The sequence below is a fragment of the Camelus dromedarius genome, chromosome 1 (genome assembly GCF_036321535.1).
Source record: "Camelus dromedarius isolate mCamDro1 chromosome 1, mCamDro1.pat, whole genome shotgun sequence".
In the NCBI taxonomy this organism is placed as follows: Eukaryota; Metazoa; Chordata; class Mammalia; order Artiodactyla; family Camelidae; genus Camelus; species Camelus dromedarius.
In genome coordinates, this window is record NC_087436.1 from 7,484,738 (window position 1) to 7,628,916 (window position 144,179).

A 144,179-nucleotide genomic window follows, 5' to 3' on the forward strand; every position below is an offset into this window, starting at 1 on the left:
TGTTTGGTTCAGTTTATCAGAGCTGTCTAACTTGTGGGCATAGACTTGTTCACAGGATTTCCTTATTAACCTTTTAATGTGCACTGGGTCAGTATTGATAACTTCCCTTCTTTAGTTGCCAATATTGGTAATACATGTCTTCTTTCCTTCTCTGTCTCTCTCTGTCTTTTGTTTTTGTTTAGCCCACAAAGAGGTAACAATTTTTTTGGTCTTTTCAAAGAACCAGCTTTTGGATTCATTAATTGAGATTTTTTTTTTCCTACTTTTCTGCTGTTTTCAATTCCATTGATTTTTGTTGTTGCTATTCTAATTTTTCATGATTTCCTTCCTTCTGAGTGTTTTAGCTCTTTGTTCTGTAGTTTCCTAGAGTGGGTGCTTAGGCTATTGTGGCCAATGTACTTAATGCAAAATCAAGTTTCATGATGAGATATTTGGTAGATTGCTCTGAGAGACACCTGGAATTTGACCTTGTTTTTGCAAGGTTAGAAGGAATAGCAGTCATCAGCTGCCTTTGAAATTTCCGCCTTGGGTAATAGGCCAACACTGATCACATTGTTATTGAAGGTAGATGAAGAAAATAAAGGACTAAGAACAGAGTAAAGATTTATATAGTCAGATATAAGGTCAGTATGTTTTCAAAAGTATGGATGTATGACTGGATAAAGAAGATGTGGTACACACACACATATACATACACATACACAATGGAATACACACACACATACAGATACACATACACAATGGAATACACACACACATACACATACATAATGGAATACACACACACAAACATACACATACACAATGGAATACACACACACATACACATACACAATGGAATACACACACACACACATACACAGTGGAATACACACACACACACACACACATACACAATGGAATACTACTCAGCCAATAAAAAGAATAAAATAATGCCATTTACAATAATACGATGGACCTGGGGATTGTCATTCTAAGTGAAATAAGCCAGGAAGAGAAAAAAATACTATATGATATCACTTATATGTGGAATCTAAGAAATCTGACACAAATTAATTTATTTACAAAACAGAAACAGATTCCCAGACATAGAGAGCAACCTTATGGTTACCAAGGGGGAAAGAAGGTAGGGAGGGATACATTAGGAGTTTGGGATTTGCATGTACTAACTACTATATATAAAATAGATAAACAACAACGTCCTACTGTATAGCACAGGGAACTATGTTTAATATCTTGCAGTAGCTTATAATGAAAAAGAATATGAAAATGAATATATATATATATAACTGAATTACTCTGCTGTACACCAGAAATTAACACAACATTGTAAATTGACTATACTTCAATTAAAACACATACACATATACACAAAATAAAAAATATATATGTGTATGTGCTATTTTTTCAGAAAGATTTTTTAATTTTCACTAAACTATGAATTATAAATATTTTTGTGATAATATGTCTTTCTATAACCTCATTTATTGGTGGCATCATCTTTCATTGATGTATCTATACCATGTTATGTTACTGAATTTTCATTATAATGTTGTTTGCAATGTTTTACAATGATAAATAACACCTTGGTGGGCATTCTTACAGTTTCATTGTTGTGTACATTTCAAATTATCTTATATGATAAAAGGTTAGAAACTGAATCGCTGGAGAAAGCATGTGCATATGAATAAAGCGTGTGATAAACAAAACCAAAAAAGAAAAAAAACACCCAAAGCAAAAAAATAAATAAAGGAAAATTCAATTTCTTACCCTTTTGTGAGAATATGGGTTCTGCTTATGATTTCCACACGTTCCTGCTGACATGACAACCCCGGGATGGTATCAGAGTTATCTAGTGAACTCAGGATTTCAGACCACACAGAGGATAATGAGTTAGAATCCTCAGTGAGCCATCAACTCCCAGCCATCTGAACTGAGCAGAAAAAGACCCAACAGAAGCAACATTGTCCACAGCTGCCATCATTTTGCTATCGCAGGCTGATTTACAGGACCATGTGGCAGTTTCATACACTTATCTGGGTGTCGAATAGAATAAAGTTTAAAGACTGATTAATACAATAGTTCTGATGTCTCCTGAGGGGCTTGTTGCCGAGATGTTATCCATGCAGGCTCCTCGCTCCAGCTGAACAGAGGATGCCAGCGTTCCCTGTGATGTCCATCATCTACTTCGGAAAACATCAACTTTCTGAGAAGAGTGTACACATTTCTGCTGTTTACTTTGAAGGAGCATGCCTCTAGACAAATGTCTATGATTTCTTTGTCTTGAGGCACAAATCATTTTATTTATTATTCATCACTTATTTAATGATTATTTCATGGTTTATTTAATTCATTATTTACTTAAAAATATTGTTTACTCTGTATTAGGCACTGTTCTAGACCTCGCCCTCCTCAGGCCCTACTTTTTAGAGCCAGAGACATTGAAAAAAACAAGTAAATATGTAATATGATTGTGTTTAGCGATTGACACTAAGAAGATAAAAGCAGATTATGTGACTAGGTTAGATGTGATTGTGTGTGTGTGTGAGTGTATGTGTTCGGCAGGATGTCTAGAAAGGGTATTTGGGGGAAGCGATGTTTAATCAGAGACTTGGATGAACTAAAGGAATGAGCATTGTAAAGCTCTAAGGATAAAGGGTTCTAGGCGGTGGGGATAGCAAATGCAAAAGACCTAAGTAAGAATAAACACGGCGTCTCAGAGGGGCTGCTCCAGGGGACCTAGAGCAGAGCTGGGGATGGAGTGGTGGTCGGAAATGCAGGCAGGGGACAGAGCATGTAGTGCCTTTGAGACCACGTGGAATTTAGATGCAACATGGTGGGGAGTGTTTCCATCAGGGGAGTGAATGATTACTCTGGCAGCTGTGAAGAAAATCACTATTGACAAATTTGCTCGGCTCTGGATAAACAAGACACTGATATGTGGCATTTTGCTTGGATTTCAGAATGACTTGAACAGATACGGTGTTAAAAATAACGGTGGAGAAGTCCTGCTTTTCTTTAATATGGTGTTTTTAATGAACGCTGCGGGCTGAGATTCAGTGTGCTGGCATTAGAACCATCAAAGGGGCGGACAGGATTATTGCAGAGAATGACCAGTGATTTCAGTCTTACCTGGGTGGTTCTGAGATAATAATATAAGAACGAATAGCCAGGACTGAAAATCAGCTCATACTGAAAAGCAATTGTGCCCTTGTGTCTGGAGAGAGTTAGTGTATCTCCAAGAACATTTGCAAACAGGTGGCCACTTGGAAACTAAGACAATGGAGTACCTTGAGTCCCAGTTTTGAGACTGAGACAAGCTTCCTGGACCTGCATCTTGGATATCTCATCTACCGGTCAATCTTTGAGCTATTGTCTCGGCAGCATGGAAACATTAATGTTGTCCATTCCTGGAACGAGAAATAATCCCACTGCTAATTAAAAGAGCACCATGTAGATATTTGAAGCTTTATAACTGTTTTAAGGTAGGGAGATAAAGGTTGGTTTCTGCAAAACTGGGTGATGATGGACGGTTACTGGGCTCTAAACCTGAAGCACTTGGGAGAACTATAACCCATCATTCATCCATCCTTCATCCCACCAGGCAAATCTTCTGTATCAAAAATTCATCAGATTCAATGCTCACTGTCAGGAGAAACTAAATGTGTAACAAGTAGGTCCTAAAAGAATATAATTTGGTCCTGTGCTTCTTTCCAGGGTGCAATCTGGCTTACTCTCCTTTAATGTATGAATCTGCTACGGTTCTGCTCATGTTTTGTTTTGTTTTAAAATCTCTGAATTTTTCTGCCATCCCTACCACAGTGTTTCCCTTTAATTATTTATTTTTGTTTTGTTTCTCGGCGTTCTGGGCATTCAATAAATTGTGACTGTCTCGAGTAGTTGAACACTAATCTCACAGTCTATGAAAGTTTGGAAAGAGAATTTTTTTCTGTTTAATAACATTAATGTTAGAGAGAGGACTCATTATGGAAAGTGTGGCAGTTCATTAATTTATGTAGTCTTTTTATTGATTCATTTGTTTGTTGTCTGACATTTAATAAACGCCTGGTATGTATCCGGAGTAGTATTAGAGGACACGTTTATAAAGGTAAGTATTGCTCCTGTGCTAATGACTTCAAATCCTTGTCTTAAGCTCTGACTCTCCTTCTGAGCTCCTGACTGATACACAGAGCTCCCCACTCCCCGCCTTCACATCCATTTGTCACGCAGGTGGTTCAGACACAGCGTGTTCCTAAATTCCCAATTTGGTTCGATTTGTGTGCCCTAATTCAGAAAGTACAATCACCATCTGCCTGATTGCCTAGACTGGAATTGGGAGAGTCACCCTACACTCCTCTACGAGTCCACAGTCCTGCGCCCAGGTCCAATTAATCACCGATATCCAAAGACGCTACCTGTACAGAATTCGTCTTTCAGGACTTCCCTGTCAGTTCCTTTGGTGCTGCTTTAGGTCAGGCATGACTTGTTTCTTAGCTCCACTCGCCTTTCTAACTGGTGGGTGTTTCGTGCTAGGAAAGCTAGTTATTTGCTAATAACTTATCATTTTGAGATGATAACTCAGTAGAAGATCTCTGTGACTGAACAATTAAAAGTCTATTTAGGTTTTGATGTTTCATATAATGTAGGGTTTCCTCCACAAAATGAATAATTACTACAAAATTGACATATATGCCTCCAGGGTTGTTTCAGCCTAAAAATGTTAGAGCTCTTAGTGTGATATTTAACCATTAAGGATCATTAAGACGGTACAGCTTCCGAGAATAAGAGTCAAATTTTTCCCTTACACTGTGATCTTTGCCTTGTAATTTACATGTGTGACTCAGACTGAAATTTAAATGAAGCCTTTTTTGAAACCTTTGGCCCACCCCACTATCTCCCTTAAGCAAAGCTGCAGAATAGACCTAGCAGCCAGTTAGTCAGAAATGAATCAACACCCTCGTTCACTTAACCCACTCGGTCAGTTGCCATTGCACAGAATAAATTCTTAACTTCTAGAATCTTCTAACTGTTTTAGTTCATGCCCTTTTTTTTTTTCCTGCAAGATAGATTCAAATCTGCTTTATAGTTCCATTTATTTCTTTGTCCTGCTCTATTTTTGCTTTTCTAGGTCATAAATCCAGGAAAAGTTTCAAATGTCTTGGTCTTCACAATTCACGCGTGGTGGTAGATCGGATCTTTCAGCCTGGGCTGTAGCAATGTGTCAACTGAATGGGGGAAGGAAACCATAAACTTTGAACTGGAAGCCAAATGTACACAAATAAAAACTCTCTTATTTCTTCCGTAGTTCCATCTCTTACTAAGGAGCTTCTTTTATCATTGTCATGGATTTCGCTATGCTTCAGAAACATACTGCGGACTATTCAGTTGGAAAAACATGAAAAAAAAGAAGCTACTGAGAAAGTGCAGATATCAGTAGGCATCATTTTTTGTTAATTATCTTATTTGTAGCTGACTTGTCATCTCTACCCTATTTTTCTATTGGATAGGCATGCTTTTTTGTTGCTGTTGTTTTTATAGACGTGGAGAAGATCAATGGATTAATTGGTTGGGTGAATCAATAAGGTAGTAGAGAAGGCTTGTCTGTGACAGAAAGGAAAGCTGCCTGATTCTGAAAGCACAGCATTTCTGTTACCTATAAAGAAGAATTGTGGGTCTACAAATGACGAAGGGCCTCATCAGAATCGCCTGCCTCCTGTTTGATGTTGTAGGGAAAGTTGACAATAAGCGGAGTGGGCGTTTTCTCCTGCCTCCTTACTTTTCCTCAACTAAACATAATCCAAAACTCACAAATAAACCACGTGCAGTTCAGTGCCTTCAGTGACATCAGGAAACTGAACAGGCCCTCCGGCTCCGACTGCGACTTAGCCAGATGAGGAGAAGTCACCAACGAACACAAGTGACGTCTCAGAGGTGATGCTTGCTTTATGAGCTGCCATAGCGTGATGCCACCACAAGATGGCAGCGTTTCAGAACATGGGTATTTCTGACAGATGGCTGGTTAGCATGTCCCAGTTCCTGAAAGAAAAAATGGTGCTGGGAGAAGGAATGCCCTTATGTTTTTTCCCTCTTGACACACATGTTCCACACAAAAGAAATCACGGATGATTGATAGTAAAATCCTTGACAATGAAAAAAAAAAGGTAGAGTCATCATCCTTTAAGCAAGAAAGATCTAAAATTGTCTTCAGTAAGTTACTTTCTGCTCTCTCATGATATGTAACACACCATAAGATAAAGTACTATCAGCCCCCTATAGCCGCATTTTTGGAAAAAAACAAAAACAAAAACAAGAAGTTCCAAAACACGAAACTTGAATTTGCTGTGTGGCAGCAACAATTTACATAGCATTTGCATTGTGTCAGGCATTATAGGTAATCTAGAGATGATTTAAAATATATGGGAGGATGCGTGCAGTTGGTATGAGGTATTACAGGTAATCTAACACTACAGCATTTCACTCATATAAGAGACTTGGGTATCTGTGGCTTTTGATATTGGGGAGGGCTGGTAAGGAACCAATCCCTCACGGATACCATGAAATGATTGTATATTATATAGTTAAAATGTTTGGTCTTTGGTTAAGGAATGTTTGGTTTTAAATCTTTACCCTCTTTCTTAATACCTGTGTTTTCCTAAACAAGTTAGCTAACTTCTCTAAGTGTCAATTTTCTCATATGTAAAATGAGTAAAATTACCTGCTTGATCACTTTACTGTGAGAACACTTTATTACTTTGTCACTTTATTAAAGAAGATAATGTGTATGAGCACCTACTGAGCATTCAGTGGAGGGCAGTGATGAAGAAGAAAAGATCAATAAAATGGAGACTTCTTTCGGAGTAAGTTTAGAGTTCCTTTTCACAAGAAGATCAAAGACGTCCTGATAAGATGTGTTCCCTTCTAAAACTACAGACAGTCCTTAACTACATCTCAAAGTCTCACTGTTCTGACTTGCATTTTCTTAGTATTTCATATAGGTCTGGACTAGGGGTATTTAAAGCAGATCTATTCAAGCAGTATTATAAGAGCTACCACGTAGTGAGTATACATGATGGCCCATATTTTGGTATGTGCTTTATAAGCAAGTTGAAAAACGACTAAAGTTACATAATTTAGAAACTACAAAGGTAGTATTTATTCATACCAAAACTCATGGTCTTAACCAAATTTGATAAAGTTCTAAGTTGCAGATTTTCCTCTAAACTCCAGAGGAAAATCTGCAACTTAGAACTTTATCAAAAAAAGCTGGTGCCAGAAAGGTAGAGGTCTCTGGTATCTGAGGTGAGGTTTGGTATTGAGTTGGTGGATAAAATTGGAAAAACTCCATCGGAACCATAAACCACTTTGTGTTCCCTAGTTCTTCTTATTTTCAAGATCAAATCAAACTACCTGAACTCTTGTCAATGAGTTATGATGGGTCTGCAATAGTGGTTTGAGGGCTCCCTGTGGAAACCAGCTTCTCTGTGACTCAATATAATGTATCCAGTGTGAGCCCTCACAACTGCAGTTGACCTTGAACCAGTCATTGCTAATAAAAGACACAACCCCAGTGACTTTCTGGGTATGAGTGATGGAGCACACTACACCATCCTGGGCTTTTAGGATGTACCCACCATATACTGATTGGAGTGGAACCTGGACCATGTGTAGCCTTGCATGTCTGCCCTCTTGCTAGTGGAAAATACTACAAATAATATGCTTGGTCCACTTGAAGCCATTATCAACCACGCGTGGTGACTTACTCTTCTACGAAAGCCAAGTCTTTCTTCCTCTGCATACGCAAACCATTTTTATGACTGGTAATCAAGGTTGAAATATTAGTGTTAATAGCATATACATTTAGTTCTGAAAAAGTTAGAAAGTGGTACTGGGCCCTGGCACTTCCCAAAACTCAGAATTCCTTTGTATTAAAAAAAACTCCAGCAATCTCATATATGCCCCTTGCCCAGTTCCTTGCTGATGATTCAGTCGGCCTTGGTCTTCTGTAAAAAGCTGCAACCTCTCTTGAGCAGAAAAAATAGATGAGAAAAACAACTGCTTTTTACAGAAAAGGCAGAAGTAAAATGACATTTCAAAACTGGACAGGAGAGCATGAAACAGATCAAATATGCCTTTCGGTTGTGTGTTATTAACATGATCCACGAACATAAGATGGAAACTCTCTCAACGCAAAGATTAAAGAAGCAAAGTTGAAGCAAGAAACAGTTTGTGTAGAAGGGGGAAGTACTCCAGTTGGGGTTGCTTGCTTTCCTTGTGAGGAAAGAGGGACATGGCCTTGGGGAGGTTTATATAAATGTGTTCAATGTATATATAACATGTATATACGTACTATATGTAATATGTGTATATATGTGTATGCATATACACATATATGAACACACACATAAAAAAACTAGGTGACTGACCATATACCTGTTTCCTAGTTTGAGCTCATCACTTTTGATATAACTTTGTTCCAATCAGTACGTTAACTAATAATTTGGCTTGGACCAGAATAAGAAAAGACACCCAATTCTGTGAAGCATAGTCCCGAAATTATACACTGAGGTCAGTTAAGAGCAGGGTAAGAAAAATCACTGAAGCTGGAAAGTTGGGTAGAAGGAATTTGTACTGATTTGATTAAAAAACCAGCTGAGTAGTTACTATATTCAACATTGATGTTAGACTCTGTCTGCCAAGTAGAAATATGCCCCTGAAGACCATTACTTCTTTTGCAATCTGCCCGGAAATATCTGATAGAAAATGAAAAGCCATTATGGCTACCTGGTAGCAAGTCCACTTACAAATGACCCTGGAGCCCTCGGCAATGGGACCTGACTCTAAATCGTCCTTTCAGATTGTCATCCGGCCTGCTGGCTCTCCGCTCTCTGCCTACTCACATGTAACTGGGGAATGGGAGGCACTTATCTGTCTTGTTGAAAGCCCTGCGTGCTCATTTGATAACGGTTGCTTCACAAGAGCGCAAGAAAAAAAGTGCATTTGCTGTAACTATAAATTCACTCACTGGAGTGAGTACATCCTGTGTTTCGCAGCTGCACAAATAGAATTGGCCAGAGTGGGTCGGACTGTCAGGACTTTTCTTAAAAAAAAAAAAAAAGCAATAAAATATACCTCTTCCTTCACCCTCTCCTCCTGACCTCTGTTATCTTATTCATGAAAAGGACCCGTGAAAGGAGAAAGAAAGAAGAGACTAGCACTGAGGTCGGGGGAAAGGCACACACATTTGTATTCTTGGCAGAGGGAGAGTCTAAACATTAGGAGTAGATTTCACTTTCATAATCTAGTCATCCTTCAAGAATTCTCTTTCTGCCACCTGCAGTTCATTGTCCTCGTGGTCCTGTCACTGCACCTAAAAACAAAGACACTCATGGCTTTCTTGCTCTGACAAGCTGGTAGAGAGTCAAGTCTTCTTTTGCAGTGGAACCCTGCAAAGGGCCCATTTCCTGTTGATCTGATGAACTGCTTCTTTGTAAATATTCACCGCAGGTGGCCAGCTGATTTTCACAGACAGAGCAGACAGCAAAGGAGTCCATTTAGATGGAAGAATTGAATGCAGGGGTTTTACGCTTCCATCCATTTTTTATGAATCATAAAAAATAAATGAACGCAACATCTGCAAATAATCAGAGAGATCTAAAACCATGTTTAGAGACGTAAAGAGAAGAATTTTCACCTCAGCAAGCATCCAGGAGGAGTGTTTTGCTAAAGTGCTGTCATCGTCATAAAAACAAAGATTGTCCATCTTTTATTAGCACTTCTGATTTAGAAGGCCAAAAGCACTTTGACTCATATGTGAAAATGAAAACACCCAAACCAAAACCTCTTTCTTTTCGGTAATAAATCTTTGTCTACTTCTGAGTGCTGTCTCATATACTTTTTTGGCACATTAGTAGCAAAACTCTTTCTTATAAACTGAAGCAAATACATTTTTATGCGGTGTCTTTGCAAGAATGCTTTATTTCTTAAGAAAAAAAAAAAAGAGGAGTAGGATTCAGTGAATCCATACGCAGCTGTTGCTTCAATGACTTGAAATTCTTTGAAGAATTCAAATCATTGTTTTGCTAGTCAATATTGTATTAAAGCAGCTGAATACTAACAACAAAATTGATCATTGGAAATCGTATAACCTTGATAAAGCCTTTCCAATTTAACATTACAAAATAGATGGGTTTCTTTCAGTCACTGCTAAAATGGGCATTCTGAGTTTCCTTTTATGTGGGAATGTTTCTAAGATGAAGGACCTGGCCCGAAGCCCCAGACGGAGCCAGGATTCAAATGATTGCATCCTTACTCCTGATCTTGCCTTTCTCTCCACCTAACAACAGCATCCAGCAAAGGAGCAGATCAACGATAATGAAAACTTCCTCTTTGTCCCTGGAGTGTCAAAGAGAACAGGTGCACAGAGCAATAGCTGTAGCAACACGGGCTGCTTCTTGACCAAGACCTAGCCATTCTGGTGCGCAACACTGGGGCTATCTAGGAAGGCTGGTGGGGGGATGAAAACAGCAGTAAATAATGATGATGTCAGGGATGCCAGCCCTGTGGCATCTAAACACAAGCCATCTCAGCTCTGACACCGATTGGCTGTGTGACTTTCGGCTAATTACATAATACCTCTGTGCCTTCTCTTGGCTGCAAGCAAAATGGGACTCAGAGGCAGAGCAGTCTCGCTTTCCACAGTTGTATTAAATCAGTCTTTGCCAACTAATCTCAAAACCTAGGTGCTCGGGGTGGCATTTTCTATATTGATCTTCATTTTAAATCACGTTGGCATTTAAACAATTCTTTATTAGAGGACTTATTCATGGCCAACTTGTTTGGGAGAAAGTATGCTGGGCTTGAAAGCAATAACCAGTGTAGATGAGACCAATGTGCAGAGTGCCAAAGTGAATTTAAGGATTTTTAAAAGCTAAAGGGCATTTTTAATTTTTTTTTTTTAGAATAGTAGCCATTTAGAGGAAGTTTCAGCTGAGCCCAAATATCCCTGAATCAAGCCCTTCTGTACCCTTTCAGGAACTGCAATATGCTTATTCCAATAGTTTCTATTAGTCACCTTGGGCTCTGTTTCTTATGTTAAATTAGCCCTGGACCCTGGTGCTCTGTCTGCAGCATCCACTGATGAAACAAACACAGAAATGTCCTCCTGGCCTTGCTGTGATCTGGTTACTTAGAATATTTGATTAAGGTTTTCGGCAAAGAAGCATATATTTACTCTTCACCCAACTTAGATTCTGTTAGGTCTTGCTTGTGCATAAATATCTAGAAATATCACACAGAAATACAGTAAATATTTTGCTAATTTTCTGTTTCATAGAGAATTTCAGGTCTGACTAGGACATAGCAGGACATTTACCTTAAATGCCTCATTTTTCAAAGGAGAAAAGTCTAGTGCAAAGAGGATAATTGCCTGAGTCAAAGTAACTCAGCTTGTAAGAGTTGCTGGGATGAGGAAGGGTTTGGGAAAAGAGTGAAGTCTTAGGATTGTGGGAATCAATAGTCAATGGCAAAGAATGGAGCCTTACAAATGATGCCTAAAAACTGTGTAACATTGATGTACATAAAATAGACTTTACAGATTCCCACTGTTACTGAGCTACAGCAGAGAATGGTGGGGTCCCTCCTCCACTTTGGAAACATGTGCAGCACGCCCTCAGATTTCACAGTGACACTTTATAATTTCTTATGCTCTTCTAAGACTTCCTTGGAAATTCATTTTGGTATCACTTAGACTATATAAAAATGTCACGGTTGTCAAATGAGCAGCAGAACATGAGAGAAAGAGGGAGTTCTGCAAGACTGAGTAATGGAAACTGCAGCCTTGAAACTGATCAGGACCCTGCGGGGCCTTCCTGGGGACAGACACCCATGTGTCTCCCGCCTCTTCTTTGAAGAAAGGCTTTAGCCTCCTAGGCCTTCCCCGAGTTCCAAAGAGTAAATTTAATCAGAGAGGTGAGAAAATGCAGAAACAAAGGAAAAGAGTCAAGTGAGAGAAAATAATAATAGTTTAGTCATAAAACAGTCAAGGACTTTTAATTCCTCTTCAAGGGCTAGAGATAATACCCTGAGTTGTATCCTTGAGTTATTTTGCAAGTACTAAAATCCCTACCAGTTGGAGGAAGCTAACTGCATGATGACCACTAGCACTCAGATGGGCTGGAAACAGAAAGTGGATGACTGAGATTCTCAAAGCATCACTCTGTTACCTCACCATCATCCAAGAGCTGATCATGCACCCCATGACTCTCTACCCAACATTGTCTTTAAAAAGCCTTCCCTGAAAGCCATCAGAGGATTTCAGGTCTTTTGAGCGTGAGCTGCCCATTCTCCTTGCTTGGCACCTGCAATAAACACTGTACTTTCCTTCACCACAACCCAGTGTTAATAGATTGGCTTTGCTTCAGGTTGGATAAGCAGAACCAAGGTTGGTTTGACAACAGCATCTGTAGTCAGAACTGATGAAGTCATGAGTCAGGAAAAAGATAATTAGACATATGACCTTTTATGTACTTGCTATTGAAGGATGATGGTTAAGGTTTTATAGCAGTGCACATACAAGTAAATTTTAGTTAGGTGGGGAGTGGGAGCACAGTGGTTGTACATCTACTTCAGGCATAAGAGGGCCAGGCAGGAGAGAGAGAATGTGGCATTGGGTACTTTGAGTACTAACCATGATCAATTCAACATGGTTTCCAGGAATAACATGCTCAGAAGGATTCTGAGGCTCTGTGGCTTAATCACAAGATCAGTCCCCAAATATTGTCTCCCTTCTTCTTTTGACAGAAACCTTTAAATATGATTGTCTGAATAGCTTTCTTCAGGGAAATTCTCTTTCTTTTCTGTGACTCTTTGACTTGCTTCAGTGATATCTTGTAAGAGCTACTTCTCCACCTATTTTCTTTGCAGTTAATATTGCCCCAAAATCCTCATTCTATAGGTAGGATTTTTCTTATTTTTGTGACGTTCTTTTCCTACAGCCCTCCGTCCCCACCGCCACTGTTTCTGCAACTGTTTGTTACTTGCCTGAGATGGGCATGAAGCTAAACTTGCTACAACATAGACAACATGGACCTAACAAGCAGGAACTGTCAGTTGGTGTGGGTTTTGGGGTGATTCCAGCAGCCTGTCTGCTCATTTTCAAAAGAAAACACATTATCAGCCAAGTTGAAGCTGGTCTCCTTAGAAAAAAATAAACAAATCTCTGACTGCTCTTATAAAACTCACAGATCTTGACAGAGGGAGTTCGATGCTGCTGACAGATCATCAATTAGAGGGTGCATGTGTGAAAATGAATGTGGGAAGTGATTGGTATGTGGCTTTTTGGAGGGCTGACAATGGCTCTCACCAGACTGGGAGACAAACTGGAATCCATTTCACACTCCTCTTTGGCTGAATCACAGCAGTGCTGGATTTCAAAGAGCAGGGACCCATTTACTAAGACTCAACACCTCTTCCCTTTAATCCATGTCTGTATGTTCCAGAAAAGTACAATCATAAAATCAGTTAATACTCTATCTTGTCCTTGCTGAAGTATATTATTATTTATCCTCATGGTCTGCATTCGTTCTGCTGTAGCAACAGGGCATGGTTTACACTGCCGTGCTGCTGAGAGATTAACTAGATCCATGCCTACCACAGAGGAGATGGCTTTGATTCACCAAGGGATGGAGTTAAGGGCTCATGGGTGATTATTTCAAAATTAAAAAAAAAAAATTTAATCAGAATGACAAAATAAATCTCTTTTGAGTCCACCTATGTTGGAGCATTACGAATGTGTCAATAACTCAATAAGATGTGTTGGAAACAGAGAAGTGCAAAGGCAGGGTGTGTTGCACTGTGCTGCCCGGAGACTGTGTCTTGGGTAATTTTGTTATTTTCTTTGCGCTTTGGTAACATCAGTAAAGTGGGAATAATAGTACCTCCTTGGCAATCTGTTGTTAAGATTAGAGAGAACAAACACACACCAACACAATTAGTTGGTACCCAATTGGTACCTAATGGCTTGACTCTATATGATGACAACAACAAAACCCACAACACCAACAACCATTTAGGGAGAAGCTGGCCACTAGAAGCCAATGGTGAAAGATACTGCACTTAAGAGTTCAGAAATGGACAGCTCTGTAGCCAGGTGTACCTGGAACCATTTCCACGTGTTAAATTCCTACACTTACCCCAAGGATTCCTCGTAATTCCTGTGCAGCATAGTCCAGAGGCATGGACCTCTGAATTTAATTGCCAGGCTGTAGATGGAGGCATTAAAAAAATAATAATCACCAAAAAGTTGTTACCTCTAGTAAATAAAATAAATGGCTTTATAGGTATTTTGCCTGGATTTTCACACAAAAAATTGGTTTTTGACTGACTGTATTTCTACTTTCTAGAAAAAGTAATTGAGGGACAGAGTTTTAAAATTATGTCAGCAAGAGGGACTCCGGGCTTTGTAATCTCCAAATCTCCTGTCACCCATTATCACTCACGGCTTATCTTTTCTGTGTTTCTTTTCACTGGGAAGATGAATGTTTCGAACAAGCTGCAAGACGATGCCTAGTCACTCATCAGTGATTTAAAACATAAAATCTCCTTTTTGGTCTCCACCAAAGGCTTATGGTTTTAACAGGCTTGCGCATTTAGAGATTTTTAAGGGATACAAGGAGAAAACTGAGTATTTGGTGGTACACATTTCCATGATAGTGGTAACATGTATTAGCAGAAAATAAATGCAATGCAAGGGTTAAAAATTGAGAAACTTAAACGCATTATAGTCTTGCTTTGCTCATTTTTCAGAAATGAATTTAATTTAGTAAGACATTTTTCTTTGAGACAGGTAAAATTAAATTTATCCGGGACAGAAAGATATTAAGAAGACCTATATAATTACTTAACTTTATACTGGTGGCTTTGAAAGCAATTTTAGAAGGTGTGTGTATATAGTCAATAAATCACATTATTAGGGCCGCTTTAACTTGAATATATGTGAAGCCTTTACGCAACGTTTCTGGGGTATGATATATTTTAGTAACTTCCATCAATATTACCAAAAAGCTAAAAAAATAAAGATACTCAAGTTTTAATTAAACCCATCACACTGGTAACTGAATATGTAAATATTGCATTGAGTGATCAGGTTCACAGGAGGAACCCTTCTGAGAGTTGGTAATATTGAACTTGGTGACACAGCAGAGCTAATCTATGTGAGTGATTGTGTTTCTAAGAAGGAACAATGAGCTTAAAATAGAAATAAAAAGTGACCTGCAAGGTTGCTTGGAGCTTGGACTCTTTTTCTTGAGCTGCTTCTGATTGATATCTACTTCTTTTTCAGAGTGTAATCATAACTTACAGTATCTCTGCATTTAAAAATGCCAGGTTGAAAAATGCCAGCATGCTATTGGAGACACAAGCGTCTTCATAAGGACAAGAATCTTGGCGTCACTGAATTGCAACCCAATTTACAGGACTTTCAGCTACATATCTGGATATGTACTGTTTGCTTCCAGGTAGATAATTGATAAATACAAAGATATCTCTGTTTTTTATGAACCTAGATTTATATCCTACAATTATCATTCCCACTCCTAATTGAACTTAAAAATCTTTTGTATCACAGAACAAAAACCAACAAGAGACTTACCCTATTTTAATAATTCCTTTCTGTACTCTCTTTGGCTGCATCTTAACACCCAAATCTTGAGAGGTAAGTGATGTTCAGAACCCAGAAACCCATGGTACTATATACTCTTCAGAAATTGGTTTAGCTGCTTCCTGGGCTGCAACTCATGTATCTGCCAAATGTGCTTTGTAGGGAAACAGAGCCGAGGGAAGTGAGTGCTGAAAAGGGGAGATGCCTGTTCTCAGCTGCAGAGGAGATTGGAAGGTGCAGATCTTCAGCTTCCTCAACCCAGCCCGCTAAGGTTGTATTCAAGGCGGCTTGGACCTCTTTTTGTCCACCATTCAGCTCCCTACTGTGTGTCCCGCTTACACTTTAATATCTAGGGCTTTGCATTCAAGGTTCCATATGTAATTCAACAGATAGCATGGAAGCAGTCACCTTATTTCCAAATGAATAATATTTGGAATTCCTTCCAATAGTGGCTAAAGCTATAGTTTGCAGCCGTTCATGGTTTTGGCAGATTTGCCTTGTCGGCTGCCTGATGTCTGCGGAAAACTCATCTCCTTTCAGACAATGTGTCTTTAGCCTTTTGTAGCTAGGTTCAAAGCAAGCACAGAAGGCAAGAGGTATAAGAAGCTGGTATCATGCAAATTCCAATTTAGTTTCCACAAGGTCTTGGGAGCACTGGCTATCACCATCAATCGCGGGTTATAAATGTGGGACATGGTCATTGTTGGGAAAACTGATTCTACAATCATCGTCTTGATTGCTAGTCTAAAGACAGTACCCACAGCATTGAATTTATGAGGGTCTTAAAAAGACAATCAGTTTAAAGAACTTAACAAGTTTCAGGTATATAGAAATTAGTAAAGGTTAGTTATTGTTATAAATATAGTTTGATCTTTCCGGAAATTAGGTTCCAACCTTCTTAGATCTATTAGAACATGAGTTAAAACATCCCCTCCCCTCACTGGCCCCCATCTCCGTACCCTATTTCCAGCAATTAGCCTGTTTTGTATTTCTTTTAGATTTGCAAGCTGGGATTCACTTTGCACTTAGAATGCTTGATGAGCTAGGAAATATTAATAAAGCAGCTTCTTATTCACCTACTCAAAACATCAAAATGTAACAGACTGATTAAAGAGAAAGAAGACATGAATAAAATGACAGCATACACATTAAATTTTAATCAGTACAGGTTCATCTAAGACATGGGGCTGATGTGCTGGAAAGGAATTCTATTTAGGTCAGGAAGATGGCAGTGTTGTTTAAGAAGCTGGTTGAATCCATCCAGTTAGTGGAAAGGAAGTGGCAGGATTAGGACGTAAAGGTAAAAACACGTCTCGTCTCTTTAGCACAATCCTTTATACTTTTTGAGTCTCAAAGCTGGATGGTGTTTTTGATGTTAATGTATTTGGAATAAAAATGCGTATGAAATTTAAAGAAATCTTGCTGAGATAGGATCCTAGGTCACCCATATTATTTAACTGAAGAAAAGTTCCCGGAAAGTCTGTGGGGACAGAGGTACCTGAAACAGCCCCTGTCTGTCAGAGGCAAGCAGTAAGATGAATTTCAAGTGACAAAATGTTTATTACAGAATGCTAGGCGATTGATTACTGTGAAATTGTACATTTTTTAAACAATGTTATTTAATTTATTCCTTCAAAGAAAGTGACAAATTTGTCACAATGAGAATAAAGCTATTTTAACTGTCTACCTGTAAGTGTTCCAATTCCTTAGCATGAAATTGAATGGAATTCACAGTCTGAACCCAACTTGCCTTATTGTCCACTTCCTTTATTTAAATTTCAATACCTCAGTTACCCAACAGAGTAACCAGGGTCCTCAACAGTAGGGGAGGGTGGGGAGGAGGGGGTTCATGCTAGAACAATCCACCCCTGTTTCTTTATGATCGAAGTGTACATAGCATTCAAGGCTGAACTCAAATATCTCATTCTAAAATCTTATCTGCTCTCGTATCATTTTGTCTTCCAGGAAAAGAGTAAAAACACCCTCTTTCCAAGCTGCTGACAATTTATCTATATCTATCATTTGGAACATAGGACTTTTGCAAACTACAGAAAGTTGGTCGCTGAAGTTGCTGACGTTGTGAATAAAAATATATTGCCTGCCGTATCGGTGAAGAAAGGATGCTGCAGCCATCAACCACCAGCCACTTCTGCCGCCCCATTGGGGAGCAGGAGGGAACTCAGGATGCGGAGAAGCAGGCAGCCCAGCCTCTGCTTCCACCCACAGTGGTGCCCACTGAGGAGACTCAGGATGGGAAAGCACAGGACACCGGCCCTAGACAGCCAGGTGCACATCAAAGGAATGATTTCAATGAGCCCAGACCTTTGCACCATCCCACACACAGAAAAATACTAAATTCCTTAACCTGAGATATCTGGTTTTCCATAATTAACAGTAACTTTTTGATATTTTATCTGGTCTTTGTCACAAAAACTCATCCTGGCTCCTCCCTTGCTTCTTTGGAGCAGTCCTTTAAAGCGGTCTGAGAGACTGTCTCCCAGGCTTGAAGTCTGCAGTAAGTCGTCAAATAAAACATAATTCTTAACTCGCAGGTCATGCACTGTTTTTTCAGTCAAAGCCTTTGAGACACCCTGAAAGGAGTTCAGGGTGGAGATGAGGAGTGAGGCAGTCTTTGCTCTGGGAAAACTGGCAGAACAAGCCTTCAGATAGTTAGATGTTTTTAGGAGAAGATTTATTAGCCCAATTTCTTGCATTTTCTTATACTTAGAAAAGCACTAAAGTCATTAACAGAGACATCTGCTCCTCCTTTCTAGCAGCAAGCTTCTACTGAGATGAGTGCATGTATCCGCTTTCCCCAGTCACATATGTACTGACCTCCCCCTACCTCTATGGAGCAGTTCCTCAGAGCTATCTGAGAGGCCATCTCCTGGGCTATTGTTCTCAGTAAGTCCCCAAATAAAACTGAACTCACAACTCTTACGTTGTGCTTTTGATTTTGTCAATATTTTCATCTTTTATAATAATTATTAATGTATATTCCTTACAAATCTGTAAAGTAATATGCTCATGAAGAGCAAAATACTTTGTCTTTTTATTATTATATAGACCATAGCCTGCTGACAGTCATCTATTCATCTATTCATTTAGTAACTCAATTATTTACAAACTCTTTAGTTCCGTAAATGTTTCAAGGCATTGTGGATATTAAGTTGGGGGAGAGAGATACACACACAGAGACAGAGACAGAGAGTTCTTATTCTAAAGAGGTAATACTCTAGGAAGAGACAATATGTGAGTCAAGTAATGGTTTAAGTACAATGATATTTGAGATAAACAAATGATTCCGTATGAGAGGAACAAAGGCTATTATACCTGAGAGATGGGAAGAGAGAGAGCAGAAGAGTTAGAGATGTGGGATGGAGCCATTGCGTACTGTGCAATATTTGGATCTTATCCTAAAGTTGATGGGCACTTGCTCCAAAGTTTTAAGTTCCAAAGTTATACTCTCTAGTTACATAAAGGATGGCTCTTTGAAGTCTGATGATGGAGGTAGTGAGCTCAGCTTAAATGTTGTTGAGGTTAAAAACAAAACAAAAACAACAAATAATAAAGCTCAATCTCAGACAGTAGGAAAGGTGCTGAAAAGGAGACAATAGGCATGGGAGCTAAGTTTTTACGAATGCCTGACAAAGTCCAGTCACTGATTTGATTTGGGAAGGGTGGTGGTGAAGGAATTAAGGATGGCTCCGGGGGTATGCAACTACATGGTGATGTTAGCGGAGAAGAAAATTGTAGCACAAGGGGTAAGTTTGGGAAGAACAAGGATGAGTTACTCCCAAGCCAAATGAGGGGTGTGTGTGTGTGTAATGGAGACTGAAAGTCACTAGAATTAAACAGGTCAAACAACTGTAGGATTATGATCTGTCATGGAGCAGAATTTGCCACCCCTCGAGATATCTCTTTGGCATATTAATTATTTTATGCTAGTATTTTCTAAGAACAAGCAGACTTGGGGAAAACGCTGCAATTTGAGTAGGAATTTCCCTTTTGTAAGAAACATTTACATTTATAAGGGAAATCTCCATTTGTACAGGTGGCCCTCCTGATAGACCAGGAACAGAAGGGCAGTAAAAGCCCTGGAAACGCTTGTCAGTGGAGAAAGCAATGGCCTAAATCTGTATAACAACCTTAGCCTTGTTTACTGTGCTTCTCCTGGTTACCTCCCACAACTATTCCTTCCTCCCCGTCAACATCCTCGTTTGTCTTTAGCTAACGCTGGGATTTAAGGTGAAGGCTTCATCATTTTGGTGAGTTACTCAGGTCTCCTGGGTCTCTCTCATGTGTACATGTTACTCAACTTTGTTTGATTTCCTCCCCTTAATCTGTCTCATGTCAGTTTAGTTTTTAGACCAGCCAGAAGAACTTAGCAAGGTAGAAGGAAATTTCTTCCTCTCGGACAGATGCCAAGTGGCTCATTCACAGGAATGTTTAAGTTGACTGGCCAGGTAGGAGACGCTGGGTAAGAAGAGAGAACCATTAGCCAATGGAAAATTTCTTTGGAGAAACTGTGTAAATTGCCAAAGACAAGTCCATGAAAGCAACATGGAAGAATTCCTGAAAGGAATGACCCCCTCAAACATATGTGTCACAAAATATACCATAGCAGCATGAGTCACTGTCATTACCATGGCTTGGTTAAGAATTGGGTCCCAAGATTTCTGTTGTAAAAAATGCAAATTCATTACCCAGGAAGGGAAATGCACCACCAACTACCATTTTGCCATCCATGATGAACCCTGATTTAAAAAAAAAAAACTGGAGGAGAGAAAGAAGGAAGCTAACATTTATTGAGTGCTTGTTACATTGTGTCACTTAAACTTCATGGCCAACTTGAAGTTTTCTTATTTTTCAGAAACAAACAAACAAAATATTCCAAGTGCTAAAGGACTTGCCCTATGTCATACTAAAAATGACTCAGCTCCTAAAACAATTGTCTTTAGAGAACAGAACAACATGGTAATAGTAAGAATGATGACAGTGTTGAAAAAGATCATTTCCTAAGCCCTCTGTACCAAGTATGGTACGACATGCCTTATACAGCACATCGGTGTAACATTCCTAAGTGGGACGTGCTATCCTCCTTTAAATACAAGAAAACTGAGGCCCAGAAGGAGTGAATAACAAAATTATTATCATAAAGCGAATGAAAGTGGTGAAGCAGATTCAAACCAAGATGTGACTGACTCCCTTGCCTAAGTTTTTAACCATTATCCACACTGCTTCAGGGCCTTGCAATTCCTAGATAAGGACCAAGAAGGTACAAGCTGATTTTTTTTTTTAACTTTATGATTCAATGTGTTACTGGGAAAAGGAAAATAAGAATTACTTGGTTCTTAGTCAGCCCCCAAAAAAAGATTTTTGACGAGAGACAAAAAGCATGATATAAACAAGAATTTTTTTAGTGAAGTTAAAAAAAAAAATAGAAAACTGGGAGCGGGCCAATCCAAGAGAGGAAAAATGGTGCCATTCCCTCATTTTTCCTTTTATATCCTGGTTTTGTCATCGATTAACTAATTGATTGATTAATTGATTGATTAACTGATTGATCCCTGTGCTCTGGTTAATTGACAGAACAGATTCCTTGTGTTCTGGATTGTTCCTTTTCCCTTTGTCTCCCCCTGCCCAGTGCTCATTTCTATCTAAACTGCCTAACATTCCCTCCTCTAGTCATAGGATCCCAAATCTTTGGGACGTAGAGGGTGATGACCACTCTAGCTGCTTCCTGCTAATCTGGGGCATTGGGGTCCCAGACTATCTGGCCATTACTGGGCAGGTGGTGAGTGAAGGGCCAGTGTCCATCGAGGGGCTAGTATAAAAGCTGTCTTTGCTGAATGATTGATTACCTTGTTGTATGGCAACTTGAAGTTTGACTCTAGACAAGAAGAAACACATTTTATGAGAAGGTTGAAAGATAGAGGTCAAATATATAGAGATAATCCTAGCCAAGCAATGAAAGGGGCAAACAAGGGTCATACCTACTTAAATGGAAAAATTGTCTTAAAAAAAATTGATTTTTGTGTTTTCTATTGGTTTAGGATTAGGAGGACAGATGTTGGAGTGTTAGTTCAGTGAACTAAAGGAACAGTGAAAGAAGGACCCTAATGTCAGAGACATTTTAAATTAGTATTAAAACAGTTTGGTGGGAGGCCTCACAGAGAAAAGGTTAGAATCTACAGACATTTAAGAAAAAGGCTTATCTGACAGGGATCCATAGTCCCCTGGGGCAATGGGACAGTCTCACCAGAGTGTCACTTGAAAAGCAGTCACAGATTGCTAAGAGGTTCACAAGAATATGTGGCTCCTGTCAGTGAACCAGATCTCATCAGTTTTCCAGGGGTTGGTCGGTGAGATCTGTTCTGGATCTTAGAGAAATGGATAGGGTCTCATGACACAGGTGGAAAGGAAGAGACTGGTCTGGTGATGGTAACAGTGTAGCAGGATTGAGTGTCCCACAAATGGAGACAGTGACACCTAGGTTTTCAAGGTTCTGAGAGCCAGGAACGTCCCTTGCCTTTTAAAAGATCAGAAACGTGGTGGTTAGCATATGCTTGTATAGGGGCCACCAGAGTTAGCTTGAAAGCTTCCTCCAGGAGAGTGGAGAGGGCCCCCAACCCCCTTAGGCAGGAAGGCCAGCCTCGAGCAGTGGCATCTAGCCACCTGGAGAGGTATCCTGTAGGCTGTTGGGTAGGACCCAGCCATTGGGTGAGGACCTACAAGGCTATTCCTCCTCTGTCATGAACATAGAACTGGAAGGGCCTTGTGGGGTGTGGAAGCCCCAAGGCCGGGGATCTTACGAGGAGATTTTTTAATTCTTCCATTGCAACCCTTTGGGAAGGACCCCACTGGAGAAGTACTGAGTCATCCTTACCCTTTAAACTGTCATATAGAGGTTGGGCTATAGACCCACATTTAGGGGTCCAAAGCCAACAGTAACCTGTTGGTCCGAGAAATGCCCTGAGCTGTTTTCAAGTACTGGGATTAGGGAGTTGTAAGATTCCCTGAATTCCTTCAGGAGAAAGGCTACAATTTCCAGGAGTCAGAACAACTCCTAGATAAGTGACCTCTTGTTTGACCATTTTGGCCTTGGACCTGGAAACTGTATCTCCACTCGGCCAAGAAATTAAGAGTTTGGGTAGCTTGTTGGATGGCCTGTTCTCAAGTAAGGGAGCAGATAAGTAGGTCATCTTCATAAATGAGCATTCATCCCATTAACAACAAAGGGGATGAGTAAAGAATCTTAAGGCTGATTTACCTGTGACTCCCATGACAGTACAGAATCTAGAAGAGAAGGGTCCAGAGAAGGAAGGTAGAGCAGAGTAGGTGGCCCTGGTATCCAAAAGAAAAGTTATTATCCTACTTGCCAGACCCATTTGTCCCCACAGCTCCAGCCCAGTGATGAAGATCTCTTGCTTTGGGGCTGACTGGAGGGGCAACCATCTGCAGGTCACAGGCCAGTTCTCCCCCATGGGCCATTTGGCTCGAGGGACAGAGGGCCACCCAATGACCTTGCTTGTTACACTAAAAGTAGACAGATCTTGGAAGTTTGTCTTTATGGGGACATTTCTTAGCCCAATGACCAGGTCAGCAGCAGATGTTGCACTTGTCATTGGACTTACCTCGAGCTGTTGGGGGCCGGGTACATAAGGACAGTGGCTGCCCTTGAAGGTCTGCAATCATCTGGGCAGGCCTGGCCTCCTTCCTTCTTTCCTTCTCCTGAGCCTTGGCCTCTTGCCCTTGACCTCGATTACAAAAAAACTGTGGCAGCAATGTTTAGCATTTCATCAAGAGTTACCTGAAGGCAGTGTCTTTCCTGAGTAAGAGGGAAATGAGGGGTTTATGGTAGGGAGGGCAGGGCAAGGTGTAGGTTTAGGACAGTCCCCCTCTCTAGGGGGTGTCGGGGACAGTAGGTTATTAGATGTAACTGTTACCTGAGCAGTTAACTTACATCCTTCTAGGAGATCATTGATGTCCCTCAGTAAGTAAAATATATGAGTGTATGGTATTTTAGACCATTTACCAAGTCTCTTACAGAAGAGATCAAACTGGAACAAGATGTTTGAGTTTATGCTCCCGTTTATAGGCCATGCTTCCTGGCAGGGAAGTCGATATTGTAGCCAAGCAACATTACAAAGGAATATAAGTGTTTTCTTTTGAGGGCTTGTAGATTAAAATGGTCCCAGTTGGCCAATATGCAGCCCAAAGGAGTCCCAGCAGGGACAGACTCTTGGTTTCCCATCTGAAAAACAAGGGGAGGATACAGGGGGATTTTCAGAGCTTAGCGTCCTAAGGTGAAAAGCCCATGGACTAGGCTGACGTCTGGGCCTCTGTCCACAACCAAATGCATCGTAGAGGGTAGCCACGGATCAGCAGTGCCTAGCGTCCTAGGGTTCTGATTCGGGGATGGAAGCTGATGTCTCAGCCTCCACTCCAGAACGGGGGGGAACGGCCACAGTCTTACTGTGTGCTGGGTGTCTCCGTGGTCTGATTGGAATGATCTTCAGTTTAGCCAGTGGCTGGTCACCCTACCACGCCTTGTATTCTCAGCTCAGCTGCCACAACCAGCCCCAGGAGCTTGTGCTCCACTGGCTGGCCTCAGGGAGGGAGAGGGAAATGAAGGAGGAAAGATTGGGTTTAAGTACACCATCTGCGTCACGGCACCAAAATTAATGTTACTGGGAAAAGGAAAATAAGAATTACCTTGGTTCTTAGTGACCCCCCCAAAAAAAAAAGATTTTTGATGAGAGACCAAAAGCATGACATAAGCAAGATTTTTATTAGTGAAGTAAAAAAATATAGTGAAATATAGTACACTCCTGAGAATTGGGAGTGGGCCAATCCAAGAGAGGGAAAATGGCGCCATTCCTTTTTCCCTGTTTTTATAGCCTGGTTTCATGATTGATTGATTAATTAATTGATTAATTGACTGATTGACAACTCAGTTTCCCTGTGCTCTGGTTGATTGACAGGTCAGTTTCCTTGTGTTCTGGATTGTTCCTTCCCTCTTCCTCTCCCCCTGCTCAGTGCTCATTTCTATCTAAACTACCTAACAAATGCATTGACAGCATCTTGTTATTTAATATACAGTTAAGAAATTAGGTATTTTCACAATGTCAGCTGTCATTACATTTTCATTGCCCTTCACTCAAGAAAATTCACATCGTATCCAAATAGTATATAATATGTTATAATAGGATCTTGTGCTTCAACGGGCAGCTCATCTGAAGCTCGTTAGGAACATCTATTTTAATCAGGTGTCTATCTTTCTGCACCAAATAAAAGAACCATCTTAGCTATTTTTGACAACTCAGGGAAGATATAGCTGATTTTCCATTGCATTTAGCATTGTCTCTATGCAGTCTTGTTGGAGTTGACACCAAACAGAATCTTGGGGGGTGCTCCCTGGTACAAAGCTGTGTTCCCCATTTCTCTTTTGCAGGAAATAGGCTTCATTCAGCCTCCTTGACTTTCCCTGAGTTCCAAAGGGCAGATTCAAATAGTTGCTAATCAGGGAAGGGAGGGAATGCAGAAATGAGAGAGGAATAATCAAGAGACAATAGTGCAGGGTCCTGGTTACCAAAATCTAATTTTTAGAGAAAAACATAGTTTTGTATTTTTCTACAACTCTGGGGACTGAAAAAATACCAAATCACCTCAAGAATGTAAAATATATCTCTCCTCTTCTTTCCGCAATTAAACTAATCACACATCTGGTGATACACAACATTTTAACTATACTTGGCTCACATTTCCACACCTAAAGAAACTAGTCATTTTAAAGTGTTACACATTTTAATGATGTGATGTGATCAGCTTAAGATGCTAAGTTAAAATGTTCTCCAGACATTAAAAGTTTCAACTGTGTACTACTCCTTTTTGAAACACAACAAAATCTAAAAATAAAACAAATTCTGGAGACAGAAGATAAAAAGAAGAAAAGGGAAAGATAAAAATCAAGAGGCAAATGCTTATGCTGACACCGAGAGGTGATGCACAGATGTCTTTTCCAGCGCACTTTGAGCTCGCCACAAAATATCACCTGTCAGACTTCGTGTCTGCACCAGTAGGGCAGTAACCTATTAAGGTTTCCATGGTTTGATGATGCCCTATTTGAATAGCTTCTTGGGTATTTTTTCCATTTGAGAAAAAAAGTCTCTCTTAGGTATGTTTCATAAGATGGAACAGTGCATGTTTCCTAAGGGGGTTCTTCCTATAAGTTGTAACTGACCATGCCTCCTACTCTGCAGAATTGCTTTGTTTTTTGTGTTTTTTTTTTTTTTTTTTTTTTTTCCTGAATTCTCACAGCCGGCATTCTGCTCTTCTCTTGCATGTCACTTCTGGCAGTGACTGTCACTTTCTTTCCTGTGTCTGTTTTTAATCTCAGCCTCTATCTCTGCTCCCTGACACATTTGCCTTTTGTTAGTATTTTTCTTCTCTTCTCTCCAGCCCTCCTGTTACCTGTTTCTTCTCATCGTAGCAACTGTCTCTTCCATCCTCCAAAGTTCTTGAGGGTAGAGGTTATCCTTAACTGTCCCCTTTGCCTGTTCACCCAATTCACAACACAGTAATTGAAATCTTCCAACCTCATCAAGGGTACCAATGCCATTTAAATGCCAAATATGGTGTATATTTTCCCATCCTATTATCCTGAATTGGTGTGTTACATTATGGATTCTCCTTCCATACTTAGATGTTGATATTCCCTCAGATTCTCTCCTGCTATTTCTTATTTCTGGTCTTACTCCCTGCTGTTCTTTCTCCTCTAGAGGAACCACCAATTCTTAGGGTTTCAGTGTGCATGTATGGTGATCACTCCCAAGTTGGTATCTCCACACTGAGACGTCTCTCCTCAAGGTCCACGTTTAAGTGCCTATTTCTCCGTAGAATAATGCCACTGTCACAGGTTGCATTCGCCAGCAGCAGATGCAGAGAGCAGAATATGATGTGTAAAATTATTATTAAGCATTCTTATCTATAAAAAGGAAGGGACAGGAAGAAGCTTAGGACAGGGAGAGATGTTGGACCACAGAATCTCAGCCACGCCTGACAGGATGCTCCCCAGAATCACAGCCCATGGGAGGAGACCTGCACTGGCTCAGAATGGCCAGGTTCTTAGACTTTGCTCGGTCACTGGATGTGAGCCACGTTGGGAAAAGTGTGGTTCTGGTTGTCTGGATGTCTAGTTGTCCTGATGTAACCAACGGCCACAGGCTGTGGGCTGACTGCACTCTCTGCTGCGAGGGAGCTACTGTCCCCCTGAGGGGCTGAGGAAGGATCTGGGTAGCCCATCACCATGTTGACAGACCCTCCTGAATGTTCCCTAAATAATTCAAATTCATATTTTCCTGGTGTCGTCTGAGGTCTTCACTGCCCCTTGGTTGAAATGAATTTAAATCTCTCCAGTTAATGTATTAATTCAACTAAGATTTATCAAACACCTGACAAATGCCAGACCCCGTTTAAGACACCAGGGATTAATTTGTTCACAAAATGGATGGAGTCTTTCCAAACGGAGCTTACATTTTAAACAAGCAGTCAAATACAAATACTTTGGGAGGTGGTAACCTCCCTTTCCTTGTTCCTGTATTTCTGTGGATGAACTGAAGCCCATGGGAATCTCCTGGCCTCTCTCTCTGCAGTGGAGATTTTCTCTTTCTTGTTGGGAGCAGAACCCTGTGCAGCAGCTTTCAGGGGCAGGTCAGTGACACAACAGATCCCACCAAACTGGCCCGTGGGGTGCTAGGGGTGCAGAGGTCCCCAGTATTGGCTTTATCAGCACTGAAGCTCACATTTTGAAATTTATCTTCTTTTTCTCTGTGTTTTAGCTTTCAACTTGATCTAAACATGGGTGGATAAGGATTGGGTATTATATTTCGAACTCCTTAAAATTCCACCACATAAATATGTCAAATGGAAAAAAATGCCAGGAAGGATGATAAAAGCAGGACAAAAGATAGAGGTTGATGGGACAAGGTGGTGGCTATTTTGTATAGGGTTAGAAGGAGATAGCTCTCTGAAAAGATGATATTTTGAGCAAAAGCCTTCTTTTGTTTTTAATTGGAGGTACTGGGAATTGAACACAGGACCCTGTGCATGTTAAGCATGTACTCTACAAATAAGGCCCTAGGTTCAATCCCCAGTACCCCCATTAAAATATATAAACCTAATTACCCCCTCAAAGATATATTAAAAAAGAATTAAAAAAAAAAAACTAACACAACATTATAGATCAACTATACTTCAATAAAAGAATGAAATTTCATTGTTGGATTATTATGAATGCAGTTTCAGAATGATTAAAAGTTGATACATACAGACACACACATACTCAGACACACACACAAAGGCTCACCAGCTAAATTAGTAAAGTACCCACCCCTTTGGCTCAGTCCCAGGAACACCTTTTGACATTTCAGAGTTTCTCAATTAGATATCAAATCCTAATTGAAGTAGTGGCCTTGAGTTTTCATACTTTTGTCATTGCATCTGTGTGATCCTGAAAAAGTGTCCGGAGAGGCAGTGTCTCTGCCCGCCTTTACAAACACGTCTCTGTGAGAGTTGCATGGATGAAGCTGTATTATCAATCTTGTTTGAGTTACACTTCCTTTTAAGCTCTAGAAACCCAGGTTGTAAGGCCCCACAGGCATTTTCTCTTTGTGGACTGAATTTTTTTTCACTATTTGGAATGAGTGTCATATGTCTTCAACCAATTTGAATCCAGTCTAGCCTGCGTTAGATCAGACGGTATTTTTCATTAGTCTCTGCTCTCTGTTAATACGTTTCATCTCCAGGTAGCTGAACACATGTTCAGCCCCTTCGTCTCCTTGGGTGTTGCTCTAAAGGTGCTTCCATGTTTGTTAATTAAAAACCTACTATTTATTCAAAACATCGAAATTAAAGCTTTCAAAGAAAAAAAATCTAAAGTCTAAAAGCACAATCTGTCAAAGCGGAATGAAACAAAATGTAAATCTTTTAGGTTTCAAGGTGCTCAGATTTTAGGATATAAGAAATAATAAGAGCAGTAAGTAGATGTGAAATCTCTAGACATTTCCTAAAACGAACATGTTAAGATGCTGTATAGCACAGAATCTAGGGGAACCGAAAGGAGGTGGAATCACAGGGAATCCTGCTGTCCTGGGGACTATTTGTCTAGTGGTTTTACTATTATTCTTCTCACATTTACTTAATTCTTATGTACAAGTCACACAATTTAGCACATGTTTTTTTATTTTCTGCTTCTCCTCCATTATAAGCTCCTGCAGGGCAGGGGTTGTGTCTAAAACTTTAATTTTTCTCCCTCAGCGTGGCCTTGCACCAAGATCAGCCCTTAAAAGATGCTTAAAATTCTTGGTGAATTGATTTTTTTTCCCCCAAACTGACTGATAGTTTTTTCCCCCCTCTCAATAAATTAATTGAACTCCTTTTAGCAGGAACCATGCATATGACTCTGATCCAAGAAGGGAAAGCTTGAGGGGTCTAGGGCGAGCCATTCATCATGGCAGAGTTCAACACTGGCTGCTTGTAGGGGGCTAAGAATGTCCGATACAGGACATACTAAGGGGGTGACAAGCAGACCAGATGATAAATGGGGTCATTTTCCTCTCACATGGGAAACTTGGATTAAGAACACATCACCCAGAGCCTTTTATTGCCTTATCCATCCCAGGAAATTGTTCAAAACCATATCAGGTGAGGAATTGATGGTTACATATTTGGTGCCCTAATGAACGCCTTGTGATTTGTTGCTTTCTGAGTAGCTTCATTAAGCATTGGCTTTCTATGTCAGGCTGTTCTCTAAGTGTCTCCCAGCCCAAGCTGACATTCCCAAACAGACCTTAAACCATGGAAAGCTCAGAAATACTGCTATCAAGAGACATGACTGGGGGATGAACACCATGATCAATATTTGTATAGGATTTCTATACTGTTGGCAAACTGTCAATTTTACTTTATGGTTAACTACCATGAAATGCTGTAGGAAGCAAGCTTCATCTTCTCCTCCATTGGAAGGTTAAGCCTATAGGACCACGCTTTAAAATCCCCCAAGCCCTCTCTTTCTCTTACTGTTTGAACATTTATATATAAGTTTCTAAGGTAAATTAAACATCAATACACTCAAAGGCTGAGAATCTATTTTATAGGAATATTCATAAATGTGAAGGTGAAACAAAAATTTAAACATTTTTTGGCAGGGGGACTATTTATACCGTTTTGTTTTGTTCAGGCAGAATCAGTCTCAGTGTGTTACAGTTTTAATGCTTGGGATGTAAGAATGAAATGTCTTTCAGAAAAGGGAAGCAACTGCTCATCTCAGTTTATCCCAAGTCTATTCACTCTTAAAAATATAGTTATCATATCTTTCATTTCTCTTTCTTTTTTTTTTAATTAAAGTAATTCTTATTTTTAAATTTATTTTTACTCGGTAACACTTTTCAGATATAGTTTAACCTAAATCTAATATCTGTAGATTAATTTTAGAATTAAGGAATCATTTTGGATTCCGTCCTCCAGAAAGATGATGAAGTTACTAAATGCAAGAGGGCAGTACCTAGATTTTATTTTAGCAAAAATAATTCAGCTTTTAAAATAAGGAAGAGGTATCTTGAGGCAAGAATTTAAGACTACTGGTTTATCTTCCATTTGTTGATACTCCATTCATTCATTCACAATTTTTTTGACACAGCTTTTGGAAATACAGAATAAATAAAGGCCACATCTCTGCCCTTGGGTAACACACAACACTAAATACAAGTTCTGGCAGGTTTAAGTTCAAAGGTCAACAAGACTGACAATGCCACAAGACAAAAGAGCAGTTTACAGAAAAACTGATGACCAAGAAAGAGGGAAACTGAACAAGTTAAGACAGATATTGTTCAGTTTTTTAAAAAAAAATTATAATTGTTAAAAGTAAAACTTTGATGAGTTTGAGCCAAGTAAGAAGCAAAGAAAACCTTGGCATTTGGAGGAAGGGTATATATTTATAAGCTCCGAATCGGGCCACCGAAGTAAGACATCTCTGGATGCTCAGAGTAACTGACTAATTCTGGAAAGTGAAGTTACCGTTAGAGAAAAGTAATGTAAGAATGTAAGTAAATTACTGAAACAATTCTCCTCCCCCTTTAGTTTTTTCTTGAATCAATTTTATGTGGTTGTTAAGTGTCTGGGTTGACGCCGTGCAAAGTGTACTGAACTCAGCGTGTAGTGTGTGTGTATAAACACACATTATACCGTCCGTCCGTGTATACATCTGTGTATACATCTAGCATCTATATATTTTTTCACCAACTGAACAGTAAATCTGTTTATATCTATAATAATAATTCACAATTCTTGTCTGCAGCCGTTTCATATTTAGATGGCCATTCTCTTTAAAATGGTTGTTGTGAACATAGTGTGGGGAGAAGGAAATGTCCCCTGTTACCCTCTCGAGTTCTTGTGGCTGAAATAAGAATACAGTTGACACAAAAGAGATTCATGGGAGGAAACAGAACAAATTTTAATTCATGCTCACGGGGGTCTCGTAGAAATGGGACCTAAGAAGTGGCCAAAGCAGGCAGCTTTTATACTTTTTAGACGCAGAAACAAGATATTTGTGAGGAATTGGCAGGACCAAGAAAGTTAGGTTTTCTATGGTAAAGGATCTAAACAGAGTTTGGGCATGGGGTAGTAAATTTAAAAAGAAATATATTATTTTTTTAGGCTTCTCCACCTAAATTCACTACCTCTGGTGCTGAGAGTATCTTGCTCCCTCCAGATGCAGAGAATGCACCTTTCACAGGGAGATTTGCTTCCTGCTTTCGAGAAGGCACAAAGGAGGACAGATTGTCCCTCTTCTACTGGCCATTTCTTATGTAATGTTAATTCAAAATCATCAGTATGATTTGGGGGCATATCTGGGGCTGCCTGCCCTGAGCCCCAACGATAGCAAAAATAAAGAATTATGCGACTCTTTGTAAAACTCAAGCTGCAAATCAGATTTTGCTAAATATTCAGAAAAGAATGGCATACAATTATTTTTTACTCAGATATGTGGATAAATGGCATAATCAGTGAACATCTTTATGCTAATTCCAGGTCATTTATATGTTGCAACTCTCGTTAAAACTCTAGACCATAGAGTATTTAGCTTGTGGTCAAAATAACTAGAAATCTTTAGACTAACTTCTACCTAATTATACATTTTTCTCTCAACTTGTTGGTCTCCTTACATTCCCCACTTTATCTAGAGTCCCAGTGCCCTACGTGCTAAGCTGAGATTTTGCTACTGACAATTATTTATTCACTCTTTTTTATCTTCCATATCCAATTATTCAACAATTCTTACTGAGTTTGTTCCTCAGTTGTTTACCTAAATACTTCTCTATACCCTTGCATCCCAGTCATCGTTCAGAATCAAATTTGTTTGGATCATTGCAAAGTTCTTCTTTTGCCTGTTTTTCTCCATGTCATCTTATGTTCCATCATTCCAATTAAGAAAGACAAAATCATATGTGGTACACAAGAAATCAAGATGGCATTGTAAACTGACTATAGTACAATTAAAAAAAAACTAGACAATTAAATATTATAATATAGTTAAAAAAAAGACAAAATCAAACAGCCCATGATATGTCCCATCTTGAAAACCTTTGATCTCCTAGTACCTACAGAATATAAGTTCAATTTCTTAGCCAACCATATTGAAGAGTCACATTACTGACCAGAAAACCTACGTGTGATTTTTCCATCCCAATCTGGCAGGCTCAGAGGGGAAGCTGCCCTCCCCACACCAGACTTAGTGCTCAACCAGTGCACCAAGGACTCAGGGCCCCCACTGGCCACGCTCTTCTTCCTTGTGCCTTCTTCTCCCGAGACCTCTCCTTTTTGGAGAAACTTGAAGATGCTTTACTCTTACTCAGTAACCAGTACTTTTCCATACTTGCCTTTCCCCTGCCCCCTTCCCTCCTGCCTCTGGGTCCACAAAACTGCAGGAATCTTTTGTTGACTCCTCAACAGAGAGACAGTCCCTACTTCTGTGCTGATCCACTTGACCCTTGACTGATGTGTTATCTCCTGGGGGAAAATGGAACAGCGCTTTCTCTGGTTATATCGCAACACGTGATTAAAGGCTTCAGGGATACTTTGATTTTGGCTCATTGTCTTTCATCGGCTACTCTCACACCTGCAGCTCAGCTCTCTCCAGATCACCTAGATCTTCTGATGAGTTGGTTTTATGAGCCGATTAAGCATAAAGGCCATTCTGGAAGAGCCCAAAATCTGACTTTCCCAGTGGGCACCTTTGTGAGGCGCTGGAGGAGTCCATGGGGGGGATTCTGGAGGGTTGCTTGTGGTGTGTTTGCAAGAGTTTGAGGGCTCCATGGGCATTTTGCCGGCGGGTCTTGGGAAGTGCTGGCAGGAGCTGTGGGGCATCCTTGGACGACTCTAGAGAAATTATATGTGTTTTTGGTGCTGAGGGGAATCTTTGGTCTTCTCTTTAGCCCCTGATGGTGGCTAAACCTGCCCAATGAGGTCAGTTTAGGTATACAACAGAGGGGCTCAGAAAGAGCTAAGGAGGGAGTTCCCTATTTACTGCTTGGGGCCCTCCTCCAGTGGGGCCAGAGGTGGTCAGGGTCCTCCCATGAGCCGAGTAACTCTAAGCACATCCCTGGCACTGATACACACTTAAGACCTTGAGGACTTAATCAGATCCCTTCTGGAGGTAATTTGCGTAAGTGAGTAAGGAGGAAATCATGGCATGGGACATGGTCCTACGAATCCTCTCCCTTCAGAGCCCCCGGACAGCAGCTGCTGCCAAAGTAACCAGATGCAAGCAGTGGGGGCACCGCTCTCTCTTTTTTTAAAGTTACAATAGCTGTACTTTTGTAAAACTGGAACAAATTAGACCATTTTTTTTTCTTGATGAGTTGCCCCTGTAAATGGTTATTTCAAAATGCACATTCCTGTTTTTCTATCTTGATATTCTCTATCCAGATTCAGTGAAATTGTTTCAGTATTACTCAAGCAATTACAGTATCTAGATTTCTTATTTCAAGGTGTGCCTTTTGGTGTAGTTTAAACGCTAGCCCTTTCAAAATGTTGTTCATTTATAAAAGTAAATGATTCTGTTCATTTCAGGGAAAATGTAGTTCCCAAAGCAGTTTGTAGAATCATTGCCACTCCAGCCTGCAGCTACTGGGCTCTGGTTTGGAAGAAAAAGAGGAGCTTTCAGAGAAAGAACCCCTGGGTTGTCATTCAGCCTTCCTCTCTAAACAGCACTGAGATCTTGAATCAGTCATTTAATTTATCTGTTCTCAATGTTATCATCTATTAAATGGATTTCCTGTCATTACAAGACAAAATGAAGAAAAAAATGTGTTATATAAGATAGATAAACTACAAGGTCCTACTGTAGAGAACAGGGAACTATATTCAGTAACTTGTAATAGCCTATATTGAAAAAGAATATGAAAAGGAATATATATATGTGTATGTAACAATCACTATGTACACTTGAAATTCACAGATTGTAAATTGACTATACTTCAATAAAAAATAAAAGTGAAAATAAATCAATACTGTATGAAATTAGTTGTTATCTTTTTCTTTCTCACGGAGACAGTGCAGTGTCCTGTGTAAATGCTTTGGGGCCACCCTGCCTGAGTTTGTCATTTATGAGCCACTACCTCGGGGAGTTACTTAAACGCCCTGTGTCTGTGTTCTCTCCTCTATAAAATATGGGTAACAATAGTGGCTGTCTCATAGGGTTGTCATGAGGACTGTGTGAGTCATTACAGGCAAAGCAGTCAGAGCAGGACTAGCATGTGGTAATTCCTCTTCCTCCCTTCTGACTACCTGCCTATTATCTATTGCTATAATGACATAGATTTACTAAGAAGCAACCAGTTCACAGGTTTTATATTATAGCTGGAAATAACTTTGGAAGAGAGAGGGGAAAAAAAAAAAAAAAGAAAGAAAAGAAAAGAAAAGAAAAGAACTTCCAGGGGAGAGAACTCAAGCCTTGCATACTTTTCTTCCCCTTGTCAGAAATAAAGTGTCTGCCGAGGATTAAGTACATGATGTGGGTTCTTAAAGAGGCAGCTTTGGTACTGTAATGAACAACCACAGAATCAATATACCTGGAGAAGGTAATCCCAACCTCTGCTTTACCGACTTCTGATACTCTGAGCTCTTCTCCCGGATCACAAATATTGCCTCTACTTTTTTTTTTCCCCTTTAAGTCAATAGAAATTTCAAAGCTCTTTTAGAGCTCTAGATTGAGGCTGTGAATGTTTCAGAAATGTAAAAGGTAATTATAGTATCGTGGTCATTATGGATTCAAGTTTTAACAGTAGCCTTGAAGATTTTTGAATATAAATATATAGGTTCTTTCTCTAAATGAAGTGACTAACTATAATAATAGCAACAAATATAATTCAAACTGTGTATCAGGCACTATACTAAAGGATTTGTAAGTGTCATTTAAATAAATGAACAGCAGCATCCTTTTTGGTATTGTTAACTGCACTTTTCAAGTGGGGAAATTGTAATTCGAGACTTCAGTCAAATATCCAAGAATACAAAGATGCAAAGTCAGTAAGTGATGGAAGCAGGATTCAAAACGCCATTAGTCTGGCTTAAAAGACCATGTTCTCAAAAAGTATCCTATAGCCACTCATCTCCCAAGCAAGGATAATGGGCCTCACTCCATTGACTCCTTCAGTCTTAACAGACAGATCTAAATGGGAAGTGGTCATAGCAACTGACTCTCTTTGTACCAGATGAATATAATGATCCTTACTCATGAAATAGGTGCACTGAGAAATGGCTTCCCAGTAATTGTGACGTTTAAAGTTTCTCGTGTACTTTGAGTGACTGGAACCATAGGATTGAACAGGCTCAGGGGTGACTGGCCTGATTTTCTAAATAAACTATCCTGGGAGAACAGGTTACCAGGAGCTAGGTGACCTGTTCAGAAGCAAGTAGCATTGTTCTTGTCAAAGCGATCATTGATTTTCTCTCAGGTTTCTGTACGGAGTTGCAGGATAAATTTCTATTTGTTATAAAATGAAAAAAAAAGAAGTATTCTCAGGTGGACTTCTGTGTTTTAGAAATACAATCTTAGAAGGGAAAAGAAGTCTAATGGAATAATCAGAGTTTTCTTAAAATTCTTTTTGAGGTTTCTCAAGAAAAAATGGCTTTGAAGGAAGGAACTGACCAATGCCAAATTCTTTTTCAGTTGTCTGAAGAAAAAGGATTTGTAAAAGCAGTTGAATTACAAGAAAGCCATCTTTTTAGTTATACTTATGACTATGTCACAATATAATTTGTCACATACTTGCATTTATTCCTATATTGATGAAAGTGTTTCCAATTTGATGGTCCAGATGAATCATTAGATCTTTGAAATCAAAGAGGAATACAATTTGTGTTATTCAATAAGAACGTGCTACCCACAGCCAAAGGAGTAAAATACCATGATGTGAATCATTAAACAGAAAAGTAGTTTGCAATTAAATCTTTGTTTTTCCATTCTTGTCCCTTTCAGTGACCTAAAATATTTGTTAAATAATAAACATCTTCTTATATGCATTCAAAGTGTGCATATAAGGATTCTCATCAAGTCTAAATGGGTTTTATTTGGAATGCTTTAAGAATATAATTCATGGAAATCTTAAACATGATGTGTGTTCATGTGCAGAAGTCATAGGCCAGGGTAATTTTTGGAAAAGCTGTCTATATCATTTCCCAATGGCGGGGAATTTACACTGTCTGTTGCCACGCTGCTTGAGCATCGTCATCATCATCGGGTCAAAGATGCCTTTTTAAAAAGAGCCAAAAGGCTCATTTGCAGGACATAATAGAAAGTAACAGCTGGGAAGACACTGTTAATGTCCACCGAGTAATTAAAATGAGTTCTCGAGATAAGCACACAAACCGAAATACGTATTTATTTGAGAAATCACAGCGGCTCTCCAAGAGCTCCCAGGGGCTGTCAGGTAAAAAGCATCATAAGTAGAAATGAGGACGTACAGCGTGTGATGGGCACTGAAAACGCTGGTTTCTTTTTCGGTGTCTGATGCGCTCCCTTGTGGCTCTCCTGGTGTTAGCCATACTTTGCTTCCTCTGCCTGTGCGTTAACAAGTCCTCCCATCTTTTCACGTTACTGTGACTTCCAGCATTTTGGGCATGTTACACTTTAACCCACCCAGGAGAAGGAAAGAACAGAGTCAGGTAGGGAAGCACAGAACGATCAGGTCAAAAAGCAGAATGGAGCATCCATAAGGCTGCAAAAAGCATTGGCGGAAATGAAAACTTTCCCATTGCAAGAGAAAAAAATAAACTTTATGAACTACTGAATATTCCTAGCATTCCCCAAACTCATACCAGCAGGGATCTTTAAGAGATTCTATTTGATGTTTTTAGTAATTTGATTGAAGAATTGGGGCCCTTCTTAGTCCTTGTGCTGACTGTAAACCCCTCTGCTCCATCCTACCCAAAGAGATACTGGCCTAAATAAGAACATGATAATATTTTGCTGTAACAAGGTATTAATATCTTCCTTCTCTCCATTGACTTTTTCCTTACTATAGTTGCAACTTTTACCCAATGATGAAGATATGCTTTTAATATTTTGGCTTTGATTTGCTAAGAAAGCTCTGGCCCCATTTCTCTATTTCCTCATTCTAGAAGACAGTGAATCACTAGTTTGAACTTAACAAATTTAAAACTGGAGTTATTGTTCCCCATACAAAGATTCTGATTTGAGCGTCATTCCTATTTATGTTAATGATGGAATGATATTAATCATGGCCTCAAAATTTTTGAAGTTAACTTTGAAGTCCTTTTCCTTCACATTTCATATTCAACCTATCACTAATAGTTTCCCCCAAGTATTTAATGCAGCTAGACCTGTATTTTGATGCCACACCCACAATAAATTAGGCTTTTATTACTTCCAATATTTACTCTTGCTTGTGGCATTTGCCTCTGAAATTTCATTTCTGCTTCAAAAAAAAAAAAAAAAAAAAAAAAAAAAAAGAAAAACAACTATAAGAGCCTTCCTAAACTGTGTCCCTTCTCTATTGATAAATTTAAAATAAATGAAAACAAAATACAAAAGATTCTCATCTTTAAATTTAACAATTTATGTTTATTTAAATTTGATTGATGTGTAGAGTTTGAAATACTCACTATGATTTTTGGCCTCTGATTTTTTTTGAAAAAGTAAATGATTATTATTATTATTATTTCTGCCACTAACAAAATAGAGTGCACATGTTATTTTAGTGTTCCACGGTTAGATCTAATGTATGCAAGAAAATTGCTTTGAAACCGTTTTTTCCAAATATAAGAAACTCAAAATTGTAACAGAATATGGAGTAGAAGAAAAGGTTCTTAGAGGAGAGAAATTTTTCTTTAAGATCAGTAAGCAAAGTGTATGTTGAGAGAAAATTATCTATAGGAGTGGGAAATGTGGGCTGCATTAGGCACTAGCAAGGATGTTCAAGTACAAGATGTCCTCCTTATTTTTGATCTGATTTTTGAGACAGGACATGCACATCGAAGGCAGTCAAGTAAAATGTTGGATAATAAATAATTAAAGACCACATAAGTGGAAGCACTTGTTCATGCATGTGTTGGATGAATGATGTGTTGGATGAATCAAAAGTCTGTACAATGTCCAACAGAGAGATGTGTGTCGAAGTCGAATGAATCCAATGTAATTCTAGAGCATTATAAGGATGAGGTTGAAAAAGTAGAATTATCTTTACATATATTCTTTTAATGCAGATGTCAAATCATCACTTAGTGTGATGTATGATTTTTTTATTAAAGTATAGTCGATTTACAATGTTGTGTTAAATTTCTGAGTATACAGTGTAGTGATTCATTAAAAAATATAAATATATTTATTTTTAGGCTATTACAAGGTATTGAATATAGTTCCCTGTGCTGTACAGTTGGACCTTGTTGTTCATCTATTTTATGTATAGTAGTTACATATATTGGGGGACAGGTGGGGGTGGAGGATTGAATATTGAATTAAATTTAAATTTTTTTCTCTCCTCTTCCTTCTTGTCTTCTTCCTTCTCTCTCTCCTTCTTCTCTTTCTTCTTAGTTTAGCAATCTTAAGCAGCTCTGATATAGAAGCCCAAAAGGGAGATCCATCTAGGGTCAGGGGGTTACATGGTGAGTGTTACACCAGGCAAGGGAATTGAGGTGTTGACCAAAACGTTAGTTTAAGTGGGAAGAAAGTGAAGACACACAGAGTTTGTAGATTAGGAGAAAATGACAAGTTAAAGAAACCATGAAGAACAAGACATGAGAGGGGATGAAGACTAAAAAAATTGGAATAATAGGGATTATAATTAGAGAGAAAGGTATAAGTAAGATTTCAGAGGTGGAGTGATTCTGAGTGCTAGCAGATTGGCATGACAGCTATGAGAGAAAGGAAGTGAGTGCCAGTTTCGGGCATTCAAGGACCCTGAGAAACTGGCATTGCTCATGATATTTACATGGGTTGTGAACCATGTGCTAACATTCTTCATGAGATTTGGAAGATGACCAATTGGAAGAGACTATGGAAGGTGGAGGACAAGAAAAGACTTTTAAGTAAAAGGGGTTGTAGCAGTGATCTGCAGGTAGGAGTTAAGATCACAATGTAGACAGGGCAGGAGAGGATGTCTTATTGTTACTGAGTGCAAGCTTGCTCTGCTCACTGCAGGACAGGCCAATAAATTGGGAGATGAGGTGTTGGGGCAAAGAACAGTGGCTTTATTCGGAAAGCCAGCAGACCGAGAAGATGGGGGACTAATGTCCTAGAGAACCATCTTCCCCAAGTCAGAATTCAGGCTCCTTTTATACTAAAAGGGGAGGAGCTGTATGGCTGGTTGTGGCAAACTTCTTGCTGTTGGAATCCTTTGTTCTTGGAGCTGTCCATGTGAGCCAGGTCATGGTGTTCCTGTTCTGCAACTTTTTATCTTTATATGAATGGAAAAATGTTACACCCTTAAAGGTCAGAGCCTTGAGGATGGGCTCTCCTGTCTATTTCAGGCTCTAGGCAACATCCTTTTACAAAAGGTGTAGAACCAGCATGACTCAGCCCAGGAAACAGAGCGCAGGGTTAGAGCCAAAGGAACAGCTCTGATATGGAGTCAGATCTGTTCTTCTCTATTGCACTGTCACTGGGGGAGGGCCAGATTTCAGCTGCAGCAAGGAGGTTGAAAGAGAATTGTGATGAAAGGTAGATGACATTGCAAAAGAATGTGTAAACCAGAGAGACTGTCTGCAGAGATTGCATTAGAGTAGAATTTGAGAGAGGGAATAACAAGAGATTTTCCCTTTCAGCTTTCTGGCTTCAAGTTTCCCAGCGGAACTCTGATGACAGATGTGTCAGTTTGAGAGCAGATCCTGGTCAGAAGCCTGTGAGGGTTCCAATCCAGATCAGGAACTCTGCTCAATGCTGGTGTTACTGACATCATGAAAGGAACGCAATTGCGTTTGACAGTCTTCTCTGAAGAACCTGATTTCTGTTTTAGTATTATCACTTGTCAGTTTAATTGTGTGCTCGTTCTGCCTTGGGTCACCGGGCCCTGTAGCAGCTGCTGTTTGGTCCATAAGTACCCAGCTCCTTCTGTTTCAGGACCGCCCATCCAAATTCCAAATGACAGCACTTGTATTCTCTTTGAGCAAGTTCTCTGTGGTCAGAGGCTGCTTTACCCTCTCACGTGACTTTCTACGCCAAAATAGCTGGAAAGTGACTTCCCCACTCCTCTTCTCTGAGAACAGACCTTCAACCAGTGACTGATGAACATGGTTGTGTGAGCATCCTGGTTTCCCGGGTGCTCGGTGGGGATAAATCCGAGGCACATTTCTACACTGACTCCCGGAGCTCCCTTGCAGGATTGCATCTCGGATACCCACAGCAGAAACCTGCCTTATTGGCTTCCTTTCTTCCCCAGCCTCACTTCTTCATTGGCATTTCTGCGATCACCTCCCAAATAAAACATGCTCCATGTGCCCTCGGATGCTCATCACAAGTAAAGCAAACTAAGAGAGGCCCTGGATAAGAGAGGCCACTACCCACACATTCCAAATGGAAGTTTGCTAAGTCACTTGAGAACAGCTTGCAAAGGAAATGGCTAAGAATAGTTTGTGGTCCTTAGTTACCAGACCATAAAATGGACTAGGGGACCAAGAGTGGACTTGGCCAAGAAGAATTTCTTTGGAGAGAGTTGTGGCTGTGTTGAGTCAAACCTCATCACGGTGCAGGGATAGGTTTGTGCTCCCCACTGGCTCAAGTCTGGAGATCAGGAGCTTTGGATGTTTCCAATGGAGTCTGTTGGGTACAGAAGCTAAATGGTGGTTTGTTAGCTGCTCTGCTGGATGAGTGAGATGTGTCTGCTTTGAGAATGGACTGTCCTCACTCCCAAATTTCTGGAGGCAAAGGCTAGTGATTCTCCTTGGCTCAGAGATCTCTTGGAAGAGAAAGCTGGCCTGGCACTATGATAAGAAATTTGGCTGAAAAGAGAATGGTGAATACAGCAAATTCAAGAAGGCTGCAGGTCACATAGTAGGAGAGGACAAAGGGGGAGTCATAAATTGATGGTGAGAGAAAAGATTTCCTTACTTTAGGGGAATTGCAGGTGACAGATGCCCGAAGATGCAGAGGGGTGGGGAGGAGGAGGGAAAGTTAGGGGGAAGGAATGCAAAGTTTCCAAGTTAACCGGAGATCAAGAATCACATTTAAAAATGTGATTCTTTAATCACATTTAAAAATAGTAGAAAGTACTGTGAGGTTAGGTCAATGGCACTGATGAGGAGAGGACTTTTCTGAACTTCATTCCCCACCTAATTCCCACTAAAACCCTGGAAGGGCCCAAGACAGAGAGTCTCCCCAACTCTCCCCTTCCAATGGATTCACAGGTCTAGGACAAATAAAGAGAAGCTTTTCAGATATTTAGACAGATGCTGGATATTTGTATTAGAGAACAACAACTATTTTGTGCCTAAGAGTAATTAAAGGGTTTTTTTTTTTTTGTCAAAGAGAGACTAGATATTAACTGATATACATAAAATAGATAAACAACAAATTCAAAAAAAAAAAAAAAGAAAGAGAGACTAGAAATCATGGGATGAACCCCATTTTCAACCAGAGACAGTCTTCTCCGCAGAGACACTGTGTAGAAAGAATTTGTTTGTTTGTTTTTCCTGATTTCTTTTTTTTTAATTTAAAAAAATTTTTTCTTTTAATTTTTTTTTTGGCAGGGGGAGGTTATTAGGTTTATCTGTGTATTTATTTTCAGAGGAGGCACTGGGGATTGAACCCAGGACCTCGTGCATGCTAAGCATGCGCTCCACCACTTGAGCTATACCCTCCTCCCTGTTTCCTGATTTTAACTTTTAGAATTCCACTTCTCAGTAAAGCTGGTATAGCCTTTTTTGTCATTTATAAATTCACATTTGTTCTTTGATAAACAAGAGAGTCAAGCGTTTCAATCCGTGTTTGACTAAAACTCATGGAAATATTTTGGGAATGTGCATATAGCCAAAACTGATCATGATTATCAATAGTGAAAATTTAGAGAATATTTTACATCCTTGAATCCTAAACAGACTAATCTATGAATATTTTAGCCATCATTTTTAGTTGTATACTTACATCCTGCAAATGGCCATGATACTTGATGTGTGAGCCGTAAGATTATTTTACATATTGACAGATACCTGCTTTGCATGGACTAGAAACAAGAACTTACTGAATTGCCTAAAACCGCAGTCTGGCTGGCTGCTCCAGCCTTGTTTAAGGGGTTCAGCTCACCATTAGGGCATATTTCATTCATTTCCTGCTGGTCTCTCTCCAGGTTTTTCTCCCCGAAAGTTGCTCTTTGTATTCCTTGTTGTCATCCATTTTCTAAACACATCCAGCTGAAGAGGACTCAATCGCAGTGAACTGTCAGTGTTGATGGCCTGGCTGCCTTCCAGGCTCTTCTTGCTGGGGATCTTGTCGGATCATTACATGCTGATTATAGTTTATTGATGATGCCCATGAAACTGCCTAACAGGCCAGATGTAGCATCGCTGAGCAGTGGAAGCCTCACAGCTGGTTAGTATGTTGTGAATCCCTTCTGCTTCCTACACTGCATGATGCTGTATCAGTGACACGGTACCTGCATCCCTTCTGCTTCCTGCACTGCATGATGCTGTATCAGTGACACGGTACCTGATAACCCCCCGAAGGACGTGTGCTGCTTGATGGACCTACTTTTCCGTCTCTAGATGCTTCAGTCCACATTGTTGCCCAAGTAGAAACTCAGTAACTTTGTGTACTCACTGGTGTTTCTCCTTCCTGTAATATAATGGTTTTTTTTTTCCCAATCTTTTCTGATGATATACATTTTTGAAGAATATTTTCATGGTTGAAAGTTGGTATATGAGTAAATTAAAAATTGGAATCCTTGAATCTTTGGGCTGTGGTAAGGATGGATATGTACGGGTTAAACTTAGAGATACCTTCTGTTTATTTTATGGTAAGTATGGATATGTACGGGTTAAACTTAGAGATACCTTCTGTTTATTTTATGTGTATCACACAATTCCAGGAAGATTATAACCATAAATAATCCAATTTGATCAAGACACAGAATTTCTTACAAAGATTTTTTGAAATTTTATTTCACTTATAAAACTGAGGCAATGCTAATATTGTCTGAAACCTCAAGAACTATTTAGATGCTTCTGTTAACAAATTTTTACTGCGTGCCACTTAAGGTTTATGTAAATACTAGAAATAATTGCAAGACAACAGGTGAACTCCAAAATAGACAAAGTAACACTTACATGAGTTTATATATGCAATATCTTGCAATAACTTTTGATGAAAAAGAATATGAAAACAATGATATGTATGTATATGCATGACTGGGACAGTATGCCGTGCACCAGAAATTGACATATTGTTACTGATGGTACTTCAATTAAAAAGAAAAAAGAATTACTAAACTAACACGTACTTTCTTAACATTCAACTTCCGCTTAACATGGCATGCTTATCTTGTATTCTACTATTTGGGAACACAGTGATACTACATGATTGTTGAATCACATACATCTTGGAAGGAGAACCACTGGCATAGGTGATTTGTGCAGTAAATTAGTTCCTGACCACTAGGTGGGGCAATGAAACCTCTTGCATTACTACCAGAGCTCTTGCAAACATTTGCTTTCCTTGAATGGAAAATTTTTTCCTTGGAAATTGGCTAGTCTTTTTTTCCTCCTACATTTAACCCCATCTCCTACTGATGATTAAAAAAATGCTCGAGTCTCTGTAATAATGACAAAGCAACATTAAGGTAATGACATGGAAGTGTCATCATTACATTATGTTCCAGGAAGGAAATGGCTGTGTTGCCAAGGTCATTTTACAGTTAATTCAGACTCTCCTCTCATAGGAATAGGTTCACATGGTGGCATACTAACATTTCTTCCTTTCTTTCTTTTTCTATTTATTGGTCCAAGACACAACTCAGTAACTTCATCTATTTGGCTTGTAGACCCTAGATTGCTTCCAGGACTTAGGAGGCTATGAAAATGTGATTACATTTGGAGTGAGTCTAGAAACCACTATCAGTGTAATGAGCACATAAAATAATTTTTCTTTTCATTTTATCAGTTCCCCATCAAGATTACCTTCGGGAATAATCTGCAGGACCTTGTGACTCTGGAGGAATGCAGGTCGACCCTGAAAAATGATTAGCATTGCCTATGAGAAAACTGAGTACAACTGCATTGTTGTTACTTAATGTTTATCTTTACTTTAAAGGAAAGATTTATTTCCTTGTAATTGAAAAGCAATCATTTCACTCTTTTGGCTTTCACCTATTATAACCAGCCAAAGAGAAGAAATTCAATTTTCCTGAATATTTCCATGGAGGAGAATAGAATGCACAAAGTAGCCATTCAATAAGAACTTATTATATACATGAAAGATTCAAGATAAGATGATTATATTTTATATTATGGAATCAGTGCAATTTCATTTGTGTCTATGATTATTGTCCAGATTTTAATTTATTAATTTATCATATAACTTCAAATAACAACTACTTTTTAAATATTTAGAGGTGATATTCCATATTTAAGACAGATTTGGGGATACTGAAATAGTAACTTAAAATCCAAGGACTGCTGTGTCTCCCCTTGATTCAGGTATTTAAATGAGAGATTCATAGACAAGTCATTTTAATCAAAGGTCTTTCTTTTGAATCTAAGGTCAAATAGAAATTGGTAAATGGGCAGAGGAAGCTAATTGTCAGTCAAATATTTTTGATGAAGAATATTTGTGAAGAAAGACATCCTTTATAATTAGATTAATGCATTTGGTTGATTCTTATTTTGTGGTTGGCTTTAGTCCTTTGATAACTATGCAAGTTTCATCTGTTCTTTGAAACAATGATCAGTACATATATGTAAACTAAAAAAATGTGTGTAGTATATTGCATATATGTATTCACATGCAATATAATGTATATGTGCAGTCAAAATGTAATCATTCTACCTAATAAAACTGAAAAAAGAAAAAAAATGAAAGACATAATCAGAAGGCTTTTTAAAAAGACAAGTTAAATGTTTTTGATAGAGTAGGGGCATAAAATAGAAGGCTGCCTCACACAGCTCTTTGCTTCTAAAATGATGCAGTCCTGCAAAACCATAGATAAAGAATCAACTATTAATCTCTGTTGGCATTCAAGCCAACCTGATACAAATATAGGAGTTAAAATGAGTCGATTTTACTTCTGAGAGTAAATACAACCTCCATTTCCTTTCAGCCTGTAAAAGGCTTCCAAGAAATGTGATGAGACCTGGTCTCACACAAAAGAAAAACATTAAAATATATGTTTCATTTGCAAAATGAAACTCACATACTCTCCTGAGTCTGATAGCAGGACAAATTCATAACAGCACATTCAGAAAGCACAAAAGTTGCAAATGAAAAAATAAGAATTCCCCATAATTCTATCACGCAACCAAAACAACTTTCAGAGTTTTATTTATGTATTTGTACACTTGTGGGATCGTACTGAACATATTTCTCTGGTTTGCCTTTGCTTTTTTCATGTAATATGTAGAGAGCTTTCTTAAGATCACTAATCTACCTTCTAAAACATGATTTTAACAGCTGCAAAGAATTCTATTATATAATTATACAACAATAATCGACCAGGTACTCATAGTAGATGACTTCTTAAGACTGACTATGATAATTTTTTGTGAGTTGATAAATGGTGAAAGGCTGTCTCAGAACACCATTTTATAATTATCATATAATGCTCACACAGTAAGAGACTTGTGTGTATTAAATACTCATCTCTATATTTCATTACTGTTTTTTAATATATAAAAAGGGAAACCTTGTATAGTACACTGTAGTTCTTCTATTGAAAAAATTTGGAGAACATAGACGCCAAAATCCTCACCAAAATTTTAGCAAATAGAATCCAACAACACATAAAAAAGATTATACATCATGACCAAGTGGGGTTCATCCCAGGGACACAAGGCTGGTTCAACATACGCAAATCAATCAATGTAATACATCACATCAACAAGAGAAAGGCCAAAAACCACATGATCATCTCAATCGATGCAGAAAAAGCATTTGATAAAATTCAACACCCATTTATGATAAAAACTCTCGCCAAAGTGGGTATAGAGGGAACATATCTCAACATAATAAAAGCTATATATGACAGACCTACAGCCAGCATAGTACTCAACGGTGAAAAACTCAAAAGCTTCCCACTAAAATCTGGGACAAGACAAGGATGCCCACTATCACCACTCCTATTCAACATAGTCCTGGAAGTCCTAGCCACAGCAGTCAGGCAAGAGAAAGAAATAAAAGGGATCCAAATTGGAAAAGAAGAGGTAAAAGTGTCATTATATGCTGATGACATGCTACTATATATAGAAAACCCTAAAAGGTCCACACAAAAACTACTAGAGCTGATTGAAGAATTCAGCAAGGTAGCAGGTTACAAAATTAACGTTCAAAAATCAGTTGCATTTCTTTACACTAATGATAAATCAACAGAAGAAGAAAGTAAAGAAACAATCCCCTTTAAAATAGCACCCAAAGTAATAAAATATCTGGGAATAAATCTAACCAAGGAGGTGAAAGAATTATACACAGAAAACTATAAACCATTGATGAAGGAAATTAAAGAAGACTTTAAAAAATGGAAAGATATTCCATGCTCTTGGATTGGAAGAATCAATATTGTTAAAATGGTCACACTGCCCAAGGCAATCTACAGATTTAATGCAATCCCTATCCAATTACCCAGGACATATTTCACAGAACTAGAACAAAACATAATAAAATTTATATGGAACCATCAAAGACCTAGAATTGCCAAAGCATTACTGAAGAGAAAGAAAGAGGCTGGAGGAATAACTCTCCCAGACTTCAGACAATACTGTAGAGCTACAGTCATCAAGACAGCATGGTATTGGTACCAAAACAGACATATAGACCAATGGAACAGAATAGAGAGCCCAGAAATGAACCCGCAAACTTTTGGTCAACTCATCTTTGACAAAGGAGGCAAGAATATACATTGGAATAAAGACAGTCTCTTCAGCAAATGGTGTTGGGAAAACTGGACAGCAGCATGTAAAACAATGAAGCTAAAACACTCCCTTACACCATATACAAAAATCAACTCAAAATGGATTAAAGACTTAACCATAAGACAAGATACAATAAACCTCCTAGAGGAAAACATAGGCAAAACATTATCTGACATACATTTCAAAAATTTTCTCCTAGAAGAAATAAAAGCAAGAATAAACAAATGGGACCTAATGAAACTTACAAGCTTCTGCACAGCAAAGGAAACCATAAGTAAAACAAGAAGACAACCTACGGAATGGGAGAACATTTTTGCAAGTGAAACCGACAAAGGCTTGATCTCCAGAATATATAAGCAGCTCATACGACTCAATAAGAAAAAAATAAACAACCCAATCCAAAAATGGGCAGAAGACCTAAACAAGCAATTCTCCAAGGAAGACATACAAATGATCAAAAAGCACATGAAAAAATGCTCAATATCACTAATTATCAGAGAAATGCAAATCAAAACTACAATGAGGTATCACCTCACACCAGTCAGAATGGCCGTCATTCAAAAATCTACAAATGACAAATGCTGGAGAGGCTGTGGAGAAAGGGGAACCCTCCTACACTGCTGGTGGGAATGCAGTTTGGTGCAGCCACTATGGAAAACAGTGTGGAGATTCCTCAAAAGACTAGGAATAGACTTACCATATGACCCAGGAATCCCACTCCTGGGCTTGTATCCAGAAGGAAATCTACTTCAGGATGACACCTGCACCCCAATGTTCATAGCAGCACTATTTACAATAGCCAAAACATGGAAACAGCCTAAATGTCCATCAACAGGTGACTGGATAAAGAAGAGGTGGTATGTTTATACAATGGAATACTACTCAGCCAGAAAAACCGACAACATAATGCCATTTGCAGCAACATGGATGCTCCTGGAGAATGTCATTCTAAGTGAAGTAAGCCAGAAAGAGAAAGAAAAATACTATATGAGATCACTCATATGTGGAATCTAAAAAACAAAAACAAAAACAAACAAACAAAAACAAAGCGTAAATACAGGACAGAAATAGACTCACAGACAGAGAATACAGACTTGTAGTTACCAGATCGGTGGAGGGTGGGAAGGGATAGACTGGGATTTCAAAATTGTAGAATAGATAAACAAGATTACACTGTATAGCACAGGGAAATATACACAAAATGTTATGATAACTCACAGAGAAAAAAATGTGACAATGCGTGTGTATATGTCGATGAATGACTGAAAAACTGTGCTGAACACTGGAATTTGACACAACATTGTAAAATGTTTATAAATCAATAAAAAATGTTAAAAAAAATTTGGAAAAGACAGGGGCAGGTGAAGGGTTTGTTCAGTTGTGTTTTTCAAAGGATCAGCAGGGATATAAAAAGAAAGGTCTATCTATACTGTCTAAGGTGCCTGAACTCCTGACTTCTGAGAAGACCCTAAACACAAAATACAATGCCCAGCGCAACTACATCTGTGATCCACGTCAAGTCAGGGTATGTTACAGCAGTGAGAAAAAGAATGTCAGAGCACGGATGTCATCGCAGTAGGCCTGCTGACCGGAAGCATTTTATTAATTTCCTCTGGCCATAAACTCCACCTAAAATCCCATTTGTTGCTAAGCTCCCATAAACCTAGCTTCTTTCTCTAGAAAACACAATGAAATAATGACAAAAGTGGTATTGTGCTCAGCAACACAATATTGCCAAGCAACTGTCATTAGCTGATTTCCTTATGAAACTATTCTGTGATTTTCAACAGGGAAATTTCAGATACACACACACATGCATATATACATATACTACTTTTTATTTTAAAATAATTTCGAACTTAGGGGAAAGTTGGAAAGATTAGTACAAAGGGAAAATACTCATAACCCAGTTTCCACAACTGATGACATTTCACCACGCTTGTTTTATTAGGTTTTCCAGGTACCTACCTTCCTACTTGTCTATGAATCTGTCAGGAACATCACCTGGGTGATGAGATGTTCTTATCACTATATTTATCTGATAGGCGATTACAGTATCAATGTTCTTATACTTATTACTGGCGATTTTAACTCTGATCACTTCTTGTTGTTGAGTACACTTTTATATTAATTTTGACAAATGTTCAGAGTCATGTATCTACAACCAAAGTCATGCTACAGGTCAGTGCCATCAAATCAAAAAATTTCTTTATGCCTCTTCTTTGTAGTCAACCCCTTCCCCCACCTTGAACTCCTAGCCAAGTTTGTAGTCTTGTTTAAAAATATATTTTACTGAAGTATAGTCAGTTTACAATGTGTTAATTTCTGGTGTACAGCAGTCATATAGAAACATATGTACATTTGTTTTCATATTCTTTTTCACCGTAAGTTACTAGAAGATATTGAATGTAGTTCCCTGTGCTATACAGTAGAAACTTGTTTATCTATTTTATATATATTAGTATCTGCAAATCTTGAACTCCCAATTTATCTCTTCCCACCCCTTTCCCCCGCTGGTAACCATAAGTTTATTTTCTATGTCTGTGAATCTGGTTCTGTTTTGTAAATAAGTTATTTTGTCTTTTTTTTTTTTTAAGATTCCACATATTAGTGATATCATATGATATTTTTCTTTCTCTTTCTGACTTACTTCACTTAGAATGACATTTTCTAGGTCCATTTATGTCGTCTTTTGATTTGACCTTTTTTCAGTTAGCAAAACAGCATTTGAGATTTACCCATATTGTTGCATGTAGCAGTAAGTTTTTCTTTTTTTTTAAGTTTTATTGCTGAATAGTATTCCTCTGTGTGGCCGTACTACAGTTTATCTGTTCAGTGGTTGAAGATCATTTGGGCTCTTTCCAATGTTTTGTGATTATGGATAAAGTTGCTAAAAGCATCTATGTACAGGTGTTTGTGTGAAAAGACATTTTCTCTCCTTTGGAGGGAGGCAGGATTTCTGGGTCGCATGGTTTGGTGTGTTTACCTTTACAAGAAACTGTTCCTGCTTTCCAAAGTGACCATTTTGCAATGTGTGAATGTTCGAGCTGCACTGTATCCTTATCTGGTCACTTGATTAAAATGATGTCTTCCAGGTAAAGTTACTATTTTTCCTTTGAAATGAATAACTACTTTGCATTTTGTGGGAAGACACTGTGAGAATATGTGAATTTAGCTTTCCTCGTCAAACCTTTGCCCAGTAGTTTTAGCATCCATTGAGGATTCCTGCCTGAAACAGTTGTTACTGTTTTTTTTCAAAGATTTTTCCAAAATGGTGGTTTTCTAATTCCATCATTCTTTACATAAAATACCAACAACACTGCCACTCTGTTTTGATGCTCAAATTTCTGCAGATCTGACCAGTGGCACAACTTTAACCTGGTTTCAGTGTAATTTTTGATGTTTTCCCCATCATTCTTGGACAACTCCCTTATTTTCCATCACAGCAATGTTTTCCAAGCTTATTTGTGTTTTTCCTGCCCCGGTCCCTGATTAAGCCATTTCTCTAATGAGCCTGGTTTCTATTAGTGGAGGAAGGTATTTAGAAACCAAGAAATAATATGTTAAGTGTGATTATTGATACTGACTTCACTATTTCCAGTCAGTGGCTAATTTAACTGAACTAGGAAAAAATAGTGTATATGTGGTATATGTGTATGTATATGCACATATATATGTGCAGACACTTGCATAAATGCATTCACATCCACGTTTCTCTCTCACTTAAATTCACAGCAATGCCTAAGTTCATCGCCATGCCTCCAGTTCCAGTCCATGTCCACAGTATGCATTCCAGCTTTTCTCCATGGAGTATTTGTGAGTCCCTTTTCTGACAATGAGAAACCTGACTTTCATTTGCTTGCTTGTCAATACCTTTGAAATTAATCCATTTAAATGACGCCTTAGAGCTGCTGCCCAAAACCTAGCTGTCATCTTGCAAGGGAGCCTAACTCCCTTGGCGGCTCCGACAAGTACTAGAGAAGGAGAAAGACAAGGAAAAGAATAAAGTGAAAGGTCTTTAATGGCCTTTGAACTAAGTTACCCAAAGAAGGGAGGAAGGGAGGAAAGAAAGAAAGGGTATCTTTATATTTAATGGATAAATACTTCTGTTGGAAAAAAACCCTTTACTTTCAGCTTTTCTTTGAGTGAGTGGTTTTATTTCAATCAAACTAGATATACGACATTTGAAAAAAAAACTTCTCAAAGAGTGAGATTCAGGTCTTTGATGAATAATGAAGGCCAATGTCATGTGAAATGATCTGAGAATGCATGCACTACATCTTCAAGTCATGATTTTTTCCTTTACAATTTGATCAGAGCTGCATAAAACTCTAGGGGTAGATAGCTGGCATATCCAGGATTATCCTGAATTCATTTTGATGTGGTCAGTTTTGTTTAAATAATATTCAAACATTAATGTTAACAACCCAGAATATAGACTTTTGATTATTTTTGTGTTCTATTCACTCAGGAATATGAGTTTCTTTCGCAGAGCTGCAAAGACATCCAGAGCGTTATCTGATTATCAGCTGATAGAACAGAATGAAATTAAAGCTGTCTTCTCTATTGCCTAAAAACTATATGAAATGGAATTAAAACATAATAACTGAAGTGCCAACTTTTGACCATTCAGCAGAGTTGTTTACCAAATTCTTCAGTGGCACAAAGGGGTTGAAAGCAAAGAAAGAGGGATGGAAACACAAAAACCATAATGTAAATTGAACACTGTTTTGTAAGAATGTGGCACACAGGACTGAGTTATGTCAAGGAAAGAAAACTGCTTTGCAGTCAAATTAAGTTATTGACATTATGTTAGAAGGATGCAATGAATGGGATGCAGGCTTGCATTCATTACCTTTTCTAGCCTGTTTACTTACAGAGATTCGGTCACAAATGATCTTACATCTCCTTGCACTGTTATTAACATTTCAAGCGAAGAAGATTGAATGCCAGGCAGTGGTATTGTCATGCAGCTTTGAAACTGACAAAATTTACTTATGGAAAAAACTATATATTGAATGCCTACTATGTGGCAGGCATTGTTCTTGTTCCTTGCAGGCTGTTGTTAGATGTTCAACTGAGTGCTGGCAACATATTTTTAATAATATTTTGGAATATATGGCATATTATTTTAGGGTCCAAACCCAAATTAAGAAATAAAAATTACATTTTAAACACTTGGTTACAAATATTTTCTACCAATTTCCTCCTATGAGAGATGAAAATATAACTCTTTTCCTCATCTCTTGTTTTCACATATTTCCTTTGCCTCCATCCTCCAAAAAGAGTCACATCACGTTATGGGTTGAGTTGGTATTTAGTATATACCTTATTGTGATTATAAATATTTAAAGCCAAGTCACAAATTTACAGCTTTTTTCAGTCCATGGAGTTTTTCTCTTATTGGCATTTTTTTCTCTTTAAAATTGTTTATGTGCATACGACTAATTCTAAAAAAGTCAAACTAAGCCGCAAATATTGCTTTAATATGTTCAAAAAACCAGGAAAAGTATTCATTTTCTTTTGTGGAGAAAACTCCTTTAGATCCTTTATGTTCACACACCTGGACTGCTCTCTGTTCAGCCGGCTCCAAAGCTGTGCCCCGGGATCTCCATCCATCACGTTCGTTGGGATTCTTACCTTTCTTCTGCACGTTGTGAAGCTTGACTGCTTTTTCTTGGTTTACTCACTGATTTTGTGAGTGAAAGGGAAGTTTACCTGTGAGATCTTGTGGTCTGAAGATGCCTTTTTTCAACCTTCACACTTGAGTGCTGGTAGAATTGTAAAGGCTTTGCTCCACTGTCTTCTGGTTGCAGTGTGCTTTAAATCCTTCGATGGTGTCCTAGTTCCTGGTCCTTTGCGTGGTCCTCTCTCTTTTCCCACTGATCGTGGTGGTCACTGAGTGGGCCCTGCCTTTCCATCCTGGCTGCTCATGTCTTCAGCTCTGGGAAATGATCTTATAACTTCCTGGATAATGCCCCCTCCCATTTGCTCTTCTCTTTCCTGCTTCCAGTTTCTCCTTCCTTTTCTAAAACACCTAACCCATTTGAACATCTTCAACATGTCCTCTCTCTCTCTTTTTTTAATCTTTTCTCTCCAATTTCTCATCTTTTTGTCTTTTTTGCTTCTAATATCTAGGAAATTTCCTTGACTTTTAAATTCGATAACTTCTGTTGAATTTGTATTTATTTTATGAGATCAGTGTATCTCAGGAACTGGTTTTTGAATATTCTCATTTAAAACAAAGAAATAAAAAGCAACCAGTGTCTTTCTCTCTTTTAAAAAAAATTTTTTTTAAGGTAATGTCTTATTATTTGTCATTTTTTTTTTTTTTTTGGAGGGGGAGGTAATTAGATTTATTTATTTATTTATTTTAATGGTGGTACTTGAGATTGAGCCCAGGACTTTGTGCATGCTAAGCATGCACTCTGCCACTGAGCTCTACCCTCCTCCCCCAGTGTCTTTCTCTTATATACAACTTATCATCTCTTATTTGAAGATCTTAGTTTATTTTCTATCACTTCCTAGATTGTTTCTGTTTCCTCTGAGTTCCTTTATTTTACTTCAGTTTCTTTTTAGAATGACCATTTTTTCAAACCTGTGTGATCCTCTTTTCTGTTCATCCTTAAGCTCGAAGCACTAAACTGCTTTTTGGAAATTCTGTTTATGCAGGTGATCTGTAATTTGTAGTCCTATGGACTTTATGATAGTCTTAGCAGTAAGGAGTCTGCCAGTTTGATGGGAGTAACCCAAATGTGAACATCTGTGCATCTTTTCTTTGAGGCAAGTCAGTTTTCCTAGAAAGTTTTCTCTCAGTTTCCTGCCTGTACAGGTGTAATGTAGCTCCCAGCATTACTGGAGTACATTTGTTAAGGTAGATTCTGGTTTTCAATGTTCAGTAGGTCAATGTCCACTTAATCCCATGCTTTTGAGTACAGCATCCAATCTGACTCCATCCTTTCGTCTCAGAGTCGAGTCCATCCACTTCAAATTCTTCAGAGAGAGATGCTCTAGTCTTCTACTATGGTGGTGAAAGGTGATGGATGAAGGTTTCTTGGGCATCTAACCACTGCCTAGAAAGACTTTCAGACAGTCCTCCAGCTCTTAGTAGCATCTAGAAGACTGTGTTCAGAGATATTTAGAAGTCAGCTTTGATTAGTCAACTGTCTGTTACCACTCACATCCACTTTTGAGCCTTCAAGTTTTGTTGATATATCCTTTCCACTGTCATATCTTGGACTCTCATCTTTCTCTTTGCAGATTGTTTCTTTCATTCCTTTACTGTATTAACAGTACAGTTTTGAACAGAAAGAAACACATCATTTAATCTATCATGTTCTATGGAAGCCTCAAGTTTTTCCTCTATATTCATTGCAATTTTGAAAAGAGTCAACTTCAAATAAATTTGTGTAAGTTAATTTTTTAAACATAAAACATGCTGGGTATAAATAAAAAAAAAGTCATATTTATTTAGATTTTTTATACATGATTGGGAGAGGCATATTATATGAAATTAAAATGCAAGATATTTCGATGCATCCTTGTTCCAATAAACAGTCAAATCAGTATCTTCAGATAAACACAAACTGCTGGAATACATATTGTATGTGAGGCAAAGCCCATGTTATTCCTATTTTTGAATTGTTCATAACTCCATTTTGCATTGATATTTTGGAAATAAATTCACAGTAAATCTATTGAGGATAAGATAGGTATAGAAATTCATATAAAATGACTTCAAGTTAATATATTCAATCATGAATTTATCATGTATCCATGAAACAAACCCTATTGCCCAGTATCCCTTTTGTTATGATGTACAGAAGTTGTTATTCAGTAATAATAGTATTAAATTCTAAAAGTATGAAAAGGTGAAAAAATGATAGTAATATTTGGCTTCTGATCTACACTCCGGCTCTGATCTGCTAACTCTTCCTGGTTCAGTTCTCTCTTATTAATTTGATTCTTGTAAGGACTGATGATCTATTAGTGAAATGTCAGTCTTTTATCAGAAATTCGACTTCTTATCCCTTCTGCTTTCCCAACCTCCCCACACCTTCAACAGCTTGACCCTGTCATGCTGACCTTGGCTGTAAGTGGCCCTGGAACAGCTGAGCTCAAGCAGTTTAGCATTCAATATACCATCTAGTCTCGTGGAGATAAACTATGTAGGTCATGATTCAGCCTTTATCTTTTTTTTTTTTTATGTTTTTGCTTTGATGGAGTATTGTTATAAAAGATTAGGTCCAGGTGTTTTGTAAATTAATAAATGTTTATAACTTCTTGCTGCAAAGACTATTATTATGAACTAATCAGACCTTTTTCTGCAAGTAAAAGTTCTTTATAAATCAAGCCTTTGGCATCCTACATTAGGTAGTTAACTTTAGATGAGTCAAACTGATGAGTTTTTCATTCTCTAATATGAAATATGATTTTAGGAAAACATAATTCTGGAAAATGGAAAAACTAGAAAAGCGAGTGGTGAATATGATGATATAGTACTACAGAAACCTAAGCACCAAAATGGAAAGTGAATGTTTTAAAAAATAGAAAAGAAAAGGAAAAGGAAAGGAAGCTAAAATTTTCTGAAAATGCTCGGTCACCGTTATTGATAACAAATATTTATGAAGTGCCCAAGCAAGAGGGAGTAAAAGTGAAGGGATATTTAAAAATTCAATGCGGATGCGTTCCATTATGGTTCTTTCTCCATCACTAATTAAAAAAAAATTAGACTACCTGGGAAAAGTCAATTTAGAATCCAACAAAGTTCTGTAATTACTAAATCTTTCGTAGCTTTGTATAAATCTCATCTTTTAAATAGCCTGAAAACTTTCTGATGTTGCATATTACATTTTTTGAGACTGAGTGAAAATAACACACTTGGTCAAAATGAAAAAGGCTATAATAAGAAATCTAATATTTTTAGCGGAAAATAACAACCACTTAGCATGACCAAGGAGCTCATTTATGATACTTATTTGTCAGAGACAAAGAGGAAACTACTGTGAGGTTCTCAGCTTCTACAAGAGTATTCCTATTGCTTATATTCCAATTGCTTATAGACAGTATTCGACATTGTGGAGTTCTTTGCTCTTTGGAATCTAAGGGCTCTATTAAATAACAAAAGGCCCTTCTTGTGTGGACTATTGCCTCTAATTTATATTATAAATTTAACAGTTTGACAGCAAATGACGATTCAAAGTCAAGACAGTTAACACCATAAATGTTATTCCTACCAATGTGCGAATGATTTTAAATGTTGCAGCCCATTTGTAGGATTTAACTTAAAACCACTGTATAGTTGCTGTGTTTGGTAGAATTTTTAAATATTTTTATTATTGTTTGGGAGTTACAAACACCTTTGGTGTTCTTAAATAGTTTGATACCCATATGAGTAATTATTTGATTATTTTTACAAAGAGGAAAAAGGAACCAGTAGCAGAAAGCACACTGAATTTCCCGTAGTCATAATAAATCTTCTAGACTCTGTAGAATACGTACTATCCAATACTCTCCGGACCAATGTAAGTCTGTTAGATTGATATTATTTTTAAAGTGATCAAAAATTGAAACTGACATATACAGAGGCAAGAGATGATTAAGAGCTGATAAATGTGTTTATGTGTGTTCGAATAAGCTATACATTGAATTTTCTTCTCTCATTTCTTTTTTATTTTTTTGAATGTTGGAGGCATCTTACTACTAAGGAGCATTATACTATTCAGGTTATGAAACAGTCTTATCATTATCATCGCAAGTGTTCTCTTAGTTTTCTTTTCTTTTTCTTTTTATTTCCCCCTTAATCACCTGCTGTCACTTCTCTTCTCCATTCCTGAACAGGTTCTCAGATTTATGATTTAATTTATTACCTCTGTGTGTGTGTGTGTACGTGTGTCTGTGCATGCATGTGATCTTATAAAATGTACAGTAATGCTTTTGTTGTTTCATGGCATTTTATTTTTTTATTGAAGTATAGTCAGTTACAATGCTGTGTCAGTTTCTGGTGTACAGCACAATGCTTCAGTCACACATGTACATACATAGATACGTATTCATATTCTTTTTCATTATAGGTTACTACAAAATATTGAATATAGTTCCCTGTGCTATACAGTAGAAACCTAGTGTTTATCTCATTGTATTTTAATTGGCACAGATGATATTGTGACATTGCACTTTAATTTACACATGGTTCTCATTCTGGTTTTGGGCTTTTTGCTTGTTCTTTTTTTTTTTTTTTTTTTAATTACGAGGTTACTTTCAAAATGGCTGCCAGTTTCCACTCCCATTGGTTCATGAAAGTCCCCCATCCCTTGCAGCCTGGGAAGTTTGGTATTATGTGCAATTCTAATTTCTGCCAAACTCACTCATGTAGACATAAGGCTTTCTTGTATTAATTTGCATTCTTTGATTACAAGGTGTTTATTCCTTATTGATTTCAGATATAGCAAATATCAGTTCTCAGTCTGTCATCTATTTATTTATCTACTACGTGTGTTGCTGATCAGAAATCTTTTCATTTTGACATAGCTATATACAGAAAAATATTTTCATCTCATTTAGTGTTCATGAAATCCTTATCCACCCCAACAAGTCACAAATATACAAAATTCTCCTACATTATCTTTTTTGCTTTTAGCATTTTACCTTTTATATTTAGAGCTATAATACATGTGGAGTTCACAGCCTTATGATGTGAGGAATCCAACTTTAATTTTTCAATATTAGTAAAATTTTGCAATGTCATTTACTAAAGATTGTATCCTTTTCCCTACTGAGGTATGTGGCATTGTAAAGATCTATCAAGTTTGCTTATAAACAGAACTGTTCCTGAGAATTCAACTTTTGTTTTTGCTGTAATATCATATTGTATTTATTTTAGTGATCTTCAATATACTTTAGGTATCTAATTGTGTTAATTTATATCTGCATTATTTTTTAAAAGATAGCTATTTGTTGAGATTTATTCTAATGTATAAATTTTAATGAATTTGTTTAGTTCACTTTTTTTTTTTTACAATTTTGATAAAGTAACAAACATGTAGAGGTGGGTACAATAATCCTTACATTTTCCTTTCTGTTTATTTTTAGTTACTGAAAGACTTTTGTTAGTAACACAAATTTTATTTCATGCCATTTTAAATTCATGAGTCACTTACTATTATGTTTTAGGATTAGTAAATAAATTTTATTTTGTTTTTTGATTTTACTGTTCATTTGTTAATAGACAGTATTATTGCATTACGGTTAAAGAATATAGAATGTTGGCTTTCTGGAGCTTAGTAAGGAATCCTTTGTGAGCCACTTTTAGTCGATTTTTAAATAAATGTTGTTTGTACCAAAATAATCAGCATATTTTTTGCTTCCAAGCTGCTAATTTTATATCAACTATGGCTTCCAAATATTGTATATTTTTGCTTATTCTTTGTATGCCTCATATGTCATTTCCTGAACATAGTGTCAAAATCATCTACTGTATTTGTTCTTTCAGTTATTTTTCCATAGTTCTAAAAATATTTTAAATATATTTTAAAGCTATATTGTTAGCTGTATGCATGCATAACCATAATATCGTCTTATTATAATGAGTCTGGATTAAATAGTGATCCTCTAATTGTTTTTCTTTCTTTAATTTTTTTTTTTTCCTGGAAAGTAGTTAAGTGACTGGTGGATCTATTTAACTGTGTCAGTCTTGGCCTCTTTTTTGGTTTTTCTTCTCTGTGTGTGTGTTGTTTTGTTGTTGTTGTTGCTGTTGTTGTCAGTTTTGTCTTTAGTCACAAAGTATGGCTCTTATTTTAGGTGATAAGGTTGTTACTTCTCTCCTTAGGCACCCATCGTCTTTTTTGGGGTCTCAACTACATGACTGAGAGTCACTGCAAAGTTTCTAAGCATCCCGCAGGGCATAATCTCTCTTCTGCCATCTGTGATTGGTATCAGTTCTAGCTAGCCAAATAGTCTTTATTTTTAATTTTTTCCCTCAGTTTTACTGAGATGTAATTGACATTTAACACCGTATAAGTTTAAGGTGTACAACATAATGATATTTTATATGTATGTATGGTGAAATGGTCACCACAATGAATTTAGTTAATATTCATCACCTCCTATAGTAACAAATCTTGCAAAGGGCTTGCACAGCCCAGGTCTTGGTCACAAACTTGTGAGGAACACCTTCCAGTGCTCTGAGCATCCTCTTCTTACACGTGCCTTCTATTGGCACTCTTCTCCACAAATTTTAGCCGCCTTCGTAGTCTGAGCACTAACTTCTGTCTTATTATTTTTAGCTCAGTGAGCTGACTTGTTTTATTTGAATTCCACGTCTTTGGGATATAGACAGTGCCCCTGGCAGAAAGCCCGGAAAAACAGCTCTAACAAGTCTAATCTTGTGAATTTCCTTTCTCTCAAGAATCACATTTATATACTGCTTGTTTTCTCGGCCCTAAAAACACTTGTCACATGTATTTTGTCCAGCTTTATTCTTATTTAGAGCAGGAGGGAAAGTGTAATCATGGGCCTCTTAATTTCATGTTTGTAAATTTTTAATATATTTAAATTCATTGTATCTGACTGGAGCTTAAGAATTAATGACATTTTTGTTAACAAAGCATTTTATTAAATATTTTATTGCTATGTACGTTGTTATTGGTAAGTAACACCGTAACAAGCAAACATAGGATTTAGTGCTAGAAGATTTTTTTCCCTCAGAATTACCTTTAGGTTTACAGATAAATAAATACATAAATACTTTAATAAATACATAAATATTTGAATAATTTATTTTAGTTAGGTTTCAGTCAGGGAAACAAAAATTACTGTCTAAGTATGAAGGTTTTTTTTTTTTTTTAATTTTTGGTAGGGAAATAATTAAGTTTATTAATTTTTATTTATTTATTTATTTGAATGGAGATATTGGGGATTGAACCCAGGACCTCATGCATGCTAAGCATGTGCTCTACCACTGAGCTGTACCTCTCCCCCCAAGGATGAAGAGTCTTAATACAGGAATTAGGTTTCCATCACCACTGAAAGAGGTGGGAGGCATGAAAGGAGGAAATACTATCTCAGGCTGCCACCTGGATGTGATTTTCAAGAAGCTGAGCTGAAAGTCGTTTCATATATCATGCCTGCCCATTCATCTGCCAGCAACTTCCCCTGGAGAATAATGGCTTCTTCTGCTCTTACTCTTTCCAAATCTCATTTCTCTTTTTGATAGGCTCCACCCTGGAACCACACAGAGAAAAAAACTCTGGGGAATGTAGTTTCTGGCATCTCCTCTGGGCTGTGCAGAGGAGACCAAACAAAAAGTAGTTGTGATGCAAAGCTCATAACAATGAAGCACAGTGTGGTTTGCCTCAATGTCTCATGTATATTTTTATAAAATGAGAAAAAAAAAATTGAAAGTTATTTTAGTTTTCAGGGAATTCTGAATGTATTTTGGTTCTTTAAGCATTTCAAATGCTTAATCAATCTTTCCTGAGTGAACACTACTGCACAAATATTATTTGAATATGTTTGAGAATGTTTAAATTATTTTACATATGGAAAGCAATAATATTTTAATTAATTATTAGAATAACAGTAAGAGTCTTAAGATACTTACATGAAATGCCCTGGTTGTACAGCATTTTCACTAAATTTTAAGGAGCCAATGGAATAAGGAATGAATACCTAAAGGACACAAAAATCTAAGTTTTAGTCCCTGATTTGACATATGTCTTCCTTTCAAGACATATGAAGACTCAGACTACATTAAAATAGAAGTGGGTATCTCTGTGACTTGGCCAGGAACATTGCCTCTGCAATGAGACCTAGGAAGACTTCAGGAAAGACCATACTGCTCTTCATGCATTTTAATTGTTAGGACTGTGTGTCCACTGTGCCTGTTCCAAGTGTGTCACAGGCAAAAGGTGCAAATAACTCTTGAATATTTTAAGTCCCTGTAGTGTTTGCTTACTATGGGTATTCCTGGAATACAGTGGGGAAAAAGAACTTCAGAGCACGGTGGATAAAAAAAGAGGGAGAGAGGGCACTTCACGCCCAGTGAGCCATGGATCCCCCTGTTGCAGTCCAGATCTGGCTCTCTATGGGCTTTGCCATCTCCATCATGGTATGGCCTTGGTGCCATATTGTCCATTGTGTTAACTTTTCCTATTAATTGTTTTTCACTTACTGTCCTCAACCCTGTTGGCCTAGGTGGTCTAATGTTGCCATTCTGCTCCTCAACTGCTATCATAATATTTCCTTACTCTGGTCCTTCATCTATTCACAAGGATCTATTGAATACCCACCATGTGCTATTCATGGTTCTGGACTGTAGTTATACAAAGGTGAATAAAATAGTCAAAAATCCCTCCAAGCAGAGGTTACATTTTAGTAACTAGAGTCAGAAAATGGACAAAATAAATAACTAAAATATGTTGTTATAGAGAAAAAGAATTCAGGAACAGGTATTAAAAGTTTTTGTCAGGGAGGCAGTTTTGCAATATTAAATAATGTAGAAGGCTTCACTGAAACTGTAACATTTATGTCACTTGTAGAAGTTGATCACTCTGTCTCACGTTTCTCCGTGTCCTTCTCACTCCCTGTATTTTCTGCTTTCCATTCCTTCTTTATTTTTTCTCCTTAGTATTTACAATTCTTTAAATATATGTATTTTTCGTTTTCACTGACCTCATTAACTATAATCTCCATGAAGACTGATTTTTTTTTGATGTTTTGTTCACTGTTGTATTCCTAGTTCCTAGACAGTGCTTATCACATAAAAAAAAAAGTGATAAAGGTACTTAAGTGAGAAATTGAATGAGTGAAGGAAGGAAAACATTTCAGGCACAGGGACCAGCAGGTGCAAAGGCAGTGATGTGAGAGTGTACTTGGTGAATTAAATGAAAAAGAAGCCAGTGTAGCTGGAGTGGAGTGAGTTTGGGAAACAACAGTAGGAGATGAAAACAGAAAAGTCATGGAGCAGGAGGTGGGTGGCAGCCTTAGGCCATGGTGGTAACTTTGTCTCCTACTTTGAGATGAAAAGTTATTTGGATGGGTCATATTAGTGACAAGACCTCACTTTTGTTTTTATAAGATTACTCTGACTATTGTGTTGAAAATTGATTGAAGAGCCAAGAATGGAAGCAGAGAGACCAGTTAGGAGTTTACTGCATAACAGTCTTCCCAGTATTTGCTACTGTCCAGTCTCTGTGAGTGCAATTACCTTATTGTCCAGAGTACTGTTTCTTCTGCTCAATTCAGAGCAGGGAAAAATAAAAGCAAACACAAAGTGCCATTATAAATAAATTAAGAGGGAGAGAGAAAGATACTGAAAACTGTATGACATGGTTTTAATCATGTCCGTGGAAGTAAATGATTTATACCTAATATTAATTACTTTAATAATTTAAAAATTTTAAATTTCAATGAATGCAAATGTGAAAGGGAGGCTGGCTTTAATACAAAAAGCATCTGGCATAAGATTTTTTTTAATGTATTTTTATTGAAGTGTATTCAGTTTACAGTGTGTCAATTTCTGGTGTGCAGCACAGTGCTTCAGTCACATAGGAACATGCATATATTCGTTTTTATATTCATTTTCACATTCTTTTTAACTATAAGTTACTACAAGATATTGAACATAGTTCCCTGTGCTATACAGTATAAACTTGTTGTAAGACTTTTTAAAATACGTATTTTTGTATTTAGGAAAAAATTCCCTTCAGTTACTTTTGAATGACAGTAAAATATTTACTAGTACAGATACAACACCCTCCGGATAGTTAAATTTAAAAATGAGGCTTTTACTTTCAGTCAGCACATTTCTTACTCTAGACAAAATAATTTAGTCATAAAAGAACTACCCTGGAAAATTTATTTACCCTTAATTGTGGCAAATCATTTGATCTTAAATCCTCATTTCAATGAAAGAAGTTTCAAGCAGTCATAAACTTGGCTGTGACTATAACGCGGATGCCGACAATCAGTTCTTTCCTGTGTCAGGAAGATCCGAGAGCCTTAACAGTGTACGATGGGATGTACTGTATGTTTCATATCAAAAGCTCTACGTTTGATGAAAATGGCTTTGCTAAAATTCTGTGCATCGGAGACACGATCTTTCTCTCTTTGACACACACACACACACACACACACACACACACACATTCAGTAAGTAACAATAATTGACCAGCTCACAGGGGGGACCTTTGACAAATATTCCAACAAATGGACAATAGTGAATCCAGCACTTACAGCTCATATTTATATATTGGAAGATATTTTAATAATACATTTTTGAAATTTCCTTGGTTATTAATATGCTACAGATGAACAATAACTAACAGGTAATCAATACTTACCATGTACTAAGCAACATGCTACATGCTTTATGTATAAGCTCTCATTTAAGATCCAATAAAATCCTGTGCACAATGCGCCCTCAGAATGCTCATTTTGGAGATGAGAAAACACGACTAAAGGTTAATTCTCTGGTTCATGCAGAGTGCAAGTGACTTGGGAGAGATTCAGATTCTAATTCCATAAGGCAGCTGTTACCCACTGCACAAGACCATCATTTAAAACTATGCTGGGAATAATTAGTTTAGACGTTAAAAATAAAACACTTGTTAGCCTAAATAAAATAATACTTAATTGCTTACTTTAAAAAACACAATTCCTCTAAAAATGAACTTGTTTCCAAAGTTCTACTCTTGGGGTCAATTAATCAAGATAGATTCTCTGACCCATCAGGAAGGGTCAGAAGTCCACAAAGAATACGCTGATAAAAGTGCTTTGTAATTATGAGGCACAGCTTAGAAGGGCGAGATCTGTGGCTGTCAATACAGATTTATAGTTCCTATCTCTCCTTAAAGACATGTTCTGGCTTAGAGTAACATGTGATGTACATGGTACACTGTTTACACAGGAAAGAGCCATTTCAATCAAGAAACATCTGCATCCTGTGCTCAGATAGTTACAGTGCACACAGAACATTTTCCAGGGAACCATTATCCACAGATTCTTGCTTCATTTACTGTAAAATATCCTACACAAGTGAGCATCCCCTAGATAAGAACGCTTCCTTCAGCAAATAAAATTTAGTTCGGCCTTCTATAATCCCACTAATAATGAGAGAGATCTGTAGCTTAATCCTTTTCTTGAAAATTATGAATGGAAATGCAATTTATATTTTATTTTATGATTTTTTGAAAGTGAAAGTAGATTTATTCAGGGAGGTGCACACCTCATAGACAGAATGTGGACAATCTCAGAAGGCAGGAGAGGTGGCCCTAGGAGATACACGTTCCATAGACAGAATGCAGTCCATCTCACCCAGAAGGGAGAGTAGCCAGGAGGTGTGGCGGTGGTTAGTTTTTAGGGGCTGAGTAATATCATATGCTAATGAGTAGGAAGATTATTCCAACTATTTTGGGGAAGGGGTGGGGATTTCCAGGAATTGGGCCCCCACCCATTTTCTGACCTTTGATGGTCAGTGTGGGAACTGTCATGGTGCCTGCAGGTGTGCCATGAGGTTCAAAGTCTACTGGAAGTCAAATCTTCTGCCATCTTGGTTCTAACCGGCTAATCTTTCCTCAATTGCTGTCACTCTTTTAATGGTTGAATTTACATTTTAGAATAACAATTAAATGGTATAAGGGAACATTTTTTCAAAATAGAAGGTTTTTGTTTGTTGGTCAGTTTAGGGGTTTTTTTCTTTCTTTTTAGCTCTTATTTTTAGAATTAGTATTTACAGATGAGTGCTCTAGGATAAAAATAAAATTATAGCATGAGAAGGCACTGACACATCCTCTGGCCCCCTGACATTTTTAAACCACAAAGGGAATTAAAGTCCACAGATGACATTATAACACTAAATGCCTTAAAACTTAACTAGATAATGACTGTGACACCTAACTTAAAAAAATTGTTCTTGGGTTTATTATCCAAAAGAAAAGTCTGCTGTGCCTGATTCTTTACTCTCAATCAAGATTTACCATTGCCTGATCTCACAAGGACACCACTGCATGGACCTCATGGACCTGATCACAAAGTGACCCAGATTCATCTGAATTCGATCCCTGAGGACCAGAGAAGGAAGAAGAATAAATTCACACATCTCAAGTGCCAAGCGTGGTCAATGGTTTCCAAGATGGCTGCTAACAATTTCTTTTCTCTAAGCACATATGTCTCCTCGCATCAACAGGTGGGGTCGATTTGCCACTTCCACTCATGAATCTGGGACAGGACTTCTGTGACTAGGTCACTAGAAGCCTTCTAGTTTCTCCCTGAGCCTCCTGGGACAACTGCTCTTGGGATGCTCCCTCGGGGAGCTCAGAAGCCATGCTATGAGGAGCCCAAGAGTCCAAGTTCATGGATGGTCCCTGCATAGATGTTCCAGGCGGCAGCCTGTTATTAGTCCATCCAGGCTGCCATAACAAAATGCCATATACTGGGTGGTTTGAACAAAAGAAAACTGTATTTTCTCACTGCTCTGGAAGCTAGAAGTGCAAGTTCAGGGCACCAGCATCATCAGGATCTGGCAAAAGCCTTCTTCCAGGCTTGCAAATAACCTTCTTCTCCCTGTGTTCTCACAAGGTGGAGAGAGAGAAAGCTGTCTGGTGTCTCTTCTTATGAGGGACCAGATCAGGGCCCCACCTTTATGAACTCATCTAACTGTAATTACTTCCCAAAGGCCCCATTTCCAAATGCCATCAGATTAGGAGCTGGGGCTTCTACATACAAATTTTAGGAGATGCAAACATTCAGTCCATGACTCAGCCCTAAATGACCTTCCGTCTCCTAGCCAGCACTGCTTAGCCTACTCAGTCGTGAGTGAGCAATCTTAGGCACTGAGCCAGTCACACTTTGCATGACTGAGGTTCCATCTGCTGTCTTACTAAAACCTCATAAGAAATTCCGAGTTTGAACCACTCAGCTAACTGCAGTCAACTCACAGAACCCTGAGGGATAATGTTGTGTCATTTTAGGCCACTAAATCTTGGGCTGGCCTGTAATGCTGCAAAAGCTAATCCAGGCAGAAATTAGCACCCAAAGTTTAAGCACTGCTGTAACAAAAACTGGAACATTTGTCTTTGTTTGGGATTAGGAAGAGAGTAGAGGTTGTATCTCAAGGAAACTCTTAACAAACGATGGAAAATAGTGAGGTTTTGTAACTGCATATGGGGGTCCATATTATGTAGTGGCTGAAAGTTTTTGCAAAACAGTTGTAATATTGAAAACATAAAATATACCTATTAAAATGGTAGATTTGTCTAAGGAGATGCTCAGGCAGAAGGTTAAAAGTGTCAAATGGTTACTTTTAGCCATGCCTGATAGGATATGTGTATAGAGAAATGATCAGAAAGGAAATATTCAGGATTCAAGCAGAACTTAGAGAAATGTAATGGAGTTAGGAGATGCTAGATTCAGAAATAAAAATGCTTATTATCCCAGCAAAAAGTCACTTAAACTAAAATGACCCCATTCTATATTTCCCTTACCCTGTTCAAATTATTTCTTATTTTCTGTCTCTTCAATTACTCATTTGCCAGTACTTGAAACTTCTACACACTTCTTTCATACAAAGATGGAAAATTGTTTATAATCTCTGACAATGTGGCATTTGTAATTAGAGTGACCTTGAAAAGAGAGATCTTGAAAAAAATGATTGAATAAGGATGCTAACTTAAGGTAGGGATTATTTTAGCAGGTCTGAATTACCCAAACCTTGCACCTTCCAAAAAAGTTTTGACCCTTTTGGGAGATGACTTTTAAGCTCCTGGAATTTCCTGCCTGATAAGAGTGTTTTTTGTTTACCTGGGTCTTTGGACCATGCCGGAGAGTTTATGCTAGCAATGTGATTTATTTTGGGGGCTTTGGGCCACATGGTACTAATTTGTCCACTGGAGGATCTTAAGGCTGAGAAACTAAGATCAGTCATGGGGGCTTTCCAAGCATACATGACCCATACCCAATAAAATCCCTAGACACAAAGTCTCTTGAGCGCTTTTCTGACTAACATTGCCTGCGAGTTTTCACACACTGTTGACGGGAGAATTGAGTGCTGTCCATTAGACTCCCCTGAGAGAAGATACTCGGAAACTGTGACTGGGATTTTCTAGACTCTGCCCTGTCTGCCTTTTGTCTTCGCTGATTTTAATCTTCGTTCTTTCGCAGTACTAAACCATAACCCTGAGCACAACAGCTTTTCTGAGTTCTGAGTTCTTCTAGAGGAACACTGACCTAAAAGTTGTGTTGGGGGCCCTGGACTACAGTTAGGGATGCCACAGACAGGAAGTAGACTGAGATGGGAAGAATGAGTAAGGGTTACTTACACGAATAAGGAAGAAACCTTATTAATTTAGTCTCAAGTACTATGTGCTTTACTTACAGGTTTGAATGAATGAATGAGTGTGTACACCAGCTAATCTAAACATGTTGAATCCTAAGAATGGGAAATAAAGCTAAAAAAAGTAAACGGATAAGTTTAAACTAGTACAACCAGCTTGTTGATACTGGTATGAAAATGCTCTTGATAAAATCAGCATGTCATTAGGAACGGTTAATTATTATTTCTGATCAGTGAAAACTCATAACTCTAGCATGCATATGGCTGGATTTGGAGTCAGATGACCCTGATTTAAATAACTTTCTAGTCAAATGGTGTTTAAAAATGTCACCACCATTTTCTAGGCCTCATTTTCCTTATATATAAAATGCAAATAGTGATAATTCCTCTACGTATGTCATGGAAGTAAAAACATAATATTAGTAAAAGGACACAGAAAGTGATAGTACAAGACTCTGTTATATGTTTGTCATTATCATGGTTCCAAATTTCTTCTTCTTCTAATTATTTAACCACAACTACCATCAGCACCACTATAACCACTGTTCTATTATTACTATTAACTATTAAACTTAAGACAAAGAGGCCAAAGACATTAAAATAGATGTTTTAGTGAAACCACTTTGAAAAAATAATCTCCAGCTTTTTCCCTCAAAATGATATTATGGAAATGATATTAATTGGAGAGGCTAATAGTGTTAGCCACTGTATCTTGAACAGAATGTATAGTCACTATGTTTTTTGAGAAGTATATGAAATAGGCATTATTTTATATATATATATATATATGCACACTATTATGTATAATATATATTTTATATATATATATATACACACTATTAAGTGGTGTTAAATATATGTATTTTTTATATTAGACACAACCAATGCTGAAATATCATGAATAAAATTCTTTGCTTTTGGTCAAATCTGTCTTTCTTCAGGAGGAGTGTAAATCTGAAGACAAGTGAATGTGGTGCATTGTTGTCTATTTGTCTTAGATAGTGGTGGAAAAAGAAAGGTGTGTCATAAAGAATAAAAATTATTCAAAGAACCATGGAGAATAGGGACTGTCTGTAAGAGAAGGAAAAAACAAAAACAACTCACGTCACTGCCCCTTACACCTCACCTGGTGATTTTGTGCATTGTTAATTCATTCATTGAGATCTGGTTCTAAATGCTCTGGCGGGATCAAGGAACGGCTCTTCTCTAGGGGCAGGAAAAATGCCACAGGGTTTTAAAATCAGAATTCATGTTAATAAGTCTAAGAACCAATCTTGCTGATACAGAAAGATTAACTCTGCATGCATTTCTGTCTCTCAGCTTTTTTTTTTTTCTTGGCATTAACACAAAATGTGTTCTGTTGACTCATGGTGCGCCATATTAGTTAAATTAAACATCAAACATCTGTCTAACTTTCTGATTCCAACATGAATGTGTTGGCAGTCTCAGTAAAATTTTGAGCTGTTAAAGGCTCTCAATCAGTCAAAAGGATAGAGCTGCTGTAATGGCAAACTCAGCAAGCAATTACATCAAAGGATTTAAAATCTATTTCAGTAATGCCTTCTGGATAATGGCATTGATCTCAGCGCTCCCCTTGCAGATTTCCTGATATTGCAGAGCAAGGTTTTGCATGGCTTCACATTTAGAAAAACACCATTCCCCATTTCTTTTTATGTGAACATAGTTCAGTTCCCTTGAATACACCTACACAGCTATTTCTGACATAATATCTATAAGCTAATCGACCTATATTCATAAAGCCAAAATTCATGCCATGCCCACAAGTCTTTCTTTTTTCTCTTCTGTCACACCAGTTTTGCCAAGGTGGGAGAAGGAATGAGAGGACTTTTCTTTTATATCCATGTTTTTCTCCTACTCTTAAGTCAAACACAAATAGATTAACCCATCAATCAATCCATAGTTCTCATATTTTAATCTTCACTCAATTTGTTTATCTTTTGGAGTTGATATGCATAAATGCAATGATTGCAGATGGGGATGTTTCAGGTTAAAGAAATTTTTATAAACTTATTTTGTTCCTTTTTTCTCTTTCTTCCCTCCCTTCTTTTCCTCCCTCCTTCATTCCTTCCTTCCATTATTCCTCTCTCTCTCTCTCTCTCTCTCTCTCTCTCTCTCTCTCTCTCTCTTTTTTGGCAGGGGTTTGGTTAGGGAAGAAATTTATTTAAGAACTTTCATGAACTATCTGTAGATCATCTAAGTGGGTTTTCATGCTGTCCAGGCCTTTTACTTTATTTTTTAATCTGTTGCTCTAGTGAAGGAATATCTAGATGTAAATTCATGCTAAAATTTGGGTGCTTTAAAGCAGCTGCTAAGTTAGTCAAAATCATGTTGCAGCTTTCTATTTTAAAATAAGTAAAAGTACAAATCGAATTCTAGGGAACTACGTATTTTTTTTCATATTATATAATAGATAATGCATGTGAGATGATTTACTTATTTGTTATTTATTTATTTGTTCTTTAAATCTAGAACCTACTCTATGCCAGAATCCCCAGTGTACCATTATACAATAGTGGAATAAATCTTATACTGCTAAATATCTTTGCATTATCTTCTACACATATTAATGTTCTTTCCATCTTAAACAAATAAACACATTTTGGCACCATACTTATCCAGTTGCCTCAACTGTCTCTCTCCCCTTTATACTCAGGCAGTTGGAAAGTGTTCTCAAAAATGCTGTTTCCATTTCTCACCTCCAAGTCATCCCTCTAATGTGACATCAGCTGCTAGGAGAAAGATGATTAAGGGTGGTTGACCACCCTTAATTAATCACCTTTAACCACCGGAAGTCTCCCTCGCTCCAAGGGAAGATGAAGGCCATCTGCACTTCTTTGAGTATACTAGGGCATTTCAGGGATGGGTGGGTATTCCAACTTTTATTCCTCTATTATACAGAACATTAACAATCAAGTCACTGTCCTCTCCAGTTCAATGAAAGGAAGGAGTGCCTAGGTTCAACTGATGGGATTTGGGCAGGAAGGAAAGGGGGAAAAGTGAGGCGGGAAGGTGATGTGAATTTGTGAGTCGACTTCTTTGGGTTGATTCAGGATACTGTTATTGGGCCTACATAGGAATATACAGTAGGATATGAAGGGTTGCATGCTTGTATTTCCCTGTCCCATAAGTGCCAAAGGGGATTCTTTCAAGTGGGAAAAGCTGGATGTACCGTTGGGGCTCGACAACTCGAATCATTACTTTGAGCGGCAAGTTTCTGAGACTGATGAGTTTTCTAACTGAAAATTCTATTTTTCTAGTTGGAGGTTGGCAAAGGAAAGGCACCTTCATCTAGAGACGCCTCTTGGAGTTTTGGACTTGTTGCCTCTCTGACAGAGCTTGGCTATTATCTTGCTTCTAGGCTCTTATTAAAACTGAATGCCTGATCCATGAAAACCTTATAACTCTGATCTGATAATACAATTTTTGAAGGTCGACTCAATTACTAACAAGGTGGGAGGAGTCTAAAAAGCTTTGCTTGTCAAATGGCAATGAGATATTCCAGAATTCAACTGGCCTGGCCCTGGACAGATCTCAGCTTTACATAAAAAGTGGCAGCTAGCCCTTCAGGGGAACCTTTATCCCCCACTTTGCTTTCTACTGTCTCAGACTCACAGAGGTTCCGCTGAATGTCCAGGCCTGACTCCCCGATGGCTTAGCTAAGCTGGAAGTTGATGGTGTCCTTTGGATTGGGCGGTATTCAACAGTAGTACCAACTGCAAAATCAAAAATGGTCATGGTTAATCCACTTAGCGGGTGGTAGTGAGAGTTATTCTCATAGTTCTGGCTAATGTTCCCCTTAATTAAACGTTGCTATATTTTTAGTGACCCTTGCTGTCTGGTCTGCTTTTGGAAAACTGCAGACTAGTAAATAAAAGACACCCATTTGGGGGCCATGTAGTGAGGAAGTGCATGATGATTGCTGACTAACTGGAATACTCATGCAAATGCCCATGGTAAGAGTAGTTTCCTCATGAAACTGCCTGAAGTCAACTTGCTGATTGAGCCTGCACCAGCCAGATTGCCATTGATGCTGCTTAGATCCATGCTGGGCATGGCAGTACATCTGATGCAGAGGCTACCATTGGATGCATACCTGTGACTCCTGCCAAAATTGACCTGTTTGTCTCTAATTGAAGGAGGCCATATGGCACAGGGCAGGGCTTCTACCCATTTTTGACAGTTTGACTACATGGATCTTTGACTTCCCTCTTGGTTATCCGTGGTTCCTCTGCACTGTTTTGATGGTTATTTTTTAGCTTACAGTGCTTCTAGTCTGATCCAGCTGACTCTCACACCACTATGGCCCTTAAAACTAATCTGTGTCATGTTTTCAGATTTCTGGACCATTTGCAATCTGGAAAAGGATACCAAAGTATTCAATGGACTTTGAATACTCTTTATCATCTGATACTGTTAATTATTGGAATAGCCTCCTTAAAAATTGACTTTAAAAGATTTCTAACTCTACTTCCTTCTTAATAAGGCCATTTGGTCACTCAATGTGACTATTCTCAGAAAGAAAGTACCTCCTCTCAGCTACTTCCTAGCAATGATCAAAATGGTTTTATATAGACCTATTCTGAGAGTTGGGGAATTCGTTGTAACCATTCCTGGGTATGGTCCTGCTTTTATTCCCCTAACAGCAGCCCTAAGGTAGTCTGGTTGGTACACTCTCTGGGTTGAAGCCTGGTCACAAGAGAATCTAATGAATTCAAGCTGGATTCTTATTCAGCCACAAAGATTCTCTTGTTAGATTGGCATAGTCACATATCATATGGTCACATATGTACTGACCATTTGGTTGAATATATTACTTGCCAGTTCCTTCTGTAGTGGAACATATGAGCCAAAGTGAGGGACATAATGGGTTTCTGTATGCTTTCTAACCATGATCATCTTCCTTAAAACTGATATCTAATGAAAAATCTGGGTTTGAGTAAGAAATGATTGGGGAAAAGTTGAGTTTATAACTACCAGAAGAGCACACGTGAATTTTGTCACAGTGGAGAGATAATAATGATGTTGGTGTCTGGGGAGAAAATATCTCAGATGCTCAAAAGTACAGGTGAGGAAAGAATGACCTTAACAGTCTCTTCCAGAATCACCCCTGGAGTCTTCCTTATGAAGGAAAATACCTTGGCGCAGTTTTCTTCAACTGTTGCAAGCACTATAAATTTAACTCACTGTTGAGTCTGTCAAATCCCTTTCTTACCCCAATCAGACTGTTCTGACTATTCCCATTAACCTTACCAAGAAGTCTACTAGGAACAATTGATGATGACATTCCTCCACCTTCCATGTAAACATTCATTAACACTTTTGGATGTCTTCCCCACTCCCTTCCCTCAAACAGTCCCTCCAAACACAAAAACTAGAATTGATTACATAACTGAACTAGGAACCCTAAGGCTACCTTGGAAGCAATTTCAACCTGAATTCAGTGACTGCTATAGACCTTTCTTGAGGGGTCCCAAGAATTTAACAGTAGCTTCTTTCCAAGGGCAACATGTACAACCCTGGGATATACTTGCTATCTGGGAGTCAGGTATTAACTTGCCTTCCTCTCCAAAATACAGTAACCTGCATATTAGGAGTGATCATAAGAGACATTCAGGTGACTAAAGAAATGACTCCAGTAGATCATGTAACTTACAATGACCATAAAGATCTCTTCAAAATGAAGCTACCTTTAGTTACTCAAAGGAACTTCCCAGAGGGACAACTGACTTCTTCATGTGTACTCTGTGGGTTATTTTCCATAAAATGGGAGTTATCCAATTAAAAAACTGTTATGAACATGTAAAATAAAAGGAACAAAAAGAATGAGTGATTTGATCAACAGAAGAAAGAACAGACTTAGAAAATAAACTAAAGATCTGATTGGAAAAAAGCAACAATCTAAATAATACCTGTTGAGTTAATATCTGTAAGGATGGAGGCATGGGGTAAGAATAAGGGGGCATAATAACTAGAAATTGGGTCTTGGTATAATCACAGGTAACATTGGTCAGATGCAGAATAATGAAATTATTAATTTGTGAATCCTAAAATATGTCCTGACCAGAGGTTGGATTTGTTAATCATTTGAAAAGGGCTGACATTTTGATTATGGAATAGGCTGGACTCTCTCACACTTTGTGAAGATTGGAAAATAACGCATGCTATTATTTTGTATAGAGCATTCTTTTTTGTTTTTTACTTTGTAGTGTGACATGCTAGAGCAAACTTTATCAATATTGTGATTTACATTTTAAATAAATGAGCTATTTCTTGGTACAAATTTAAAAAAAAAAGCTCTGGGAAAGGATGTTTTCCCAAAGAAACACATCTGTTTTGAGTGATCTTAAAAGTATTTTTGTCTTTGATTTGTTAGTTAGGTAACTGGGTATCTCACTGAATAACATTAAATTGATCGGCATTTAGTTTTCATTCTTAAAGCAAATACAGAAAAGAAAGCAAGAAAAGCAGAGATTTTTGGAAGGCAAGCTTACCCTAACCTTATATTGAGATTTATAGTAAATTTAGGGACACTGAGAATTAAATAGTTATCAAGAAAGTCAAATAATTAAATTTTAAATTGTGGTAAGATAACTTCTCATTATTAGCATCAACTCACTGCAGACTAACGCAATGAGGTCAAATATTGCTAACAGAAAATAAACAAATATCAAAAAGCACAATTTTCCTCTTTTGTCTGCTCTATGCTGTCCCCAAATAAGAATAATAGAACTCATCAACCACACTGCATACACAATTAAGAACTCATAGGAAAAGCATTGATACAAAAGGATTGTGGTAGCTAAAATTAAACCCCTGAAAGTTAGACTAGTTAATAGAATGCTAACTGCTGACACAGTTTCAATTAGTGTATATTGTAGATTGCATGCTATTTCAAGCAAGGACTATATAAAATTAGTGAGCTGAAAATAATGAAAGATAATTTGAATTATGGTAACATCACTATTTCCCATCTAATATTTATACCACATTTGCAATTTAATATTCATTCTCATTACTGTCAAATGGCAACAGCAAGAACAGAAACAGTCTTCATTGTTTTCCTATAATGTATCTTCCCTGCCAGTTGGAAAAAGAAAGTTCCATTTCCATAATGAAGTTAGAACTCCAGTTCTTTATTGGAGAGAGAAATGTTCATGCTATAAGTGAATAATTTTGTAACTCTTAAAAGAATAGTAGTGGAGTTTCATTTTATTATTCATTTGAATTTTTCTTATAAGCATAAGGGAGTTAGAGATGATGGTCCCAAATACAGATAAAATAAATCATGCTACAAAGAGTGCATTAATATTTTATTTCCTTTCATTAATGTATATGGTGAAAAGTTAATACTTATTCATATACATATTATTGACTAAAATGTGATGCCAAAGAAAAATATTTTGGTTTTAGATATCGGTGTGTTTTACACTATTACTTTTGATAATAATCATGATAGAATAATCCATCATTGAAAATGTACACTTATAAAGCTACAGAATATGGATGGAATGTATATACTCTTAGCAATAATTCTAGTTATTCTTCTCTTGCTTTTGCAAATAATTTGCCTGGACAGCTTTTTTCTTTTTGTCATTATTCTATATGTGCCTTATTATTTTTAGGCAAAGAAGTTTTTTTTCATTGTTGTCACTGTCAAGAGTCTAGTACAATATGTAATACATATCCTGCACTCAAAAAATACAGAGATTTTAAAAAGTTAAATAAAGTATTACATGGCAACAATTAAGGGACCTAGCTACACCTAATGAATCACTGCCTAGTATAATGCCTTCAAGATGCATCCACATTGTTGCAGCAAAGAGCAGGATTTCATCTTTTTCTCATGGCTGAATAATATTCTATTGTGCATATATATATAAAATTTCTTAATCCATTCATCCAGTAATGGACACTTAGATTATTTTCATATCTCAGCTACTGTGAATAATGATGGAATACACATGAGAATGCATATCTTTTCAATATCACTTTTATATCCTTTGGTTACATGCTCAGAAGTGAGACTGCTCATTTATAAGGGCATTATGCTAAGCGAGATAAGCCAGATGGTGAAAGACAAACAAAGTCCTTAGACTATAAAGAGTTTTGAAAGAGGAAAGTGCCAGTCCAAGATAGCAAGACAGAGAGCTCTGAATGCACCTCCTCTCATGGACATACCATGTACATAGCTACACATGGAGCAATTCCAGAAATTAGCTGCGTGAATCCTACAAATGGGGCAAACAAGAAAATACCAACATTGAAATAAATCTTAGCATATCCTCAACTACTGGAAGACATTAAGAACAAAAAAGGCAGCTTGGACAATAACAAAGATTTGCAAAACAATGAAGTGCTTGACTGGGCTGGAAGTAAGGCTTGCCTCCTACATGAGAACAGTCTGTCAAGACTGGGAGAGGTGGCTGTTTTCTCTAATGCACACAAACCAATTCAGAGAGTCATGGAAATGAAACAGAGGCATATGTTCTAAAGAAAAGAACAAAACTCCAGAAACAGGACTTAAAGAAACAGAGGTAAGTGATTTACCTAATAGAGAGTTCAAAATTATGGTCATAAAGATGTTTACCAAGATCAGGAGAACAATGCATAAACAAGGTTAAAATTTCAACCAGAAGATTAAAAATTATAAGAAAGTACCAAACATAAATCTCAGAGCTGAAAAATAAAATAACTGAATTGAAAAACTCAATAGAGGGGTTAAACAGGAGACTAAATAAAATGGGAGAAAAGCTCAGTGAACTCAAAGACATGGCAGTGGAATTCATCCATAAGAGGAGCAAAAAGAAAAAGAATGAAAAAGACTAAAGACTGCTTGACATACTAATGGGAAACAATCAAGAGGACCAATGTTCACATTATATGAATCCCTGAAGAAGAAGAGAGAGAAAATGACAGAAGCTTATTCAAAGACATAATGGCTGAAAACTTCCCTAAAATGGAGAAAGACGTACCCAGATCCAGAAAGTCCATCAGTTCCAAGTGAGATGAGACCAATGAGATCCAAACCAAGACACACTAAAATTAAATTGTCAAATGTTAAAGACAAGGAGAGCATCTTAAAATCAGCAAGAAAAAATCAAGTTGTTAGTATAAGGGAGCCCCAAAAGACTTTTAGCAGATTTCTCAGCAGTAACTATGCAGGTCAAAAGGGAATAGCATGATATATTCAAAGTGTAGAAAGAAAAGATCTGCCAACAAAGAATGATCTATCTGGCAACGCTGTCCTTCAGAATTAAAAGAGAGTTAGAGAGTTTTCTAGACAAGCAAAAGCTAAAAGAGTTCATCACCACTAGATTGGCCTTACAAAAGAAATATTAAAAAGACTTCTTCAAGCTGAAATGAAAAGATGATAATCAGTAAGAGGAAAACATATGAAACTGTAAACCTCACTAGTTAAGGTGAATAGATAGTTAAATTCAGAATAATCTGATATTGGCATTGTGGTATGTATCACATAAATCTAGCATGAAAGTTAAAAGACAAAATATAAAAAACATACTAATTTAACAGCTACATAACATAAAAAGATGTAAATTGTGATGTCAAAAGCATAAGATGTTGGGGGAAGTGTAAAATGTAGACTTTTAGAATTAATTCAAACTTAAGTTGTTATCAACTTAAAATAGACTGTTATAAATAGAAGATTCTTATATAAGCCTCATAGAAACCACAAAGTAAAAACTTACAGCAGATACATAAAAGAGAAAAAGAAAGAAATCTAAGCATACCACTATAGAAAATTATCAAAATCACTAAGGACAAGAGAAAGAGAAGAAGAAAGGAACAAAGGAATTATAAAACAGACAGGAAATTGTTAACAAAATGGCAATAGTAAGTTCATACCTACCAATAATTACTTTAAATGTAAATGGACCAAATTATACAATCAAAAGACAGAGTGGCTGGACAGGTTAAAAAAAAAACAATAAAAACAAGATTCAACTATATACTACCTACAAGAGACTTACCTCAGCTTTCAGGGCACACACAGGTTAAAGTGAAGGGATGGAGAAAGGTATTTCATGTAAGTGGAACCTGAAAGAAAGAGGGGTATCTACAATTACATCAGACAAGGTAGACTTTAAGACCAAGACTGCAATAGGAGAGATAGAAGGTCATTATACAATGATAAAGGAATCAATCCAATGAAGAAATACAACATTTGTCAATATTTGTGCACCCAACATAAGAGCACCTAAATATGTAAAGCAAATATTACAGACCTAAAAGGAGAAATGAACAGCAATACGATAATGGCAAGGGACTTCAATAACCCACTTATCTATCAGTAGATTGATAAGCAAAACAGAAAATCAACAAGGAAACACTGGGATTAAGTAACACATTAGACAAAATGGACTTAATAGACACTATGAACAATCAATAGGTCAAAAAAGAAATCAAAAGAGAAATGAATAAATCTTGAGACAAGTGAAAACAGAAATACAACATATTAAATCTAAGATAAAGAAAGCAAAAGCAGTTCTAAGAGGAAAGGTCATGGTAATAAAGACCTACATTAAAAACAAGAAAGAGCTTCAGTAAACAACCTAACTATACAACTCAAGGAATTAGATAAAGAAGAACAAATCAAGCATAAAATTAGTAGAAGGAAAGAAATAACAAAGATGAGAGTGAAAATAAATGAAGTAGAGACTAAAAAGATGGTAAAAATCAATAAAGTTGAACTATTTTTTCAAAAGACAAACAAAATAGACAAATGTTTAGTTAGACTCACCAAGAAATGAAAGACGAGTTGTTACAACACCACAGAAGTACAAAAGACTATAAGAGACTATGAATAATTATATGCCAAGAAACTGGACAATCCAGAAGAAATAGGTACATACCTATAAACACATAACTTACCAAGACTGAATATGATGAAATAAAAATATGAATAGACCAATTACTAGATGTGGAAAAAACCTAATTATTTATTGTCAGATGAATGGATAAAGAAAATGTGGTGTGTATACTTTTTAATTTATATATATTATATTTTATTTATGTATTACATATTTTATATATTGCATTATGTATATATATATATATATATTCCTATATACATATGTAGGAGTCTTATTCAGCCATAAAAAGGAAGAAATCCTGTCATTTACAACAAAATGGATAAACCTAATGCCTGGAGGGCATTAGGCTAAGTGAAATAAACCAGACAGAGAATGACGAATACTGCATGGTATCATATGTGGAATCAAAAAAAAAATTCAAGGTCATAGAAACAGAAAGTAGAAAACTGGTTACCAGGTACTGGGTGGTGGGGAAAGTAAAGAGAGATTGGTTAAAGGGTACAAAATTTTAGCTATAAGAAAAATACAATGTTTGGCTCTAATGTAAAACTTGATGACTATGGTTGATAACACTGCACCATGTAATTGAAATTAGCTAAGAGAGTGGAATTTAAATGTTCTTATACACACACAAAGATTAATATGGGAGGTGATGGATGTGTTAATTAACTAGATGGGAGGAATTTTTTCACAATGTACACATATATCAAATCATCATAATGTACACTTCAAATATTTTATAATTTTATATATTGACTATACCTCAATAAAGCTGAATTTTTAAAACAGACATGCATTGTTATATTGGATTAAATGGTACAGCCCAAATATATACTGCTTGAATGAATCTCACTTTAACTGAAAACAGTGATATTTTAAAAGAAAAAATGATAGAAAAATATTTACCATGTAAAAATGAATCAAAAGGAAGTTATAACAATTATATTATTATCAGATAAAATCTATTCCAGAACAATAATGTCAGGGATAGAATAAGACATATAATAATAATAAAGGGATCAACTTATCAACAGGATATAATGGTACTAAGTGTATATATTCACAATGATAGAGTTATAAAATACATGAAGTAAATATAAATAGGACTGAAAGTAGAAGTAGATAGCTTAGCATTTATTCTTGGAGATTTCAACATTCCTTTCTCTGTAATTGGAGAAACAAGTAGAAAGAAAACCAGTGAGTATACAGAGACTTGTAAAACACTATCAATCAACTTGACCTCATTTCCATTTATGGAACAATTCACACAACAGCAGAAGACACATCCTTTTGAAATGCTCATAGGCTATTCACCAAAATAAACAATACTCCAGACCATAAAACAAGTTCAGTAAATTTCAAAGGTTTGAAATTATACAAAGTCTGCTTCCTTATCTAAATGGAATTAGATAGAAGTCAATATAAATAGATAATACACCAGGATAGGAAGCACAGACTTGATTTGGTAGACCAGAGAGTTATTTATTGAAGGGTTTCAAGCATGGAAGTATCACATTTGGTAGATTTCTCAGGTAGTAATTAGAGTAAAGGTCATAAGAGAGGCGAAGCTGGAGGGACTATGATATGAGAGGTACTGCAGCTTGGGTGAAAGGTGACGAGGCCCTGCATAGAAACAGACTTGGGAAATACGTACCAGAAAAACACATGCAAGGCATGTTGACTAATTACAAAAAGGATGAAAAACAAGCACAAGATGGCTCCATGTCTCCTGCTTGAATGATGGGGTGCTAATAACTGATAATGCAGATGAAAGAGGGAAAGTATTCTATTCCTCACAACAGTCCTATCAGAGGGCACTAGTGCATCTCTCTTAATGGATGAAATCTGGAACTTGGGTCAAATGACTGTCCCAGACCAGACTGCCAGTACATAGTGGGACCTCAGTAAATGAGGTCTAGATGATGATGATGATGATGATGACGACGACTATTATTATTAACTTGTTGCGTCTTGGGAGAGAAGGAGTATTACATGAAAAGCCTGTCGGGACCTTATGACATCACTGTCACATCAGGGAACTAGGAAACTCCCAAGAGACTCCTGGGGGTGCTTGGCTTAGATACCCCACCATGGGTGATGCCATCCCTGACTTCTCCCAGGTGCCCCTCTCATTGCTCACTCCTTCCCCTAAAACTTTCTTGAGCGGTAGCTAGGTGCTAAGTCCGGAAACTGAGGATAAGACAGTCAGCACTATTGTCAGGGATAGGCATGATTCTTTTCCCCAAAGAAGATGATTAAATGAAACCAAAAGTTAAAACATATTGGGAAATGCCCTGCAACGAGGGAGGTAAAGACAACTATCCCCTTTTGGCAGGGTTACTGTGGAGTTAAAGGAGAAGTGGGATGTATGTATTTGGGGATGAAAATTTCCCATCTAATGGCTTCTAGTTCCTCTGTAGAGTGGGAACCTAGGACACCTCCTGAGGTGGTGAATGCAGAAGTTTTAGGAAGTGAAGGTTTGAAATAATATTGAGGATGGGAAAGACAGTAGACCAGGTAAATGACATAAACTACAAGAGGCAGGGAGCTTTTATCAGTTCTGTTCACTGATGTAGTCTACATGCTTAGAACAGTGCCGAGAAATACTAGACACTTTATATATACGGAATGAATGGTTCAATTTCCAGCAGTCTTTGAGCTATTCTTTCTAGATCAAGAGAGTATGGTCTTAACAATGTCCTTGTGTGAAAGTGTGTGTGTGCATGCGTGCGTGCACGCGTGTGTGATTTTATCCAGCAGATACCAGCCACCTCCTATAAGACAAGCCTAAAAAGGCAGAGAGTTAGTATTTTACCAAAGAGGGACAATGAAAGAGAATGGCCATTGGGATGGTGGCAGTGGACAATGGCTTATATCATGTACCATGAGGAGTTAAAGATAAGAGGTAACATGACTAGGGCATATACAGAAGGAGCAATGTATTAGAGGTCCTTGCAAGGCTGGAAGATTGGCATGCTGAGGACAGAAGTTGGAAAGGCATAAGTTTGAGGTCAGAGGGTAGGATGTCGGAGGGTATTATTTCAGAAGGTACAGCTGTCCCTGGTCGGGAGCTCCAGGTCGAGGCCATAGTCATATTGGAACGGAGGCAAAGGGCTTTGAGATGAGGAAGCCTAATGCAGTGCTTTCCAACAGAAATACACAGAAATGTCTAAGCCACATGATTAAGCCACGTGTGCCATTTTTGATTTTTAAGTAGCCACACTTCAAAAAATCAGAAACCAACAGTTGAAATCATTTTAATAATGTATTTAATAGACTACAATCAAATATTTATTTCTAAATGCACTAATATAAAATATTAATGAGACATTTTATGTTATTTGTTTCAAACTAAGTCTTTGAAATCTGATGTATATTTTACATTTATAACCCATCTCAATCAGACTAGCCACAAATGAAGCACTCAGTAACCACGGCCCTAGTGGAAAAACTCTGGTGATGGGACTCCGAGATCTTAGAAGCCAGGGCCCCTGAGGTGAGGGACTTGAACTTTAATTTACCAGCAAACTGCTCTATGGGGCATGGTTGACCTGAATTCTGTGTCATCCAACACTGTTAGCTGTGAGAGGCACTCCTTGGTCACTGAAGTTCCCAGAATACTAAGGTGCTTTGTAGCTTTGGAGAGTTTCTTACCACAGTGGCTCTCCTGATGGTAGTTTAGGAGATAAGACCTTTTGCTATTGACAATTCCCCTGAATCTCTGGCCTTTGAGGGAATTTCTGAATTCATATCTATAATTATTTTCCTAAAGTGAAAACTATTTTTACAGTAATGCCTCCTTTCTTTGCTGAAACATCTCTGCCCTATGTTCTCTGGCTGTGGGTGATGCTATTTTGTGGCTAGAATCTCTTGGGACACTTCCACTGTCAACCCTTTGCTCATTTCCTGATACTGTTCAATGTTTAGTCAGTGTTAGGCTATCTGTCTTAGCTCACTGTAAAGTCTTACTCACCTAGATTTTTCCCTATGATGCTGAATGTGTAGACTAAAAACTCTACCGTCCTCGCCACTGTGGGAACTCATGACAAATATCAGAGGTGGACCTTCTCAGTATCCTCTGGCCTTCCATACCTACAAGAGAGGGGGCAGGCAGAGGATTAACCAGTGTAGAGCTTGATGTTTTCATGGTTTTCTTGTTTCTCTAGTTGCCTCATGGTTTTCAGTAAAAGCTGGGCAACCTCAACTACAGCATTAGCTTCTAAAACATGGGTAGCTTAGGAGAAAAAGGCCAACTGGAGTGGAAGCCACAGTTGTGTTCCTCTCATTTTGAAGACTTTTATGGATAAGGAGCTTAAAGACCAGTCCCTAACTTGGTCCCACCCAAACTGAATAATATTAATTTTTAGCACAAGTTGGTGGTCTGGATCAAGGAAGAATATTCAGGTGGTATCCCTAAAGCAACAGGGGTGCCCCATTTCTGACACTCCAAAACACAGCATTATTGAGGAGGAGGTAGTGCATTGTTGGGCGCAAGCTATGTATCTAATCCTGCAGATTTGCCTTAACTTTGTGTCCATTTGTAACCTTAATGCATTTTTAGTTGCTCTTGGTGGGTTTTCCCTTGAGCGCCCCAAAATGTCATTTCCTAAGTCACTGTCTTAGTGGTGTTCTGCTCAGCAGCAAGCAGCACTAAAGATTTAGGGAAAACCTTACACGTAGTAGCCTGACCTCAGTTGTTTTGGAAGTGATCCTTCTTTTCTTTCTCTTTCCAAATCTGAAAGTCCACTCTCTTTGTGACTTTATCTCTAGGAGCAACTAGACATCACAGGGGACCAAGGGGAGGCCTGGCCTCCATGAGCAGACCCCCTGCCCCCTGCCAGAGACTGATCTCTGACTGACAGAGAGTATGGAGCTCTTGTTAGAAATCACAGTATGAAAAAAATGGGGGAGGAACAAGTCCTCTGGCAGACAGACACCTACCATCAGGAAAAGATTGACAGATGCAGGCTTGAGGAGTTGACATGAGACTGTTGAGACAAAAAGGCCGATAAATAGGGGTTACTTGGACATAAACTCTTTGGGACAGTTTTTAGTAAGGTTGGAATCAAGTAAGACATAGGGTTAAACATTGGAGCTGGTGGTGGTGAAGTAGCGAGATGGTGGGGGATGCCTGCATGAGTCAGTGAGATTCATGAGGTCCATCAAGTTTATTGAGACGCTGATACCCTGCGACTAGGTGGGGTCAGGGGAGTGGGTGGGATTCAGAGCCAAAGTGAGGTCTGGATGGAGAAGAGGATCTAATATCTGCGTGTTCTCTGGGGAAGAAGGGAAAAAGGCCAGTATAGGGCATGAAAGATGGTTCATCAGAGATGTGAGATACGGAGGTCAAAATGGCTCTGGTGACAAGAAGAAGACCAGTGTTGAGGGCGAAAAGTTGGACATTTCGAGGAAGGTATGTTACAGTGCCACAGAGCTCGCTGGTAGCAAAATGAGAAAGCTGGTGGTAGGGGTAAAAGAAAAATATATGAAATATTGACAGAACTCAATAAAAAGGAGGGCTCTGAAGGCAGAGGAGAGCGGTGAATGAGGCTCTCAGTAAAGAGGGGAAGTCAGTGAAATCGTGGGCACTATGACAGAGTGGCCTCTGGTGGTAGAGAAGGAAATCAGTCATGATGGATAAAGAACGAAAAAGCATGAGACTCATTGTAAAGACAGAGGACGGCAAGGAAAGGGGAGACGTGTGGGATGGAGGCTCAGGTGGGGCCTCCTTGTGTATTCACAGGCCTAGCCAGAGAGGCCGCTCACAGGCTCTCTTCAGCATCCAGGGAGAGGCTGAGAGCAAGAAGCGGACAGGGCTTCAACGGAGGGGCTGGTAACTGGTTTTCTAGAGTGTCTGCTGAGAAGATGTTTGCCAGAGTCTGAGATGAATCAGAGTTCCTGTGGAAGCCACAGGGAACACAGAGGGAGGAGCAGCTTCCACAGGATTCGCAAATAGTAGGCGGTCAGCCTCCGAGGACTGCACTGCACGTCTCATGAAGGGGTTTGCCGCAACAGCTGTAAAAAGTTGCCCTAATCAGGAAGCTGGTCCACATGGCTGTAGAGGACCTGAATAAGCAGGCAGGGTCCTCTGTGAGGAATAATCAAGAACTTTTGTTTCACCCCAGCCACGGAGATGAGATCCACTGCCCTGCGGAGGACCCGGGCTTTCTGCAGAAAGTAGGGGGAGGGCACTGCTCAGGCCCCGCCCCTGGCATGGCCCCACCCCTTAGAGCATGGGGCGGGGCCTCCAGCCCAGGTCCCTCCCTGGGCTTCCCGTTTCCACAGCTAGTTTTGGAACCTCACCGGTTGCTCAGCCACAGATGCTGGAACTAGAGCCAAAAGAATAGAACACAGTCTGTGTTCTAGGAGAAGATAGATAATTAAGGGGAAAGTTACAACACAGTGTGAAAACTGCGCTGGGAGGCGTGAGGGCACAGATCCCAGTTGGGAGAGTAAAGCGAGAGGGAGAAAGTCGGGGAGAGAAACAGGGAAGGGAAATGAAGAGAGAGATTGTTCCCCTTCTGAGGCTTTTCATCATCGTGGGGGCTCCTTTCCCTAATTAGGGGGATATACACTGTTGAAAACAAAACCCTAAGAAGGAGACTTTGATATTATGTCTCATGGTTGCCTTTAGGATGCTCAGTGCCCAGGCCTACATGGTCCCTTCAAAGGCAAATGACCCCACGGCCTCTATGCCACACGTGGGCCATGCCTCCACTGCTGCAGGGGCTGGGAGTTTGATGCTTGATGTAGTTCTCGGGAAACACATCGTACTAAAATTTCTATTGGCCTCGTCTGTCTTTTTTTTTTTTTTTTTTTTTTTGTAGTAAAACAATAAGTCTCAGCCAAAAGTCCTACTGATGTACTATAATGTATATCTCCATGTAGTTTGATTCATGTGTAATGTAGACAAATGTGCCTTGTGATCACGTTGGCTTTTTCTTTTAAGTCAGATTTATTAAGGTATACTTTGCTTTCAATAAAATCCTCTGTCTTTAGGTGCACAGTTGTAAGATTGTTGGATTTTGACAAATGTATATAGCACCTTTGTAAATAGCACCTTTGTCAAGATATACAATATTTTCATTACTCCTAAATTTACCTGTGTGCCTCCTCTTAGTTAACTTTATTCCCTCATCTGTTTGGTGTTCACAGTGCATAGAACCTTCTCATTTACTGTCCCACAACAATTTAGCAAGGTTTTTTTCTTTTTTATGTAGACAAGAAAATTAGAAACAGAACTCCTAGGCAGAAGCTTCATTCTTTTGACTCTGTTGTCCATGCTTTTTTGACATTATATCATTTATATTTTTGGACTCATGAAGTTAATAGTGACTATTAGTAATCATGAATTTTAAACCAAGCATACTTTGATCTGTAACCACATGTGAATTTCACCAGATTCAGAAAAATAGAATGTATACTTTGAAAAAAAAATCCCATGTGCTTAATGAATTAATTCAATAAATAAGTTCTCCATGCAAAATGGAATGTGTATTAATAATGTACCTATATCTTATATCTATTTATGTATTTATATCTATCTCTGAATCTAGGTCAATTTTGGGTGTCTAATCTGTATCTTTGTTGAAATTTACATTTTTCTGTTTTCTTTGTGTATATGTTTTCTTCAGTAATTCTACTGGATGATTTATATCTTCCCCAGTGTACCACTCCTCTCCCACAGATAATCTTGATTCTCTGAACAACCAAAATACAAGATATTAAGAAAAATGTGTTTGATTCTGCTTTAGTTTATCTATAAAGGCAGATCCCAATAGGGCTCAAGGGTAAAGCTATGGGAAGCATATTTCTTACTTTTCTACCATCTAAGACATTGCAAGTTATTTAATAGAGTAATACTTATAGTTATTAAGATAAATCATCTTCTTATTTTTCGTTTATTCATTTTTTCAGGGATTAACAAGTTTTATGATTTGTCAATGAAACTTTGAACTGTTCTTAAAAGAGATTTGAAGGTATGAAATGTCTAGAAGAAGTGAAATAAACGTTTCCTTGGTTTTAGCACCAGCTGTCTTTGAGTATGTTTAGAAGTTTCAGGAGTATTTGATTCTTATAGAATAATCCTGTATATTTTAAAAGACAATGTTTCTTTGAAAATCGTTACATTTCATCATAGGAGCTAATTTTGAGTCCATGGTGAACAGTAACGATCTCCCTGACCCTAGTCTTTTTCTTGGTTTGTTGCTTTTCCTTTATTCATCTTAATGGCGTTGGCATTGCTCTAAAATGAGTACCACAAATAACAAAGAATTTTTAAACTAAACATTTATCATGGATGCATATAATATTCTTGTTTAGAATCACAAGTAATAAATGTATAAATCTAAAGAATTAAATTCATAAAAAAACTCTAGTTATTTCCCTTCCAATTTAGACAGGGAGCAACCAAGAGAACAAAGGAAAATTTTACATAAAAGTTAATGAGACACAAATAATCCATCTCTCTTGCTGCACAGACAAAATTTGCCATGGGATATTGAACAGAGCATTGTGTAGGGAAATGGGAAGCCAATTTTTTCTCTTCAGTATAGAATCTTTCAAAATTTTAAACAAGATTTTTATCCATCATTCTCATTATACAGAACTGAAGGTTGAAGTCAAACAGCACAATTTGTGACAGTCTGACTGCTTTCAATGGGAATATTTAGCAGGTCTGAAACTAATTCAATGAGAATTACTCAGAAATATTTTAATTAGCTTTAGGGTTTAAATTACTTAGAAAGTAAGAAATAATTACTTGACACAAGTCAGTCTTATCATTCCTATTTTATAGATTATAAATGAAACAAGGAAAAGTTTAAAAAACATAGCCAGAGTAGAGACTCAACTGTAAAAGTCATTAATGTCTGTGTTTTACGTATTTAAATAAGATGAAGATGATTACAAGGTTGAAAATATGCATTATATATACTATATGCACACATGTATATTTAATAACTATTCTTTGTTATTTATGTATTCATTTTAGAGCAACTCCAATGCCATTATGATGAATAAAAGAAAAAAAAAACAAAGCAAAGCAAAGTCAAGGGTTGAGAAGATCATTACTGTTCACCATGGACTCAGAATTAACTCCTACACTAAAATATACATAATGGTTTCCAAGGGAAGCATAGACTTTTAAAATATCCAGGATTATACAATAAGAATCAAGCATTTCTGAAACTTCTAAACGTACTCAAGGACACCAAGAAAATGTTTATTTCATTTCTTTTATACATTTTATACCTTACTGTCTCTTTCAAGAACAGGTCAGTATTTCACTTACGAATTATAAAGCTTATTAATGCCTAAAAATTAATTTATATGTATATACATTATTGAATTGCTATACCAAATTTAAATAATTATCATGGCTTTAATGAGTCATAGTCCATATATCTACTGCTTCCAAATAATCTGGATGATAAAATTAATATTCAGAAGCATAACTAATGGAACTTTACAACATTGAACTCATTTTTCCTAAACTTTCTATTATTTTAACTTTCACAATAAACTGATTTATTTATAGGCAGAGTCTTAAATGCAGTTTTTGGTTGTTTTTGCAGAATCTTTCCTGATTATTCTGAGAAGTACAACAGAAATGGAGCCATACATGAGAACATAGCTTTTGACTAACTGGGGATTTTTACCCAATAAACCACCATATGTTTCTTGACTTGCTTAGGTGACAGTTTCCTCACTTATGAGATTATGGACACACCAAAGATACAGTTTGAGTCATATACACATCCTGAATACGAATACATAAAGAAATGTGTGCTAGAGAGATGACAAAAAGTTTATGACACATAAAGAAACAGATGGGCGAAGGGGCTCACAAGGTAATTGGGGTAGGGCTCCAGCCATCCCTTTCAACAATTTCAGCTGAGCACCTGCTGGGGGCTGGCACCACCCTGGACATGGTATCATTTCACCGGAGGAGCTGTTAGACAAATCGTTGGAAATTCTAACTGTATGGGACATGGAGGCATCTTGCTTTGTTTACACACAAAATCAAGACACTGGTAAGGAGCTGCACCTAAGCCAGGATGAGGAGGGTACAGACAGTCTAAACGACATGGACTGAACACTTGATCTGTAATCTTTCTCCTTGTCCTTGGGAACCAGTCAACTGTATCTTGGTGTCCCTTACTCTCAACTTTACCAAGGACTATAACAACCAAGAGAAATAGAAAAAGGAAGAAGAGGAAAGGATCTTAGCAGAGAACTTAGAAGGGTAGAGGTAAAATAATTTTTTTATCCTCTACAACCTCTCTTAATTAACTAAATCAACAAAGACCCTGTTTTGAAAAAAGGTCACATTCACAGGTTGCAGGTGGGTGTGAATTTTGGAGGACACCATTCAACCCAGAACAGAGACTCAGAAACTGTGAGGTCAGCCTCAGTTTTCCTCATCTGTACCTCAACAGCGAGGATGTGAGGATGAAGTGAGCAGATCCAAAAAGAGGACTTCGCGCCAGCTCTAGTGGTCAATGCACGTTAGTTACTAACGTTGCTAAGAAGTCCTCCTCCTCATCCTCATGGACACCAGCATCTCCATCTTAATCATCCACCAGAGTTACAGGGGCCGTGAGAGACACCAGGAAGGACAGCACGTAGCCTCCACTGTCAAGGAGATTATGGTTTAGCTGTGGATGCAACCCTGACAGACCTTAAATTCCAAAGAGCTGAGCTCCATGTCACCAGGCAGAACCGTGGAGGAGCAGGCGGCCAGTGTGGGAGTGGTTTGAGTAGTCAGGACAGAAGATGTCCCACCAGGGTGAGCTTTGAAAGTATTCTCAGAAGCAATGTGGGCCCCCACGAAGCTGTGACCCTCTGCCTCAACAGGAACTCCTTCTCATTCCCTCACCGTGAGACCTGATCAGAGGCAGAGTCACAGGCCCTTGACATCCACGTGACTCATTACCGATGGAGTCTGAACTCCTGATTCTGAGAGGCTCTCACTTCTCACTGGGAAAAGTACATCTCTGACCAAAATAACATTGCCTGCCATTTGCTGAAAAGCCTTGGAGATTTAGAGTTCATGGGTGCTCCCAGGGGAGGCAGAATCATCTGACCTCCTTTACTTACCTTAAAGGTTCAGACAAAGAACAGCAGTGACATAGCTGGGGGCTCATCCCTTCTAAATCTACAACACCAGTACAATCCTAGCTGGGATGTGAAAACCATAAAGGATGTGATTTGAATGTTTCTGGAAAACTTGAGATGTTGATGAAGTTCTTAGTAATACCAAAGACCAAGAATCAAGTTATTGTTAAAACCGTTCTTTGGAGCACTTGGTGGTTCTTGAATTGACAGCGTAAAATTGTCTTTGCTAGAGAGAGAACTTGGAAAGCCAGACAGACTGTCAGCCCAAGGTGGTACACTTCTGGAGGGTTCTGCTGAGGCAATTGGCTACCTTTCTTCTGCAGATGGCCTTGCCTTTCATGTTAGTATTATAAATAAGTTGAATCTTGTTCATCAATGAGTAAGGGCTAAGAGGCAAAATTGTTCCTTTAGTAATAGATTCCCTGGGCAAAATAATGTGCTTGGCTTTTTTAAAATATGAAATGAAAGGTAAATTTATTTATGTTGATGTGTTCCCCTTTGAAGAGTACTCCAATGCACTTAGTTGGTGTAAAACACTGTATGGTCAGTGGTTGCCTAGTGATGGATTATATCCTTAAAATTTAGAAGTGAGTTGGCTGCTGGGACTTCATAACACTGGGTTCTGGGTTGATAGACCAACCTATCAAAGCAAAAAAAAAAAGAGAGAGCGAGAGAGAAGAGAAAGAAACAAAAATGCAGAATTTTTTCCTTAATAAAGAATATGACTACAGTTAAGCTATTTTGCATATTTTTGCATATTTTACCCTGTTTAGGCAAACTAAGAAAACAGTTTCAAAGTCTTTGTCCCTAGGTACTAACAGACATTTCCTGCCATCTTTTATTGCAGGATTATCAAAAGAATCCACTGTAGTTTATACTAGTTTGGCTTTTCAGACACAAAATGTATTCTGGTTGTTTGGAACAGAGTGGGCTGTGTGATTTTTTTAACCTGAAAAGTCACCCATGAAATTATATATACCCACAGAAAATAAAATCAAGCAAAGCAACATTTGACAAATTAAGTGCATAGGTGCTAGATATAAAGATATAATAGAGGTAGAAATATATATATATAGATATCTATCTAGTTATATTAGTAATAGTTACCACCATCATAACATGATATGATACCTGAAAAATCCTGCTTTAATATAGTGATTTGAATTAAGTAAGTAGCTAATTCTTTCACATTCTGTAGCACATCCTGATTTAGGAAATTAAATACAGTCGCCACATTTTGTTATTGTTTTTATTACATCATCACCTGACTTTTAGGTACCAATTACTGCATCACTCAGGATAGGGTAATATATTAGTTTGCTAGAAACTGCCCTTGAAAACTACCACAGACTTAGTGGCTTAAACAGCAGTTATTCCTTTTCTCATCATTCTGGAGGCTAGAAGTCCAAGATCAAGGTGCTGGTAGATTCAGTGTCTGGTGAGGACTCTCTTCCTGGTTTGCAGATGGCCGCCTTCTTGCTGTGTCCTCACGTGAACTTCCCTTTGTGAGCATGTATCCCTGGCGTCGTCTTGGGAACCCAGTTTTCTCTTCTTATAAGGATATCACCCTTAGGGCTCGTTTTAACTTACTCACCTCTTTAAAAGCTTAATATCCAAATATAGTCACATTCTGAGATACTGGGGGTTAGGGCTTCAACATTTAAATTGTGGGAAACAGAATTCAGCCCCTAACAACTAGGTTATGTTGAGGTAATAGACAACACCCGAGTCTTAGTGACTTAACGTACATCAGCAATGTTTTTCTGGGAAGGGCCAGATGACAAATACTTTACTTTTTGTGGGCCAAGTAGTTACCACAACTACTCAACTCAGGCGTTTTAGTGTGAAAGCAGCCATAGACAGTATGTAATCCAAGGAGTGTGACTGTTGACAGAAACACATGATGAGCTAGATTGGACCCATGGGCTGTAGTTGCCAACCCTCAAGGGAGACAGCAGAGGTTCATTTTCCACTCATGCTGCAGATATATAAATATATCATGGCTCAGTAGAACCAGTGGAAAGTAGAAATGGTTAGTAAATGACACTGATAACTCCACAGTTACTGTTTGTCTAAAAATGTTGGTGTTTCAGTAATCGAGTATCACCAGATATTTGTAGAAATATTAAGAATCCCCTCTTCTTAGGTGGGATGTAAATTCCACAAGGGTAGGTGCAATGTGGTGTTTATTTTGATATCCTCGTCATCTCAGCAAGTGTGTTGCATGTAGTAGATTCTCAGTAAATATTTGGTAACTGCGAAAATAAATAAGTATTTAAATAGACTGGAGAAAACCTTATTCCACTGAAAAGCCACTGCATTGAATTCATTGCAGAAAATGTTAGCTGAGGAATTAGCTTCTGAATATAGAAAAATTGATTTAAATTTTTATTCACTGGTAAGGAAGATTCTAAATATCTTGACAGAAGAATTTCTAGTTTTCCATTTTACCTTTTATATATTTATTTTCTTATTTTAGATGTATTTTAAGTGTTTTTTTTTCCTTCATATGTTTCAAAAAGAGTTTAGATAAAGCCTTTCCAGTAACTCTTATTGACTACTCTTTAGAAAGAAGACATCAGGATATCTTAAAACATATCATATATATGTAACCATTAAAAATATTAAAACATTCATTTCATATTCTTGATCAATGAACCTAATGATAATCCAGAGAGTAATGTATTCTTTTCTTCTTTAATCATACTATTTGTTATTTTAATTAATTCTTAGTTACATCATCTTATTTTAACCCTAGTATAATTTATTGAAATTGATATACTATTTATCTTTCCTTAAAACCCAAAACCTTATCTTTGGCATAAGTACAATTCCAGAACTGCTGGCCAAATTTCTCCCCTTTGGCCTCATCAGCTCTTAGCCTGTTAACATCTGTTTCCTTTTCTTTTTTTTTTTTAATTGAAGTATAGTCAGTTTACAATGTTATGTTAATTTCTGGTGTACAGCATAGTGATTCAGCCATATCTATGTGTGTGTGTGTGTGTGTGTGTGTGTGTAATATACATATACATACACATATACACATATTCCTTTTCAGATTCTTTTTCATTATAGGCTATTACAAGATATTGAATATAGTTCCCTGTGCTATACAGCAGGGCTTTGTTGTTTATCTGTTTATGTATAGTAATTAGTATCTGTAAATCCTCAACTCCCAATTTATCCTTGCACCCCTTCTATCCCCGTGGTAATCATAAGTTTGTTTTCTATGCCTGTGAGCCTGTTTATGTTTTGTAAATAAATCTGTCTCATTTTTTTAGATTCCACATATAAGTGATATCATATGGTATTTTTTTCTCTTTCTGGCTTAACTTCACTTACTATGATAATCTTCAGGTCCAACCACGTTGCTGTAAATGACATTATTTTGTTCTTTTTTATGGCTGAGTAGTATTCCATTGTATAAATATACTGCAACTTCTTTATCCAGTTATCTGTTGATGGATATTTAGTTTGCTTCCATGTCTTGGCTACCACTGACATCAGTTTTCTGATCAACAAGATGAAGGAATTTTTTTTTCTTTTTAGTTATTATATTTAGCTTCTTAAGGTCCAACATCACTTAAACTTTTCTGTGTCTGTGAAAGGAACAGTGTACACAATGTGTGTGCAAGTAATTTGGCAGCAGTGGTCTCTTGCACTGGACTGGTCACCAGGACTGAATGTCCTGATGCTGCTGTTTAAGGAAATGGTCCCTTCTTTACCTTCTCAGGGGCACTGCACTTGAAAAAATCGTAATCGTGCAGGTCATCTTCATGGTTCATTGTGAAACAGTTTTTTCCCCCAAAACTTTATAGAGTAATCCCAAGTTCTTTTTAAAGAGAAGAGAGACTCTTATCAAGGACCTTGACTTGTTGCTAAAATTAATTATAATTTAAAATCACCTAATGAATATGATTAGTCTTTGAAACTTACAAATACCACAAACATGACAAACTCAAAAACTCACTTCTTATTCAAATTGCAGTCTCAGTGATTTTTAATAACAAAAATTACATTTTGAAAGAGATGAATATAAAATCATATAGACTTTAGGAAAAATGTCATATTTATCACATTTCTGTCTAGTTTGGGTCTAGTCTTTTTGGAGACATGCATATGACTCTTCCATTTGATTAAATTGAATACAATAGCAAATCACTGGCTGTCACACATTTCTCTAGATCTGTATTAAATACTATGAGATATGCAAGCATGAATGAGATGTTACATTACCTTTGCCCTCATGGCCTTGCAGCACATTTGCCATCAAGAACCTTCACTCTCTTCTAGTCTAACTATGCAATGACAAATAAAGTTGAAAGTTAACAATTGCTGGGATAGATTAAGTTTGAATATTTTCCAAATGTGCACTAAATTTTTGTTCTTTGATTGGATTTTTGCTTTGATTGGACCATTTATAGCTCATCAATATGGTGAACCAAAATAAGGCCATAAATCTGGCTTTCTGTAAACCTGAGGTTGACAAACACTTTCTTTCATGGGCCAAATAATACATATTTTAGATTCTGCAAGTCCTGTGATCTCAGTCACAACTACTGAACCTTCATGTCATGTGAAGGAGCACAGACCATATGTAAGCAAATGAGTATGGCTATAAATAAAACAAAATATTTATTTACAAAAAATGGTGGTGGGTCAGATTTGACCATGGGTGATAGCTTCCTAACTTTTTGCTGTAGACCTGTGCTGTTTAGTAAGGTAGCCTTTAGACAAGGCTATTTGTATTTAAATTAAATACAAATAACTAACATTAATCATTCAGTTCCTCAGTCATACCAGCCATATTTCAACTGCTCGAAAGTCACACATGACTAGTGAGTCCCATATTGAGTGGTGCCTTAGAATGTTTCCATCAACAGGGAACTTTCCGTTGGACTGCTCTGTGGTCTAGACCAACTTAGTTGAGCTTATTGGGCAGGCTTTACATTACGCACTCAATTCCTAAACTAATCCTGACCTCAGCAGAAAACATTACCCACAGCCGTGGTTGTCCATCTTGCAGATCCTTGGATTAAAGTTGCTGTCATTAAATCAGTATTTAGGGAATGAATTCTAAATCAATCTATGGCTTTAGAATAATCATCTTTTACACTTCTCACTACATGCCTGAGTGTTTTCTTTAGTTCTTAAGCCAATATGGAGGATTTAATGACCATAAAATCTCCCCAATGTGCTTGGTCAGACATTATGTTTAGCTCTTCTAAGTCTTTTTGTTTCAGAGACTAGGCAATGTCATTCCCCAACTACCGTCAATGACCCTGATTCACAGTGATGTTTGCTTGAGTTGGAATGTTACTGCATCCCCACGAATGACTCCCATGGCTCTTCTTCTGAATTGGACTCCCTTTTACAGTGATTTTTGCCAAAACTATGTCAGAATAATGAAACTTCTTTCTGGTTCCAAAAAACATGCCAAGAGTCTAGACATCCAAATGAATGCTGCCCAAGCCAAAATGGTCAGCCTGGAAGCTTTGCCTTTGTTCCAGTGATGCGCCATGACTTTAAACATTTTGGAAGGAGTCTGTGAGAATTGTCTTCACAGCTAGAACAACTTAGAATTTAGAAAGTATTTATTTCAGCATTTGCCATGTGCCCTGCACTGAGATATCACACAAAGCTTTCAGACTTGAGAAAGAAACAGTTTTTATCCTTAACGTGCTCACAGAATAGGGCTAGTATGCACATATTGCCAAAACCATCTGCAGTGGAGCACTACATTTTGGCAATAGTATAAAAGAAACTCAGAGTGATCTGTTGACCAGGAAGACGACAAGCCCTTAACATATACTTTGGTATGTATTACAATGTGAAGTGTGATTACAGTATCAGTGCTTTTGTGCCTCTGAAAATAATTCTGCAAATATGCTATAATGTGACAGTTGCACCACTGACCTACAAGCATAGGCATTCCAAATAACCACACTGAGAGACAAGGCTAGTTTACAGTATAACTTTTATAATATGTGAATCCTGACTCTAACATATAAAGCGATAAAATTTATCGCCTTGTTACTCTCTGAATATTTAGCTATCAGTCAACTGGCAATATTGTTTTAAAATTATCTTCAGTAAGTCACAAGCTATGGGATTTTTCAAAAAGACTAAATAATTACTGGAATGATTGAACAGTACAAGGAAAGGCAGTATACACACACACACACACACGCATGCACGCACACATTGGAAGAGAATGGGAGGCAGGTAGAGGCCAGGGATTGAATAGCTTCAAGGGATTCCCAAAATACTCATTTATTTACTATGTCCCGGGCAGGTTAAAATTAATGATTTTTTAAAAATTGCTATATCTTAATTCCATGCATGGCATTATGCAGAATTTATTTATGTCTTCTAACAGAACCTGTTTTAGGCAATCTTATTTCTAAAAAATAATTTAATCACCAATACAGAATAAAAGTATGAAGAATAAGAAGGGCATATGCTGAGGTATGAAGAACAAGGTCATGGTTTAGAAAGAAAACAAGCAGGTTAGGATAGGATGAAATGTCCCACTTGTATATGCATATTTCATATGTTTAAGTTACGTTTTGTTCCTCACTATATAACTATGCTCTACCATTCTTTGCAAAAGAAAACATTTGAAGTATAAATGGGTTTTAGAGGTGTAATATTTGTGAGTATCTTTCTATATTTACAAGAAAAAGGCAAACATTGGAATTAAAAAGGGCAAAGGATGTGAATAAGCATGTCAGAAAGAGAAATTTCAGATGGTTAATCCAAAAATAAAATACAGAGGCTTAAACCACTAATCCTCAAGGAAGTGGGGAGAACAGAAGACCGCCATCTTTGTTGCTGTTGTTCATCCGATGTTTGATAACATTGGGTGCTGGCAGGTGTGTGGTAAACTCAACACCCTCACACAGATACTGCCCAACAAACTTGCACTTACTTCACATTGGGAAGGGGATACATCAAAAGTCATCTTTATCTTTAGAATTTCCTTGCTGCGTTTTTCTCCTTCCAAGCATCCAGTCTGGGAATCACAGCTATGTGAGTGGTAGAGTGTTCCCAATCAACTTTTGAGCTACATGATACTTTCCAGGAAACTCGTTGCTTGTCTTTTGGAATCTACACAAGATCTAATCTCTCCCACCTGCTTGTGCAGCATCTTAGATCTCTAGGCAATCCTTTCTTCTTTCAAAAGAAAGTACTTGGGTAATATTTATTTAAATTCAAAAAGTGCTTATGTTTGAAACTACCTAAATATTAAATAGCTAGAAGTCAGAACCACAGGATTATTTGCTTAATTACTTAAGTTATTATAATGTTTATAAATGTTATTAAAATGAAGCTGAATAAACAATGACTCCTAAACAGTGATTAATTTAAAGTCTATTAATCATGATTTCAGTGAGACACCGTCCTTAATTAAGATCAGCTAGGTAATGCTTCACTGTCTGTTACTGTCACAACCACAGAAAGGCTACAGTGAACGTTTGTAATTTACTTAGAATTTTAACATTGCTGTCAGTATAGGATGTGTAATTTTTTGGGTATTAATTCATGGAAACAATTCAGTTATGGGGATTTTACTACCAGGATGTGTAATTAGTAGTACAAATACCGCATTTTCTTTCACCCTTTCCTTTTTTAGCAGAAAATAAGCTTCAGAGATTATTTAAAAAACTGACCAATTAGTAGAGCTTTGGTTCTTCATATACAACACTTCAGATAATTGCCCACTCAATCTCCGAAATCTTCCCCTTTTCAATTTTCTTTAAATTATTTTGATTAAATTGAGAAGAAAACCTCAATGGATATAGTCACGGTTCGTAGCCGATTGCTAACAGCAGCTTGCTAAATTGCTCAGTAACTGGGTGCAGCTAAAATCCCAAACTCATGAATCCAAATTTCTTGAATCAGAATCCCTCTAAAGGGTCATGTAAAATTTAGATCAAACATTAGAAAGTGTGCAAATACAATAAGCTCCCCTTATTTACATTGTTTGATCTGAAGTAGTTACTGTAGGGGGCATCAAAGGAAAAGAGAAAACTTATACATAGCAGGCATTGAAATATTTGTTGATTTGAAATCTAAGTTGGCTTCTTAATTTTGCTTAGTGGTAATGGCAACTTAAAGCAAAACTATTTTTAAGGAGAATTTTCAAACAATGTATCATCAACTGCCTACACCTTATTAAATAGACTTGACTTAGAGTGATTCCACTGGCACACTATTGAGTTAAAACGTATATGTCAATTCTCACAGTACTGAGCATCATCTTTGGTAAACAAACAAGGCAGAAGACAATTCAAGACCTGTACCAAGCTCAGAGCAGTATGGACAGTGTTTCTTGGGGAAACACAGGGAGAAAAAGCAGTAAGTGTTGCATGGTTACTCCATCTGTAATAGCTTGAGCCACTGCAGAGATCTAAATGGGTCATACGTTAAGAATTCAGAAAAGAGGGATCAGGACAGAGTTCAGTAGTAGAGTAAATACTTAGCATGTGCAAGGTTCTGGGTTCAATCCCCAGCACCTCCATAGCAAACAAACAAACAAAAAGAATTCAAAAAAGAAACTCAAGTCTTTGTGCTAACCTTCGATAAGCTGCGTGCCTGGGGACACCCTGGTCCCTACCCTGCCATGGTCAGGAACAGAAGTCTAAGCCCAAGCCCTCCTCTTGGGCAAGCTGGCATGCCAAGGATTTGCATGTCGCAGGAAGAGCCAGCATGATCCCTGAAGTTCAGATGCAGTGGCTTCCCAGCCCATCCCAGCTCTGCCCAGCCCTGGGCGATCACAAATGAGTGGTGACCAATCACATCCAGGAGAGGAGAGTAGGGAGAAGTGAAGGAAGAGAGGATCTCAAACAGAGAAATGACAGCTCTGAGCAGGACGCTGGGAATCAATGAGTGTTCAGACCTGGACTGGACCACGAGCCCAGCGCGGGCTCAGGAGGGCTGCTTCAGAGTTCTCAGAAAAATTACCAATGAGTCAAACGTGTCCTTTATTCTTTGCTTTCTCCCTCACCACATCCTATCCCCAGGCCTCTTTCCCCAGCCTCGATAGGCATCCAGTGTTGTACATAGATGTTCCCATCTTTAACTTGTCCCACAGTGCAGACAACATCCACTCAAAGCCCATTTCCATTCCTAGATAACATTCTTACTCCTTCTGTATAATTCCAGAAACAGATTATGTGCCAGGAACTCTGCTAGATGCCAGGGAGACAAAGGTAAATAAGAAATGGGCTCATCCTTCAAAGAACTTAAGTTTGCGGGCAGAAACGTACGTGGTTACAGAACATCAGTTTTAGGCAATGTAATGAGGAGATTGGGATAATTCATGTTAAGGTATAATTCATGTTAAGGAGGAAATCAGTCTAGCGCATCAGGCTTATAGGGTATTTATAGGTTGAGAAAGTCTGATAATTCAAATTATTTTTTGTTGAGTGAGAAAGAGATGTTAAAATCTTAGAGTGAATTTTTAAACAGTGCAGTGTAATTCAGCCACTTTCTAAAAAAACCATACCCTAATCATACTAATGGTAAGCCTTGAAGACTAATTTATCATGTACACAAGAAGCAAATGGGCAAGAAGCAAAGTGTCTTGATTGAAAGGAATTCAAACACATTAAATTACCCAGGCCATGGGCAGCCTTATTGCACTCATGACTGATGAGATAATTCTCAGTGTAAAGTAATGTCTTCTTCCACAGAGATTCTTAGGGAATTCTCATACAAACACTGCCTTAATAAGCCTGTCCTTTATTCAAAGCAGAAAAGAGTTAAATGAGTAGTTATATTTATCTCTAGGATTCCCATTCTACTTTTGTCTCTCCATCCAAGCATCCAGCCTAGTAACATGAGCTATATGAGTGAAAAGAGATCTCCAGTCAACTTTCTGGTTACTTGGTTCTCTTAAGGAAACTCAATGCTTATCTGGGGGGACCCTGAGACAATCCCATTTAAATTCCAGTGACTGGTTCTTCTATCATCTTAGGCAGTTTAGGAAGGATGAGAACCCCAGTAACTGCAAAGGAAGCCTTTCCCAATGTTTCTAAGGGTGTCTGGGGTCTCACAAAGGAGTCAGGCAGGTCCCTGCAGGATATTGTTTTGTCTGCTGGGCTTCCCATCCCTTCCACGAGCCACTTAGCTTGCACTGGGGTTCTTCATATGTGCCTTTGAGCAACACCAGTGACACCCTAGAGGAGCTCCCACAATGTCATCCTGGTGCCATTTTCTACACCAAAGTGGGGGAAATGTTCAGTAACCTCCAGCCTAGAGACAGTTTATCATATAGAGACAAAATATGAACATTTTTTGAAAGGGGAAGGGGCCCTTTCCCTTTCAAAAACAGGGACCAATAAAGCAAGACTATGACTACCAGGGTAATTTGAAATAGAAGTCATAATGCTGCTAGAATCGTGGCCTCCCTACTGACCTTGAGTGTATTGAACAGAGTAGTGCGAGAAACAGAATACCTTACCCATCAAGATAAGTTTCAGTCATTTCAATTCAAAAAGGTTTCTTTGATTTTCAAGTAGTACTTTTAAGGTGTACATTTTTTTTTAAAGAAATAGTGAGGACTTTATCAGATCTCACACGGTTAAATGATTTGTACGAAGGAACGTAGCCAGAGTGTGCAAAACTGACTTAAATCCAAGTCCTTCATTTGGAGCTTGGTGCTTATTTCACATAGTGTAGTTGAAGCACTTGGCTACTCTTGTGAACTGAGAGTTCTTTATGGTAATCAGTTATTATTAAATTCTAGTAAGTACAATCTGTCTCTGGTTCAAAAATACACAATTTTAGAGTCATTACTCATAGATTGCTCTAATTTTTACCTAAAATTATTAGGAGGAGCTATTTAGTTTTATACTTTTTAACAGTTAATTTGATATAAAAGCATGTTTTACAATGATATTTTCCCTTGAAAAGGAATTTATTTTAGAAAACTGAACACGTTACCGACATCAATGTACACAGTTTAATAATTAGTTAATATGCTTCAAAATGACTTCCAAATTTCTTCTTGTTAGAACAGAAGTGGTGACTAATTTAGTTCCTGTTGCTATGGGTTAGCCCCTTTATTTATTCACTTACTGAAATTCACTTTCAATTGTTTTAGTTTCCTTAAAAAAATAAACATGGTCTTATGAAGTCTAATGGGATATCGACTACTATTTCCTGAATCTAGCTTCTGATGACAAGGTGTTGATTACTGTTCATTGAATAATTCTTAGATAATTCTGCCCCACATCTACCTAAAATCACTCCTATGATAGCTCATAAAATTTTCATTTTTAATTATCAGTAATAGTACTCAAGAGAAAGTATGGTTCTATTTTTTTTTTTTAATAGAAAATGACAGCATGCAAAGGCATTTAATATCTCTAAGAGATGCTGTTAACTTCAGGGTTGTTCAGTAGTTTCCATTGTTAGAATACGTTCTCTGGGAATCACAGGATGAAGAGTTCATGGATAAGAAATGTTACTAACATCAAATGGAATAAATTATTTCCTAAGTTACAATGATCTGATATAAACAATGACCTAACAAAAGTTTTCTTCTAAACTTGAGGTCATTTGACTTGGTCAGGCTGCAGTATCCCTCCATATTCAGGGATATTTTGTTTCCCATGGTTCTGGTGCCTCTAATATATCCTTATATGTCCAAGTGCTTTGCCACAAACCCAACCATCTTATTGTCCACCCAGGGGGCCTAGCTAAAGAGCTTGTAGCTTTCAGTTTCATTGAATTACATTGTTATGCGTTCTCAGAAAAGAAACAAAGCTAATCCTCATTGATAGATTTTTCCCTGTTCTTGCTGATACAGTATTTTGGTCTATGATACAAGTGTGAGTGTAACATGTAATAACCACAAATTCATATAATTATAAAATACTTTTAATTTTGGAAGTTAGTAAATTGAAGTAACATTTGAAATTGTTAGTAAATGTAACATTTGAAATTTAAGTAACATTTGAAATTGTGAGGGAAGTATCTGTAGTTTAAATAAACTAGTGAAATAAAAAAGTTTTCATTTATGTTTCTATTAGAATATAGATTATTTTATGAACATTCTTTTCTAATTTATATTGTATTCTATTCTATATCTATACTGATCGCTGACACTGTATTGTAAACTTTAGTTTAATTTTGGAGGAAAAATTTTTAAAGTATTTTATCATTACATTTTTTGCCCCAAATGAAACTTCTTAATTTCAGACAATTTGAGAAATGGCCTAGAAATCAAATTCCTCTTCCCAGATTTCACTATTCACTGAAGGAGATTATTGTAATCTTCCTCTGAAGAAATTACCTTCTGCAAAATTACTCTTAGCTTGTGAAATGGAAATGAAAGACTCTACTAATAATATTATCAATATTCAAAATCTTAGATTGGTTCTTAAATATAATAGATTTCAATTACTGTTTTAATTGATAAAAATGCATCTAATTTGAAGAAAAAAATTCTTTCCGGATTTCTCTATAGCATACAATTTCTATGGAGAGACATTAGCAAATACTATTATAATATAGCATTTTAACCCCTAATCCCATGAAACATGCTTCTGCACTAAGAAAAATTTTAACATTCCTAATAGTTCACTTCATGGAGATTATACTGTATCATGCTTATAACATTTACCTTCAAGATGTTCTTATTTATAGATGAAATGCAACATGAAATTTTTAATTTTCTTAGCAGAAACAGGAAACAGCCAAACATTATTCAACGTACAACTGTTTTCTGTTCATTTCCTGCATTCTTTGTTTCCTTCCCTTATTTTCTGCTTTATTTGATTTTAAGTGAACATTTTGCATGATTCAATTTTGTCTCCTTTCTTAGCATATCAGTTATATCTAAAAAAAAAAAAAAAAACTTAGTGACTGACCTAAGCTTTATCATATACACTTTTAACCTAACTTCACCTTCACATAACACTATACCACTTCAAAAGTAGTACAAGTGTCTTAAAGCAGAATATTCTGAATTCTGTTCCCCTTTTTCTTGTGATTTTGCTGTCATAAATTTTATTTAACCATAGGCAATGACCATCTAATACATTGTTACTACTATTACTTTCAAAAGAATTATGTTTTGATCAATTAAGAATAAAATTAAGACATTTTAGTTAGTCTTAATTTATTCCTTCTCTGGTGCTCTTTTTTTTTTTTTTTACATAGATCTAAGTTTATGATATATATTATTTTTCTTTTGCCTGGATTATTTTAATACTTTCTTCAGCATAAGTTCCTGGTGGTGAATTTCCTTTGTTTTTGTCTAAGAAAGTTTCATTCCTTCTTCACTCTTGAAGGATAATTTTGCTGGATACGCAACATTAGGTGAGTGTTTTTTCTTTTTTTCAAAATTTAAATGACACTTTATACTCTTCCTGCTTGAATGGTTTTTGATGAGGAGCTTCCCTTAATTCTTATCCATGCTCCCATGTAGATCCGGAGTTCTTTCTTTGGTTTCTTTAAAGACATTCTTTTTGTCTTCAATTTTCTAAAGTTTGAGTATGATATGCTGATATGCCCAGTGCTTTTCCCTTTCCTTATAGTTATCCTGTTTAGTGTTTTCCGAGATTCCTGAATCTGTGATTTGGTATCTGCCATTTATTTTGAAAATTTCTCAATTAATATTGCCTCAAATATTACTTCTGCTCTCTATTCTTCTCTGGTATTTCAGTTAAGTGTATGTTATGCCATTTAAAATTCTCCAAACTTCTTGGATTTTCTGTTTTTTAAATGTTTTCCTGTTTGCATTTTAGTTTGAAAATTTCTGTTGATCTATCTTCCATCACATTGATTCTTCCCTTGGCTGTGTCTAATCTACCTGTTGGTTAGCCTCTAAATCATTCTTCATTCCTGTTACAGTGTTTTTGAATTCTAGCATTTCCTCTTGATTCTTTCCTTGAGTTTATCTTCTTACATTACCAGTCAGTTCTTTCATGTTGCCTGCTTTCCTCTTTAGAGCAATTAACATATTAAACATAGTTCATTTGAATTCAGTTCTTTAATAATTCCAACACTTGTGTCATATCTGAGTCAAATTCTGACACTTGCTTTTCTCTTCAGGCTGGGTTTTTCCTCGTGTTTTGACACGCCTTGTGATTTTCTGTTGAAAGCTGGACATGTATCAGGAGGTAGGAACTGCAGCATGAAGATTTGGGTTGCTCTGGCTAGGTACTGAGCTCTGTTTAATGTTTGCTATTGGTGTAAGAGGCTTTACATCCTTCTAGGGTCTTTGTTTGTATCTCCTTTCTTGATTTTGTGCTTTCCTAAGTACTTCCCTCAGAGATGAGTCTCTGCAACTTTTTCAGTTTAATCCACTTATTATACAGGAGCCTTGCTGATGTGGTCATGGAGTATGAAGACAGAGAATGTTCTGTAGTTTTCCAATTAAATCTCAGTGTTTTAGTGCACCTGTGTCTTGGAGCTAGTTGTGACCTTGATAAGGGTCCTCCAGTAACATAGCTCTTTTTCCATTGCCCTCTATTCTTTTCCCAGCAGATCATTTAAAGACTGTATCAGGAAAGGGCACAGCATACCATGTCTTCTACTATATCACTCAAGGCAGCCACAGGGACTATCCAGATTTAATAAAATGAAGACCAAAAAATCAACAACAGCTTTTAGTTGGGGGTCAAATTGCAGCATGTGAGATACGACATATAATAAGCCATAGTTATCAGTTTCTATTGCTGTATAAAAATTGACCCCCAAACTTAGAAGCTCCAAAACCAGTCTCATGAATTCATGGGAGCAGGCAGTTCTTTCTTGGGGTCTTTCCGGCAGTCACAGTTAGGTGGTACATGAGACTTCAGTCCACTGAATTCTCAACTAGTCTAGACGTCCAAGGTCGCACACTCACATGAGTGATGGTTGATGCTGGTTGTTTGCTGGGAGCTCAGCTTGGACCACTCACTTGCACAGCTACACCTGGCAGGTCCATGTGGCTTGGGTCTCCTGACTTGCCAGCTGGATTCTGAGGTGCATCCTGAGAGTGAGTGTTCCAAGAGAGTCAGCTGATAACTGTGAGGCTTTTTATGACTTTGCCTTAGATGTCCCAGAACGTTATTTCATTTGTATTCTGTTGGTTAACGAAGTCAAGTCAGTCAGCCTAGATCCAAGAGGAGGAGAATCAGGACTCTCGATGACAGTGAGGAAGACCCTCTGGGATGGGAGTACCTCTTGTGGTTGTCTTTGGAAAATATAATCTACCGTTTACCTTTTGCTCTTTTGTTTGTTTGTTTTGGTTGTTGGATCTCTCTATTTGCTTCATAGGAAGTCTTGCATTTTTCTTGTTATCCGTTGTTTCAGAACCATTCTAAAAGCTCAATGACAAAATAATAATTTATTATTATCTTTTATGGTTCTGAGGCCATCAAATGATGGTCTCAGCTGGGTAGTCTTTGTATGGTGCCTCTCCTGTGCTGGCAGTCAGATAACAATGGGACTGCAGTCAGCTGAGTGCTTCTTTGTTCACAGAACCCCTGTGGGATAGTCAAGCATCTCTCTTTCCATTGTCTCTGGGTGTGGCCAGTAACTTTCATGGCCTCAGGGCTCCAAATGATCAAGGAAGAAACTGCAGATCTTTTAAAAGAAAGGCCTGGATGAACATAGCATCACTTTTGCTTAACTCTAGCGTCAAAGCAATCACTGGTAAGTTCAAAGTCAAGGAGAGGGGAAATAGACTATATCTCTGGAAGGAAGGAGTGCTAAATGTACAGCCATCTTTAACCTGACTTATTCGTGAAGGAACTAGTCCTTTCCCTGTTGTATGTGTTGCAAGTGATTGTCCCAGTTTGTTTTTGTCATTATGCTTTTGTACTCAACACATTAAAGGAAAACAACAACTCTATTTTCAAGTCTGACATAACTTCATAGATGGAAAACTTAAAATATTTGTTAAGTCAATGACTAATAACGTTCATTTTAAACGAGCCATTATGTGCACATGTGTAATCTATCTACACAAGAATTGATGTGCAAGAACACAGGTTTAGACACACACCTACATACATAAACAGATGTAATCTCTGATGTTAGTAACATTCCACATACTGAATTCATCAGTGGAGATGTTCTTATATGGTGTCTCTGATGAGAAAACCATCTGAAGTGCTTTGAAGGTCAATAAATTCTGACCTCAGCATGTGAAATGGTAATTAACGTGATGTAGATGAATGTTGCTTTTGGAACGGCTATTACTGCAAGGAGAAGCATTGAACTTTTCAATGTCCATAAATATTTACCAGACAACATAAAATTGTAGAATATGAAACCAAATGTTTACAGAACATCACATTTTTAATTTATTAATCTATAGTGAGAACAAAGAAGCCCCCACATGTGGGTAATGTATCACTTATTGAAGAATCATAGAAATAATATCGCCATGTTTTTTTCAAGACTTTTAACTTTTATTTAAAATGATAGTTTATCATGTTTGGTATAGTCATAAAAAAAGGAAACATTTTGTTAATTAGAAACACAGAATGCTATAATTAACTAATAAATATGATAAGAATACACTAAGTAGGGGGAGGGTAGAGCTTGTGGTTGGCATGCACGAGGTCCTGGGTTCAATCCCCAGTACCTCCATTAAAAAAATAAAGAAGTAAAAAATAAATAACTCTTCTCAGAAAAAATAAAGAATACATTAAGTGCAAGAGGATTTGAGAAGGGGTAGCACTCATGATAAACGTTTGAAGTCTGTTTTGTCACAAAGGAATACGTTGGAAAATCCTGAATATATTACCTGCCCATGTAGGCAATAAATAAGATGCACGTCTTATACAAAAATAAGTTTTCTTTCAAGAAAGGTGTGTTTTCACCTGACGTATTTAAATTAATTTTCTTTACAGAGCGTGCTATCTGTTATTCTGACATGTTGTATGTGACAGGGCTTTCCGGATGCCTCTGCATGCCCCAATGAGCACTCTTTCCATTACCCACAAAATCAAAATTTAGAATACATCACCCACACTATTAAAGATGCCTTTCTTGAAAGTCAGTCTTTTGAAGAGTAGTCACCAATGGAACTTTTTTTGATGTAAAAAGGACTGGAAGAATATTTTATTCTATTTACTCAGATACTTTTTCTTTTCACAGAGATATTTCATCCTTGATACTCAAAAGTTTGGGGTTGAGGGGCTAACCAAGCCAGCTTGCTGGCTTCCTTTTGGAATAGAATTTATTTGTGTTTTATTTTTACACATAAGTATTCTGTGGCTTTTAAGTGAATTTCTACTTTTCAAAAGCCGGCAGTAATATCTGCTAGAGCAGACCATGTGCAAAATCTAAAACCTAAAAACCCAGCAGAAATGTGTATGCATATTGACCCAAAATCCTGCATTGTAATGTTCATCACAGCAGTATTTGTGTTAGTCCCAAACTGTAAGCTGCCCAAATGCCTCTCAGGAGGGAAATAGGTAAACGGTATGAATGATTCACGCAAACACAAGTGTCGAGTGGAAGGAGTCAGACACAGGGCACTGCGCGCTGTGTGAGTCCAATCAAATAACCTGCGAACCAGGTGAAACTAACCCACGCTGTTCGAAGTAGAGACCGTGGTTACTCTCGTTGGGTGGTGACTGGAGGGGGCATTAGAGAGACTTCTGATTCCTAGTGCCGTAATCAAGCTAGTAGAGCCTCACATGGATGTGCTCAGTTTCTGAAAAAAATTAAGCTTACGGACTTATGGGCACGGTTCTGTACATATATTCTAATTCAGTAAGTTTTCACGGTGCTGCCAGTCAGCTGGAAAATCAGACTGGTACACTTAGAATCTCGTTACTGGGGCTACTTTCCTATAATTGGCGTAATTGACTTGTCACAACGCTTAGGAAGTGAATGCTATTTTGTCAACAGTGGAAATAAAAAGGAATCACATTTTCTTGTACAAATCAAGACCAAAACAGTACAATACCAATGTGCATTTGTGGTATTTTCCAGGTTATAGAGTTATCTGAAGATACATCATTTGACTTTCTCCTCATTCTTGCATTCTGTTACACTACACAGAGCCTCGTCCTATCTTGGGAAACAAAACAAAACAAAAATGTCTGTTTATGAAGCTGCTATTTCTAGGGTATAACTTAAAATCATAGAAAAAAATTTAACATGAAAATTTTGATAAATTTACAGACAATTGGCAGAGGTATTGGTGTTCAACGTCGTATGAACTTTTCGAGGTTTCGTCTGATAATTATGGCAGTATTTTAAGGTCCCTTTGCGTGGGGCTAGAGTTATTTCCCACTATTTGTAATTTTGAATTAAAAAAAAAAAGTTTTCTAGGCTTTAGAATGAATGAACAGAGTGTATTTGGAGAAATCGTCTCTGTATTTATTCATATGTGCTGATAATCATGACCTCTAATTAGGTGCTTCATAAACATTCTGGACATACCCCCAGCTAATTAAATTGTAAAGAGCAACCTATCCTGTTGCTGTAATGAGAAATCATGTTGGCTTCACCAGGAAACAGAAGGATGAATTTATGTGACTTAAGCCTTGATTCTGTCACACCTCTTTGTCTTCCCCGAGTATCCGCAGCTGTAATCACGGAGGCAATAAATACCTGAACTTAAAACGCACGCTTGCAATATGGTTTCAGCTTTATTTAGCCTCAGTTGCTGATTCCATTCGACCGATCATCCTTCTTGAAAATGAAGACTCACAAACACTTCTTGCAACTTTCTTGTGTTTTCCAAACGCAAAAGCCCTGTTTTGCTTTTGTGATTCAGAGAATGCATGAAAAATAGCACTTACCTCGTCTTTACTACTTTCTAAATATCAGATGATATTATTACTATCTTCATCGGGGTAAATAAATAAGATACATAAAATATCAGGTGCTTAACAAATGCTTGGTGAATGAAAGGGTGGTTGCAAGTTGTTCTAAAATATTCTCTAGTTTTATCTGTAAGGAGCAGAAGTTACGTCTGGTCTAGGAAATGTATTCTGAACAATTTTATAGTGATTGTTTCTATTATTAAAAATGATTTTTTCCCATTCTTCAATTTCAGAAACATTTCCCATTACTCTTCTAAAAACCATACGTTTTGTTTTACAATATTTTTTACTGCAAAGATACCCCATACACCTCAAGCCACTTTCCCCTATTGCTAACATTTAACGTGACTCTGATCCATTTCTCACAATTAATGACTAATATGAATAAGTGATTGTTAATGAAAACCCATATTTTGTTCAGATTTCATTAAATTTCCTTAATTACATTTCTGTTTCAGCATCCCGTTAGGGTGCCACATCACAGTTACTCATTGTACCTGCTAAGGCGCCTCTTGGCTGAGACAGTGTCTCAGAATTTTTCGCTTTGGATGACCTGGGCAGTTCCAGGAGCACAGTTCAGGCATTTGGTAAAATATCCCTCAACGTGGGTTTGCTCAATTTTTTTTTCTTGGTTGGACCGAGATTATGGTATTTTAGGAAGAAGATCACAGAGGCAAAATACCGTTTTCATCACATCACCTCAAAGGTATGGACTGTGAATTATCACGGTTGATGTTAACCATGATTACCTGGCGAAGGTAACGTTTATCGTATCTTCGCTGTAAAGTTACCTTTCCCCTCTTCCCATGCTGTCTTCTTTGGAAGCAAGTTACTCTGTGGCCCACACTTAAGAAGTAGGAGAATGTGCTTCATCTCCTTGAAAGACGATTTTCACATAAGTTATTTGAAGTTTTTCTACACAGATTTTTCTCCTCTTCTTTATTTACTTATTTATTCAATCCTTTATTTATGCCAGCATAGATATTAATTTTGTTCCTTTGTCCATGTACTTCAGAGTAATATACAGTCATATGTTTACTATTGTTGTTGTTATTATTATTATTATTAATCAAATTGTTCTATTTGTGACCACTGGAGGCCCTTTTGTTTGGGTGACATACCTCCATCCTTTTGCTTTGATGACTGCCTTTCTGGTACTACGAGATGCTTGAGGTTTATCTTGTACATCCCTCGTCTTAGTCGAAGAATCATCATCTCTCCAAGGAGCACTGATTTCTTTTATTGGACAGTGACATCAGGAGCCAGGATTAGGCCACCGGCTTCAGAACACATTTGAAAAAAAAATTTTTATTTTATTGAAGTATAGTTCATTTACAATGTTGTGTTAGTTTCTGATGTACAGTATAGTGATCCAGTTATACATAAATATATATTCCTTTTCATATTCTTTTAAAATTATAAGATATCACAAGATATTGAATATAGTTCCCTGTGCTCTACAGTAGGACCTTGTTGTTCATCTATTTTATATGTAGTAGTTGGTATCTGAAAATTCTGAATTCTCAGTTTATCCCTCTACCTCCCCCTTTCCCCCGTAACCACAAGTTTGTTTTCTATGCCTGTGAGTCTGCTTCCCACAGTATTTTTTATATCAAAAGATATTTTAGAATATCGATATTAAATCTCTATCAATTTACAAATTATTTCCAATAATTAGATCCATTTTAGTTTCATAATCTTACTAAAATTCTCCTATAAAGTGTATTATACTCAAATTCTGGTTAGATAATGAAACTAAGATATCTTGTCTGTGAGATAAAATCTTGTTCACTTTGAAAGGTTTATTAATACTTAACAATATAAATGTACTAGGCAGAAAGGAATCTCTGCAGTTAAAACCCTTAAGAGGATGTGCATTTTTTTTTTGAATACACATCAATATTTTCCTTACTTGAAAAGAAGTCTCAGGTGTGTGTTCTATTACTAAAATATCCCCAAAACAATAGAAAACAGACTATTTTCTGAGATTCCTTGGCAGTATCTTTGATCATACACAGTAGAAATAAGGCAAGGAGAGAAAATGAAGATATGAATTTAGAGGGTTAAGATAAGAAATCACTCACCCAAAGGAAAAGTGTACAGAACTTTTTCTGCTTTTATTATATAAAACTTTTTCAAAAGCAGAAAGCTGATTTACTGCTGACTTACACAATCTATTTGCAAAAAATGCCTTTTTCTCACATTGGTTCTATTTTCTATTATAAGAGGTGAGAGATAAGCATCACTTACTTGTTTATTTGCTTTAGTGTTTGTGTTATTCAAAGTGCTCCTTAATGTCCTAGTTACAACTTTTCTAAAGATGAACAAATGGATAGAGATATAGAGCGCTTCTTTTGAAGCTAAAAATGGGGTGTTTGAATTAAGATATCACTCAATCAGAGTGTCCATTTTCTTCAATTTTATACTCAGGGATGGAGATAGAAATCCAAATGTGTAATCTTGCCTCCTATAAAATGAAGATGAATTAGCTAAGAGATGATTTTTCAAGTCCCATCCAGTTTTGAAATTAAATGTCTGCAGAGAAACTTACATTGAATGGTCATACACTCTGTGAAGTTTTCGGCAGCTGTCATAAAGGTGGAAATTCTCAGAACAAATAAAGAAAAATTCAGTTTTTCACTTGATGCTACCAAAGAGACATGGGCTATATCACTATCTCCTTTGCAAAGCTGAAACATGTTTTAGAAGTGTGACCTTCCTGATCGATTTCAGAGTTTGAGCTCACTGATTGGTTTGTTGACTTCCTTTGCTCTCTGGTGGCTGAAAATTTGAGAATCAGCAAAATCTCAAGTAGGCAGAACAAACTACTATTATAATAAAATAGTAATGTGGTTGGAACAGGAGTAATTTTTTAATAAATAACTTTTAAAATATTTTATTTATTATTGTATTATTTAACTATTTTATTTTGGCAGAAGAGGGGGTAATTAAGTTTATTTATTTTTAGAAGAGGTGCTGGGAATTGAACCCAAGACCTTGTGCACGCTAGGCATGCACTCTACCAGTTGAGCTATACCCTCCCTCTGGAATAAGAGTGATTTCTCTTGTTACTTTTAGTACCATTTCCCCAATGCTCTTTAGGTCTATTCTGAACTGTTGTAGAGTTGTATGTAGTATAACCTGTCAGTCATTAATCATGGTCCCTCCAGATTTCTTGGTTGGTTTTCCAGGTTTATCTAACTCAAATGCAGAGCTCCATAAATCCGCATCAAAAAACAAAATTTGGCTGAAGGTCTCAAAGTTGGATACTGCTCTATCTTAACAGAGACCTGAATTTACCCAATTCTGATGATCAGTTATTGTTTGACAGGAGAGGAAGATATCCCTTTGTTCCTTCTGATCACATATTCATTTCTTCAGAAAGCGTAGGAAGAATTCAGGGGATGCTTTTTTAAATGAAGATCAAAATCTGAGTAAGTGAGGGTTGAAAGAAAGGTGGTTACCATTACTTTCTTAGCATTCCAACCCAAACAGAAGGATTGATTTCAAGTCTTGTTTCATGCTGCTTATTGTGCCAGGGTCAGGACCATTTTGGAGATTCAACTTCACTATGGGGGAAGGATCAAGGGGACTGGGAAAGTTTACCAGAGCACCTATGAAGTCCTGAAAACATTTTTTTTTGCTTTCCCCCCAAATAAAGCAATAAACACAACCTGTAAAATATATCAATTACATTTCTGTGTCTTATAATGATGGTAATAGATATTGCATATTTTATTGTCATCTTCTCTGTGGTAGAAATTTTACAAGACCACATCATCGCTTCAGGAAGTTGCTCGTAAAGATGTTTGACGTTGCTGTGCATCACCAAAGGGGCTTAATAACAAGCTTTTTGGGTATGGTGACTGCTTTTGTGTTCAACTATCCAGTGCTGTCCTGATGTTTGACCCTTGGTAACTGTGGTGTCAGAGTTAAGACGGGCTTTTTAGTTGGAAAAACGCTGACTAAAGTCTCTTGAATCTACCATTCATAGCTGCACTGGCATTTCCCCTTGATATAAAATAGCAGCCTTCCTCTTGCTTGTGATAAATTATGTCAAATCACATATGACAAATTGACTTACGTGTATTCCAGCTATCAGTCCCCCAGCTTAATTGGAAAGTAGGCCTGAGTTTCTATTTCCTGAGTTTCCCTTACCTCTCCCAAGTTTTGTTGAAAAATCTTTCATTCTTGCCCTTTCTTACTTTATTTTCCCTTTATATCCCTGAAACTAGTATTCCTGTCTTTCCAAATTGTGTTGTGTGAGCACTGTATCTGCACACTGAATACAGATGCGATAGCAGATAGTCCCCCACTCAAATATGCTTGAATTTCAAGTAAAAAACTATGCAGGGCAAAAATGACTAAATAACTCCTTTTATCAAAGCCAGAGGAACCTGAGTGTCATCAGTTCATAGTACTTGGTTTAATGCTGAAACTGGGATTTCAGGTTTGGGTGGCTTGGCCCAACGAACAGTAAGAATTTGCACACCTCATGTCTTGCCTTTGAGATTTTTGATTTCCTAGATGTAAAAGAAGTATGTGAGATTGTGATTCTGATTTCTTTCAAATTTAGCATTTTATGGGTTATGATTTCATGAAGAATGGAAAAGAAATAATATGAATTTAAATACAGGCTTCTTGTATTTAACATAAATATATTATAAACAATTTAGAAGATCAAAATTACCCACGCCTACCCTACTATCACGGAGCCAGGCACAGAAATGCAGAGGATGGATCAAAGCCACCTGAGGGCTGTAACACTCATGTGCGTGTTCGTATAACCACGCCTGCATCAACGTGATACTTACTAAACATCGTACTTCCTTTTTCCTTTTAACTTCATTATTGTCTATCCTGGACTTCTAGTCTCCAATTATTTTTCACTACCCAGTTCTTCACATGTTTGTTTTTATATCTATTTAGTTTAAACACATTTGTTTTTTATTAGGACTGTTTTCCCCAAAAGATGAACAATAAAATTTGAACTGATGAATGTTTAAATGGACTGTGTGGGGAAAGTGCACCTAGCCTCAGTGCCTGGATACGCATGATTTATTCTCTCTGATTTCACCCCACATTTTGACTTTCCTTTATACTTTACACCGAATTCTTTATCTTTTATAATCTTATTGAAGTGTTTATATATCTCTAAGCCATTATAGAAACCTTTTGGGATATAAAGCAGAGTGTAAATAAATAATTGATATATTCCTCCTCAACTCTCATACTCTCTGGATTCTCCAATCTGATTCCTATTTCTAGGTCACCATGAATGCCATTTTCTAAAATAACTCCACCCAGTGGCATCGTTTGAACCCATTTTATTTGGTTAAGTGTCAGCTTCATCCTGAAAAATGGTGTCTGGAGGCCCTGTAACTGGTTCACCTCACGTGACACCACAAGGTCCCTTTTCTAACAATTCCAACTTAATCAGGCCACTTGCACTTGTAAATTTCTAATGATCAATGTGGTAAAGGTCAACAGCTTTAACATGGCATAAAAATTCTTTAATACTTTGTTTACTTAGTTCTTAGTGAGTTTATTTCCTGCCATACCCTTCTGTCTACCTTCCATTCCGCCCACATAGATCAATTTGCAAGTTTCTTAGGAGTTATGTCCTTGAATGCCTGCAGGGAGTTTTGAAGTATAAAGGCAGCCTGGCACCCCATCTGAGACAGAGACGGCAAGCAGCCTGTGAAATCTCTACCTCTCGAAATTCAACACATGTTACCATGAGTCAAGCTTTCCATTATTTCCCCAGGCGGAAGTATTTCATTCCATTGTATTCATACAGAGCCTACACACACCTTTCTTGTGGCATCGTGATGTATTTTATTTACATGTTACTTTTTCTCACTAAACTGTAAACTCGAGGCTAACCTCTTAAGAAGGCACTCAATATATGGTCAGCAAAGGAGTGACTATATAAAATAAATAAACTGATGGGGCAGCAAATCGTTCTCTAGGTAAATAAGAACTTTTAATATAATGGAAACAGGATAACACTTTCGGATTTTTGTCCCTGCTAGGTAGGTAGGGAAGCGGGGGCACCAGGTTGATAAAGAGGAGAGGAAGGATGGTCCAGATGATGGCAGTGTGCCTGCCTCCAGCATAAAGGGGCTTTACTTCCTTTAAATGAGCGCCAGCAAGAAACCGGTTAGAACCTGACAGCACGACTACGCAGTAACCACAAGGACTTGACCGGACAGCAGGACCCAGTGCTCACTGTAATATAATTAACATTTCAGTTTAGCCCCAAAACCCCATGGGGTTTTCTGTGTGCATCATGGGTAAGGATATACTCAAAGGAAACAAACATGAGTATGCACGCCACGGGCAAGAGCCGTCCACCAATCAAGAGACCCCCTCTAAGCGAGGGTGTAAGAGGAGGGGGCAGAGACCACTGCTATCCGCCCTCGGATCAGCCCGCCTCCCTATCTTGGAGGGGTACTTTCCTTTTGCTAAACAAATCCTTTAAAATCTTTCAGTAAACAACACACTCCGTCTCCCTTCTGAATTCTTGTCTTTTGGATAAGACAGGACTAGGGTCTTTTCCTTGTTGGTGGGTAACATCCCCATCGTGGAGAATGGAGGAACCCTCCAGCAGAAACTACTGCACGATGTAAACACAAACCTGTGTTCAGAGAACGTGAAGGAAATGTAAGCTAGAAGGTCTTAGCTAACCTCAGTTGAATTTAATAAGAGAGAATGGGAAAGATGGAAAACTACATAATGTTTCTAGTTTCTTGCTCAGTTTGTTGAACTTTTGTCAAAATGTGGGCTCAGAAATGAGTAAGAGAGCTGCTACTGCTACATCCTAAAGTTAAAATAATCAATGTTTATAAAATCTAAAATATTTAAAATTGATAGCCCATTGGCTACACATACACACCACACCACACACACGGGTGGGTATATATTTTATACATACGAAGGGAAATAGACGTATACCTGAGGCTTTCAAGTTTCTTTGCAGGAAAAATGAGCCTGTTAGTAATTCACTTTATTTTGTTACAGACAAATTAACATTTTTAACAGTCAGTTGATACACTATGTTAGAAGTCTAGTCCAATAAACTGCAGTTTGCTTCTTTGTGGCTTATGTGTTGTAAGTTTTGTTGATCTTTCCTTTTTGACCTCAATAAAGATGAAAGAAAATATTAAGAACAAGTCAAAAAGAAGACATAAAAGTCAAAAAGTAACATACTCACTAACCCAGTGAATTATGATTCCAATAGAAAGCAGAGGGTATGAATCAGAGTGAAAAGAAAAAAAAAATAGAGAGAAAATGAAGGTTTTGTTCCCCTGCTTTGACACTAGAGAAAGCAGAATGGATAGAAGATAATTTGGACTTTCCAGGAAGTAAGAGGAAATTACTTTCACGACCGGCCGGTACCTGCGAGCCCCACTTTTCACACTCTACAGGAACGAAAGTCAGACAAGGAAGCAACAGATGAGGCCTCTTCTAGCTTCATTATTTTATATTTGCAATGTTTCTTAACTGCTGTGAGTGTAGGACCACAGCATTTGTGCATTAGATACACACAAAAAAGGGCAAAGACAGCGCTTGCTGTGGAAGTCATAATGTTTAGCCAACAAAGATGTGCTTTATAAAAACCTTAACCATGAACTGGTTAACACAGGAGAAATGATAATCCCCAGTTTATATGACAGCCCCTGAAATAGTTGAATAAATTCACTTAAAGACCAGAAGCCGGACATCCCCCTTGGGTATACATTTCGAAGACGCTGGGACATAAAATGTGGGTTATTTCCATCTTCCTGTGCTGTCTTCAGCCATCACTTAGGTGATGTATTGTAATGACATCCTGGTCCAAACGCAAGAGAAATGACTGATGATGCTTTTAACCCTCATGGATGAAAAGTTAATCATGTCACAAACAGTAATTCTATTAAAATATGCCACAGCCCTTCGATGGGCTCTTGACATTTTTCTCAGGAAAATATGCTTGTGTAACGTCTTTGTAAATATGACTGGCAATATCATAAGTGGCTAAAACGTAATTGGTCATAAAATTCTGTGAAATGCTACATATTCTCTGAATGCATTCTAGAACTCCTATTAATGTTAATGGGAATAACTAAGCTAGCACAAATGGGAACAAGATGTTTTAACATCTAACACTTTGGAAACTTAACAGTCATAAGCAAAATCAATAGGACTTGGGCCATATATGTGAATCCATCCTTGTAAATGGCCGCAATCTGGCATGAAAACATATCTTCTCTTGGCCGAGCTATCATTTCCTTTCTGCCTGTGAGTCTCAGTATAGAAGTAATAATATCAAAAACCTTATGCCATCATCCTTTAAGGAAAATACTATAAGATTACAAAATGCTATATATATATATATTTATCCATTTGTCTTATTAAGTAGCATTTAATGATTTCAAATGGTGTCTAGGAGTGTGGAAGCCACAATTTCTTTCTTTCTTTCTTTCTTTTTTGGCTCAATCATTTCTGGGATTCTGGATAAGGTGTTGAGCATTTATGTGCTTCAGCTTATGAAGCTGTAAAATTTGTACAAAGCAGCCATCATGCCCTGTATTAACCTGATGAGAAAATGAATTTAAAATACAGTTGTACTAGAAATATTTCTACTATCCATATATAGGGCACACATTTGAGGTGACACCACAGAGTCCCTTCCAGATTATAACTACCAGATGGTTTGTCGCTTTCTCTCTCTCTACTTCTTCTTCTCTTCTTTTTTTTTTTCTTTTTAATGGAGAGACTAGGGATTGAACCCACGATCTCATGCATGCTAAGCATGTGCTCTACCAGTAAACTACACTCACACTCTCTCCCCAGGGGCTTTCTCTTCTAAACTATTACTTTGGGATAGTATATCTCCTTTTCACCCTTTCTCCTCCCTATTACTCTCTTTTATTTTTAATTTGACATTGGTTAAGTTTATTATTTTTTCTTAATTCTTTTTTATTGAAGTGTAGTTGATTTACAATGTTAATTTCATGTATACAGCAAAGTGATTCAGTTATATATTTTTCAGATTGTTTTATGTTATATGTTATATTCTTTTATGTTATATGTTATTAAAATAAATTGAATAGAGTTCCCTTTGCTATATAGTAGGTCCTTATTGTTTATCTATTTTATATATATTAATGGGTATCTGTTAATCCCAAAATCCTAATCTATCCTTCCCTTCCCTTCCCCCCTGGTAACCACAGTTTGTTTTCTATGTCCATGAGTCTATTTCTGGTCTACTCTATACCTAGTGTTCAGCTTGATAAACTTTTATCAGACTAAAATAGTCATAATTTTTCTATTCAACGGCTATTTACTAAATGCCTTCCAAGAGTTAGAAGTGAACTTTTGCTCTGCAGAGTCAACAACCCCTGCCCTTGGTAAAATGATGTTCTGGTGGGTGATCAGAGAAAATAAATGAGTCCAATAAATTGCATAGTATACTAGAGGAAACATGGGCAAAATGAGACAGTGGAGGAGACAGGGAGTGCTAATGGGATGTGTTGCAATTTTACACAGAGTTGTCAGGAAGACTTCCTGAAACAAAGACGTTTGAGTAAAGACTGTTTAAGAAGGAAGTATGGAAATATCCGGGGGAAGAGAATTCCAGGCAGAGGTTGGAGCAAGGGCGGGCAATTCTTAGAGTTGAGGGAGTGACTGGTGTGTGTGCAGAACAGCAATGAGGCCAGTGAGGTTTTGCAGAATGAACTGGGGGCTGGTAGTAGGAGATGTGGCCATATAGGTGGCTGGTGAGAGGGTTTTGGCATTTACTCTGAGTTCGGTGGAAAGCTATGGGGAGGTTTTAAGCTGAGTATGATATGGAATGAATTACATTTTAAGGTAATCACTCTGTCTGGTGTTTTGAGAACAGATACTGAAGAGGCACAGATGGAAGTAGGGAGACCAGTTTGGAGGCTGTTGCAATAATCCATGGGAGAGATGATGGTGGCTTTGACTAAGGCGGTAAGTAAGGATGCTGAGAAATGGTGAGTCTGGATATGTTTTGCATATAGAATCAAGATGATTGCTTTTCAATTGAAATTTTGATGCAGGAGACAGTACATCTCCAAGGATTTTGGCCTGAACACCAGAGAAGACTGACGTTGACAATAATTGAGATGTAAAAGACTGTAGTGATGGGAGAAATCAGGAGATTCATTTCAGATACATTGGGTTTGCAACATATGTTATCATCAGAATAAAAATGATGACTGGAGGACTGCAGATTCTAATCTGGAGTTAAGGAAAGGTCGTTTCTGGAGCTATAGATTTGGCAATCATAAGCAGATAAATTTATTTCAAGTCAGGGAACTGGACCAGATCACCAAAGGAGTAGGTATAGACCGAATATAAAATAGAACTAAGGCTTAAATCTTGAAGCCCTGCAACAGAAAGAGACCAGGCAGATGAGGAGAAGCCAGAGGGTCTGGGAAGTAGTAGCCAGTGAGGCAGAGGCAAATCCACAAGAGTGATTCCAAGAAGCCAAGGAAAGAAAGCGTTTCAAGAAGGAGGGAGAAGTCAAGGAGAAGTTCTTTAAATGAGAGAGTTAATGGAATATTTCTAAGTGTTTGCATAATCGCTGGTCTTCATTTTCCTTAGTGAAATGAGAAGCAAAGTTATCATCTTACAGTAAGTACAGGGAAGTCATGTTGGATGTTTGAGGATTGGAGACTTAGAAAGTAAACAAATTAGGAGAACGTGTGATCACCTAGAAGGATGTTGAGTCTAATACAAACTAATGTCACAGTCATGAGAGGATGTGAGTGTTGGACAGTTTTGAGAATCACTTCCAGATCTCCATGTTCTTTTTTCATTGTCTCTTTTCTTTTCTTTTCTTTTTTTAATCCTTCTTTTCCTGCCATCACAGAATCCGTGTGACATCTCAGTAGATCATCCCAGGCCAGCTTGACAGAGACAAGGGACATATCAGATTACTAAAGAACAGAATTTAAGTAATATTCTAAGTGACTCCATACTCTGACAACTCTCCAAGTCTTAAAAAGAACTCAATTACCACTTCTGGGGACTTTCCCTTTTGTGTTTGGTGTTGCTGTATGACACACACATGCTTTATTTCTGATTCTTTGGGCAGGATGCCTGCTGTCTCTATCTCAGCTCAGACCCATGACATCTGCTCCATGTTGTGTATTTCACATTCTGTTTTTAGACGATTTTTTTTATCCCCTTTGCCTGAACCTGACTTTGGGCCCTCATTATCCTTCATGTGGACTATAGTATTTTCTTCCTGAAAATGCTCACTGTTTCTCATTTCCACATTCTGAAATTCAAGCCACATGCTATTTTAAAACAGAATGGATCATGCTTCTTTCTGCCTCAAAAATCATGCAATAGACTGGATTGCCATTATGATAAATTTTAAATTTAAATTATGGTAAATTTCATAACCCTGGCTAAACTTCCTGGTCTCTTTTACATACTTCCTTCCTGTATGCCCACTCATCACAAACCATTTGCTCTTTTCCAAATGTGCCATGCTCTTCCAGCCTTCCATCCATGTGGATGTGCTTTTTCCACTTAGGGAAGGACAGTCCAATAAATCTAACCAAGTATCTCTTTCAGGATGAAGTCTCCCTCCATTTTTTTTTTGTGTGCAGTTACCAGTTTGCTCATCTGTGTTTTTCCCTCCTCCCTAGAACATTAAGTTTCACCAGGGCAGCAGTTTTGGTTTACTGCAATAACCCTTATGTCTAGAATTGTTCTTGGCTAAATGTAGAAGCACAAAAACTACTGAATGAGTAAGGAACACCTTGACTCATATGGTACCATCTGGAACATATCAAACATGGAAAAATGGCTATTGTATGCTTCCCACTACGTTACTTCTCAACCAAAAAAGAAATTATATCTTTGATGAAAATAGATGCAAAAATTCTCAACAAAATCTCCTATCACATCCTTTCCAACTCACCTGCAATTTTATTTTTGTGAATGCACTGCATCAAGCATGTAAAAGGAAAACATAACAAAAATAACAAAAAAGTTAATTATGCCATTTTGGATGGCATGCACAAGGAGGTAAGAGACACTGATTTCCCATCTCTGTGGTCTTACATCTTACATCCTTACATCTAGAGCATGGTCACCTAAAAAGCTCTGCCTCTTCTCTCTTAGGATGGTCATAGACAGCAACATGTGGTTGAAAGTTAAGTGCTTTTTGATGGCTGCGCAAATTTTATTGAACAGAAATTTCAGTCTTTGCTTTCTTTTCATGATTTATTTTAATTGGGAAGCAATAACTTTATTTGCTAATAAAGTATTGTTTTTGCAGTGGAAGGGGCCAGAGAAGTATTTGTAAGGAATATTTTGCTGTACAAACCTAAAAATAATGAAATCAACCATTCATTGTTTCTGTGGACCATCTTCCCAAAGCTGACAGCTTTATCAAGATTAAAGGTTCCTAGGTCTACATATAGAATGCCGCATTTTTAATTCTAAGCCTGTGCAAGATGTTAGATTAGCCTGTCACAGTTACTTTTCATTTACTTTTAATACTTGTATTTCTTTACATTCTTACTTCAAGTAGTTGGGCTTACTGTCAGCTGACAAACTATAGTGACTATGGTGTTAGCAAGAGTGGAAAAATTGTAATGATTTTTTTGTTTTTCATTAATAGACCTTATTTTTTAGAGTAGTTTCAAGTTTACAAAAATATTGACTGAAAAGTACAGAGCATTTCCTTATATTTTCTCTCCTCTCCCAAAGTTTTTTTTTATTATGAAGATCTTGTATGAGTGTTTATTACAACTGACGAGCTGATGTTGATACATTGTTATTAACTAAAGTTCGTAGTTTACACTAGGGTTCACTCTGTGTTGTATATTCTATGGGTTTTCACAAAATATATAATGACTTGTATTCACCATTATAGTATCATGCAGAATATTTTCATTAGCCTAAAACTCCCTCCCTCTTCCCAAACCTCTGGTAACCACTGATCTTCTTACTGTCTTCATCGTGTTGCCTCTTTCAGAATGACTTTGATTTTTACCAAAGCATGTGATACACTTGCTTGAAAAATGGAGTAAGGTCTGTCTGGTTCATTACAAATATAGTTTTTTTTTATGACAATTAAAATCTGCTTATCCAAAATCAATTGTTTAAACTACTCTTTTCTGACCAGAATATTCAAAAATGACCTGTCTGTTACTGCTGTCTACCAGATGTCACTCAGTAACTACTTGATATCTTACATTGTCAATTAAGATTTACACAATGCTATCTCAGCAAAATGGCTCAGTGTTAATAGAATACTACATGCATGCCAACCTTATGGATATAATTTTGTAACTGATGAAAGTAAGAAATATTTTTAAAAATTGAATGTAGTACCTATATGTGTACATTTCACAACTATTTAGGATACCCTGGTCCCACAGATTTTAAATTTGATCTTAAATTTAATGCTCCTGGCTCCATCCACTTTTTGCCAGATTGCCAAGATTTTTTTTTTCTCTGCTCCCTCCCTTTCTTCTTTCTCCATCACTTCTTCTTTCCTTCCTCCTTCCTTCTGGTCTTCTTCCCTTTGTTCACTCTTCAGAATGTTTATTAGTACATCTCTGCGTCCTAATTTCTTTCCCTGCCTCCTCCTTTTCCTACTTGCTATCGTTTTAACAGGCACTTATTTAGCAGCCGTGACTACCAAATAAGCTATGTGAGCGTGGTGATTACTGTGGGCTGAGTGTTTGTGTCCTCCTGAAATTTACACATTGAATTTCTAAGTCCCGTGTGACGGCATTAGGAGGAGGGGGGCTGGGGACTTCGGGAGGTGCTTAGGTCATAAGAGCGGATCCCACACGAATGGGATTTGTGCCCTTATCAAAGAGACTCCACATCTCTCTGCCCACATGAGGGGACGAGAAAACAGCCTTCTGTGAACCAGGAAGTGGGGACCCATCAGACGCCTTGGACAACGCCTTAGCCTTGGACTTCGCAATTTCCCTAATTGTGTAAAATCAATCAATGTTTATTGTTTAAGCCACCCCGTCTATGGTATTTTTTCTTACATCAACCTGAATGGACTAACATAGAAATTGATGCCAAGAAGTGGAGTGCTGTTACATCTAATATCTAAAAATGGAGAAATAGCTTTGGAACTGTGTATTGGGTAGAGGCTGAAGGCGTTTTTGAGGTGTGTGCTACAAAAAGCCTAAATGGCTGTGGATGGAATTTGAAAGATGGTTCCGGTGAGGGCTCACAAAGAAAAGAGAAAGCTCCCACGTTCGCAGAGAACACTTCGTCATCACAAAGAGAATGTTGATAGAAACAGAGGAAGTTGAGGCCATGCTGATGAGGGCTCACCTGGAAATGAGGAACATGTTACTGAGCAATGGGAAAAAAAAAGGGATCTTTGTGATAAACTGGCAAAGAGTTTGGCAAATTGTATTTGTGTCCCAGTGTTTTGTGGAAGACAGAACTCTCAAGTGACGGAAGCGGATATTCAGCCGAGGAGGCTTGTAAGCAGAGTGCTGATGGAGAGGCTTGGTTCTTCCCCACTGCTTATCATGAAATGTGAGAGGAGAGGAATAACTCCCAGGTCAAATGGCTAAGCTAAAAGGAATCAGAACTTAAAGATTTGGAAAATTCTCAGCCTCTCCATATAATAAAAAATGAAGAAGTGTGTTCAGGCTATGGCCACATGACCGTTTGATAAAGCCATCTGTGTGGGCATGAATCAAGTACCTAGCAAGACATGCCAGCTGAAGTCAGGCATGTTCTTCAAGACAAGGGGAAAATGACTCTCCCAGGGTGATCTCTGGATCCTAAGGGCTGCCTCTCCCATCACAGGCATAGAAGGTAAGAGCCCAGAGGAGAGCAGTTTCAAAGGGTGAGGCCACATTTCTGGTTCAGCGAGGCCAAGACACCCTGCACAGTGCCCTGGGGTGAGCCCTGCCAAGTGCTGTGGTGTGGATCTGTGGTGATGAGGTTGCCAGGAGCTTGGGGACATAACCCCAGCTTGAGAGAGCCTTCTGTGTATAACTCTAGCCCAGGAGAGCCACGGAGGTGAAACCAGCACCCCAGTGGGTCCAGAGGACAGAGTATCAAGCCAGAGGCTCATTCTCAAGTCTTAAGGCATAGTGTTGTTTGCCCTGTTAGGCTTTTGGCTTACTTGGGACCCAATATCCCTTTATTTTTTTCCTCTTTCTCCCTTTTGAAATAGAAATGTCTGTCCTATGCCTGCCTGACCCCTGCATTATGGAAGCACATGACGTGTTGGTTTCACAGGCTCACAGTTGGAGAGGAATTTTGCTTCAGGATGGATCATCTATGGAATTACCTTAGAGCTGCCCAAACAGATTAAGGCAGTGATGATCTTGAAAACCTCTCCCAGTTCTTCCCACTCCAGATACTCTCAACAATTCCACCATCACGCTGCTCATTCAAGTCACCAACATCTCACCCTTGTTTCACAGAAATAGCCTCTAAACTCTATAAATACTCTTACCCCTCATTTGATTTTCTCTACATGTTGCAGCATCCTTTGAATAATACAGATAGGGCAGTGACACCTCCCATCACTTAAAACCTTTCAATGGTGCCCAGTTACAATTAGGAAAAACCTCAACGTGGCAGACTCCCACCTACTCCGCCAGCCTCATCTGGCCCGATTTCTGTGTTCTTCAGCCCCACAGCCGTTCTCTCAGCTGATTAAGCCATGATGCTCTCTTTCATTCGAGATCAGTCACATGGACTTCTGGGTTACTTATGACTTTGTGCACACTTAAGTGTACAAAGCTCTTCCCTTCCCTGTTTCTGACTCCACTCCCCATCCAGGGAACACAGTACAGATTTTTCAAGTACTAATTCAATAGTCATTTTCAGGAAAAAAATACAGAATAAATGCCACTTTCTTGTTATCGAATTTAATGATAGCTTGCTTTCATTTTGTATGCACATTTTTGTAACTACATATTTTTGTGTGATTATTTGTTTTTTTTCTACATTGAAGCATAAACTCCATGCAGACTGGACCTATATTGGTAGAGGTTTTTTTTTTTTTTTTAATTAAATTTTATTTATTCAGCTTTTGAGGGTTATATGGTTGTTTTCATTCTGGTTATTGTGAATAGGTAAAGTTTGAATTTGTGTTCAAAACCAAATTTCACAGAGGGCTTTTAATGAAGCAGGAAATATGTATTTGTTGAGTAAGTGAGGGAATGAATGAATGAATGGCTATATCTCCATGATCCTGAGATGGGTATTATATTTTTTGTATCTAAGCTAATTCATTATTTCAGTTTTCTGCTAAGTAGTACAATGTAATAGTGCTTATAATTAGTATTATTAAATTGTAGGAAGTGGATGGTAAGTAACAAATCAACTGGTTTTTTTTTTTTTTTTTTTTACTGGTAGGTGAATACTAATGAATGTTAGTATTTTCTAGTCCATCAACTACTCTCATCTTAAAAATCTAGTTGTCTTTTACTGGTTATGGCTGGATTCCCCCTGACCTCCCCTCAATTTCAGAGATTCATAGTCAGTGCTTGGTCTAGTTTCTGAATGTCTTGGTTGGGCGATTAAGAATATCCTTTAAGTATTAATACTGTCCAAGTGAAATCTTCTGAAACATGGGTGGAAATATGCTCCCGTTTTTAGACCAGACTCTTATAAATACATCTTTTTCGGCTGCATGGGTGTTTAATGGGCACTTCACCCACCACTCCCTACTTTATGGGCTGCATGAGTCCTGCTTTTTTTCTAGTTTTCCATTTCTTTTTTTTTTTTTTTTAATGTGTTCTGGTAATTACACTGCAAACTCTACTCTAGATAAAGGAAATAGAATAAAACTCAGTTTAGTCCTGAAACTGAAAACTCTGTTTCTTTCTCCTGCCTCCACACCACTGAAAAGTCCCATGGGCTCTCCTCCCCTCCTGCGGATCAATACTTCTTGTCTTAGTTTAATGAACATGCCTGCATTGATCTCTCTCAGGTGGTGCTACTTTATGACAAGTTTCTTGGTTACAACTGGCTCTTAGTAAGTCAACGGAGCAACCTGCCATCCCTACACAAAGCAGACTGCAAAAATGGGAACTTTATTCATCCCAGGTTAATATGTGATTTTTTTTCCCTTGGGAAAGGAACAAATAGATTTTTTTTTTTCCATTTAATTCTCTAACTTCATTCTTTGGTTACATTTCTGGAAGAATTATAAAAGCAGTTTAAGAATGGTCTGAGGAAACAGCAAGAAGAAATTGTGACTTTTTAAAAGCTTCTAAAACATTTTTCAAAAAAACCCCTGAAAGTTACAATAGTCATGTTGCTTATTTTTTTATTTGCTTTATATCTTGTTACCATAGTAGCAGATCATTGAATCATTTCTGTCCCCAGGAAGATACAGCAGATGTACCTGCCCTGGAAAAGTAACTCCTATTTCCAAAGACAGTGCTCCCATCTGAGTTGTCCTGTCCTGGTGGCAAGAAAGACATCAGGAATGTGAGTGGAGGCACAGTAAGCACATGGCTGTTGCTCTTTTTAAAAAGCGTTTAAAATTTTTTCATTGCAGTATACTTGATTTACAATGTTGTGTTAGTTTCTGGTGTACAACATAGTGATTCAGTTTTTTATATATATATATATTCAGTTATATACATATATATGTATATATTCTTTTTCATTATAGGTTATTATAAGATATTGAATATAGTTCCCTGTGCTCTACAGTAAGACCTTGCTTCCGTATTTTATATACAGTAGTGTGTTTCTGTTAATCCCAAACTCCTGATTTATCCCTCTCCCTGTCTTTCCTCTTTGGTAACCATAAGTTTGTTTTCTATGTCTGTGAGTCTGTTTCTGTTTTGTAAACAAGTTCATGTGTATCATTTTTTTTTTAGATTCCACATATAAGTGATATATGATATTTGTCTTTGTCTAATTTACTTCATTTAGTATGATAATCTTTAGGTCCATCCATGTTGCTGCAAACAGCATTATTTTATTTTTCACCCCTGAGTAGTATTCCATTGTATAAATATACCACAACTTCTTTATCTAGTCATCTGTTGATGTGCATTTAGGTTGTTTCTGTGTCTTGGCTATTGTAAATAGTGCTGCTATGAACATTGAGGTGCATGTATCTTTTCGAATTACAGTTCCTTCCAGATATATGCCCAGGAGTGGGATTGCTGCTGGATCATATTGTAATAGAAAAGAACAAATCTGACTCCATATTAGATCTGTTCCTTTAGCTTTAACCCTATACCCTGTTTACCAGACTTAATCTTGCTACCTCTGCACTGTTCATAAAAGAATGTTGCCTTTAGCCTGAAATATACAGGACAGCCTATTCTCAAGGCTCTGACTTTTAAGGATATTAATACTTTTGCACGTATATAAAGATAAACAGATTGCAGAATAAAAAATAACATTTGTTTTGTTGGAGGTTTTAACGGGGCACCGTGACCTGACCCACGTGGACAGCTGAAGGAACAAAGAATTTCTACACCAAGGAGTTTGCAACAACCAACTTCACCCCCTCCCCTTTTTTTTAGTATAAAAGTAGCCTGAATTCTCACTTGGGGAAGATGGTTCTCCAAGACATTATTTGGCCATCTTCTCAGTCTGCCAGCTTTCTGAATAAAGTCGCTATTCCTTGCCCCAACACTTCGTCTCCTGATTTATTGGCCTGTCGTGCAGTAAGCAGAACGAGTTTGGACTTGGTAACAATATCTTAAGTTTATTTTTAGTTTTTTAAGCAATCTCCATACTGTTTTCCATAACAGTTGCACCAAATCTCATTCCCACCAACAGTCTAGGAGGGTTCCCTTTTCTCCACACCCACTCTAACATTTAAAATTTGTGGCCATTTTAATGATGACCATTCTCATTGATGTGAGGTGATACCTCACTGTAGTTTGATTTGCATTTCTCTAATAATTTGTGATGTTGAGCATCTTTTCAAGTGCATATTGGCCACCATGGACAAGTGCTCTTGATTCTCCATAGTGAAAGAGTTTTCACGAGTTCTCATGTTCTTGTGGCTTTTCTTTCTGCTGTCACACCGTGTGTGGTGATTAACAAAGCAACGATCTGCTCAGGAGACATTCCAGTTCAATTTGTTCTTGGGCCTCGTTTACCGGGTTCGCCTCTCTGTGCCTGATGAATCTCCCAACTGCGATTGCGATTCCAAGAAAAAATTTTCCTTTACTGTTTACTTAAGCTAATTGCTAACTCAGTTGTCTTTGTCTTTTTTTTTTTCCAATGGTTTCTTAGAGGTAAATCACTTTTTGTTGTTGTTTTCTCCTAAAAAATGAACACCAAGTAACTCCACTCTGAGATACTACCAAAGTGTAACACAGTCAGAACAGGGAGAAGGTGCACCTCTTTGGATTTGCAGCAAAAATGAGAATCAATTCTATGGTTCTGTTTAAATACTGATCCATACTGGAGAGACCCAAGATTTGACATTGACATTGAGTTCTCATTTTTTCCAGCAAACCCTTTGTGTCTCCTTTCAAAAAATGCTCAGCACCCCACCATCTCTTCCTTCTCCCAGTACTGTTGCCATCTCTGCTTCTCTAGAAGAGTTCACAACATTCTCAGTCTGAATCCACCCTTGCCCATGAAAAGACTAATTCTGGCACTGCAGCCAGCTGACCCTTTAAAACTGAAGATAGATCAGATCACCTTTCCTCAGGATAATCTATTGACTCCCCCACATTCCTCACAATAAAGTCAACATCTGTATAAGGGATAATGGATACATGCTTGGGGTAAACTGTCTTAGATTGTACATGCTACTAAAATACGATAGATTAGGTCAACAAACAACAGAAATTTATTTCTCACCAATTGGGAGGTGGGACGTATGAGGTCAGGGTGTCCACGTGGTTGGGGGAGTGCCCTTTTCTGGGCTGAAGATGCTGACTCTTCACTGGGTCCCCAGGTGGAGGATGGAGGGGGGGACCTCAGGGTCTCTTTTATATGAACCCTAATCTCATCCACGAGGGCTCTGTCTTCATGACCTGATCACCTCCCACAGGCCCCACTTCATAACACCACCATCTGGGGCACTAGGTTTGCTCTATGTGAGTGTAGGGGGTGGGCACGGACATTCAGACGATAGACACGCTGCCCTCCATGCTCTTCCTTGAATACAGTCAGTGCCACTTCACATCAAATAAGCACTGACTGTTTCTTCTGGCTGGATGCTTTTCCACTAGCTAATCACAGGACTCAAGCCCTCCCTTCTGGCAAGTCTTTATTCAAAAGTCAGCTCATCCCTAAGGCCTTCCCTGATGAACCTGTTACCCCAAAGGGGGAAGGGAAAAGACGCCAATTCTTGTTTTACTCGAAAGAGAAGATTTCAGACAGGAGACGGAAGCGTTGTGTAGCGAAAGATTTTAAAGGTTTTATTAAGCAAAGGAAAAGTACACCTTCAAGAATGGGGGGGGGGGTGATCCAAGGGTGGATAGCAGTGGTCTTTGCCCCCTCCTCTTACACCCTCACTTAGAGGGGGGTCTCTTGATTGGTTGACAGCTCTTGCCCTGGGAATGCTCAGTCATGTTTGTCCCCTTTGTGCATGTTCTTACCCATGATGCACACAGAAAACCCATGATGGGGGCTAAACCACAATGTTAATTATATTACAATGAGCCTTGGGTCATGTCCGGTTAGGTCCTTGTCGCTACTGTGAAGTTACGGCTCTCCGGTTCTAACTGGTTTCTTGCTGGCACTTGTTTAGAGGAAGCGAGTTGGGCCCCCCTTAATGCTGGAGTTGGGCACAATGCCATCTTCCAGACCATCCTCTCTCTCCTCCACCTGTCTGCCTGGTGCCCCCACTTACCTAACTACCTAACAAATCTATTCTAAAGTGGGCCCATTTACAGCTCTGTCTTGATCTTTACCTTATTTACTGTCTCCTCCTGTTGGAATGTAAGCTCCCCAAAGTCAGAGCTTTGGTCTATTTTTTTTTTTCACTCTATATATCCCATACCCAGAGCAGTGACTGATACATCACACCTAATAAATTCTATCAAATGGATGAAAATGTCAAGATTAATACCATTTTTTTTTTTTTTGGTGGGAAATTAACTTCTTACATCATAGAGACAAGTCCTAAGTCTACGATCTACTGGCTAAAGAAAGCACAGTTAAATCTCCTGAGATATGTTGGGGGTTATGAGTACACGGTCATGAACTCTGTATTGGAGTTCAGGGGACAGTGAGAGTAAGGACTGAAAGATACTGGATCTCCCTGCTGAAATCAACACTTGAAACATACCCAACTTAGATCAATTCTCTAGTCACACCTTTTTAGTTATTTTTTAAGCAGTCTTAGCAACTTCTTTGTTATTGCATTTTTTTTTTCTGCAATGGGCATCTCTTTTCATCAACCTACTGTGAAATGGAATGCTATTTCACAGCTGTTTTACTAAATGTTGAAATCAGGTTGAGTATATATAATTTCCACAGAGGGTGGGTCAAGGAGGCAGAAAGAAATATTTGCAATAAAAATGCCAAGCAATCCTTTCCTTAATTTTACCCTGCCCTCCAATTAAAAAGAAGCATTAAACTTCTGGTCATATATTTAGTACTTATTTCCCATTTCATTTAATCTGATGATGTCACCAAGGAAACTGGCTTACTTGGAGATTTGGGAATGACTGCTCTAAAACATTTTCTAACACGTCAGTTTGCAATGAGCTTTACCGCAATTTAAAGAGAGATTGAGAGAGGGAGTTTAAATCAGTTAGACAATTGGATAATAGGGGATACACTCCTACACAGTTCAGCCACATATGAGCTACATTGATGCTGACTTTGCAAAACAACTATTGCCTGCCTGAACCTCACTGTTCTCTTTTGAAGATGGGCATAATAAAACCTACCTTGCGGGGTTGTCAAGGATTAATGTAAATGGGAAATACAAATGTAACTGTGAATGTAAAAATCTTTGGCACACAGTTTTGTTAAAAAGCCTCATTTTTTAGAATTCTGTTCTGTCCTGCTTCATTTATTCAAGCACATATTAACTGTATTCTGTGCTGGGCATTCAAGATGCAAAGATGACTCAGACATAGTCCTTGATATCTGTGTATTCCTCCTGGATACCTCAGATTTAGTCTTCATTCTGACTATAGTATCTGAAACCCCCTCCCCTCAACACACACACCTTTTTTTTTCAGTAGTGAATTGTAAGTTTTTTTTTTGGAACATGTTGTAATGAGACCATCAGTCTGTATTCATATACTCAGATTCAACATGAGTCATTTTGGAAAACAGCTAATTTCTGTAAAATAACTGATTCCTAAAAACACTTTTTTTTGTACACTCAAAAATGTTTTTGCTTTCTTAGCTGAATTGAAATACATCTCCTTATAATTTAGTTTCCTCCTTCACTGCTCATAAATGATTATACACATTCTGGAGATTTTTTTTTTTTCCTCCCTGACAATTCATTACATTGAATGACACATGCAATATCCCATCTGTCTTTCTAAAGGCACATCAATATCGGCCCACTTTGATGGAACTATTTAGACCAGCAATTCATTAACCCAGGACACACGAGGCCTACTGTTTCATTGTTGCTCCCTTAATGCTTCTCTGTTATTCAGAGATAACAGGAAGTTTCCAGTCTTCCACTTGAATAATTTAGCTTTATAAAATACAATTATTTTCCTCTCTGATTCAAGGGCTAGATCACTAGCCTGTGGATCCAAGGCTGTAGTAAGGAAGTCTGCCAGCCATTATATAATACTGAATAATCAAGAACCATCTCATAGACTTCTCCTTTGTATCTTATTGCATTTTTCTCTGTCTGTCACTACATTTTAAATTACATTCTTTTATTCTAGCTCTCTTATTTAATTAGGTTGTGGGCTAAAATGGAAATGAAGAGTTTACTTTCTTCTTCATCTTCTTGGTAAGAAATTCTTTTTATTTTTGATGGTTTAGACTGACAGTGGAGTAAATCATCTCATGTCAGCTGGTACTGGTGGTAAATACTGAGTTGTAACATCGGTTGATATTCTTAAATGTAGTTGGGTACCCTCTACCACTTTCTTCTCATTGGAACTGTCTCCTTCCTCTCTGCTATATCAGAATTATTTTTGGTTGTAAATATCAGTTGGAAATCACACATTGCTCCCTGAGAGTTGATATTCTAATGGACAGAAGGAAAAAAATTAAGCAAACAGCAAGATGTCAAGTGATAAATTTGGTTTCTTCACACAAGCTGTGGAAACATCCAGCTGAGTGGGACATGTTGAGTTGAACTAGATGTGAAATACTTAAGAGGGAAAGGTATGAAGGGAATTCAAGAGAGAGATTTAGAATAGAGAATAAATTTGAATTCAGTAGCATGTTTGTAGGTAAAGCTATGAGGCTGGTTTGTCATGAAAGAAGAGATAAAGGTCTAAGACAGATTATGGGGGACAAAAATGCATTTAAGGGAATGTATATAAAGAAAATTTACAAATTCTCCTGAGGAAGAGCAATCAGATAGGGAGAAAGATAAGTGATATCTTAAAATCAAAATAAGAGTTTCAGAGAGTGACTGGTCAATGATGTTAAATTTCTTATATAAACGTTGAGTTACAAATCAAAGTAGTTCTGCTTGATTGAGACACTTATTTGATTATTTGCCTTTTGAAAGGCAAATCTAATTTTAAAAAAGAAATATGATATTAGCTTCATATAATTTTCCCCTTTATTCGGAAGGAAAGTTAAAACCTTATTATGATTATCTGTGGAGTACTCATTTACATTCTGATGTACTAACCAGTATCGATCTAGAATGAAGTAAAGATACTTATTGAGAAAGAAAAAAGGCAATTTATTGCAAATAAAAATAACATAGAGTTGAATCTTAATTGGTAATTCCTTTGAAAAATGAGTATTCTTTTAAACAGATCTATTTGGACAAGAAGGGGCTTAGAAATAAGCTCTAGTCATCTCGGGGATGAGTTGTTGGTATAGAAAATGGGGAAGACGCTGAGACAACACATGATTTTGTGGACCAGGCTCTGGTTTTCACCTGAGAAGTGGAAGACCCTACTGAGCCTTGGCTGTGTGTGATCCCCGGACTCTCAGAAGAGAGCTTGTCTTAGAGGGCCATGATTCCTGGCGGCCTTGGCAGAGTTATGTAAGAAGAACTTTGCCTCCTATCTCGATATAAATTGGAAAAACCATTCATATTCTGGAATGCATCTCTTTATCTTCTGTATTATATTACTTGTCTCTGGTTTTCATTTCTGAATACAATTTTTAAGTGGTAACATGGAGATAATAAAATCAAAGGAGAGTTATCTGGCCTCTTATTTAGAAGAATCTTGGCGAAAATCCCAAAGGTCTTGAACTGATAAAATGGGTATGTAACCAGGGCATCTGAGTACAGGTCAGGGGATTATTTCCATGTCTCTGAGCAGATGGTTATGTGAAGAAAAAATGTCATTCTTAATCAACCCTTTGAAATCTCTGAGGAGGCTGGTCCTTATGCTAAATACCCTTTTGAGTAAGATTTTCTAAAGCTACTCACAAATATGCTAAGTTGTAACAGGTTTTGCTTTTTGATTTAATGCCTTTTTTTCCCCTCTAATGTCTGTGAGCAGTTTAGGAAAATGAAACACGTTATATGCTGATATGATAGTACAGTCGGATGAGCTGTCATTAATATCCTTGCATGGCACTTCTATTATCCCACACAAAACCCTTCCTCACCTGCAAGTTACAGAGAGAGCCAGTATGCACAGCAAAGGGGCAGCGAATGTGTGGTTAGGACTAAGCACAAAACATTACTATTATCAATATTTTCACGTGGTGGCTTTGGCACACTGGATAATTTCTCTTAATTATAGAAAGTATAGTATAGAGGAAATTGTCTATGGTGATCATGTACCTGAGATTATATGAAAGGACTTGTCACAGAGCAAGACATTAATGCATGTCATTTACTTTCTCTTGTCCCTTTCCTCCCTCATGGTTGTCTCCCTTATGTTTTCCCCTCCCTCCCTCCCTCTCTCCCTCTCTCCTTCCTTCCTTCCTTTGTCTTCCTTTCTTCCATCTTTCACTTCCTTTTTCGCCTGAATAATCATGAAGCTCTTACTTGACATCAAAGCCCTACAAAATCCCATCTGCATTTTTCCAGTCTTTTCAACCATGTCACTCCTGTTAATCACCATAAAAGTTTTATTCCAAGAAGGATAATTTATCCACAGCTCCCAAGCATGGTTTGTCTTTTCTGATTATACATTTTTGCTTGTGTTGTTCCCTAGAATAGGAATGTTCTCTCCATTTGAATCTTTTAGAATAAACTAGCAGTCCTTCTAAGGTCATCTTGACAAAACAATCAAAACAAAAAGACTTCTGCTGTTTTTGAACTCCTATGATCATACACTCTAAAATTTGAACTTAATCTGACTTGCATCATTACTTGATTCATCAAGTGTGATTGATATATATTTTAATTTTATATCATTTTATCTGTTTCAAACTAATCACTGTAGAAATCAAACATGATAGATACTAATATGCTCAACCTACAGATGATCAAACAAGCTTAAGAAGATAAATGTTTCCTCCAAATCATACAGCTTGTAAGAGGCAGAGCTGAAGCACCAACCAGGCTTCCTGATTTCAAGCACAGTGTTTTAAACCATGCAAATGCATTTTATATGTGTTACAAGTACAAAATTATAGTATCACAAACTAATAAAGTATAGAAAACTTGAAGGGAAAATATCTATAACTTAATATATGTATATTTTTGTGTATTTTAAGCCCATTCACTCATTCTTGAACATAGCATATATAAAGACAGTGGAGTAAATAGGGCCATTCTCACATATTTCAAAAATATATGGGTTTTTTTAAGAAATAAAATTATATAACACTGTATGATTTGTTCATTTTTTTTCCCCAGAAATAAAAATCACCGTGGATGAGAAAAAGGGAGAAAAGTACCTTTGCAATCATTTCCGAAGTTACAGTCATGCTGACACAATAGTAAGGTGTGAAATTGCTAACTATGGTTGTGGAAGTATGTCAAGAACACGCCTTGTACTATACTGGATTACAGTAATAGGGCATCTGATTTCCGAGGAGAAGCTGAGCTGTTTTATAGATATCCTCTTCCTGAAAATCACTATCTCATTTTTCACCAAGTCTTGATCCTCTAGTGGATTTGCTCATGTTCCTTTAAAGTAAATTGTTGCTTATTTCAATCATGCTGAACATTAACCCTGTATTTCTACTTCCTCCATTAGCAAATTGACATTTTGACTTGGTGATCATATTTACCAGCTTATTTGGTTTCTATTTTGCTAAAATAAAGATGTTTTACTTTATAGGAAAGGTAACTTTGTAGTGTATTGAGTTTCTCAGGGTTGGGTGATAAACACCAGATACCATTATTCCAACTGCCATCTTTTCTCTTCGTAGAGACAAACACATTTAAAGCTCATACTGATGCAGAATTCACAGCCAGAGCACTCTTCCTTCTTGTGACCAAGGTATCATTAAAGGTCCATACAAGTAAGATCAGGGCTTGAGTCAGGCTGAATACTTCTTATGTATATATTCATAGCTTGAGTCCAGCCAGAATATTTAAAAAAAAATTATTTTATCAAAAAATACTTTCAGTTACTGCTCGAAGTGTTGTTGCATAGCAACTAATTGTTCGTGGAGCACAACCCAATAATACCCAACCCATGTGACATTACATCTATTTTTTTAAAATTTCAATTCTGTCTCCCAAAAAATCAAGGTGGATAATTACAGTGACCCGAACAATTTAAAGATACAGGCTCATTTTTTAAAATTGATATTTGATGAACGTTCTATTCAGGAAATGTGTTTTTTTTCTAAGATGTGCATGTCAGCTTAAAACTGTTTTAATCCAGGATGAGACTAAAACAAATATGTTTTTCAGCTAAGATATTTAGGTCAACCAAAGGAATAAAGACTTGATTAAGAGCTCACCAACTGACCAACACTTTGTTAACAAAATTATAAAAAAAAGTAGTTGCTGATTTTTCTGTTTTTCTCTCCGGATACTTTTGTGTTTTGAGAGATATTTTCTGTCTTATTGTATATTCCAAATTTTAAATCCTGGAGTTTATTTAGAATAGTTATAACAATTTCCTTGCTAGAAAAATCTGGATAGTAACATATTTCAAGTATTTTTATTTGTAGAATTATAGTAATAATAATAATGATAGTAAAAGATAAAGCATCAAGAGGGTTTGATTCCCACCTCCAACATTTATAGACAGCTATGTAATTGTTAACCAAGTTGTTGTCTAACCATTGGTTAGTAATTTCATATATGAAGACAACACCTACCAAACAGGTGGAGGTTGTGGGGGTTAAACATGCATCACGTGGAAAAACGCTTCCTACAAATGCCTGACAAACGGCATATGATTGGCTCATGTTGTGCATCAATCCTTTTGTTTCATTTCCGATAAACTAAGTTCTTTTATTGACAGAACAATTCTCCTGCAAAACGTCATACTCTGCAGTTAGAATTTTGGTCAATTAGGTGGTAACCTTGTATTTTGATGTGGTTCTGGAGTCTCAGATTCCTTCTGGAAAACAGTCAACATTTCTTTTTCCTTCTTATTTTTCCCGATATTGTGAGAAGGAAAAGAACTAGAACTCCAGTCCTTTGCTATAGAGAGAGGAAGGAGAGTGTAGCGTTAGCTCACAGCTAGGTCCTTCCTCGAAAGCAGAGAGTGATCAATGCGGGTGGTAGATTACGCAAAAGAAACATTCATTCCAGCGTCATGGTTATATAACATAAGGTACGCTACCAAGTTTCAGGAGGAACAAAAGTGATAAGGCTCATAATCAAAGTCAAAATTCAGCGTTTAAAATGTATTTAAAGAATGGAGAGATGAGATCAATCCAATAAGCTAAAACTTTAAAAGAATTGAATATAACTTGCTTTATAGGGTTTCTAACGATAAATTGCTTAAGTACCACATGACTTAGAAGCACTATGGATGAAGGTGATTTAGGAATTACATTAGTTCTCTACCAGTGCCATAACAAATTATCATAAATTCAGTAGCATAAAATAACGCAGATTTATTATCTTACAGTTGGAAGGTTAGAAGTCCAAACGTTTTTCTTACAAGGGATCAAATCCAGGTTCCAGCAGCAGTACATTCTCTGGAGACTCTGGGAGAGCGTCCTTTCCTTCTCTTTTCCAGCTTCCAGGGGCTGCCTGTGCTCCTTGGCTGTTGGCTCCCTTCCAGAAATAGCATCACTCTGACTTTTGTCTCTGTTGTCACATCTCCTTCTCCGACTCTGATCCCACTGCCTCCCTGTAGTAAGGATCCCGTAATTACCTGGGGCCCACCCAGCTAGTCCGGGACCACCTCCCTATCTTAAGTCCCTTAGCCTCACCCCACTGCAAAGTCTCTGTGCCGTGCAGAGTCACACAGTCACAGGTTCAGGGGATTAGGGTGTGACATCTTCAGGGAGGGCGCATTATTCTGCCTGCCCAGGGGCTTTGGGGGAATAATTCCGATACAAAACTGCCATGTAATTGAGTGTAAGTAACATCAATATGACATCAGCCTTTCAGTGACAGAAAACCAAATGTTTTTTTAATGGAAGAAACAGTCCAGCTCAACTGTAATGGTCACAGTGGACTGGGACTAGAATGATGAATGGACTTAAAAACATCATGACTGGTTGTTCAAATCTGAAAAGGTTTATGTACAAAAGGACAATACAGTCTTTCCCTCAAATATTTATAAGGGTGTCTGCTGCATGAAGGAAGGATTGGCATCGTTCTGTTAGGTTCAAAGAGCTACAAACAGCACCAGTCAGCAGAAGCTGTGGTGCAGCAAAGCCTTGGGTCAGCATGAAAGAAAACATGTTTCCTTTCTGGACGTTTTCCTTCTCTAGACATCTTCGAGCCCGGAATTTGCCAAACCCTTAATGGGCATGCGGTAAAGGACATTAAAGAATCAGATAGGAAGTTGGATCAAGCTACGTTAGTTTTGAAGTTACTTTCAAAACTTTGATTTTGTAATTTGATATTGCTACCATATCTCACTGATATTCAGGACACAGTCACTGTAGAGTTTGTTATTATTAGATTTTTTTTTCCTATCTGACAAGTTAAGAGCTGCTTGATATAAGTCCATACTGATCTCAACTAAGAGATCTTCAATCAAGAGGTGAGTGAATCAGAAACAGAACCAGAGCATCTCTATAAAAAAGCTGATACACTGTATCATGAATGAGAAATTTGTATTTAAATAACACAATGTAGGGTAAATATTCTCACTTTGAAAAGTCCGTACTGATAGTAGAGCAGGAGAGCTTTAATGCAGTTGGAGCACAGAAGAAAATCAGAAACAATCCCTTTCCAAGTGCACAGAAGGCCACGTGATGAGTGAGAATTATGTCTGTTCACCTTTGTAAAACTGCACAAAATTATGTGTATAAAATATGTTATTAACCCACTGAGAGAAGGAAACACAGATATCACCCAAACTTAATATACAAAATAGTGTATTGATGGATTATTTTCTTCAATGGAAATAAAATAACTGTCCTCTCAATGGCATCATTGAATTTGGAGAAACAAATTGGATTATCTGTCCAAACTACAGAATCTGAAGTGCTGAAGAAATATATCTGTCTGTTTCTGTCTGTCTGCCTGTGTCTTTCTTATTTTATTTATCTTAATTCTTAAAAGCATTTAAAACCTAACTGTAAGCCTCAAACCCCATAAAAGAGAAAGAAAAGAGAGAAAGAGAGAAAGAGAGAAAGAAAGAAAGAAAGAAAGAAAGAAAGAAAGAAAGAAAGAAAGAAAGAAAGAAAGAAAGAAAGAAAGAAACAAGTAAGTAAGAGAGAAAACATAAAGATATGCTTTTTAAGTTTTTTTAAATACAAAAATTACCTTGATAGGTAGTAATAAAGTTGATAACAACAAAAAAAATCACTTAGCAATTTGGAAAATAAAGACAAGTTCTCAGTACACTGAAAAAGATATAAAGAGTGAACAAAACATGATGAAAAACTTGCAGGAAGATAAAACGTGCTATTTTTTCATAAAACATATTTTACTTGTGATAAAAAACTGCCTTACCATGCTTTAAAGCATGAAAGATTTTAAAGAATTAGGTACAATACAAATAAGAAGGAAATTTTCTAAAAGATTCGATTAACTACAAAAAAATAGAAGTTAAATGGTGAAAATAGTCAAATAAGTAAAGAGCGAAGAGAGAATAAATATTTTATGTTATTCATACTTTAAAGTCAGATTTATCTAATAGCAAATTAAAATCTTATCACAAAATTTTTAGAAAGAAGTAAAATTCACAGTGCTTCACAACAAACAAAAAGGCCTGGTGACAGGGAGACTGTCCAGCCAGGTTAGGGATACACAAACATATATTTTTCAAGTACCTGTACAGAAAGTCAACGTTGATTTGCTACAAGAATACATCCTTACAGTGAGAAAGGGTCCATGAAATATTTCCAATGGAGAATAAAGAATTAAACTAGTTTCAAAGCTACAAGCCAAGCTTCTTCTCTTAAAAACATACAACATCCCTCCAAAAGCTATGCTCAGTTTCATCAAGGAAGAGTCCAAACTGCAAACCGTGAGAGAAGCCAGAGTCCACCCAGGTCACACATCTGTCAAGCACGTTCATTCTATCCAGTAACTAAGAGAGAAAAGACCAAGTCTACCACGTGTTAATCTGATTTGCTTTTGTTGAAGTTAAGAAAGAATTGAGTCCTGAACATAACAATGCTTCAACATGTTTCTATATAAAGTCCAAAATCTGGTAAGTAAACAAGAGCATGGTTTGGCAACGTGGTGTATGGTTGCGATGTACCAGAAGTGTCCTAGAAATGATCCCTTTGGTGTAAAACAAGAAGTGTCATAAATCTTCTTCAAAATGATTTTTGCAAATCATTCTTAAACTATGAAACATAACTTGAAAATGCTATAATGACAAGAATGTAAACCAGCCCTTTGGAAGAACAGTATTTCACACCACTTAAAAAATAAAACATATGATTGATTGTAAACTTCCTTTGAAGGCATAAACAGTATTCTTCACTTTGATTCCCTTTGTCATCAGTGATTTGGAAATCAATTCTGCATGTGTCACCTGTTAGACAGGAGGATATATTTAAACAAAGAGTCTCAAAGTTACTACTGGAGGGGGAAGGAGGGGGTGGACATGTGATACTTCACAAGAAGCAGCATGTAATCCATTTACCTTTCAAGTCAATCATGGAGCAATTCTTTTTTTAATTTTTTTGGCCAGTAATAATTTAACACAAGCAACAACTCAAGCCTCTAAAACACATGCACAAAGATCTAGAAATGAAACAGAGAACACTTAACCACTTGGGTTAAGAGTTGTCATTCATTCTTCAGTGAGAGGAACCTGGGGATTTGTATCAGATGTCACTGGATAACCTTGAGTGGTAACCTGAATGTTTAGTAAACCTGCATGTTCCAAGCCTCTGCTCAGACATTCTGACTCCATATTGTGAAAAATCTGTCAAAATAATGGAATGCTAACAATTCTTATGTCTCTCTGGATGTTCTTATATATCACCAACACTGAAGTTATTTTCCACCAGCAAAGGACTGACATGGATGTAAACACCTTGCGAAGATATTTCACAGGTGGAAATTTGGAAACACATGTGTGCTTAACACGTGGGGCTTAGCAGTTATATACTGCCTTCACAGGGATCGCGGGCATGTTAGGACGGTAGATGGTCTTTTCACCTAAAGACATTAATCTTAAGGAAAATAAATCATCCATCAGTTATATTGAGCAGGTGGTACTTTCCCGATCTGTCTGCCCCCTAGTTTCCACCTGCAGTGTGAAGACTAATTGAATTTTCCTTAGAATGCCCTTATGAAGGCAAAATGAAAACAGTTTAAAAGAATACAAATTCAATGCATTGCCAGTTTACCAGATTGAGTCTCCTAGTCCTGCGTGGGTTATTTCAGAGTTCAGACATTTCAAAACTTCCATTTCTTATGATCTGCTTCACAAATAAGGATTCTGAAACCAGGGGTAACTGTGAGTTAACTGAGCTCATAGAGAGAGTTGATAAGAATCCAAGGTTTCTAATATTTGGTCTGAACTTTTAATTGTATTAGGAAATCTGATTTTAAAGCTCCTTTCCTATAAAAACTGAAGGTTTTACCCTTTTGGTGGTCCAAGCCACACTGTCTGCCTAACCACTTCTCATCAACTTTGCTGTCAAGATAGGATAGAAAGACCAGTTTTGTAGAAGTAAGACATTTTTTTTTAAGTCATGGGGCTCCTGTTGTTAACTAGTAGTTTTCTCTAGGTTAGTGTGATGGTTATTTACGGTCAGCTCCCTGCTGGAGCAGGAGTCTGCACACTACATTTGACCCGTTTGGCAGGAACTCGAGCGAAAAAAATGTAAGGCGATCATTAGAGGGAAATGGGAAAGTGGGAGGAGCAGAGAAGACTCTTCTTATTTTCCATTCTTAATAGTGCTGCTCCGGCAAGAAGCCGCTTGCAGCTCCACGTGTCACTTTGGGGGGCACTGTGCTGCAGCCCCTTGGGGAGGCCAAGACCAAGCACTCACATATCCTTCATTGGTTCCAAGCTCGACTTCACATTCCCACCCCCACCCCGCCCCCTAATCTGTCCAAGCACCAGCAACGTAGAGGGTGAGCCTCCAGCACTGGAGGTAGAAGCTGCTGCCTTCTGTGATCACTGCATCTGGCTTACCCCACATGCAGAAGAGGATTAACTCAGCAGGCCTGAGTTGTTCAAACCCCACACATTCCCAGGATCTGCCCTTCGCTCCCTTGGAGATGAGTTCTGAGCCCTTGGCATATTCTAACAGATAAGAGTATTTTTGCATGTCGGAGGCCTTGGAACATGAGGTAACTGTTTGATCAGATACTTGATACTAATGACGTGATTCAGGGTAAACACTTATTTTTGTATGTCTGAGGCTACAAGACTTTGATTAGATACTCGATGCTAGTAATGTGACTTACAGCAAATGCCTACTTGTGTGCTGGTGTGTTAGAGTCCGAGCAGCTGAGGTCAGTCACTGCATGTCTGCCCACCTGACTCCCTGAAAAGCCCTGTACACCAGGGCTTGGTGAGCTACCTTGGTTAACAACCCTTTGCATATGTGGTCACGCTTCACTACTGGGAAGACGAAGTGTGTTCATGCGATTTCAGTGGGCGAGGACATTTGGAAACTTGTGCCTGCTTCCTTCTGGACTTCGCTTCATCTTTTCCCTTTGCTAATTTTAATCAGGATTTGTCTACTGTAATAAATTGTCACCCAGAGAGCAACAGCTCTCCTGATTCCTGTGAATTGTGGTGGTGAATTGTCATTCCTTAGCATGGTCTCGGGGACGCCTGATACAACCCAGCTTCTGGTTTTCTCTTTCAGCCTTGGTAACATCTACATAACAAGACTTTAAATTAAATATTCACTCGGTCTGAAATACTTTGAATGATGTCTACTTTCCTGATTGGACATTGGTTGCTAATGAACATTTTTAGTACAAAACTACTTATAGGTATAATGAGTGATTTGTAAGAGATGCTCTCTGTGAGTCTGTGTCTCCTTCACCAGAAATGCTTTTCTCCCTCACTGTCTTGGGCATGGGCCATTTATGTGTCAAAGAAAGAGCACTTTTAATATTTTCTTATTCTAACTTTTAAGAGACAAGTTTACATTACATCCTAGATTCATGTAACAGACCCCAGCCCTTCACTCCAACTTTCAGAATTATTTCAGATACCTCCTCTTTTAATTCTTCTCCAGCCTTCTTGAGATATAATTGACAAGTAGAATTGAATATATTTAAAGTGTATAACGTGATGATTTGATATAAGTATACTTTGTGAAATTGTTACCACTATCGGGTTAATTAACACATCCATCACCTTATATACTTACTTTTTTTCTTGTGGTAAGGACACTTAAGACCTACCCTCTTAGCAAATTTCAAGCATATAATTTATGTTATTAACTATAGTCACCATGCTGCATGTTAGATAGCCAGCATGTACTCACTTTATAACTGAAGGCTTTAACTGTTTGACCAGCATCTGCTGTCCACTCCTCCACCTACCCCCAAATCCACCATTCTACTCTATTTCTATGAGTTTGATGTTTTTTTTAATTTAGATTTCACATGTGAGTGAGGTTATTTGTCTTTCTCTGTCTTGTGTATTTCACTGAGCACAATGTCTTCTAGTTTCATTTATATTATGGCAAATGGCAGGAACTCCTTCTTTCTCATGGCTGAATAATATACCATTTTGTATGTACGTATGTCTACGTCACATCTTCTTTATCCATTCATCCACTGATAGACACCTAGCTTGTTCTGTAACTTGGCTATTCTGAATAATGTTACAGCGAGCATGGGGGAGCAGATATCTCTTCAGAAGGTACTAATTTTGTTTACAAATTCAAGAGTGGAATTGCTGGATCATATGGTAGTTCTAATTTTAAGTTTTTGAGGAATTACCATACTGTTTTCTAAACAGCTATAGCAGTTTATATGCCCTCAAACAGTGCCCAAGGGTTCCCTTTTCTAAACATTCTCCCCACCATTTGTTACTTTTTGTTTCTTTTATAAGACCATCTAACAGATCTGAGGTGATTTGCACTTCCATGGTGATTAGTAATGTCGATAACCTTTTCATTTACCGTTTTACCATTTGGATGTCCTTGGAAAAATATTTATTCAAATCCATTGCCCATTTTTTAAATCAGTTGAATTCCAGCTATTGAGTTGGATAGGTTCTTCAAATATTTCAGATATTAACCTCTTGGATACCTTATTTGCAAATATTTTCTTCCATTCCATAGGTTGTCTTTTAATTTAGTTCATGGTTTCATTTGCTGTGCAGAAGCTTTTTAGTTTAATGTAGTCCCGCTTGTTTATTTTTGCTTTTGTTGCCCTTGCTTTTGGTATTCATTCCAAATAGTCATTGTCAAGACCAACATCAAGGATCATGCCGCCGATGGTTTCTTCTAGGAATTTCATGGTCTCAGTTGTTATGTTCACATCTTTGATTAATTTTGAGTTGATTTTTATGTATGGTGTAAGAAAGGGGTCCAGTTTCATTCTCTGGCATGTGGATTTTTCCGTCCCTTCACTTTCATTGTCCCTAATTCTGAATTGAATCTCTTGTAGGCAACATATATATAGTTGGCTCTTGTGTTTTTATTCTTTCAGCCTCTCTATGTGTTTTGATTGGAAAATTTAATCTATTTACACTGAACATAGTTATTGATAGGAAAGTACTTAATGCCATCTCATTAATTGCTTTCTGGCTGTTTTGCAGTCTTTTTCTCTTTTCTTCCTCTCTTGTTGTCTTCCTTTGTGAATTAATGATTTTCCAGAATGTTATGCTTTGCTTGTCTCCTCCTTATCTTTTGTGTATTTACTGTAGGTTTTTGTATTGTGGTTACCATGAGGCTTATATAAAACATCTTGCAGTTATAACAGTCTATTTTAAGTTGACAAAAACTTAACTTTGATCAAATACAAAATCTACCCTTTCACTTCCCCTCTACATACAAACATTCCATGTCTTTTTTTTTAAATTAGAATATAGTCAGTTTACAATGTTGTGTCAATTTCTGGTGTACAGCCTAATAGTTCAGTAATACATATATATACTTATATTTGTTTTCATATTCTTTGTCATTATAGGTTATACAAGATATTGAATATAGTTCTCTTGCTATACAGTATAAACTTGTTGTTTATATACTTTATATTTAGTAGTTAGTATTGTAAGTCTTGATGTTACAGTTTATGG